At 42.4% G+C, this 121,181-nt stretch overlaps 6 protein-coding genes across 8 annotated transcripts; 2 read left to right on the forward strand and 4 right to left on the reverse strand.

Annotated features, from left to right (window-relative positions):
- Positions 1 to 15,378: 15,378 nt before the first annotated feature.
- nocta (nocturnin a) lies at positions 15,379 to 31,989 on the forward strand. The gene is made up of 3 exons (XM_069669871.1): positions 15,379 to 15,746; positions 28,609 to 28,890; positions 29,976 to 31,989. Exons 1-3 carry the CDS (start codon positions 15,524 to 15,526, stop codon positions 30,830 to 30,832), a joined length of 1,362 nt encoding a protein of 453 aa, XP_069525972.1. The 5' UTR covers positions 15,379 to 15,523; the 3' UTR covers positions 30,833 to 31,989.
- Positions 31,990 to 35,234: 3,245 nt separating this feature from the next.
- On the reverse strand, positions 35,235 to 44,835 carry elf2a (E74-like factor 2a (ets domain transcription factor)). 2 transcript variants are annotated; one of them, XM_069670566.1, is made up of 9 exons: positions 44,564 to 44,835; positions 42,816 to 42,899; positions 41,841 to 42,132; positions 40,173 to 40,280; positions 39,306 to 39,419; positions 38,984 to 39,067; positions 37,537 to 37,729; positions 37,205 to 37,459; positions 35,235 to 36,375 (listed from the first exon to the last, which is right to left on the reverse strand). In XM_069670566.1, exons 2-9 carry the CDS (start codon positions 42,888 to 42,890, stop codon positions 35,811 to 35,813), a joined length of 1,686 nt encoding a protein of 561 aa, XP_069526667.1. In that variant the 5' UTR covers positions 42,891 to 42,899; positions 44,564 to 44,835; the 3' UTR covers positions 35,235 to 35,810. The 2 variants fall into 2 exon arrangements, with proteins under 2 accessions (XP_069526667.1, XP_069526666.1); XM_069670565.1 differs by having other exon boundaries at positions 39,306 to 39,422.
- A 3,738-nt stretch (positions 44,836 to 48,573) lies between these two features.
- Positions 48,574 to 52,581, reverse strand: LOC138597846 (fibrous sheath CABYR-binding protein-like). The gene is made up of 3 exons (XM_069669367.1): positions 51,550 to 52,581; positions 50,698 to 50,744; positions 48,574 to 50,502 (listed from the first exon to the last, which is right to left on the reverse strand). The coding sequence occupies exons 1-2, from the start codon at positions 52,579 to 52,581 to the stop codon at positions 50,709 to 50,711; spliced, it is 1,068 nt and encodes a 355-aa protein (XP_069525468.1). The 3' UTR covers positions 48,574 to 50,502; positions 50,698 to 50,708.
- Positions 52,582 to 53,672: 1,091 nt separating this feature from the next.
- Positions 53,673 to 75,951, reverse strand: LOC138598037 (protein MGARP-like). Of its 2 annotated transcripts, XR_011308636.1 has the most exons (6): positions 75,823 to 75,951; positions 70,380 to 70,480; positions 68,800 to 68,905; positions 63,686 to 63,703; positions 59,486 to 62,103; positions 54,963 to 55,015 (listed from the first exon to the last, which is right to left on the reverse strand). XR_011308636.1 is itself a non-coding variant. In XM_069669696.1 (5 exons), exons 1-5 carry the CDS (start codon positions 75,896 to 75,898, stop codon positions 54,651 to 54,653), a joined length of 666 nt encoding a protein of 221 aa, XP_069525797.1. In that variant the 5' UTR covers positions 75,899 to 75,951; the 3' UTR covers positions 53,673 to 54,650. The 2 variants fall into 2 exon arrangements, 1 of the variants encoding a protein (XP_069525797.1); XM_069669696.1 differs by lacking the exon at positions 59,486 to 62,103 and having other exon boundaries at positions 53,673 to 55,015.
- A 3,270-nt stretch (positions 75,952 to 79,221) lies between these two features.
- Positions 79,222 to 81,217, reverse strand: ndufc1 (NADH:ubiquinone oxidoreductase subunit C1). The gene is made up of 4 exons (XM_069670490.1): positions 81,116 to 81,217; positions 80,269 to 80,372; positions 79,492 to 79,563; positions 79,222 to 79,346 (listed from the first exon to the last, which is right to left on the reverse strand). Exons 1-3 carry the CDS (start codon positions 81,159 to 81,161, stop codon positions 79,504 to 79,506), a joined length of 210 nt encoding a protein of 69 aa, XP_069526591.1. The 5' UTR covers positions 81,162 to 81,217; the 3' UTR covers positions 79,222 to 79,346; positions 79,492 to 79,503.
- Positions 81,218 to 82,013: 796 nt separating this feature from the next.
- Positions 82,014 to 103,263, forward strand: naa15a (N-alpha-acetyltransferase 15, NatA auxiliary subunit a). Its single transcript, XM_069669600.1, has 20 exons — positions 82,014 to 82,197; positions 83,887 to 83,971; positions 86,948 to 87,052; positions 87,711 to 87,868; positions 87,964 to 88,098; positions 88,385 to 88,538; positions 91,214 to 91,333; positions 92,475 to 92,570; positions 95,586 to 95,692; positions 95,907 to 95,979; positions 96,100 to 96,269; positions 96,380 to 96,532; positions 97,751 to 97,879; positions 98,342 to 98,555; positions 100,013 to 100,206; positions 100,307 to 100,415; positions 100,505 to 100,603; positions 100,732 to 100,875; positions 102,351 to 102,448; positions 102,554 to 103,263. The coding sequence occupies exons 1-20, from the start codon at positions 82,144 to 82,146 to the stop codon at positions 102,761 to 102,763; spliced, it is 2,607 nt and encodes an 868-aa protein (XP_069525701.1). The 5' UTR covers positions 82,014 to 82,143; the 3' UTR covers positions 102,764 to 103,263.
- Positions 103,264 to 121,181: the final 17,918 nt, after the last annotated feature.

Here is a 121,181-nt window from a genome sequence, read left to right on the forward strand (position 1 = left end):
TACATTGGACCACGCAATGCCGGCATAAATCCGCCCCAGTATCTGCTGTTTACACAGGCGCCGTTTCACCTCTGTTACCCCCTCTGATGCTCTGAGGCGGAACGACTTCGCCCCACCATTACGCCTCCGTGCGTTCCACATAGAAGACTGAACGTAACAGAGGTGTAATAATCCTGCCTTGAACTGGCAGTGTAAAAAGCCCTTCTGATTGATTTGATTCATGTTGCACCCAAAACACGACTATAAATAATCAAGGGACTTAAGCCGACCTCTTTGTGCCCTGCCCCTCACTTTGCGCCCAGATTGTGCGCTGCTAAACAAGCTTTGGATCGTTTAAATAGGGCCCTAAAAATGTGTTATCTGAAACTGGCTATCAGGAGATGCTGCCACATCCAAAGTAACAAGAGTTCTGTGATGAGGCGGGAGAGACAGATGAGAAAGAGGAAGAGACGAGGTAAAAAGGAGACTGTTTTGAGTAGAAACATGCTTGTTATTTCTTTATCTGACTTTACCTTGACCTGCAGGACTCTGGAACCAGCGCTGAGTGTGCTTTATTGGAGTGTTTTTTTCCTCTACATGTGTGTGTCCATAGTGAGCATGTTTTGGTCTGCACTTGTAAAATAATCAGCAACTACTTACGAAGGCCAAACACCCGGGAATGTTTTTCTCGGGGGGAATCTAAGTGTTAAATAGCAACACAAGCCTGGATGATTGCATTCACCTTCCTCAGCATAACCCTGCTCACACACAGGCTATTACCACTCTCCCCTGACACTCCCTGACAGCGCGTCGCCCCCACTTCTTCTCCGGCACAAAGGAATGTACAGAGCACCTTAAAATGCATCTTCAAAGCTAATCCACTCCACACATCGATTTGAGCTGGTTTTGTTCCTTCTGCAGGCGAGGAGGCCGCGGGTGGAGGGAGAGGGAGGAAACAGAAGGAGAGAGCCGCCGATAAATCAGAAGATAAATCCAGAGATGTGAAGGGTGGGGAGGTGATGGGTTTAGTCCTGCCAACACGGGAGTGAAGAGCCAATCGAGCATGGAGGAAAAACATATGAATCGTATCAGAGGGGAAGAAAGGAGACAAACAAAGAAAAAAAATCAGAGCTGGAGAGCGGCGACACGCAGGTTCATCCCCCTCGTGGCTTCAGTCCGACACTTTTAGAGAGCTCAACCTTCGCCTGGAGATGTCAAGCGGAAAGAACCCAGCGATTATAAAACCCTGTTAGGGGCTCAGAGAGTGGATCCAACACTAGCTTTGTCATGGAGTCACACCAGGTCCTCAGAAACACACACACACACACACACACACACACAGAAGGTCTCAGTACTTCTCCAGACTGCTGTGGTCAACAGTCAGAGAGAAATGCCACGACTTCTGCACAGTTTGTTTCAAATTAAGACATTTATGTACAACATTACTTCAACATAAAACAACACAACAACTGTATTTTAAACCTGGGCTTTCTATAGATATATTCAATGACTGATAGGTACAGAATGTTGTGGAACTGCTAGATTCATTCAGTTATGGCTGGAAAGTTTCTGGATCATTGTTTGTAATGGCGTCCACTAAAAGTGTTGTTTCCACTGACAGGCTCAGATTGTTATTCTTAGTGTGTGATAACATGACAGACAGGGTCCCTACAGAGAGAGACCTTTTTGTTACAGAGGAAGATGATTTTTTTTAACCAGAAACAGACCCCCCGTTTTAAGACTAATTTTTATTTTCGTATCTTTCAGATTAAATTTTCACATTTAAATTAAATAAAATGCCTTTTAAAATCATTCAATCAATCATTAACCATCAAAGTGAGGTCTGTTTATAGAGCAGTCCTGAAATAGCTGGATGACAGCTCTGGTAACGGGCAGACCTTAGATCTGTTTGTCAGTAACACACTCACACACTGTCCTGTCAGTCTCTTGGAAGCGGTCGCTTTGAGGACCAGGGTACGATTTTCTGTTAGCATCTGTTAGCTAAGACTGTTAGCATTTCTAAGACGGTCTTTTTAGGCTTGCCGTCTTCGGACATTACCGTCTGTGACACCGTGTTTCTTGGCTGCTTGATAGTTGTTTAATGACTCTGCTGCATTGATAACCATTATCTTAAATTAGCATCATAGCTCCACCTCAGTTGTTGGTTAACTTGGACGACTTTTGAGCCATTTGTTCTGGACGATCACCATGTCTCTCCATCTTTTATCCCCCTGGCTCTGTAGCTGTGAGTGACGGCTGGCCTCAGTCATGTATTAAAACTAAGGTAACGGGCCTGTTTTAAATGTGAGAAGTAGAAAGATATGTGTGTTAAAATGCTGGGAGTAGGTACAGTTACGTATTCTGTGGACACTACCTGCTTCAGTGTTTACAGTAAATTCCCCACATACAGATTCATAGCAGGCTAAAAGCAGAAATCTGACTAAAACAAACAGCTTACACATCCCTGGTCTGACCTCATGCTGCAGAAGAAACAGCTCCATCCATCACAACCATCCGTCTCTGCAGCTTTTTCACCTCAGCTCTTTTTCCTCCTGACCAGTGAAAGGTTGGAAACAGACCCCAGGCCCCGGAACAGAGGGATAGTGGGTCTGTTTGAATCCTCTTGCAGGTCAGGGCCACCTCTTAGCTCCAGGCAGTCAGGAGAGCGGGCAGCTTCCTCCAACACTACTTTCTACTTCCCTCTCTATCTCTCATCCTCCTTTTGGCCTCTCCTTCTCCCCTTTTTCTTCCTTTTCACTTTCCTTCCACTCCCTCAGGCAGCACCTTCAGTCCATCAACACCTCCTCTTCACGGAGAGGAGGAATCGATAGCGGTGGAGGAGGCATCGATCGCTCTGCCTCGCCGACTGCCCTTTCTCTGTCTGTACGGTAAGCTGGAGGGCAGGAAGAGTTTTAGGGCTGTTTTCATGTCAGGGGGACGTTTATCTAATTTTGAACCTCCAGAGATGCAGCGAGGCAACGTTGCGCACACTTTTCTCAATGATAAATGTATCCACAGGAGCACGAGCTAAAGAGCATTTAAATTAGAAAACCCTGGAAATAACAGTTCCACAGGATCTCATGATGCCAGCAATCACTGGATTCTGTCTGTAGTTAGTGAATGTAAAAGATGGAGGACATGACAGCTCCCTAAAAGTGAAGCCAAACCCTCTCTAGCGCCCCCTGCTGACTGGCTGCAGTATAGGTCATACAGCCCGCCTCCTCCATGTTAACAGATGGGACATGAGTCAAACTATAAAATCAAAATACACGTCAAATACATTTTTCTCACACATGGTTTCTGTCATTATAGTTAGTTCTTATCATGCTGATTTATGTCCAAGTGTTCATTTTTCTGACAAGTTTATTTTTAATTAGTTATTTGATGTTATAAAAAGGGGGTGTGACCTCCTGGCTCCTGCAGCGTTCTGTTCCCATGTAGCAGAGTAGAGGAGGAACGGTGAGAGGAGACGTAACTAACACTAACACTACAGTCATTTAACTTTACCTCACCGTGAATATCTGCTGCAGACCGACACAAGAAGCTGTTCTGCTGCAGACTGAGCCCACCTGAGGGTTCCAACACGGCAAGGCGACAAGGTAAAGGTGGTTTTGGGTAGAGGAAGTCAAGTCAATACTATTAGTGAGGTAAAATTCTCCTAAATGTATGTAAAAGTCATTATGGTGTCTGCATTAACGTTAGGGCCACCTAATGTGCAAAGGTAACACTCCAAATACTTTAAATAAACTTTTAAATGAACGTTGACGTTAAATATTTTGCATTTAAGTCAACAAATGAAAAAATGAAAAATCTAAAGTTAGTTGGGCCAAAATTAAATAATAAACAAATAGGCTGGCAGTTCGTTTTTGCAGCAAGCTTACATTATCATAAGCTAATAGCTTGATGCTAAACAAACCGTTAGCATCATATGTAAGCTGCTAATAAATTATTGTTTAATGTGCCTTCATGACAATAATAGTTGGCTACTCACACTTCAGCTAGCTAACGTAACGTTTTCTTTGTTGTCGAATTCAAGACACGGGAATTGTTTGTAAACAAATAATGTCACATTCACATTCAGTAACGTTATTCACCCTCTTTTTCTTTGCAATCAATGTCCAAAATATGCTGTGACGGTCCTTGGTTATCCACTTCAATAGGTGGCAGCGTCGGGAAAAACTAGGGTCCTAGAAATGCAGTCCTTAAACTGCAGCCTCCGGTATTGCAGGAACACCCTTCTCGACGTTTTGGGGCAGTGTGTGTGTGATCACATGACAGCCTGGTAGTTGTAATTGCACCTTTTGGCCACTATGTCAGATAGACTTCAAAGCCCAGAGCACTTCTTGAGGCCATGCAGTGCTGCGCTTTGTTCCTAAAAAGGTAAAACTAACAAACTTAACACTTGAGTAGAGGCCCTTTACATTTTTTACATCTAGGAGAGGGAGCATTATTTTTATTCCTCACAGAGTTCTGCCAAATCCCACCCCACTGCGCAGTGATTGGCTAAAAATATGTGCTGTGGCTTGGTATTGGCTTGGTACTCACTAAGTAAAAATATTTGCCTTCCGAGTTTTCTGCCAGGAGGCTCTTTGATCCAGGGTGAGTAGAGTTGTTCGAATTCTGACACCAGAGTATAAAGCCAAAAAAGCTGCATCAGATATCTCTGGTTAATGCTAGTGCTAGAATGTAATGTTAGCCAGAACTACAATGAATAAAGCAGTTTCATGTTTCTACGTTGGTTTAGCAGATGCCGCATGTCCAGAGGGGCTGCCAGCCTAGCCGCTAACATTAGCTCAGCTGGTTTGTATAGACACTCCTTGGATTTAGGTAAGGATTCTTTTACTGTTTAGGGTTTCTCAGGTTTTCAACTGTCGTCCACATATAGTCACGTCTGGCTCCAAAACAAACAAAGATGGTGACAGCCTTGAAAGTCTCAAACTCGAGGCTTCAAAAGGAGGTTCAGAAAACCACTGTTTGATGTCACTGTGGCTACATCCATGTGTTACATACAGTCTGTGCATTAAAACTCACTATAGACTGTACACATCGCATAGATTACAAAAAGGTCAAAGATTACAAAAGTGTTGATTAGTTTTCTAAATCTTGAAGGTTTCAAAAAGAAAGGTCTGCTGTGTGTGTTGATAAGGACTTTAAACACCAGGAACACGCTTTATTTCTTCTGTGACACTGATGAAAGAGTTGCTGATTAAAAGGTTGCACCGAGTTACTGAAGCTCTCTGGTGTTTGTCCTCTGAGGAGAAAGAAACAGTCATACACATAACTCGTGCAACAAGTGCTGAATGCTGCTCTCATCAATAAACTGTACGCGAGTGTTAAGAATTAATCTGTTTGTGTGAGTTGATCTCATATGAGGCCTTTACTCCTCAGCTGTCAATCAAACCAACATGTCCCGACTCTCTTCTTTCAGTGATTGTAAACATCTTTCCTGAACATCCTCTGTGTATAATTAGTACGGTCTACACCTGCTCTGTAAATGTCCTGAGATAACATTTGTTCTGGTTTGTTGCTATATAATTATTTATATGCATGTCACAAAGATAAAGAAGCCCTGACTGGACATGCATCCATACATTTTGCAGCTCTGGAAATACGAGTTATGATCATCTGGTGCTACAGCTTTGTTATCTAATGAGATAATTAAGTCGAGATCTTGTTATCACGGAAAAAAACGAGTACATAAAATGTATGGATGCATGTCCGCTTAGGGCTTCCGTACAAGGATACAGATATACAAGTTGATTTCTTAAATGGCATGTAAGAAGGAAACTCAACACCAACATTTCTGCCATTATTCAGAGTAACCGGATATTTGATCATCTTTTTATACGTTAACAAAAAATGAGTTATTTCCTAAACTACAAAATAAGTTTTAAAAGCTTCTGGAGTTTTATAGTTAGTTCTTATCATGCTAATTGATGTCCATGTGTTCATTTTTCTGACAGGTTTACTTTTAATTAGTTATTTGATGCTGTAAAAACGATGATTGACAGCTCTGTTGACAAATTCGGCTCCTGCAGCCGATCTGTTCCTGATTAGCAGAGTGGAGGACGATCGGTGAGAGGAGACGTAACTAAAACAATCACTACAGTCATTGAAGTTTACATATCTGTGAACATCTGCTTCAGACCAACACAAGTAGCTGTTAACCCGCCGGCGTGCGGGATCCTTGCTGTCTTTTCAGTAAGTTAAGTGTGTGTTTGGGTTAGCGGAAGAGGCTACAGCAGCTCCACACGCCGATCTCTACTGCACAGACTCTGGCTCCAAATGACGTCACCATCACAAGATGGCAGCGCCTATCACGGGGGCTATATATACATCAACACAGGGTTAATGAGAAGCTAAATCGTCGTCAGATGACTGTCGATGGGAGCCGGGATGTCATTACAGTGGATTGCGTTCCGCCTGCTTTTGCTCTCCATACTGACTGTTTTACCTGCGTACACCGCAGCCTGCTGATACGTGATTGGTCAATACTGCTCGTACAAACAGAAACCAGAAAACTTTCTATCCTTAAAATCCACATCCCTGCCTATATAAATACAGATTATAGCACGATTAACTATCTCACTGCTGGGAGAACTGGGAGTGTGTGGACAGAGTCAGTGAAAGGCAGTAAAGGAGATGTCAGACGAAGCAGTTAGAACAAGTCAGTGCATTTGGATGAGGAAAAATAATGCCAGTTGGGGGCCAAAACAAAACAGTAACAGTGATCCTTTCTTCTATGCCTTAACTTTTTCAAATATAATGTTGGCACCAGGAATAGTTGCCGTTTTTACATAAGGATTTGATAGCACATGGTTTTGGTGGGCGGTGAGAGCTAGCATGGAGGGGGGTGTCGTGGGCCTAACTTGGCGAAACACCGGTGAAGGGAGGTGCTTGGGTTGGGTTGCGGAGACCGCTATGGGTCATGGTACGTGTATTACAAGTATTGGGATGAGACACAAGGGGAGGGGTTTCTTCACTGAGCAATTATCCTTATCATTAGGGCTCAAGTATCTTGTGTTTAATTCAATTTCGATTACAAATGGATTATAAAACATCCATGAAGATTTCTCAGACCTCCTGCACATCATTTACTTCCCTGTTGTCCTTCCTCACAGTCACTCAAAGTAAGATCTCTGGATCAGAGCAGAGCTGCCTCACACAGACATGAAGCCTCCTGAAGTTCACCTTCTTTGCATTAAGCCGGGTGACGTGACCGCGGATAACCACAGTCCACAGGAGATTATTAAACCGTCTGCATGCCTGCTGAATGTCTGAAATCTCTGATTTGCATAGGCAGATAAAATCACCATTCAATATTAATGTCAGCTGGAGAGGAGATGTGAACATGTGATGTTCTCCTCATGCTCTTCCATCATCTTTCATCTTTAAATCTGGAGATGAATTAAAGATAAAGTAAATAATGTGAAGATATAATGGAGGAAGGATTGCATGTATTAAAGGATAGATACAAAGCATACAGTAACACAGGCTGGTGGTTGGCTCGCAGCTCACGGTAGATCCAGCATGGAGCTTTGCTGCCACCTAGTGTTCAAACAGAGGTACGACAGCTCATGCTCAGCCTGAGTATGCTCCCACCTCCCTAATCTTCACATAATAACCAGCTCTGTGCAACATCATTAATTTATCAAAGTGATTTGCGCTGCAGTCGCCTTTCAAAATAAAATAGAGTTTTCATTAATTTGGGATTTTGTTTTCCTCGCATTGAAATGAGGTGCTAAGTTTTCCTGTCTAATCCGTCTTAGCTAATATTAGCTCGGAAAGTGTTCGCATGAAGAGACACAGCTTAGATCCCTACTTATACTACATTTAGGAGGATAAACAGCCCTGCTCAGGGTAATAACCCAGAAATATCACTGAGACTGGACCAACCACTAAAAATACACTAACACACACACGCACAAACAGTTAACACACTTTCTTTTGCTTTCTCAGCAAGACTTTGTCAAATGAGGTACAAAAAGTGCTGAGGAAACGTGTGCTGTGTTCGGGCTCTTATCATGGCTCATACATTATGTGTCATAACCTTTCCTTCTCACATCTCCGTGCAGTGTGATATCAGCACCCAGCAGCAACTTCTATTTCTGTTCTGCATCACTGAAGCACTTTTGTGCAGCTCTCAGTAAAACCTGCAGTTACACGTTATCGACCGGCCATGAAGATTAATTACGCACACATTAAAGCAGCTCTCCTTCCTCTTCTCAGTGGATAAATACAAGTTCTGTCTGGAGACTGTTGAGGGTTTTCTCGGTTAGCACGGGGAGTTATGTTTTTCTCAATACACACACTCAAATGAAGTGCTCCAGTTTTATCGCCGCGGGACTGGACAAGAGTGTTAGTCCTGTCCAATCTGGAAATAAAACATTAAATGACCAAATAAACAGAATGCAAAGTCTATTCTAACAGCAGAAGTAAAGCAGGCAATACTTGTTGGATCTTTAAACGTACCGTGAGGATTTTTTATCTGATCATGAAACAAACAGATTAAAAATGATGCCTCTATATGATCTACAAAAGCAAGCAGACCGTCAGTGAGAAGACTGATTATTTCGATGAAGTTATGTGTAATGTGTGTAAGCGCTGTCAGACGAGCAGATTAACAGCGCGCTGCAGGAACATAAAGATTCACAGTGAGGGATACGTTTGACTGTTCAAAGAAAGCAGGAGGACATTTTTAATCAGAATACACGACTGACACATGTACAGGACGAGATCAGCAAAGAAAGAAGACCTACCTACTTTTTGCTATAAGAATTTAAGGATCTTTGTTTTACTTTAACCTTTTAGAAAGACAATGTATGTGTATAACAATGTGTATCAACCCTCCCTTCCAAATTTGGTCACTTCTGACCAGAGATGTAGACTCGAGTCATGGTGACTTGGACTGGAGTCACTGTTTTGATGACTTGTGACTTGACTTGACAAAAATAAATGACTCGATTTGGACTTGCAAGTTAATGACTTGAGACTTGACTTGAGGCTTGATGACTTGGATGACTTGCGTGTGTTCATAAGTTTGAATGTTAGCTGTTAAATATAAAATGATAAAATTCAATGTTATCAAGTTTCTAACTATCAGGTATGTACGCAGCTAAAAACCAGGATGGTGACGGTCTAAAAGCTAAACTCAAGGTTTGGATCCACAAACCGACATGTTAGCTATGTCCATTTCTTATAAACAGTCTTTGCTTCAGACACCATGTATGTTATTCATTGAAGTTTCACTTTAGTTCAGGACATGTATGTCATATGCCCCAGCTGTAATCAGCTGACAGCCTGCTGATTGAATCATCATTTCAGATAAGTTCTCACGACAAGGCGGTCCATTTAAATGCAACTCCCTTCTCACTCATCCCTGCTACACCAATGCTGCACACACACCACACACACCGCCCCAGCCTATGTATAAAATAAAATGCATCATTATAAGTTAAAGTATCCAGGAATAAATAAAACAGTTAAAATGGCATTTTACCCGTTTGAATCCCAGACCGTTACAATGGACGTAACTTTTGTAGGACGTATAGCTCTATAACTACACTGATCTAAATGCACAAACGTATTTAATCGTACGTCTATAAGCCAATCACAGTGTTCCACATCATCTTAAATGGACTTCAGTAGAGCCACGCCCACCTAGCAGCAAGTATGGCCGACTGTGATGCAGGCCGGAAGTGTAAGGTGCATTTTAATCTATTATCACATCATTTAAGTACCTAATGTGTGTTTAAACTGGGTTTAAAGTGAACATTTATTAGCTGTTACTCTTTCTTTCAAAAACATCCGTCCACTGGAATGGACGTTTGACCCGGATGTTGTTGAAGGAAAATAGAGAAATAAGAAGACATTGTTTATATTGATGTTGTCTGAACTAAGCAATCAGGTTATAATGCATCATCATGATTATGTATAATACATATCTTTACTGGATAAACTTCAGCTTGATTAATTATTATAGTCATTATTGAAGCACATTTGTTGATGATACTTTATGTGAAATTGTGAATGCAGAACTTCATTTAATGACCTGAGGACTAACTAGTGTCCCTCAGATTATTAAATATTCCCCCCCGAAATCACATGTAAATCTTACTTTTGCACACAAGCAGCAGGAAGTAAAACAACAACAGATTTCAACAGGATTCTGAAGCTCGAAACCGTTTCAGTCAGGAGAGACTTCATTAAGATTGAACATTATTTATTTATTTACAGGTTTTGAAAGAATGAAATGTGCCAGGTCTTTGGCGATTAGACTCCATCGTGATGTCTTCATGTGCTTGAAGGGGGAGGCCGAGAGCAGGATAATATACGCCCCCGATGGAGTCTAGACACTGGTGGTGGTGATGATGGTGAAGACAGGATGAGCTGAGGAGCTGGACTTGGACACTGATGAGATGAATTGGAGGTGAACGGGGTGGAGGAGGGTCGCAATGATCGAACTGAAATGTCAAACTCCTCTCAAACTGGAAGAGAGGAGGACAGCTATAAAATTTGACAGCAGCGGGATGATTGGTTGACAGACGTCGAAGTTAACTCTGGTTGGTTTAGTACTTAAATAGTAATGCCCATAATCAGCTGATCACCGGGCAGGAAGGACAGAGAGGGAGAGAGAGAACATGAAATGATGAATGATGGCTAATGAATGAATGAGTAAACAGTCTTCCTTCTTGATTTTACGCTCAGCTACATTTCATTGATTTAGAACCTGTTTCAGCAGAGCATTGAAAACATGCAGTGTCACTAGACGGCCACTAGATGGTAGTACAGACAGGAGGGAAAGACAGGAACCTACCACACATCTTTGGGAAAGTAGTATCTAACCCTGCATCTAAAACTTGAAGTTGTACTTGAGTCATTTCCTGACGGTAACCTAACAGAGCAACATGCAAATCATATTTTAAAATATGTTGATGTGGAAACCTGTGCAAACATGGCGAAAGAACAACTTAATTTATAATTTTGAATGTAAAGGACCACAAAGTCATGCTACAGCTATGTCCATACATATATTTAAATATGCCTATCTTCAAGATATTCACATTTTGCATGTCACCATGATTTCTTGTAGTAAGTCAAGACAGAGAAAGAGAATTTCAAAATAAAAGCCAATAATTATCCGCGGGTTGAACATTTAAATACGCCGTGTTCACAGAGTCTTTAAAGTGTGTGGAAGATTTCAGATGGACATACATTTGAAAGCTTCTGAGAGGCCAATTGTCACAATTTAAGTTAATGGGGACTGCACCTGTGTTTAACTCCACAGGTCTGGTTCATGCTCAGGAGCTATTTCCATACGACTGAAGTTCCAGGGTCAGTGTGGGACATTGTAGGAGGGTACAAAAATCTTGGCATCAGACACAGAATTGTTCATTGAAACAGACATCCCAACCCTGGAGGTTAAACTATAGGTGATCGTGCATGGAATAAGCCCCAACTCTAAGAATGGTATAAAAAAGAGAGAAGGAAGTTTGCTGATGATCTCCAGGACAAAGACGGGGCCTTTAGACGAGGGCTCTTCAGTCACATGAGACAAAAAATAAACTATAATGACCGATGAAGTGTTTTTTGATTAAAACAACACCATCCATACTGTGAGGCACAAGGTGACAGCATTATGTAGGGGGGTTATTTGCAGGAGAAGGGACTAATGCACTCCAAAAACTGACAGCAGCATGAGGCTGGACGATTATCTGCAACAACTGAAGCAAGATCTTGGGCCATCAACGAGCCTGGTCCTAACAGAGGCGACCATCAGGACAACCCTCAGGATAACTCAAAGCTGTTAGAGTTATGTCAGAGTAAGGAGGCCAATACAACCTGACCGAGTGACACCATTTTTGTCAGGAGAAATGGGCCAAATTTTTGGTACTCATCGAAGGCTACCCTAAACGTTGGGCAATAAAAAGTTCAACAAATACCACCAGTGTGTATTTCAACTTTTGACCCACAGAAAATAAGACTTTTTATAAAGTTTATACATCTTATCTTTTATTTTGAAATTCTCTGTCACGAAAATAAAGTAGACGCCCTATTGAGACCTTTATGACAACATGAAATACGGGGGAGTTGTGAAAAATGTAGTTTCTCTCAATGCCTTGAGGCGAGTTGTATTTAAATATGTGGCCTCAGCTGAATGAATGAATGAAACCATTATTGCCCTCAGGGGGATTTGTTTTACACCAAGAACATTAAAACATAACTACAAATATTTGGGTGTTTATGTGGATGCTACTCTATCCTGGAGTGCACAAAAAGATCACATTTGCAGCAAGGTACAGCAAGAGAAGATTAAGGTCATTTGGAGCAGTTATTATTTTTCCAGTCTATAATACAGAGAGTTATGCAGTATGGAGTCAGTGCTTGGTATAGTTGTCTTTCTGCTCAACTTAAAGCCCAACTTGCTCGACTGATACATATCTGCTCAAAGACTGTGGGTCAAACGCTTGAGTCAGATTTTCAAGCAGCAAAAGAGTGCTGTCTCCGGCAAGTAAAATTACATCCGACCCCTCTCATATTTTATCTGAAGAATATCAGCTTCTGCCATCAAGCAGGAGATTTAGAGTCCCACAGGCTCGACTGAACAGGCAGAGGAACTCTTTTGTCCCTCAGTCTGTCAAGGTATTAAATCAGCTGTATGTATGTATGTATGGACTGAGCACGGGGTGTTGAACGTGATGCACTACTGCCACTTTGTAATCTGATGTAATAAATGTTGCTGTATCTGCTTTGTTTAAATGTTATGTTTTGTTATTTATGTTTGTTATCTATGTGTAACTCTGGACGTCATGAGATGCAAGATACATTTCAGAAAACTCTGACAATAAAGTGAAATCTTGAATCTTGAACATACAAAACAAAGACATCAACAAATATAGAGGACAGCACCAAATATACATGAAATAAAATATGATAAATACATCATAAAAGCATCATATGGTAACCTGTGACGGATAAATAAAGTGCAGACTGTTTAGATTAATTCCAGGGTTTGTTCAGCAGCTGGATGTTGCGTGGGACAAAGGAAGTAATGTCTCTTTTAGTCCGCATCCTGGGCATTCTGTACCACCGACCTGAAGACAGAAGTTCATATGTATGTATGTATATGTTCATAACACTCACAATATGTATGCCTAATTCTGAACTCCAGAATAAAAGCTTCTGGGGGTCCGATAGTTTTAAGTATGTTTATACTTTTCAATACCCACTCAAAGAAAGGTAATGTAGTGCTCATACCGGATTGCTTTTCTGGGAGAGAGCACTCACAGATGTTTTTTAAACTTTATATAAAGAATTTCATTTTTAAATTCATATATATGATAATCAAATCCTTACATGACAAAAAGGAAATGCATATTAATGTTCTTGGTAATATAAACGGGCTGTAGCTAACAAATAACACATTTAGTGACATAATATAATCATAATAAAAAACAACATATGGGCTAATCTATTGCTAAACTAAAGGAGGACATTTTCAAGTCTCATATTGTGTGACACATATGCATTGTAGATTGCATCAGGTACATAAGCAGTAGGGTGAAAGTTTAAAATGCATTAAAAAAAAGTATGTCCCAACTGCATGCATGCAAAATATGTACTGTGAGCAGTTGCAGTACGTACAGTTATGATTGCAGGGAGCAACAAAAAGCCACTGAGGGGATGAATAACCTGATTCATAATTAATTTATAAAGTTAACGTAAAGGCTGGGAAATGAATTGCGAGAGATAACATGCCTGAACATTTATATGGCTCTTCACTTTTATTTTTAAACCGGCTTTTTAAATCTGAATTCATTGAGTTTCCTCTTTACCACGTAACTAAAAGTAATATTTATGTTTTAACTTCTTCTGACTTGTCCCAGGGTTTGCTGCCTTGAGCTAAAACCAATTGAGCTAAAAGACCTTTTCAATCATTTACAAAAGAAGTTTTTGTCTTTCATATATGCTTCTGTTATAAATCCTGATCACGTGTTGTTGCCTTGTTTTTTTGACTTTTTGTAAACTGTTCAGTCAAAATGAACAACTTGTGCAATGTCGAAGGCACTGTTTTGTTCCTCATGTTGTTGAATAATTAACAGAGAAGCAGGCTCATGGATCCTACTGACCCTTCATCTGGTTATGTAATGACTGTAGAATACTCTTCAACTGACTCCAGATCAGATTAAAGAGAGCAAAAAAGAGGAGGCGACACTGGACAAATCAGAGAACAGACTATTGACTGCACAAGTGTTTGTGAGGTAATACAAGTTGTGATCAATTACATGGTAAATAAAAGTGCAATGTGGAGTGTGCATACGTGTAAAATGCAACAAATAGTACTTTTAATTATGTTGTATGCCTATGTGTGAATATATAACTTAAAAGACGTACAATTTTCAAACAGCAATTTTCTAAAAACTATAAATATTTTTTTCCAATTTGAAAATGTGGCTTTAGTTTTCAAACACTGCCACCGCACACTTTGAAATGTAATTGTCTGTTTATCAGATGTCAGCAGCTGATTTTGGAAAATATTTTTGTATGAGTGAGAGGAATTGTCATTGCTATTTGTATTATTATTATTATTATTATTATTATTATTATTATTATTTAAATGAAACCTCCAATAGCATTCACTAAAAATATATAAGCATCTACCTGTTCTTATGGATTTACACGACTCATTTTCAGGGGGAAGGTTCCTTTAAACAACAAAATAAATAACACTCATAACGTCAGGAACAAAAGAGCACACAATGTATTACAGATGTGATGGTAAATACAATAAATGGAATAATATAAATATGAAAAGTTATGAAAACAAGGTAAACAAATGAAATGAAAGGCAAATAAATATAACTAATATGAACAATTAAGTATTCATAATAAATATACAGCATGAATAAAATATTTAAATGGACAAATTCAGGGGAGGTGATGTAATTTGAGAACACTTACGTAGACGGCACATGTTGGGACGTGCTATTAACGTCAGAATCGTCATTCCTGTCAAATAGGCGCACTGAACGCTGATTGGCTTATTTATGGAAAGTTAACGCCTATTTCTCGCCTGTCCTTGCCCCTTTGGTAGAAGTGTCACTGCGGGTCGAAACATTTTTGACATGAGGGGGGTCACGAAATGTACCTTTTTAAAAAGAAGACTTTTATCAGTTTGTACGAAAGAATTTAACCGACGGATACTTAAAGAACGGCATTTTATTTTATCATTTAAGAATACAATCATTGTTAACGTAAGTAATTGCCCTCGGTAAAGAAATGTGGATTAGCCCATCCTTGGTCCACCCCTCCGTAGCCGGTCTTCTGTGACACGCTAGAAAAATGATGTAACTTTTGCCGGCTTTCAATTACCTTCAAAAGTACAAAGAGAAACGGAAGTATATCCGGTCGAACCGCGTGAAGGGGGAACATTCTCAAGCTTTTGTTCGGTGAATGGTTCGGTGTCGGTGGTGTAGGTGAAAAGAAAGCGGAACACTGCCGGCAACTTATAGTCGTTTCTCCGTTAGACTCCCTACAGTAAATAATGAACCCGGCTCGGCGCTGCTCGGCGTTTTTGGGCCAGCTGTGTGTGTCCTCGCTTGGAGGACCGGCAGGCAGAAAACCGTTTTCACCGGTCGCAGTGTCAGCCCCGGCGGGAACACGGTGCTGTCACCCCGGTGGAGCAGGGGGAGTCAGCGGAGGGGGAGTCAATCGGACAGGTGCCCAGCTGAAACCGAGCGGGGCGTCCAGCACCGGGACAGCACAAGGTAGGCATACTGTACAGCATTTTACACAGTGTCCACACTTTAACTAATTCTCTCAACCAAACTACGTTCAAAAAATGACTGTTTAAAGCGGAACTACTCCAGTCATCAGTATCTGACGTGTCATCCTCCATGGCTCAAAATATGTTGTCTATGCGGTTATGCTATTATTCGTCACATAGTATCATCTATGAATCAGTCAAATGCTATTTTTATTACATTTAACACGCTTTTAGTTTAAATTTGGGGGATTTAACTGTGAAATACTATAAAAAAAGCTTACGCCTCCTTATGAGGTTTTGGCACTAATGACTGAAAATTCAGTTTTGGTGATGTGCCTTTTTTATACTGACATTATAAACTTTTCACTTCACTTCAAATATCATATTCGTTGATATTATTCATTCTTGAAAAATGAATTCACTTTTTAAATACAAAAAAACAGATGACTATAAAAAGAATACAAGACTATGGAATAGACAAAGACAAATGTATTATCTAAATAAGTTGAATTATAATAGTAATGGTAATATCTATATATCTATGTTTTTTTTTTATTGGCAGAAGTTAAACTAAACAATGCAGGGGTTATTGTTCAATATAAAGGTGTATATATAACTTTTGGATTTATATAAATTTTGTCATGCAATCACAACAGTGCGGTCCACATTTGCTTGACATTTTGTGCAGTCAAAGTAGAGGAATAAAAAATCAGCCTATAAGTAGAAAAATCAAATCTTTGCATGTAAACTATTGATTAGTAATCCAACATTGTAGTTGAGATTCGACACAGTATCCCAAAAGGTGATACTTTGATGATACTCTGGTGTGTTTATATTTTCTCGCCTGATTAAAGTTTATGGACTTATCTTAAACTACTACAAGTAAAAACAAATAAAAAAAGCTAAAATTACTTTTAAAAGGGTTTACAAAAAATACCTCTAAAGCAAAATGTTGCTAAATGCTGAAGTTAGAGCAGGTAAATAGACAGAATGTCCCAGCACAGGACATAATGTTAAGATCATTTTTTGCGTGATTAACTGTTCATCTTTCGAACTGTATGAGCTGAAATCTAAATGTACTGCAGATAATTTTATTAAACCAAAAACTTCCAGCGTAAGTTTTTGGATTTTTGTTTTAAATGCCAACGTAGAAGCATTTTCTTAAAGTGAAGCTTCCTTATCTACCACCAAGTGGTATTTCAGGGGGAAAATACACTGCAACAAGATTACACTAAGATTTTTGTATAAACACAGAATAAACTGTCAAATGATTTTATTTTCCATGACAGGTTTACTTTGTTGAAGTAAGAAAGTCAAACTTTGTGTAACGTCGCATCTGAAAAAGTCTTAACTTGTCTGTCCAAGAGCTCACAATGTCACTGCCATCTTCACTCAAGGGCCTCTTACTTTCTGTTGACCATGACGGGTTTTCATGGGACGATGACGCTCTGCTCAGTTTTTGCAAAGGTCTTTTGTGTGTTTTTAAAGCACTTTAATGACCTTTTCTCTTCCATGTCGGCTAATAATGTTCGGACAGACACTTCATGGATGTTTAAAATTGTAGATGCTCACATACTAAATAAATCAGAGCGTCATTAATTAATTAAACTTGTAACTTTAGCCCTCTTTGCCACTTTTGCCCTCCGATCAGTCTGTCCTGTTCCTGCGGGTGAAACTTTCCCTCTCATCTCTTCATTCATGTTGGCTTCAGTTCTATTTATTCTCTTTAAAGCTGTGATACAGGATGTTCTGCTGTATCTCTGTGTAGTAATCTGTTGCAGCAGTTTCTTTCCTGCCCCTGTAACCCATGACACTGCACTTCTTATCTCATGCGCTCAGTGCTCTAATTAACTAGCTGACAAATAGGCCGATCAGACTGAGGGGACAAGAGCTCAACGTGGTGCAGCGATGTTAAAGCCCAGGATCTGCTTGCTTTAAATAGAAGGAAGGTCTTCTGCAGATCAGTACAGCTTTATTTTGAACAAGCTTTCATTACAAAGGTATTATTTCCATCAAGGGATCAAATCTGTGTAGCAAATACAAATCCTTTCTTTATCCTGTCTTTTCATTCTTAATTAATCGAGTCTTTGTAAAACAATAACTATAATCTGAGAAAACACAAATCCTTTCAAATCCCATTTCAATTAATTTAACCTTTTGGGCTTCTTCAACTAACAGATTTTAGATCTGTGACGACCCTTTATCAGCTAACTCTGCAAAAACACTGTCTACCATTATTGAAATTTAGTTGAATCCGCTTTCCATAAGCACAGACATTTTCAGGGAACTACTTTTATTGTTTAAGTCATGCCCCAATCATTTTTAACTTTATGATTTTACTAGTTTAAAAAAAATGTGGTCAGCTGGAGATATAAAGTTAGCAGCAGCTCAGCTTGCAGCCCCCAAAGCCATGTGGAAGGGCGTTCCAGAAACACTGATATGTAACATAACTGTTTTATTTAGTCCCTTTTACCGCCTCTGTTGTTTTTCGAGAGGAGGAGGCCTCTGCGGATAATTCGGCTCCAGGTTAAAATGTCATGAAAGTTGACACATGGGGAATTCTTACCTAAAAGCGAGCTAATCACCAACATTTAAGCTAGCTGCAGCTCTGCTCCTAGGCCCCCTTGCACTTCCCAATTTAATCAGATGTCTACGGTTGGATCCTTTTGTCACGGTTGTAACTCTTGATTTTCCTCACTGAAGGTCGCTTAACTTTTTAGACTGTTTGCCTTCATCTGAGTGTCGAGTTTGTTTGTTTTTCTTTGGATTGTCACTTATTTTTGAAGTTTCATCTGTAGTCATCCATCTTTTCTTTGTTTGTTCAGCCATAGTCCGGAAAAGCAGCCGCTTAGCTCTGCCCACCCTCTCTGGCAGACCAACCACTGCTGGCTGATGGAAAACGCGTCACTAACTGGGCGCCGCTTGTGATTTTTCCGTGCATGTCGCCACAGACACCCAGTCTGTAATAATACTATACACTGCAAATGCAAAGGCTTTCATCAGTGGGCCATAGGCTCGATCACCATTGTGTTACCTCATTCAGCGATCAATAGTGACTTAACAGACATTTATTTACATGAAAATCATCCAGATTATTACTTTAAATACTAAGTGGTGTTGGTGCCTAAACCAAACCAAACCAAACTGTGGCTGTTTCACAACAGTAACCACTCTTTGATTAAGGCACCTAAAGTATTTGGTTCAAGTTTAGAAAAGATTATGTTTTGTGTTAAAATATTAAGTCAGTTGGATACTCACACAACCAATTGTCTCCTGAGTGAAAAGTGTTTGACATATTGGCTTTCCCAGCCAATCACAGGACAGAATAGTCCGACTAGGCTGTACTCAATGGCCGTATATAAAGAACAGCTTCTTGTGTTGGTCTGAAGCAGATATTCACGGTGATGGAAAGTTCAATGACTGTAGTGTTAGTTATGTCTCCTCTCGCCGTTCCTCCTCTACTCTGCTACTCGAGAACAGAACGCTGCAGGAGCCCCATTTTTCAACAGAGCTGTCAATCATGAGGTCACACCCCCTTTTTATAGCATCAAATAACTACTTAAAAGTAAACTTTGGACGTAAATCAGCATGATAAGAACTAACTATAATGACAGAAACCATGTTCGAGAAAAATGTATTTGACGTGTATTTTGATTTTATAGTTTGACTCATGTCCCATCTGTTAGCATGGAGGAGGCGGGCTTTATGACCTATACTGCAGTCAGTCAGCAGGGGGCGATAGAGAGGGTTTGGCTTCACTTTCAGGGAGCTGTCATGTCGTCCAGCTTTTTATACAGTCTGTGGTTTTAATCAACAGATCTCACTATTGAGCTTTCCAACCATGAGATCCATGTTTACACTGGAGCCCCTCCGCAGGATAAAAAACTGCTCTTTTTTTATGGTTATTTTCTTGTTAATTAATTAATTATTCTACTTTTGACAATATTTCCACATCCTGTTATCGACTGTCTTAAAGCCTGAGCTGATTGAAACAGGCAGTCGGTAACCAGGGCTGATCTATTTTCAGTATTGTCACAAGGAAGCAGGTCAGGCCTCTATTTTCATGCTCGTGGTCAGGCCACGCCTGCACACACTCACGCACAGACATACTAATACACTTTCACAGTTCGTGTCAGCAGCAGAATGCCTCAAATCAGAGGCTTAAAAAGTTTCAGTGTTTGAGGGATTAAACTCTTAATCTGGAGCCACACAGATCTTTATTGGCCTCGTCTGTAATGGGATTGTTGAGTTACGTAACCTGTGAGCACAGAAGAGACGGGTCAAAGGAGCATGTACACTGTGAGCCAGGCCTTTATTAGCTTCCAGTCAAACATTTAATCATACAATCAGGGCTCAGGGCCTTTATTAATGAGATTCCCAGCTGTGGATAAGTGTTTAAAGATAAAATGGAAATGTAATGCCCATTTTATTAAATATCAAATTCATCCAAGCAGTGAGTTTTTTTAGGGTGTTTTAAACAGGCAGACAACTAATTATTGGTCTTTATTTATAAAACACATAAAAAAAAAAAAAAATTGAGTTAAACTATAACAGCCAGGTAATATGGCACAATAGGATCACAATAATGTATAATATGTAAATATATATAATTTATAATGAGGCCAGTGACGAGTATCCTAATGATGACAGAAGCCTAAAAAGCAGGCAGTTAGATAATTAACAAGCACTAAAGATGTCTTTCACATGTTTTACTTTTTTTTAAAGTAAGGATAATTAACAGGAAAAAACTGAATAAAGCCGTTTCAAGTTAAAAATCTGTGTTTCACAGTCGCTCTTTGGCAGTGCTTCTGGGACTGTGAGCAAGGCTGCAGCAAAACTTCTTCTTACTTGGTTTCCTTCTTCCAGACGTCTGATGACTTAAACCCTCAATAGGTCATTTTTATTGTCAAAAATGACAGAGAAAACAAGCATTTGCTTTTCTTGAGGTTGTGCCTTTACATGTACGATAGAAGCATGAACAATGACAAAAGAACACGAGGAGTCACACATCGACTTAAAGATACTCTGCGGCACTGTGAATTAAAGATACTCTGCGGCACTGTGAACTAAATAGACAATTGTCCTACACAATATAAATAAATGTTTACGTAAATAGCCAGTGGTTGTCAGACTTTCTAATGACCAAAGACAGAGGCCCTTAGCACACCTGGTATTAACATGTGGTTTTCGTGATTGGATCACAAGTAGTCAGCTCTAAGCACTAGCGTTCACTCTTTGCATTTCAATGCGTCTCCAAATGCGTCTTCAGTGACCACTTGTGATCGGATCTCACTTTCCCGCTCTGATGCAAATGAACACGGAGCCTCGCTCACCTTAATAAGACTTTAAAAACATCAAACAAACAGCTGTGATGAGAGCTGAGACTCGCAGCGCAGAGAGGGGAGAGCTGCTGCGCGCGAGCACAGAGCTCTGTGTTTATCAGTGAAATATATGAAGTACACAGCACATGGACATATGACAGCATGTGGAGAGGAGTTTATACTTTATAGTATCTGTACGCCGAAATACAGACAGATCGCGACGTTATTGAGTCAGGTACAGAGCATGAGAAACACACAGATCTATGCCCTCACTGCGCTGCATTGTTAAACTCTGATAACTACTAGAAAACATCAAACTAGCTGTGTGTACAGCCTTAAAATCAAAATCTGTCACATGTAGATATAAATAGGACACTTCTGGGATACAACAGATAATCTGTAAGTGGTCAACTTTAAGGTTTTAGTAATGAGTATCAGAGATGGTTGTCAGTATCATCCTCTAAACCTCCTGTAAGTGAGTCTAAGATCAGCAGATCCACACAGCTCACATACAGGACAACCCTTCATTCGTTTTTCGCCCTGGATCACTTAATCTAATATGTTGCTCTGGTAATTCAGTCATGTGGTGACCTGGAATTTGATCTCAGTCAGTGTAAGCAGCACCACTCAGTGTGTCATTACAGTGAGAGAGGGTGGAGGAGGGTATCGTCGAAAGAATTGTTCAATAGTTAACAAGAAGACCCCTCCAGTTGGAATGATATCTTGTTGGTTCAGACTTTCCTAGTCGACAGGAAGTCGCGCAGAAACTTTACATTAATTATCTTCTTGCATGTTGTTTTTTTGCTCGCTGGAATTTGTAATATTGAACTAGGTTGAAACAGGGTGGGAATCACTGGGTAACTCGAGATAGGGTAGGTGCTACGTTGTTCACGATAACGATAATATCACAATACGGCGATTGATGGTTAAGAGCCCCCTCACCTTTCTTGGTGCTCCAGCCTCTGGCGTTAACCCTGAGAGAAAGTAATGTTTTAGTGGTTTTAGTGAACGTTCTGGTGCAGCAACAAATCCTTAATAAGAGCTTTCAGTCATCGTTTGGAAACAACATGAAGTAGGAAATAGACTGAGGAGCATGTGAATGCATCAGTTTACACACCGAGGCTGTGTCCCAACAGGCCTTTACCCGTGCAGACGTGTTGACTTGTTACGGCAGGAGGAGCACAGGTGGAAGAAATTAATTGTGGTAATTGAGGTGTTCCAGAAAGTTATTTCAGAGAACCAGCATTAATTATATGACTTTGTGTACTTCACTTGTTATGTAAAATGTCTGCGGGGAAAAATACTCTCACCGCAGTATTTCTAAGTAGCCAGGGGCCTCACACATTATTCCCAGTAATTGGCAGCAGTGACTAAGTGTTTAAGAGCACACAGGGACACACCTGCTTAATGAGGGTAACCTCATTAACTGCAACACCCAGAGATGGCTCCTGGCCCCACACTGCAAGCTTTTCTTTTGCTTTTATTTCACAGGACGAAATGGAAACAATAGATTAAATAACACTAAAGAAAAAGCATGATCATAAAGACAAGAAGGAGCTGAAGGACTAACACTCAGTCATTACATTCAGACGAAGTATGAAAGTATGTAATAATTTTGACCCAACTAATGTTACAAAATTCACCAATGATCCCAATTCTACTGAAAGTATTCATTCAGCCTTTGGAGGCCATGGCAAAGTTCAATATATTATTTTAAACTGTTTTCTTATTACTGATACTTTCAGCTCTGAGATCATTGGTTCCTACCAGAGACTGTATAAAAAGATGGCCGACATGACCGCTCCCTCAAAGTGAAGCCAAACCCTCTCTGTCGCCCCCTGCTGACTGGCTGCAGTATAGCTCATAAAGCCCGCCTCCTCCATGTTAACAGATGGGACATGAGTCAAACTATAAAATCAAAATACATTTTTCTCAAACATGGTTTCTGTCAGTATAGTTTCTTCTTATCATGCTGATTTACGTCCAAATGTTCATTTTTCTGACATGGTACTTTTAATGAGAAAATAGCGCATTTATTGGGGACTACTTTCAGCGTTGTATTAATCCTCATGAGGGGCTGTAGTGAGTGTTTGAGGCAGAAAGACTTTCTTTGGAGTCAAGTTAAACTATAAATGGTCTTTATGCTCTCAGGCACAGAGGAAGAACATACTGTATATCAGGGGTTCTCAAACTTTTTGGGGCCAGGGACCCCTTACAGGGGAGAACATTTCCCAAGGACCCCCTTCATAATAGTAACACCCATTAAGCATATGCTTACTACCATTTGCACTCTTAGATGCCATTAGAACTATTTGTATTGTGAAACTTATCAATCTAAATTCTTCAGACCTGTGTCATAGTGATAAACAGAAAAACATTTCAATCTGAATCATGTTAGTATCACGTGTATATTTTAAAACTGAGGCTCGTTTTAGTCAAACTGCTTGTGGACTCAACTCGACAGCATTTATACTTTTCAAGTGATCTTAAAGCTTTCAGAAGATTAACAGCAGCAAGACAGCAGCAGGAGCGGTTCACTGCGACCTGAGTGAGTTGAGTGATTCATGACGTGATGTGTCACAATCATCAGTTTCTATTGGTCCAAACGTGGGCGGGAGTAATGGACACAATATGCTAGTTTCATTGGCACAAATGGTCCTCATCTGTAGACATGCAGTTTTAATGATATAGCACAATTATATAATTTTTTATAAATGTATTATAATTATTTCGCGGACACCCAGGCTATGGTTCGTGGACCCCCAGGGGTCCTAGAACCCCACTTTGAGAACCGCTGCTGTATATATCAGGCTGTGACACTCAACCTAAACCACTTAAATTAATTAATGTATCCACTATAGTGTAAGTGTATATATATTCAACCAGAACTGTCCCGTGTATGAACGGCATCTTAGAACATGTGGTGACTATAGAATGAACACACAGTTCATTGTTGACTGTCATTCCAGTTTCCTCTCTGGACTGCCTACGTTTGCAGAGCTCCCCTTCCCTTTGTGTGTGTGTGTGTGTCAGCGCGCGTGTGTGTGTGTGTGTGAGGAGAGGGACAGCATTCTTGAATGGCCCAGTCAGTAGTGATGAGTCCCCTCCTTCATGTTGCTGCCATGCGAGTCTCCACGTCCTCCCAAACCTCCGTCCAGCAGACAGAGTGCTCCGCCTGATTCCAGCTCTGCAGAGACACTGAAGGCAGACGAGAGACGGAATACTGAGAGGACGACGGGAAGGCGTTGTGTGGAAGAACTGTGTGTCCGTGTGTTTGTATGAGGATTTCCTTTATCCATTTTGTTCCATGTAAGTATCTGTTGGTGCTGTATGTTTGTACAACAGTTAAATCAAATCTGTTACGAAGGAGTGTGGGAGTTTGTTTTGGCATTTTTAAATAAGATAAAATTGTTTGCCAATTTGTTAGACAATAAAAAAAGGATCATTTAAATTGACATTGTGTAAATTGAGCTGGTAGTGTCAGTGATGTCATATGGAAGTGCTAAAAGCTGCAGTTCCTCGACTGTCCACTAGAGGTTGGCTCCAGAATCCAAGAAAAAACGATTTGGACCCATTTGAGAACCTCAACTTTACAGCAGATTTAAAGATGTTTACGACCTCTCGCTCTCATTGGGCGAGCGAGCGGCGAGTCTGCTTCTTCTTTAGTCAGGAAAATAAACAGCTGCAGTCCGTCTGCACCACAAACGATTCTCCTCTGTGGGAAACATGAAGTTAAACTAGCTCATTCACCAGCTCATGAATCAGACACAGACTGTTTAGCTTTGATAACATGGTGTTTGCCAACCCCTCGCTCCTCTCCAGCTCCACCCTCTCATCCAAGTATGGTCACTTTTGTCTCTGGAAAACCAACATTCCAACCAAATTCCAAACTCGAGGCTTCACTTACCCAGTCGAGAAGCCAATGGGTGACGTCACGGTGGCTAGGTCCATTATTTATACAGTCTGTTTTTTTAAGAGGTTTTAGCCAAGCTCGTGTGTTGACTGTAGTTTTGTTGGTTGACAGTTTGACGGAAATATCTTAGAACAGATGAAACGTATGTCATAAATACAGTCACATGTATCACTCACTTTACATTTTTGCCCTATATAAACAAAGGCAGCGTGCAGTTAATCACTTCGTCTGACACCTACCCCCCCACCAGCAGTTTCAGGCATTAAAATAACTATATAGAAATAATCAGTCTTGTCGCTGATGGTCTGGTTTGCTTTTGTAAGTCATGTAGAGTCATCAGAATTAATTTCAGTCTGTTTCATAACCAGCAAACTCCTCACAGGAAATTTAACTAACTAACGTACCACTTCCTGCCAAACTTTTCTGGGTAAATTGTAAACATAGGTTCTGCGTACTTCGTCAGGAGGAGCTGATGACAGCGGTGAAAGGCATGAAGGAAAAATACAGAGTAAAGAAGGATGGATTGCAGCCTTCTGAGTATCTTTATTGGAGTCAAACTGGAGAAAATTTCAGCTCAAAGATTCTGTCTGCTGTCCGAACACAGAGGCAGAGCAGCCGTGGCTCAGGAGGCGGAGCTTGTAGTAATAGAAAGGTATGTTCATGAGGAATAGTTGGGCATCGCTGTCAGTCCTCTTGGATTTTATGGAGTATTTTGTGTCCCACAGATTAAATTCTGTTTCCGAGGTATTTTTTCTTCAGCCAAAAGCAGAACAGGCAGCAGGGAATAGTGCACGCTGACTCAAAATCAGATTAATGTTAATGTGCCACCGACAAAGGCGCTCTGTGTTTCACTCTTCCTGTGTGTGTGTGTAAACCCACACCAGATAGCCCTGCCATCCACACCTGTTGGACAATATGCAAATGTTTGTCAAAATCTCACCCACTTACTCAATTAGTGAGGCAACATCCTTATCCACCTCACACACACACACACACACACACACACACACACACACACACACACACACACACACACACACACACACACTACCTATCTACCTGACCTTGTAGCTCACAACGTCTCCCACTCTCTCTCCCGTCTCTCTCTCCCGTCTCTCTTTCTCTCTATCCATGTCTGAGACAGGCTTACCGTGTCTTCCAGCTCTCTAGAGGTCACTCTGTCATCCAGCGAGGGGGGAGGGAGAGTTAGGAACTGATGATTCAGAGGGAGACAAACGTGCTGGAGGACGAGACGGACAAAGGATGAGTCACAGAGAGAGACAGGGATCCAGCTTTGTGCAGGCAGGGCAGGAGTGAGTGAGAGAGACAGAGAGGTGGATTGTTCGGCTCTTCAGAGGAAACAGGAGAAAGACAGGAGGAGAGCATTGAGCAGACATGGACGGCATGGGTAAGACATGTAATACTACACACGGAACAGTGACTCGAGGTTAAAGGTGAAGGTCTTCCTGTCCAGGAAGGTTCTGCTGTTGAAGCCGTGCAATCAGAGTGACTCAGTTAAAGCAAAGGACGATTGCAAGTATCTAGCAGTAGCAGGGATGGGGGATTATTTGTCAATCATTACCTGAGCTTTGCAGCATTGAAGGACTTCACTTTCACTCCTTGGTTCCACTCCTTTTTCTCATTTGCAGAAGACCTCAGACACGATGCTTTGCAGTGGAAAGTGGGCAGCTATTCAACTAAAACAAACAACAACAAAATGCTAGTCAGGTCAGGATCTTCTCAATTAGTTCGTCCAGGATGTCTCAGGGTGTTTCTGTGATTGTTGCAGCCTTAAAGGCTGATTTCCATCAGCTTTTTTAAAAACGATGTTTGAAGCTTTTGTTCTGTGTAACACATTACACATCCACCGTGACTGTCTGAGCCTCTAGTAGACATTTGAGGAACTGCTATTTCTTGCACTTCCACATTGGCTTCATTTTTCACCAGCGGAGGTGGCTGCTTGGATCATTTTAATCTCTACAGCTGTCTCTTCTCAGGATACAGCAGTCTCTGTACACTCACAGTGAAGAGTGAGCTTCCAATCAGCATTGATTAAAGGGAAATGTGACTTTATATGAGACAAACCTCTGCATGTACTGGACCGTGGACTGTTTGTTCTCTCATGGTCAGCACTCTGGTGCGTGAGTCTCAGCACATTCTGACTAAACATTTGTTCAGACCAAACGACCAAGGCAAGCAGAACAGCTACGCAACCTTTGTCCAGTCGACAGTACTGACTGTTGGCCTGTCTTTTTTTATTTTGGCAGTGAAGTTGTCCAGACTGTCAGTTCAAGGGTTTTCATGTTTCTTATCTTCATACCTGGTAGGGAAAGTGGGTGAGGTCACGCCCCTGGCGAAGGTCGTTCTTCACAGGTGTCACCTGACTTAAAGCCATTGCAAAGAAGCCAGTAGATGCACATTTGCATCCATTACATCCAACGAAGCGAGACATTCGCATGCTTTGTCTCAAAAACCTGTCAGCATCGAGATGCTGCCGACATCCTGACGTTGCTTCAGAAATTGAAAAGAGACTCTATTAAAAAAAATGAGTATTTTAAAAGTTGTTTTCTTTTCTCATTCTGTTCACAGAGTACGAATTATTCTTTTCTTTTTTCTTATTTTTTTTTTTTTTTTACAAATCAGGGTTTTTGGATTCATAGCAGTAAGTAGAAGACAGATTTCAGACATCTGAGACAGAACGATGGCATTTGGTGTCCAACCGAGATATCCTGGTGCTGAGCCGTGCCTGGTTGGGCTAACGGCAAGGGGTTAGCAAACAATCAGTCATCAACTAAGGCTATAGCTGGCTTGGTTAGCAAGTTGCATCCATAGTTCATGCTTACTGCGACAACAGGGATACGAACAACAGGCTCAAACCAAAAAGCAAACAGCAGACTCCTCAGCGTCTTTTTGCACTGTTTGCTGAAAAAGTTTTTTCAGGTCACCTTTGTAGGAAATTGTCAATCAACAGGTAGCTACACAGATTAATCCTTACTGATATAGCTTTATAACTAAGGAGGAAATACTTGATTTCAATATCAGGGGGAACTTTAACTTTTACATTCCTTCCATTGTGAGACATATTGAAGGGTTTGTTGTGATTTGTACAGGCAAAGCTGTTTTCTGTTTGATGTGAGGTCCAGGACATCTGAGCGTTCATTTGACTGGTGCTTTTGACACATTTCATCCCAACAAGTATTGTAATGAGTCCATGTTGCATGTTTGATAGAGTTATCATTACGTGTTTATCCCAAACCCATTCAATAATTTAAAATATTTCACAACCCCATGTGATAAAAGATGTAGATATTCTTTCCTATTAGTTGAACAGTATTCGTCACTGTCTTGGTGATATTGTCTGAAGCGAACACAGCCGTTGGATACCCTGCTTAACCCCATTTACCCCTACTCCTTTTTGCCACCAGTAGAGATGCCCCCTGCTGGCCCTTAGAAAAAATGCTATATTAACACCCCTCTACCATTGTTTCCCTGTGTAAACCGAGAGTCTACATCCACTTCTAATATACAGTCTATGGCCTGGCATGCAGCAGCTTACAGAGGCTGATGCAACCAAACACAAAGCACCTTTAATGACCACACACATCTCTCCTTTGTTTCCTCTCTGTTAGTTTGTCCAATGGGCGGCAGCAGCAGCAGCAGGTTGTTTGGCACGTTGGCCCAGTCACTGAACAGCGCCCCCTTGGCCCAACCAGACCTGTACCCAGAGGAGAACCCAGACCAGGACCTGGCTGAGATCGACCCGGACCAGCTGCTCAGAGAGTGTGAGGAGGCCCTGCAGAGTCGCCCGGCCCGTCCACACCGGGATCTGGTCTTTCCCAGCGGCTCAGCGCTCCGCCGCTACAAGCACAACCCCTCCATACGGGTCATGCAGTGGAATATACTTGCGCAAGGTAGAGACTTTTCTTTCTTCACACGTCGTCCATGTTCCTCTCATCACACTCAGGTTGGAAAGCTTAGACTGCTGGTTAAACCCTGGTTAAACGCAGGAATCTGACAAATCATTATCATTCCACTGCTTCCCAAATGACAAGCAACAACCTAGAGTGAAAACAGGCCATATTCCAAGATATAACAACATACTTGATAACCCTTATGTACCATTAGACAAAAGCTAACCGCAGCATTCGAGAGATGGAATTTTGTACAAACATGCACGGTCTCCAGACGAGGGCACCTGCTGATATTCGTGATCCTCTGACTGGTTTTAAGTGGAGTATCTTGACAGCCCTGGAATAGATAGCCATCAGCTGTGGCTCAGACAGGAATGTTCTGCTTTAAGATAAACTGGAGTAACTTTGGTAACTTTATTAAACTCTTCCTTCCAGGCCATCATCAGGTTTGATTTGTCCAATATTTGGTTTATGAATAAATATTCCCCTCACCTTCAGCTCGAGTTCCTGTTTAGTTCTACTCAGCTGATGTTTGTATGCTAATCGGTTAATTAAGACGTTTTTAGTAAATTAAGTTCAAAGCATCACTGTGTCGAAAAAGAGCTTTACAGAGCTGCTACCATGACTGCAATCTCCAAGTTCACAGAGCCAATGACGGCAACCGGCCAGTATTTGTGGTTTTCCAGTGTAATTAATATAATAAATTAAAATAAAGGACAAGGATGGATTTGGCTTTGATATTCCTGATCCCTGCTCTTGTTTTTGTTAACAGTCCAGCCGGCAGCTGTACATTCAGTACTGGAGTTTCTAAACAGACTCGTATGCAGATATCTTTATAGATAAAAGCCTAATTCACACTAGCAGAAGAGCCAATACGTTCTGCCTTCTTTGGCTCTCTACATGGGCTGTTTTCTGACATCCAACCAAACCTCACTACACTCAGTGATCCTCAGACCTCAAACACAAACCCAAACACTTCTGACAACAAAGATCTTCTCCTGAGCCTACAGATATCTGTTTTCATACAAAGATATCTGTTAATAATGATGACCATGGCTGTATTCTCCCTCTCTCTTTGGTTCCAGCTCTCGGCGAGGGAAAGGACGGGTTCATCCGCTGTCCACTGGACGCTCTCAACTGGCAGGAAAGGAAGTACCTGATCCTGGAGGAGATCCTCACCTACCGCCCCGACATCCTGTGTCTACAGGAAGTGGACCACTACTACGACACTTTCCAGCCAATCATGGCCAGCCTGGGTTACCACGGCACCTTCCTGGCCAAACCCTGGTCTCCCTGTCTCGACGTAGAGCAGAATAACGGTCCTGACGGCTGCGCTCTGTTTTATCGACGCTCACGCTTCTCTCTGCAGTCCACAGCTCACCTGCGGCTGTCCGCCATGATGCTGCCCACCAACCAGGTAGCCATCGTTCAGACGCTGAGCTGCCGGGTAACGGGCCGGCGGCTGTGCGTGGCCGTCACTCACCTGAAAGCTCGTAGCGGCTGGGAGAGGCTGCGGAGCGCGCAGGGTGCCGACCTCCTGCAGAGTCTACGCAGCATCACTTCCCGAGGCGACAGTGAGGCGGAGCCAGGCTCCGTCCCTCTGGTGGTGTGCGGGGACTTTAACGCTGAGCCCTCAGAGGACGTTTACCGACGCTTCAGCTCCTCCCCCCTCGGCCTGAACTCTGCATACAAGCTGCTGAGCTCCGACGGACAGACAGAACCCGCCTACACCACGTGGAAGATCCGCCCCTCTGGAGAGAGCTGCAGCACTCTGGACTACATCTGGTATTCCCATGATGCTTTGAGTGTGGAGTGCCTGTTGGACATTCCCACGGAGGAGCAGATCGGCCCAGACCGCCTCCCCTCCTACCACTACCCCTCTGACCATTTATCTCTTCTGTGTGACGTTAGCTTCAGGGAGGAGCCTCATATGTTGATGTAGGCGGCCAATCACAGTGGCCCGGGACCAATTAGAACCTTTACTGTAAACCAGAGGAGGAACCTGAACGTGACATCATTTCCTGCTTTGTGTTGGCCCGCAGAAAGAGGGCGGAGTCAGGGCGGAGCAAGTGAACTATGAGAAATCTTCGACGGACACAAACACTTTCACCTGGTGAAATTACCTACAATGTCACTGCAAAGATACAAAAAAGCACCTGGCGATGCAAATTCAGTTTAAATTATTCCAAGAAAATTGATCAAAGCCTACAAAGAATACCTGGAGGGAAAAGCCTAACATTTGACAGAAATCACTCAAGGTCAAAGGTCAATTTTTTGTCATTACCTCAAGAACTCAAAGACATGTCTAAACAGATACAATGATGAAGTGGTTACATTTTTATACACAAAAGGTCAAAGGTGACATCATAAAACAATCATAAAAAAATCAGCATTGAGGTTCTTGATGTCCTTTGACAGCATAAGAAATGGTCAAACCAAACTCCATTCAAAAAACAAGCATTTTAAATTAGTTTGCTTCTTGTCTTGCAGACAGACCTGACGAAACATGACTTCAGACTTTTTACAAATCAGCATCATGATGTAGTTCTTTCAGCATCCTTTCAGCCTGTTTATTGTCATCAAATCTCAGTAACATCTGTTTATTTTGGCTTCATAGCGCTGTAGTGAGACAGATTTCAGCCCACGTGTGACTTGTTAGATACAGTGAAACTGTCACTCATCGGAGACAGATTGGACAGGCGCTCCACAGCTGAAACAGAGCACCGGTAGTCGGTGACCATCAGAGAAATCCTGGTACTGATCCAAGCTAACAGCTCATCACACTGGGCGCTGGTCAGCCTCAAGGAGCTGGAAGCAGCAGGAGAGTTCATCCAGACACAGTTCATGGAGGAGGAGGGGAGATCAACCGAGATGTGTACTCCTTCAGATGATGTCATGACCCAGAAACAACAACATTTGGTTTCCTGTCATTTCTGGGAGAGTGAATATTTGCAGGTTGTTATAAACCATTGAAAATGATCACAAATTATCCTGTCGTTAAACTCACAAAATTACCACAAGACGATTTTAAAGACAATCCTTACGGGAAAGGGGAACATTATCCAAAGTGAAATGAGACATTTCGCCTTCACTTCTGCTGCTTGTAGTTTTAGCTACATGTTGGGAGGTGGGAGGTGGGAGGTGGGTGGTGGGCGGGGTTTGACGCCTCCTTTTTGCTTCTTTATCTGGACTTCAGCTGAAAAGGCAGCGCAGGGGTTCATCTGAAAACCAACTGCAGTTATTTATTGTTTCCAAAACGCACAGAGGACTTTTATCACTTGATTTTATTAAATTATTCTTTTTATTTCTTTCAGTTAGTTATTATATTATCAACATCTTTTCTTATAGTGTTTTAAAGTATTTTTCTTTCATTGATGGTTCTTCAGTTTGACATTAGTGATCATGACAATGTTGCTGCTGTGACTTCATTTAACACAAGGAGAAATGTTAATAATATATGAAATAAAGTAGTTATTTTTACTCTTGTTGTCCTGTTTGATTTCCTGGTTGGTGCAAAAGACTGTTTTTATCAGCAGCCACTTATACTCTTCAACCTGGCAGCACTTTAAACCATACATTCTGATATATTTTAATATTGATCAATATAGAAAATATACTGATTGTGTTTTTTGCCATTTCATCCAGTGCTTAATTAAGCAGGATTCTTGATTAAACTATTTTCGGTATTTTTCTGTGTATTTTATTACAGATATGTTCTGTAAAATTAGTGTTTTGTTTTTTCTTACAGCGCTCACATCAGAATAAGTAAGCAGAATTATAATATAGCCTATCTAAAGGTAAAATAAGCTTTTACCCAGTTAGGTTGCTCTGTGTATGGGTTGTTCGTGTGAAGTTGGTAGTTTTATGTTCACTATATGAACAATATTATGATTTCTGTTTAAAAGTAGATTCAAAATCCATATTGCTAAAATGAATTTAAAAAGCAGCCTTACAGTCTTAAACACATGGTGGCTGTCAATTTCATCAAAACACACCAACAAGCTCCTTTTTTAAACACTATTTTAATGGATAAAAATAACCTGTTTAAACTTTGCTTTTTCACACGTCAGCAGACTGATTTGCTTTTCTTAACAGGTGTTTCGACCTCAGTGGAAAAAAACACAGACAACAATGAGCTGGAGGAACCTTTTAGTACCTGGGACTAAAGTTCTGCGTACTTTTGGTTGAAACATGGTTTTAGGTTAAAATGTCATATGTAACAATCTGATCTAGAGCTTAAATAGGTGTATCTTATCACCTGTGCACTACATGTCATGGTTAAATGGGATCTACAATATCAAGTATTTTCCTTAAAAAATCTATGAATAAATTCATTATCAATATTCTTTTGTATGTGAATGATTGGAGGACTCTGCTGAAGATCACAAGCTCTGCAGGGAAGAAGAAAGAGACGTCCTCATTATGTTTGTCCTGTAAATAATTGTGGTGCCACCTCATCTGTTTAATATGGACCTAGTTATGCAGCTGTTTTGTTTGTATTGTTATAGAGTGAGGGTGGAGCTGGGGAGGAGCGAGGTGTAGGCAAAATGCATGTTGTGAAAGCTCTACAGTCTGTGCCCGTGGCTGATTCATTAGCTGGCAAATGTGCTACTTCCCACAGAATGAGATTTTATTTGACTCTCATGCCGTGAGCCTAAACAGATACATCAATGTATGACAAACCCTAAACGAGCCAGGTACGGTGAGCACAGACACAGATATACATGTAAACATGTAAAAACTGTGTGTCAGACTTGTTGCACGGTCTGTTAGTCCAATAAAGCGCACAGACAGATTATTTGTCTGATATTTACATGAACAAATCTCCAAAAGGCTCCAACAGCATAAACACGGCCCAGAGGTTACGTTCAGTGGCTGAATTAGCTGAGGGGACACCTAGCAGATAGCTAGTAGCTCCCACCTGTCACTCAAAGAGGCCACGCCCCTAATGATGCATCACTTTAAGTCAGGGGTCTCAAACTCAAGGCCCGCGGGCCACATCCGGCCCCCGATACAACCAATCTGGCCCACGAGACAATATCATATGTGTATCATAACTGGCCCGCCGGTATACAGCACGCACACCGCTGATACAACAAATCCCAGAATGCACTGCAACAGCGGGCTCGCCAATCAAGACTTGCGAGCACCTGCTGTGTGAACCCCGAGCTTCAGGGTAGGGACCGTGTGCAGAGCTTTCCAAGACAAGCTGAGACTCAGTCGCAGCAAGGAAACATGGGTCTGCTCAGTAATCCTTCTGTTGTTGACGTGTAAAGCGCACCTGTAAACATCCAAATGGAGCAGACAGAATTCCGAAACGATGCCCCAAGCTCCGTCTACAAGCTGCTTGAATGCTCTGCATGTTTGATAGCACACTTGTGTAAGCACACCTTCACTCCACCATGAGTAACCACAGCTCAAAACCAGACCCCAAACATGAATGAACCTGCAGCCAAGAAAAGATGCCAAGCATCTGGCTCTGGCAAACGGTCTTAAGAGCAAAGTGCACTATTTACTTTTTGCACCTTTTCCTGCAATCACAGGTAGGCTGCTTATGGTTGAAATATTTGCACATTTTAACCAGATTGATCACATTTGAAATATTCTTATTTTCTTGATGATGTTGTGAATGAAATGGAAATGACAAAAACAAATTTAAGATGCTGATTTATTTTATCTTTAGTTTGGTGTCATTTTTTTTGAGACCCTCGGTTTGTTCTGAATTCTGTAAGATGTCTTTGGAGCAGTAAAGTTCATATTTCTGTGTGACTCATTTGTCATAATGCCTCTGATAAACGTGGTTTATTAATGTCTGTTGTCCAAATAATGTTGACCCCGTTCGGCCCGCGTCTTAGACTCAGTTTTTGATTTCGGCCCCCTCTCTGACTGAGTTTGAGAGCCCTGCTTTAAGCCTTAATATAAACAGGTGAGTTATATAAAGATTCTCCCCGTACAGTTGTCATGAAGAGAGAAATGAGCTATAGAGACCCAAACATGTTACATTTTACAGCTGAGGCAACCTCTAGTGGCCACTCGAGGAATTGCAGCTTTTGACACTTGGTTAGCTTCCTCTTTTCAGTAGTTTCCCCTTCTGCTTTTTTAGTGTTAAAGAAGACTTCCATCTCTTGCTGTTAAGCTGCCAGCCACACTTCACACTGGAGCTCTGACAGTAAACTGAACAGAGGAAGTGACATGAGGCGTGAACATGAACAGCAGCACAGCGCCCTCCTGTGGCCCGACCTTTGTATTCATGCAACACTTCCTCTCACTTCGAATCAAGGCTTACAAACGGCTGAATGAAAACAACCTCAGACAGTTTTGTCACATTTGTTGTTTTTTTATAATACATATTTCAGTAAAATCTACTTCATTACACTGATAGTACAAGAAAAAATAGTATATTATACTTCAAATGTGGAGCACGCAGTTTAGTTCTCTTCTGTCGACAGACGTCCTTCCACTCCCTTTATGTGAACGGTAAAAAAAGACAGACAGGTGTTGGAGAGTGAGACAGTGCTGTGGAGGAACAGAGTCTGCAGACAAATGTTCGACTGAGACAAAACAAAGAGATGAGTTGAAGCCACGTCAGGACTGATACACACCGCAGAGTATCAAAAAAATGCTTTTTACAGTTCTGTTACGTCTGTCAGGCGTCTTATATTACATTTGATTACAAAAAGCAGTTTTTCATTTACAATCTAAGGCTGCTCACGTCCTCTGAGCTCCGACCCGTCTGTATCTGTCTGTGTGTTTTTGCAACAGTCCCTTTATTCCTTTGCGGGAGCACGCGTCTCCCTGGAGACAGTCTGAGCCAATCATAGAGCTCTGCTGTGGGGAGGGGGGGATGTGTCCTGCACTTCCTCAGCAGTGTCCACAGTCACTTCCTGTACCCCCTCCTCCTCCTCCTTAGGACGGAGCTCTCAGGATGATGTAGTTTCTTCTGACGCTGCTGGTGGGCTGGAGGGGGGCGGAGCCTCAGACGCCGTCTCTGATTGTGCTACCGCTGGATTGGGGGTCTGGGTGGGGGTTTTGGGCGGGGCAGGGGGAGGCTGGCTGACCTGGACAGAGAGCTGCGGCAGTGTCTGGGCCACAGCCGCTGGTTTAGCCAGGATGAGCTGTGGCGTGGGCCGGCCCGCCGTCAGCTGGACCGTGGTGGGGACTACGGCCTGTTTTGCTGCAGCCTGTGCTAACGTTGTAGCTATAGGTTTAGCCTGGATGAGCTGCGTGATATGGCCCGATGGGTTAGCCTGCATGAGCGTTGCCAGCTGGTTGGCCGGGATGGTGATGATGGTGATCTTCTCTCCCGCTTTGGAGCCAGCGGGCAGCATGGTGGGCAGAGCCTGGATCACCAATTTGGGCGGAACGCCTGCAGAGGCGTTGGCTACCGTAACTGGGACTCCTGCGGCGGTGGTGAGTATGGAGGAGGAGTTTAACGTCACCTGACCCAGGGAGTTGGTCATGACCAAGGGCATGGCTCGGATGGGCCTGAAGGAGGAAGAACACAGAGACACACTGAGCACATCGCTGCTGTCGAATAACTATGAGCTCTCTTTCACACAACACAAGCGATCAATCAACTTTATCAATCCCACAAGGGGCAACTGGGTTAGAGCAGCTTGTTCATAAATACACAGCAACAAAAACGATACATTCAAGATGCAAAAGAGCTTCAATATGGAATATTTAAATGAATACTGATAAATAGAGTTACGAAAAAACTTGATAGCAATATAAATCAGTTAATGGAGTGTGTAGCACTTGGATTGCAGAGGGGATAACCAATTTAACAAACAGGTAAAACATCTGTACAACCCCCTGAAAATTCACTTTTAAGAACAGAAGAAGCCACAATACTTGCTTCTTCCTGGAGGAATTGCCAGTTCAGGCTGTTTTCTTTTTAAACTGTGTGACCAGCAGGTCAAAGAAAAAATAAAAGATTGCTAAAAAAGGCACTGATGGTTATGAGAGTAATAGAAGCATGGGTGTAAATAATGAAATCATTGTTGGCTTCCATCTGTCTCCGCTGAGTGGCACTGTCACTGTATCTAGCCGGTCACACGTGGGCTGAAATCTGTCTCACTACAGCGCTATGAAGCCCAAATAAACAGGTGTTACTGAGATTTAACGACAATAAACAGGCTGAAAGGATGCTGAAATAACTACATCAGGATGCAGGTTAGTAAAACGTCTGAATTCATGCTTTGTCAGGTCGTTCTGCAAGACGAGAAGCAAACAACTCTTAAAATGCTTTTAGGTAGGTAAGAGTAATGCTAATGAAGACGTGTCGGAGACTGAGAGATAGCATGATGCAGACCTGGTGGTGGCGTTGCTGGGGATGACAGTGACGTAGGTCTGCTGGGGCTGCGTGGCGGCGGGGGAGTTTATGCCCAGGCTGGCGGGGCCTTGCTGGTGAACCAGGTGCTGAACCGCCCCAATGCCCTCGCTGTCCTCCACCTCCTCTCCAACCTCCTCGTCCTCTATCACCCGGATGTTCTTGGGCATGTCTTTGAACTGGTAGGCCAGCCGCTGCCCCTCCACTTTGGCCAGGATGCCACGCTGGTAGTAGTACCTACACACACATCACAGGTGAGTCATTATGTTTGACACACTGAGGGACTATGAAGTGTTTGTGGGGGACAGGCTGACCTCAGCGCTCGGCCCATGGTCTCGTAGTTCATGTCGGGCTTGTTCTTGTGTTCCCCCCACAGTTTGGACACGGCCTTGGAGTCGACCAGCTTGAAGATGCCCTTCTCTCTCTGCATCCACTTGATGTACCTGGGGCAGGTGTTTTTGTCCTGCAGCAGCTCCAGCAGGAACTCCCACAGGTACGTGGTGTTACCTGGGGGACAAACCAAACAACATCATGAAGCTCTGCATCACAAGGCCTGGGGGGTAGTCATTTGTTCTATACTGATCAATATTTATATTCATCACAATATTCAATAAGATAATGTTGCCTCTATTAGTGGACGGAGGGCCAAGGCTCAATTCTATGTGGTTACTAAGAAACTGTAAATGAAAGGTTATTTGAGACCATATAATTAAACCCATAAAAATCAGTGAATAAAACAGTTCTATGTTCATTTAATTGTCGATAATAAGTTGGTTACGCCATCTCGTGTATTTTTCATGCTGTGCATAGACATATCATCGTTTTCTGGAGCTGAGTTGCTGAGGGGTGAGCCATCTCGCATCCTTAGAACTCTCTTCTGAGAGATTTGCACATGCATCATGCAAAACAGTGACCGAGAAGCGAAAGGGAAACAAAACATAGCAAAATGGCGGCGGCTGATGCAGCACCATCGTGTCCTGAAACTACCAAAGTCTGGGAGCATTTCAGCCTCAGCGCTGCAAAGAAAAGGATCGCCTGCAGGGTTTGTAAAGCGGACCTTGTTTATCACGAGAGCACGTCGGTGATGTGCGAGCATCTGAAGAGAAGGCACGTTGGAGTTGTGGATGACTCAGACTCACAGATAGATAATTAGCTTCTCAGCTAGCTAACGTTTGCAATAGAAGGAGGTTATATGGATATGGTATTGTTCATAGTCCAACCACGCTGTGTGATTCTTCTCTTTTACATTCTCAGTCTCTCACCTTAAACTCTTTTTCTCTCCTTCTCATCTCTTGTTCTTTCTCCTTTTATCTCTTTTGTATCATTCAGCCAAATCAGGAGCAAAGTTTAATAAAGTCATATTTTTGAATGAAGAATTTACAGATGTATTGTCTTTACTGTTAGTTAGCACATGCTTAAAAGAACCTCCAACTACATTTAAAGCTGAGAGCTAAATAAGAGACATTAAGTCATTGTGCAGCTCATCTGATTAGTCAGATGAGCAGAGGTCTCCCCTGTCGTAGTGAATAAACAAGTTTAAAACTGAAAAAGCAGCTACAGGTTAACAAAACCTGTGTTTATTACACTCTTCCAAATGTTAGCTCAGCTCGTTTCTCTTGAAACTACGAGACCTCCGAGAATTTTTCCCACAATGTAATTTAACTTATATCAATATTTAGATGCTCTCACACATTACTTCACTTCTGTTCTGCAGACTTTAAATGACACGTCCATAGAGCATGTGTTTATTCTGAGACACACCTTTGCCCTCCCGCTGTCTCTTCTTGATCCCCAGGTCAAAGGAGCCGTTGGAAGCAGGCTGGTGTGTCTTGGGCTTACGTCCACCTGCACTCAGCGCACACACACAAACACACACAAAAGACAGTTTGAGATCATTCCAAATTCTGCCAGAGTCTGCTACAGCCCTACAAACCTCTATCCAAAGAGTAATCTGTGAGCCGATCGATGGGAGCGTGTTACAAAATATAATAACTACTGGCAAAGGGTCTTCAGACAAACGTGGTCTGGAGGACATTACATGACAGAGTCCTGTGTAACATCAGATGTTCTGTACTAAACTGACCTCCTTTCTTCTTCTTGGCAGCAGGTTCACACTCAGGAGGGATGGGGAAGGACTCCTCCTCTATGGGCCCACACTCTGTCGACACTTCCACCACTGTCTCCATCATCACATCCTCTGCTGGAGTCAAACATAAACAACAATTACTCTGCACTCTTTTTGATTTAAAGCTTTATTAAGACCTAATAAACCGGATTCAAAGAGATAGACCTTTTTGTTACAGAGGAAGATGATTTTTTTAACCTAAAACAGACGTTACATCGCTGTCTTTAAAGCCACCAGACTCTATTGACAAAAACAGTGATTTTACCTCACTGAACACAGGAGTTGCTGATCAACTGCTGCCTCTATTGGTTAGTTTGTTTGTGTTACTGTGCGTAACGTAAATGTTGTATTGGATCCAGACCTACCATTTGAAACACCAAAGTCACACAATAACACACAAACTAACCAATCGAGGCAGCAGAGGAGCAGCAACTCCTGTAATCTGTGAGGTAAAATGACTGTTTTTGTCAATGGTGGTGGCTTTGAAGAGTGATGTCAGAAAGATCTTAATCTAAAATTAAAAGTTCAATCTGAGGAGGGAGACGGCAAAAACAAGAACTTTTAGTGGATGTAAATCCGACGCACTTCACCCAGTAGATCTTAAACTTTTGTACCTATGACACACTTTGACCCCAAAACATGTCTTGTTGTTAGAGGAGTTTAAGAGTTACTCCAGGTTTTAAAACCAAAGTGAATCACAGCAAAGAGGGAGGGCAGATCCTCATTCTCCCTGAAACACTTCCTTCTGATGCAGCTCACTGTGCACGCGACTCACAGACTGATGCGTCTCTCAAACAGAGCAGGCTGTATTGACAGTTTGTTTACCTGTGTTGCGTTCATTGTGAAGACCTCCAGGAGACTCCATGTGCAGGAGAGCTTCAGCTGCTTCGAACGTTTTGTCAAAGCACACCATGTCATGAGTCGTCATCTCCACTGAGGAGAGGAGCAGAGAGGAGGCGGTCAGTGCACGGACCTCTGCAGACAACACATGCTCACTGAGGAGTCAACACGACTACATAAACAACAAAAACAGTACAGCGCTGCAACCTCAACTATTTTAAAATGAGGACTTCCTTGTTTGGGGTGTGTGAAGTCTCTCTGTTCCTCCCTTCCTGTTTCCTGTGAGCTCGTCTAAAATGTTAGACATCGTTCCAGCCAGCAGAGGGCAGCATACTGCTGTCACACACCAACAGCAGGTTACACACAGAGATAACTTCTCTCTAATAAAGATAATGTAGACCAAAAAACATCAACTTGCGCTCCTTTTCATAATTTTTTTCTGTTCCTTGTTTATTTCTCATTTTCCCCCCTTTTCCTCGTCTGTTTGATGTGTAGGTTAAAGTTGTGATGTTTTCTGGTTGAGATTGTGAGTGTTTTTACTTGTTGTCAATGTGGGAAGTGTATTTGTTTTTCGATCAAGAATCAATATAGATTTCAAATGTATTTTGAAATCTGGTTTTTCCTGGCTCAGAATGGGCCTTTGGGGTACGTACGTAGTGGTTGTAACTCAGCGCTTTTAAGATGTCCATCAGAAATAAAACAGCTTTTATTTTATGAGAAACAGGAAGTCCCCTCTCCCATTAGCGGAAACACACGCAGAGATGATTTCATTTGATTTTTTAATGTTTTACTCTTCTAATATTTTTCCTGCTTCACCTTGACCTCAGACAGCCCTTTCCTTTGGCCCTAAGTTTTTCTCAACCGACAAGTTCTTCCTTCCTACACATTCACACTTATTCATTATTACAGAGAAATAAAAAGTCGTAATTAATTCAAAAGTGCAGGTTTAAAGCAAATGCTGAAATGTTTCCTAATGTGTATTATGAACATTTTGTTGACTTACTTCACCTCAGTACGGATTGTTAGCTGCACCCATGTGCAGATATCTGTTAGTAATGAATAATATAAAGCTAAATCATCAACAGACGATAGCCAACGAGTTGCAGAATTACATTACAGCCATTGCAGTCTTTTGCTCTCCACATGGACTGTTCTTCCTGCATGAAAGCCCGCTAAAACCTGACTAAACAACACTGACTGAAATACAAACAGAAAAAAGGGACACTTCCAACACAAGAAATCTTGTCCCTTGCTTTCAGATTCAGAAATCTTTACATAGAGATGAAACACAAGGCTACCCTCCTTAAAAGGGGAAGGCTCGGCAGGTAACACCCCAGATAAATCAAACAACAGACAAGAAAAAGCTCCTGGATGGAGTTTGAGGATTTTTTCACTGCTTCTAATCGACCATCAAAACCTTGGACGACTAAGATGCTTTCCATCCGGCTTTACTGTAAACAAAATGGTTTCTTATTTTACTTTAATTATATCACAGTGAATTATTTTAACCCACAACGTCGTTGGCTAAATTATTTAAGTTCCAACACTGGGAAAAATATGAATAAGCAGCGTTTGTTAAAGTCACTGTGTTTGTTTGTAGAAAACCAGGATTAACACTTTTTAGACATTAAATTGAACACTGGGAGAACTCACCAGTCTCAGCCACCTCCGTGACCACCTCCTGCTCCTCAGCCACATCCTGCATCAGGTACGTGTCATCATCGTAGACCAGGACTTGCGCAGAGTAGCACTCCTCCACCTGGGCGCTGGGCACCTCTTCCACAATCACCGCCGGACAGCCCTCCTCCTGCAGCACCACGCCCTCCTCCTCCTCCACATCTTCCTCCACCTCCTCTCCTCCTTCCACGATCACAGCCTCTATTTCCTGCTGAACCACCTCTTCCTCTTCCTCCTCCTCCTCCTCCTCAGCCACCTGCTGCTCACACTGGACACAGTTTGAAAAGATGTGACAGGGTGAGATCTTAGGTGAGAATATTTGTATTATTTTTTATAAGGAACATGAGAGAGCCCTTGTATGAAACCAGTTTAAGCCCTTGGTGTTATTTTTAACCTCCATCTATCCATCCATTATCTATTCCGCTTATCCAAGCTGTCATTGGGCAAGAGGCGGGGTTACACCTGGACTGATCGCCAGTCAATCACAGGGCTGACACACAGAGACAGACAACCTTTCACGCCCATATTCACACCTACGGGCAATTTAGAGTCACCAATGAACCCAACGAGCATGTCTTTGGACTGTGAGAGGAAGCCAGAGTACCCGGATGGAACCCAAGCATGCACGGGGAGAACATGCAAACTCCACACAGAAAAGCCCACTACGTCTGAACCGGAATTAAACTAGGAACCTTCTAGCTGTGAGGCGACCGATATTACCTCTGCACCACTGTGCAGCCCTTTATTTCTAACCTGTGCAATGAAATGTATTTCACTAGTTTGTTTAATTTAAGGTAAGATCTGATTGAAGTAGATCAAACAGAAAAAAATAAAAGGACCTTTAATTCTCTGGTTGAATACTCTGTTACGTTATTAACAACGCAGCCTCTACAATCTTGTAAGTAACTTTGTCAACTTCCTCACAGCAGGTGTTGGGATACTCAGGCTTACCTGCTGGGGCTCCTCCACCACGGTGACATACTCCACTATGTTCCCTCCTCCATCTGACACCACCACAGAGGTCATCACTCATTCCTATCAAAATAAAAGCACAGAGGGGGTCACAGTGGAAAAGATATCAGAGCCGGAGGATTTCAGGATTTCTCAATTATATGCAAGTTTGGTGTTTGGTTGTGTTTGGTTGTGTTTGGTTGTGTGTGTGTGTGTGTGTGTGTGTGTGTGTGTGTGTGTGTGTCTGTGCGTATATGTGCACGAAGGGGTCATGTGAAAGCCCCACAGGCGCCCACTCTCCTCATGACTTAGTTCAAGTGAAATTGTGGTATTTGTTGTGAAGGAAGAACACCACTTAACTGTCTAAAAGTCTTAAATCTTTTAGCTCCAGTCTTAAGCTAAATTCAGCAACAACTAAAAAAGAGGCACAATTGGCTCTTGTATCACAATCTCTTAATGTTTCCTTATTGACGGTTTGATGCCTGATAGGTGTGTAAGAAAAACACTGCATGTCAAAATAAATTCTGTTAGCCGTATAATTGCAAATTCTCCTACACACCTGTAGGGCTCTAGATCTCAAGTTTTATTTCGAGACCTTAAATACTGATACTTTGGACAATAAATCAATATTGGCTGAAATGACAAAGTCTGCCAGCATGTGATTATAATTAAATTTAAGGGCCTACAAATGATATGCAAAGGTTCCATTAGCCCTTAACACAATCAGAGCTAAACAGGGGCGTGACAAACAACTGGAATTTCAAAATAAGGACATATGTGAAAGTGTATATGCCTTAATGTTTTATTCTGCATTAATTCAGATTGGTAGATTGTTACATCCATACACAACAGACTACCTTGTGTTCATTAGATGACACTCCATTTGATATTTATATAAAATTAAACAACTTATCATGCTGCTTTACAACGTTCAAGAAAGACTAATTTGCTTAACAGAAACTCTCATACTATATACTCAGTTACATTTTGAGAATATGTATATTAGTACGAAGCAAAGCTGAGCCATGGATCAGACTAGAGTATACACTTGAAAACTAGTACAACTAAATCGATATTTTGGAGGGAGTTTAACTGGCAGATCGTCTTCAACTGTAAACAAGGCAAGCGCCCCAAATCCCTTGAAGCAATTTAGGATACAAAAAGGAAAACCGTAACCTACCAATGGCTAAGTGCCAGCATTTTCTAATTCAAAACAGGAAGCATGACCGGGAATAACGGCAGTGTGCATTATGTTAGACACAGACCAGTCTCGCCACAAGCTAATGTTTACTTTCTGAGCGGGTTTGAACGTCTCTGTGCTCACTGAGTCTGAAGCTGCAGCTCCAAACTCTCCTGCTAGCTAGCTAGTTAGCTTAAAGCTTCTGCTACTTAACAAACAAGACTTAATCAACTAAGCTACTGCAGCTGAAGAGAACATTTTGCACTGTGTTATGTAACCTCCCATATACCTTGCCGTTAAAATAAATAAACACCAAATTCTGCTTTTAACAGGGAAATCGCCGTAAACTCCACAACTTTGCATGGCTAGCATTAATGTTAAGTAGGGAGTTATTTGGCTACAAACAGTTAGCAGATAGCTAGCTAGCTAACACATATATATTTTTACGTTCAGTTGAAAGAGTACACAGTAATTGACCGGCCAATAGAGCAATTAAAGACATGTGTAATGGGATTGGTTATCTATCAGAGCCTGTTGGTATGTAAATGCAATGAGTTCCTGTCCTTACCTTGTTTTGCTTTTGCTAGCGAAAAGTTAGCTCGTCGCCTAGCGCTAGCTTGGCCTTACGTTAGCCAAGTTGACAAGGCCGGAAGGCTTACTTTGCTTGCATAAACAAATATTTGCAAGTCCTTGGTCCCTCAAAAAACGCTTTGCGGACTTCTACCGACGCCCTGGGTTGAAAACTGACGGGTGAAGGCAGATGCAGGCCCTCAAGTTGTGTTTTGATCGCTGCTCGTTTCTTGCTATCCTTTAGCTTTCCGGCGCGCCGCCTCTCCGCTACAACAGATCCAGCGGGTCAGAGCGCAGACCGCCGTGACGTCACCAGGACAAACCCCGTCAACAATGAACAAAACCTCGTATGTACTCTCTGATCAGATGTAAGCTCGTATCTCGTACCCTGGACTGAAATGAAGACAACAAAAGTTATACCAACCAACAGATGAAAGTAAAGTGATTATTTTATTTTATTTTACCTTTATTTTACCAGGGATCCTTCGTTTGAGATATAAAAGAGTCCTCACCGACACAGCAGCATTATAACGTTTCACATATTACATCAAACAACAGACTATGACAGACTATAACATCAAACAATGAATACGCAGCATTCAGCAGCACGACATGTGCATTTTCAAATAATTCATAATCCAGTTTTAATAATCTTTCATAATAAAAAAATATTCTAGCTGTAGCTCATACCAAGATGGGGGGGACACTGAAAGCACTTTTATCAAAGACAGAGCGGGTTGGAGGAATAAATAATGCATCTTATGAAGAATGGCCTTAAAAAGAAAAATGTACCACGTTTCTATTATATGCTTGTATAGGGAAGACAAACAGACATTACTAAATCAAATAAGCGTCCAGGCATTTGTCAACTAAATTTAATCTAATAAATGTGAACATTAGATTATAATTTCACATTTTTGGTTTAACAGATCTTAGTTAAATCACCAGTTAGTACCTGTCCAGCTGTCTGTCTTTGTAAACCCAAAATAAACACATTGCTGTGTGTAAACAGGCCTCCTAACATTTGGTCTGGACACACCTTGATGTGCAATGAAAGCCATTCACCAAATGACTCAGTGACTCACACAGATAGTGTTCCGATCAAATCAAAGATGTTCATCTTGGCTCAGTTCAAATACTTTAACATTTTCAACAAAGCAGCAAACTGGATAAACAGCAAACATGGAGGGGACTCTGGTGTCCTCACTGAAGGTGACGCCATAGCTGGACGCTCGCCTGCTGTTACCTTCAGTGAACCGGAGCAAATCAAAAATAGACATGCTTCTCAATCAGCCGCCTAGCACGTAACGCTAACCCAGCTAATTCAGTCACTGCAGATAACTCAAACCGCTGTACACATACAGTAAGGACAGCAGTGACCAAAAGCTATTTCTGCAACATTGTTTTTCATGAAAGTTTCCACCAACAGCATGATGGGAAATAATCTTTGGTAGTAGTTTTGTCCTGCAAGATGCGCAGTCATTATAAAATCTTCTTTCTTTGGTGTGTGGAAGGAATTAGAGATGGAGGGAAAATCTAGCTTTGTTTCAATCGTTTCAGCATTTAAAACAGCACAAACTGGATTCCATTTACCTCCACTGAATCCAGGTGGCAGCAAAACTTTTAGAGGCAGGTAACTCACGCTGCATTCACATGTTCCTCATGGGAAGTATTTCTTCTGACTTCGGTCTGGTCATGAGCTTTAAGTCTTTATGTGGAAACAACATACAAAGATGTGTTGTATTTTATGCTATTTAAACAACACGTTGACAGCAGTTTGCTTTCCTCACTTGTTTATGGAAGCCCTAAGCGGACATGCATCCATACATTTTATTAACTGTTTTCCCGCGGTAACGAGTCATTTCAGCTGCTTTCTCGAGATCTCAACTTATTTATCTCATTGCAACGCTGCACCACCATAACGTCCGATGATCTTAACTCGTAACACCAGAGCTACAAAAGCACAAAACAAACGTAAAAACAGGCTTAACTGACCTCATTAGTGTGGGCAATGGCAGCATGGCATGTCCTGCTCTGTAATATCACAGTGACCTGCCTGTTGTTCTGTTTTCTACATCGACAGAAAATTATCCCGTTATCACAAAAAACCAGCTTTGTTATCTCGAGATAAATAAGTCGAGATCTCTAGAAAACAACAGGAAAATACTTGTTATCACAGGAAAACAGGATAAATAAGATGTATAGATGCATGTCCGCTTAGGGCTTCCATACCTGCTGTTAGTTATTCTTCAACCATTTGAGGTCACTCTATGTGGACAACTTGTAATGGTTACAACCTAATACCTACCTTAATATAACAAGTTATGTGAGCAGAATAATTATATGCTGTACATGAATTAATATGTTTCTTACCATAAACTCAACATTTACTTTCTTTGCCACGTTTCTGCTAAAATGACATCAACTCAGCAAATTGTCCCCCAAAATTTTCTCTGACTGTCTGACTTGTTTGGACTTTTGGGAGCATTCATGGGATTTTCTTACCTTGCATGAATGCAGGGTAATAAAGGCCCTGAAAACTTGGCTTCAGGTCGGTTTCATTTAGTAAGTAAAACATTTGGTATTTATTTATTAGGAGGATGACACTTAAAATCAGTTAATCTTCTTAATCAGGAGCTCCGTGGGTTTGATTCAAGCCAGATTTTTGCACAGTGGTATGTAACATGACTTTTTTATTCAGAGTCACACCCTTTCAAAATCCACAAATATTTCATGGGGATTTGTTCATGTCAGATGTCTTAACTCAGTCAGTGGCTGCTTGAAAAAAATCCATGTAGTTTTTTCAGTTGGTAAACAGAATCATCGACCCCAGCTGCACGTCTTATTTAAGTTTGCTTACATTTCAGTTGACTTCAGAAATCAAGGCACATTGAACACTGCCCTCTGGATACGTGGGGAGGAGCCAGAGAGAGTTGAAAGCTTCAGGTTCTTCTAAGTTTTACATCTCAGCCGACCTCACCTGGTCCACAAACATCTTCCATCAGGTGGGGAAGGCCCAGCAGAGATGCTACTTCCTCAGGAAGCTGAAACAGGCTCACCAGAAGCTAAACCTATTATTTAAAAAAAACACCCTATACACTGCCTGTCAGCACCAGTGTCCGGTCGCACTTGAAGCTGTTTGTTGGCTCTTACTGACTTCGTCCCCTCCTGTCTTGATCGTTACTCGTGTTGTATTAACTCTCAGATGTACGTCGCTTTGGACAAATGCGTCTGCTCAATGAAACTGTAACACTGTAAGATTGTAACCTCCCACAGCACCTAACTGATTAAAGCCTGCTGGCCTACTGCTGCATGGTGTGGTTTCACAGCTGCACAGCAGAGAACAAGACGGACCTACAGCGGGTGGTGACACTGGCCCCAGCCACCCTGGACTCTGTCTGTTCTGATACCAGACAATTAAAACAGAAACAGCTTCTTTCCACAGGCGGTTAAATGTGTCACCCCGCCTTTATTTATAATGTTATATACAACCATTTTTTAAATTATTACTGTGCCATCTTTGGGTGGTTTTTTTTGGTCTTGTTTGTACTACCAAAGAGCTGCTAAACTGCCTTCATTGCTTTTATAACAATGACAAATAAAGATTTATCTACATGTGTGTTGGCCACCAGAGCTATAAGCTACAGGTACACCGTCATGAACTGAGCAAGGCTTTGTGTTTAATTAAAAGATTATAAAGTCTCGTTTTAATGCCCGACAAAAACAGAAATAACTCTCAAATAAACTAAAAAAAACAAGTGGGAACAAAGTTAATTAGTTTTAACCTGTAACTAACTGGGCTCACACTACCTATAAAACTAAAGGTGTTAATCAGTTTTATCCAAAGCACTCTTTTCGCACACAAAAATGTGTACTTGAAAACAAAATTTCTTCCTCTTTTGTGACTTTACACACTACTGTCCTCTCAGGTTACGTCAGGTAGGCAAAGGTTTTCTGAAAAAAATAAAAAAATAAAATCACCACATGATGGTCATGTTTAATTCCTCTTTATTTTGCAAAACACAGGAAACAGTAAAGCGTGAAACAGTCCGTTTCTGTCCTTCATTCACTCACGTCTCAGAAGCCTGGCTGAGTGTAATTTTCTGAATCCAATTCCCATTTTTAAAATACATTCTTCAACACCACTTCTTCCCTCTGATCTCAGGTCTGTTTCAATAAAGCGTACGCCGAGCTAACAGAGACAGGAATTAGAGTTGAGGAAATCAGGAGGGAGGGGACTACAACAGAGCTGTCAAAGTGTTTCACACTGGAGACTTTTCTTCAGACATACAGCAACACTTCCAAACACACATTTCACGTCACAGCCGCACGTCAGCATCACCACGGTTCGTACTTGCTGCAAGCCTTTAAATTACACATCCACACAGGCGCGGCGACGAGAACAAAGCAAGAAAAGCCATTTGAAAGGACAGAAAAGAAAGTGAAAGAACATGATGCTGCGTATCTAAACATCCTCTCTGCACCGAGACACTGAAATGTACATATTTAAAAAAGGAAGGAAACTCATGATCTGTTCTTTAACCTAAATCTATGGCAGAGGAGGAAACAGAACTCAACAAGGACTTTAAAACTTGAACCATTTTTGACTATGTATTGTGCAAAAGAGATTGCACCTAATTATCAGGAGGATGTCCCTTGTTTTTTCTACATTCACTGTTTGTTTTTTCGATGGTCTAGAAAAAGAAAGGAACGAACTGACTAAAAACTAAATGAATGAATAATGAAACACCTGCTGCACGGCTCAGTTTGGGTCAGACTTTGAAGCTCGTTTCTTATCTGGCCACATCACATTATTAACGTCACATGCTTTGAGTTTGAAACAAATGTACGGAAACTTTGTTTGGAATTTTGAGAATAAAAGTTAAAACTGAAGTGCTAAATAAATCAGAGAGGGCGCTTTTTTCAGTTTGCATTTTTAAGAATAAAGTCAAAATCTTCCCCTTATTTATTTCTTGTATTAAAAGTTGGCCTTAATTCACAACATTTTGACTTCGTTCTAAAAATGCAAAAACTAAAATCTTCCTCTTCCGATTTGCTTTTTCTTATTCTGGCACTTAATCATCTTCACATTTAAACTTCATTTTCAAATTACAAAAAAATATCCCTGATTCTCATTTTCATGTTCTTTCCTGTGATACTCTTCTGTACCAGTGAGAAAAGTGAAGAGGCTCATTTTTCCTGTGTTTCCCTGTTATGTCAGCATTCAAAAGGGTTACTTCAGGCAGACAACTGTCATTTTCTCTTTACTTTTGCAAGTGGCTTTGGAACTGTAACACTGTGATAGCATCAAGAAGAGGTCAGTCGGATCATTTCAGATGGAAAACACATGGGAAACTGAGGTAGCAAGGTAGCTACGGTATGAACCAGTGAGCTAAAAGGTGTTTCTTCATATAAAGAACATGCGAGTGTTTCCAGCTTTTTGTTTTCACATCAAGAAAAGCAGAAGAAGAAACCTGAGGAAGGATAAAGACTATAAAGATTGCTGGTGACTCAGAAACGCCCTGAAAGTGAACGTTCCTATCACAAGTGGCTGGGCAGTGACTGGGAGATGCACATTACACGTTATTATTTTTGAGGCAGGAAACTGTAAGAGAAATGATGAGTGGCTCAGTTTTGTCCTCAGCAGTAAACAGGTTGCACTACAGTGACGTTTTAATGGTTACTAAAAGAGATCTGTTCAACTATAGAGGCAGGATGTAGGAGTCAGAGTGGAGTGTCACAGTAACGGGCCGCATCACCACTGAAATGTTGATTGTTTCTTGGAGCAGGAGTCGATCTAAATAAGGTGCATCTTCACACTGGAACCACATCTTAGCCTGTTGTGTTTTTAAGGGTGAAAGGAGGAAGGGAAAGTGTTGGAGAAAGGCACATCCTCTTCTTCTGCAGGACAGGAAGTCGTCACTCAGGAGCGGTTTACTGTGATGGAGGACAGAAACACAACTCAATTATACTGTACATCGTCTTCATGAAACATCTCAGTATTTCTACTGTATTTAAACCTGCGTATAACTATGTGGATCTGCAGGGTAGTGATGTTGAATTTTCATTAAAAGTACATCTTTACCACAGCCTACTCTACTACTAGCGTAGTAATAATCAAAGGCTCAGTACCTTAGTTGGAACTACTGCATTTGCATCCTAAGAAGACGTCGCTTACCCTGAATAGCAGAGTTTAAAATCCATGTTAGACTTATGTTTCATATGTGAAAACTTCATTACCTAAATGGTTATCTTTAACTTTTAAAATACTTTTAAATTTAGAGCCTGACCGATAAATTGTTCTGCTGATACTATCGGCCGATATTTGCCTGACACAGATAAATCGATATCGGCCAACATTTTTTGCTTATACATGCTTAAAAGATGACTTGTTTTCTCTAAAAATTTGACGCAGAAAACAACGCTTGGGTTGACTTTGAAATGGTGTCATCCCATAGATTGTCTAGCCAAGTGCTCTCCAACTCAAAAGTTTACAATACCCTAGATACGGCACTAGATTTGGTTGACACTGTAAAATAATGTCAAATGTACTTTTATAAAGTTAGTACCTTTGGACAGTTACAGCAAAGCTAAATCAGAGCACAAAGCACATAGAAAAGATGAATTGTGATTTCAGCTCAAAAATGTACAATACCAGTTGGTATATTGGTGAATATTTTCCCCCTAAAATGGGTATTGGTTCAACAAAAACATAAGTGAGGCTCTCAAATCTCTATATTAAAAAAGTTACTTTTCATTCCAGCTAAAAATCCACTTTAAATCGGCCAGCATATCAGTAACCGCTGTTTTCTGCCTCAATTTTATCAGTTTTCAAACTCCCACTATCAGTCAGGCTCTAGTTGCATCTACAAACAAGACTGATAAATAGAAATAGAAACATTCTCTTGTCAGAAATAAAGAGCAACAACCACAGCTGGAGTTTCTAATTACAGTAAGAGGAGTCTAAAAACAAAGATAAGATACCTCAGAAGAAGGGGCGTCGTCCTCGTCTGGAGCTGGGATGATCCTACCATGCATGGGCCCCACTCCCAGCACCTTGGGCCGTTTTTCTGCTTTAGGTGCGCCTTCCAGAACCACAACAATGTACTCTCTCTTAGGACTTTCTGCCTGAGCCTCCACAGGAGCTTCAACTGCCTCTTCTGCCACAGCACTGGTTACTTCTGCAGCAGGGGCTGCTGCAACTTCTTCCACAACTGCGGTGGTGACGGGTTCTTCAGCTAGAGCTGAGGTGACTTCTGGTTCTACTGGAACTGGTGCCTCAATTGCAACGGCCTCCCCAACAGATGCAGGGGCCTCTTCAACCACTGGTGCAACTTCCACTGGTGCAGGAGCCTCTTCAACCACTGGTGCAACTTCCACTGGTGCAGGAGCCTCTTCAACCACTGGTGCAACTTCCGCTGGTGCAGGAGCCTCTTCAACCACTGGGGCAACTTCCGCTGGTGCAGGAGCCTCTTCAACCACTGGGGCAACTTCCACTGGTGCAGGAGCCTCCTCAACCACTGGGGCAACCTCTGCTGGTGCAGGAGCCTCTTCAACCACTGGGGCAACTTCCACTGGTGCAGGAGCCTCTTCAACCACTGGGGCAACCTCTACTGGTGCAGGAGCCTCTTCAGCCACTGGGGCAACCTCTGCTGGTGCAGGAGCCTCTTCAACCACTGGTGCAACCTCTGCTGGTGCAGGAGCCTCTTCAGCCACTGGGGCAACCTCTGCTGGTGCAGGAGCCTCTTCAGCCACTGGGGCAACCTCTGCTGGTGCAGGAGCCTCTTCAACCACTGGGGCAACCTCTGCTGGTGCAGGAGCCTCTTCAACCACTGGGGCAACCTCTGCTGGTGCAGGAGCCTCTTCAGCCACTGGTGCAACCTCTATGGGGGCAGATGACTGTTCCTCTTTTGCGTCTTCAACAGTGGGTGCCAACTCTTCCTCTACGTCGGCTATCTTCTGAACCTCTAGAGTAGAGGCCGCTGCCAGCAGCACTGCAACACAAAATCCAGCCATCCAAACATCACTGATGCTCAAGTTATTTTTTTCCACATTCAGCTTAAACAACTTGAGGTGGTTAGCCAAGACAACTTGTTGGACATTTGTGAGACCCTTCTAGAGAAATTAGTGCCAGGAAGATCATCAAGTGGATTGTGACTTCATGCAGGGGTAAAGTCAACACCCAATAGTGAAAGAAGATGAAGAGAAACAAGGTTGTTACAGGAAGGTTGTGTTAGTAACTATGGACATTAGCGCAGTACTTTAAACAATACTGCTGCCATGTAAGAAAATTAAAAATACGACTACTTCCCACACAGTTGAAAAAGATGCCCTCTCTCGTGGATAACCTTAGCGTTTCAGCTTTACAATTCGGATCAAAATATACACAACAAGCACACAGCTGGGTTAATCTCCCCTCCTCCTCCATGAACTGTGTCTGGATGAACTCTCCTGCTGCTTCCAGCTACTTGAGGCTGACCCGTGTTGAGTGATGAGCCGTTAGCTCGGATCAGTACCAGGATTTCTCTGACAGACACCAACTACCGGCGTTCTGTTTGAGCTGTGGGGCGCCTGTCCAACTGCAGATCGCATGTGACTGAGCGAGTCATGCACTACTGTGAGAATCAGGAGGATCTCAACGCTGATAAGCTTTCACTACAGTTTCCCGCCAATCTCAAACATCACTTACCACTGCGGTTTTTAAGAAGGCATGTTTGGTAAGTAAAGAGAACCGGTAACTTCAACTGGAGGTATATCACGCAAATGTACCCCATTAGGCTAACCATCACTGTGAAAAAAAAGGGGTTGTACATCCAAGAGTACACATGTTCCAGTGCGTGGTTTACACACAGAAGAGTTGGTTGCACAAAGTGGTGAGAAAGAGTTGCAATGGAGAGTCGGCCTAAAATGCAAAGTTTACTATAATAACTGAAAAGGGCAGACTTTTTTTTTTTTTAAAACAGATAATTTGTACATTTGTAAGGATAAAAAATTAACTGTTAAAATTGAATTTGTAGCTACAGAAGGTCCTCAGTTAAACTTCCAATAGAAACTATGGTAAAAAGACCAATTCAGACAAATTAAAGACTGCAGTAAACCTCTTCGGTTTGATAAATCTTTATTGTATGGCTCGATGAATTACCGTATTTGTTCACAGTGCTCATTATTCAGTTATAAGCAAAATAAAAATATGATCACAAATGGTTTGAATCACTCGGTTACCCAATTATGTCTTTAACAGTTTCTCTGACTTTATGATTTCTCGGACAGTTTCACATTACACGTAATAACACACTGCAGCAGTTACAGAGCTTGTACACAATCTCAAATCCATCTCATGTTGCTGGAGGATAAACACAACTGTACGACAGCGAACCGCTCAGCCTGCTCCGTGATTACTGGCAAAGTAGCACAACATTACAGAGGTTTATATCAAAGGAATACAGTGCTTTGTCAATAGCAGTAGGGGCTTCATTAAAACAAAATCCTACGACATTAAAGCATTTAAAATGGCCTATTTAAAAATGTGTGGTTGATTGAAGTCGTTATAAAAGGCTAGTAGTATTTCTGCAGGGGAATGAGCGAACTGATCAAGGCCAATCTGCATATATAATGTTGTACAGCGTGATCACATTTATTTCACCCATAACTGCATACAAGCGTCAGATAATGGCCTCACTGCCACTATGCAAATGTCTCAGTGTGGTGTGCAGCTGCAAATCAGGAGGAACCGGCTGGGTTTTAACATCTCTGGGCCTCACAATAATCTGAACAAATATAGACATCATACACAGATTCTGCACACCAGAAAAGTCTCACATCATCTTTTCGTGAGCAAACGCTTAATCCCCACTCCAATAAATAAGAGAAAATATACAGCTCTAGGAAGACAAGAGAGAATAATCAATAAGAGGTGAACCCAGGAACCTGAGGAGAAGCAGCTAGTGGTTCTAGAGGGTGACTGTAAGTTGCTGGTTTAAACTGTTGCCAGTGTTGTGAGGAAGGAGAAAGACCTGCAGCTCTTGAGTTAAAGTGGTTTAGAGACAGTAGAGTGTGTGTGCTCCCTGCAGTGAATGTGTGGAACCTCAGGCTTCAGAGGCCTCCTCCTCAGATGAAGAAGTCGTACCGTTGCTTTCGGGCTCCTCTGCGACGGCGGCCGGCTCTGCGACAGCCTCGGCGGCCTCCTCAACGGCTTTGGCTGCCTCGGCGACTTCTTCTGCAACCGCCTCCACTTCCTGCGCAGCCTCTGCAACGTCCTCCGCCACTTCTGCCACCGCCCCGGCTACCTCTGCAACGACCTCGGCAGCCTCAGCAACGACCTCCTCCACTGCCTCCGCTACGGTCTCTGCTGCCCCCTCTTCCTCAGCAGCTACAGCCGCCTCTTCCTCTTCCCCAGCCTCGGCCTCTCCACCGGCCTCTTCAGCTGCAGCTTCTTCCTCCTCTTCGCCACCTGGAACACAAGAACCACAAGATAAGTATCCGCTGGAGTATTGGTTGAATTCACAGTAAGCAGCCAGTAGTCCTCATAGTCACTCCACAAAAGCCCCACCCCCCCACAGCTGCCAGAACAATGCTCATCACTGATGCAGCAACTGTGTGTTTCCTACGGACACATTCAGTCTGAAACACTGCATGTAAGAAGATATATCAAGCAAAATAAAACTATTAGAAAAAGCAAAGAGATTTGCCGTTTAAAAAGCAGCTTTATAACAGATGGTGGACATCGTCAGTAGCTGGGTTTCCATCCAAGATGTTTCAACTACACAACACAGAGAAAGAACTGGATCAAACGTTTTATTACACCTAAAAAAACTTTCAATTAACACAAATGTACTAAAGGTTGTCACTGTTTATTCAGTGTTTACATTACCACTACAACATGTGGAGACAAATGTAATACGTAACTGCTATTACAATAAAGTCTGGGTGAATATTTCTCAGGACTTCATGAACACCCTGCAGTCAATCAGAATCAATCTGAGTTCAGAGAACGAGAGAAACACTCATTTGTTGTTTACATCAATGAGCGCAGTCCTTCAGTACCTCTTAACACCACATGATGGCGTCTGTAACACACAAGCCTCAGGAAGTACACTGCCCCTCTGAAGTTAGACGATTCTGATGTGATCCACATTATCAGCATCATCCAACATCCCAGCTCTACTTCTGGCTGTGACCGACAGTAAACATGGCCGATCATTTGTTAGTGAATATCTTTATGCTATGGATCATTGGCTGGTGAGCTACAGTATTAACATATTTACATTATTTCAGCCGTATGCAATATTGTTGACTTTGACTGTTTTATGAGCTTTAGTGGTGCGACGAGCGACGAGAAATCTCTCCCGCTGTAGCCGAGAATTGTTGCATTTTCTGGAGCAGTAGTGCGTTATAACCTAATGGGGTGGTAAGGATTGTTTCAGGTTTTAGTCAAACCATCTAGAAAACAGAGTAACCGCTTGCTCAATGTTTACATTTTGTTTGAAAAATGCATGACAATCTTTTTCCCTTCGCTAAGTGACCATGTTGTGAGCAGGGTAACCAGGAGTTTATGGACAGCGAGTGTCTGACATTTCTGGCCTCCACTCTGTCCACAAATGACCGATAATGGACGTCTGGATGGCATTATCTATTATATAATCTTAATATATTAGATACATGTCGACAGTGGAGGTGGAGAGTGTGGACTCCTACAAATACCTCGGGCTGTGTCTGGACAACAAACTGGACTGGTCAACACACACCAGCCACCTGTACGGGAAGACACAAGGCAGGATGTACTTCCTAAGGAGACTGCGGTCTTTTAACATCTGCAGCAAACTGCTGCGGATGTTTTACCAGTCTGTGGTTGCCAGTGTCCTCTTTTACACTGTAGTGTGCTGGGGAGGCAGCACATCCAAGAAGGACACATCCAGACTGGATAAACTGATCAGGCGAGCCAGGCATGAAGCTGGACCCTCTGGTGACGGTGGCAGAGACAAGGACACTAAACAAACTGTTGGACATTATGGACAATGCCAGCCACCCTCTGCACACCGTCATCAGCAACCAGAGGAGCCTGTTCAGTGAGAGACTGCTCCTTCCAAAGTGCAGGACTAACCGACTGAAGAACTCCTTTGTCCCTCATGCCATCAGGCTGTACAACTCCTCACTTAGGGGGAGGAGGTAACAGGGACAGACTCTCTCACAAGCGGTAGCCACTAATTCAGCTCACAAAGTTAATAGTAGTTAACTTCTTTTATTCAATCGTAATATTTATTTATTTCTCAAAGGGTCATATGTGCAATAAAAATCTGTCAATGTGCAATAATCTCTCACCACAGTGCAATAACCTAATACCACAGTGCAATAACCTAATTTAGTTTAACTGAACTATTACCCACTGTTTACTTGTACATTTTCTAAGAGTGTATATTTTATATATTTTGTTATCTAATTTTGTACTTTTTTATATATATATATATATATATATATATATATCGATAGATATATATATTTTGACCTTTATTTTTTACCCTCTGTGTGCTGATTCTTTCCTATTGTATTGTACTGTATAAGCTGCTGGAGACTGAATTTCCCAGAGGGAGTCATCCCAAAGGGATCAATAAAGTTGAGTCTAAGTCTAAGTCTAAGTCAGGAGTTTTGGATCTCTCTGATGTAGTGATTGTCCTGTAATCTCCTGTATCTTTCAGCTGTACCAAAAATTATTGGAAAATCTTGGATAAAGATGTACGGGCATTTGATGGATTGTAAAAATGCCGAAGCCTTAAAGTATTTAAGTTAAAACGAATTAGAAGTGACTTTGTGCAAAGTCTAGTGCTGCGCTTAAAAGTTGACGATTTGAGTCATCAGTCTAGAAATGTCGACTCGCATTTTGTCATTTGAATCTCGCCAATTGTGTCTTTCAAGCTGCATCAGTGTACACAGAGCAACAGAGAGCCGATGATCAGCACACTTCCTCTACAAAAAGGACAGATTAAAACACTCAAAGCAGTACGTTAAGTCTGTTTCTCGGACGCTCTTCGACGTACAGAGGACGTCAGGAGGGGCTGCGAATGGAGCTGCAGCTAGCTTATTTTTTAGGTGCTCATTCTTTTTTGTAAAGATTTCTCCAGTGTTCATAGTTGGAGGTTTTTACCAGCAGCAGATTTGTCCACAGCCGTCACCTCCATTAGAAAACAGACCTAGTAATTAAATCACTGAATAAATCTTTTCAGTGTTCGATGGCTCTGCAGTGGACACTGAGCAGAGTGCACCAGCTGGGCGTATGCCTGGGTGTAACGTTACGTCTGACCTACAGCTGAAAGTTACGACAAGCTTTAAATTACGCCCTTTGCACCAGTTAGACTTTTATGCCGAGGATGGAGCAGGTGAAGTTTAGAAAGTCAGACTTAAATCCACGGTAAAACAAACAGTAAAAGTAACGGTCACAAAACGTAAAAGAAAAACAGAATGTCTGCGCGTCTTGTTTACAGGATGACTGATGAAAGGGCATTAAAAGTAGAGATAGTCATCTGTGATCGGACAGTGAGCTGATCGATAGGTTTCATTTCGACAGACCTGTTTGAATTATTTGAAGAGCTCTCCCCTCAGCTACAGCATGTGTCGGACACAAATGCAGCGGTGTCCCCGCCCTGCAGGTGCTGATTGGCATAAATTAGATTTTTTGCCAAACGAGGTCTTTCTAAACATAGCATACTTATTATTATATTACCGATTATTGATTGCAGCAGTGATCAATTTCTGTCGACAGCTTTTGTTTGTTTGTGTGTTGTTCTTGAACATTCTCATGTTCTGCATACAACTCTGAGTTTCCTCATTTCACTATCCGTAAAATTAATTTTTCTTTACGTTTGTTTTGTGTCATCTTCTGTTGATAGTTTAATGGGAGACGTTAGCGAGTGGAGACGTGTGTTGCCTGGCAACAGTCACTGCTCGGTCGTAGCCTAGTCGGGCTTAAGAGATAAGACCTATTTTTTTACACCCAGCTGGTGCACTCAGCTCCAGATGTCTGAAGGGACTGCGAGGCGAGTTGCTGCTAGCTTATTCGTTTACTTCAGTGTTCAACTTTCACAAGGTTTTTAACCGAGAGCCAACACATCTGTAGAGGTCTGCCGTTTACATCTGTAAAAACAGATTAAAGTGATTTCACCTTAAAAATCTTCTTTTTCTCAGAAGTTCTTTGACAGGGCTTCAAATGCTGCGACATGCGCTAATGCTAACTTAAGCTAACTAGCTAACTAGCTAACCAAAGTCGCAGTATAGCTTAGATGGTGGTGAGTCTTCAAACACTACAAGTAGTCAGCTTAAAATGTTTTAATGTTGGACAAACAGCCGGTGTTTGCGGAAAACTTTGGTTTAAGTAAAATTTTTGGTGCTGAACTGAAAATAAGGAGAGTAGTCGAAGCCTCGTATCGAAGACAAATCTGATTCAGCTCGCACAGACATATGATCCATATGTACGTGAATTCATTGAAAAGTTAAGTTAATTTTATAAATTTTTTCAGTGATGTGCAAGTTTAAAATGTCAGAAATACGTTGCTGAATATCTTCTTCGCCATGTCTCAGCATCATTGATAGATTAAAATATCTGACGCACAAGTCTCTGCTATCCTTCAGTTGGCAGCTCAGACTCAAGTGTGTGTCATTAAACAGGTGGACAGTTGGATGGAAACACAGCTACTAACAGCTCATCATATTTCCAGCAGGTTGATCGAGAAGTGCTACTACCTGACATGCCACTTCAAGCCTCAGTGAATAAATCTTCCAATAAACCCAGAGGCGACATGTTTACTACACAAAGTGCATGCAAACTCAAAGACAGGAAGGAGAACGACAAAGACAGGAGGGAGGGGACGGGTGAGGAGAGGGGAGGGGAGGGGGCGGAGTGCAGGATAAAGAAGTGAATCTTTGTTCTTACCATCCAATTAACAAGCTATCAGTTATCTGGAACTCTGAAAGGGAGTCTGACAGTGAGACAGACACTGAGACAGCCCGGGTAGGTTGTGCGTCTTTAATCTTTAACTGACAGAACTTCCACCATTTGTTCCACATTAACACAAACACACAGAGCTGTGGGAGACTGGCCGGGGGATCAACTTTGACTCAGAGCTTTGGCTACTGGGAGTGATAATGCGTGTGATAATTAGCTAAATGCTAACGCTTGAACGCTTACACTATGGGTGCTATGAGGAGTGTTTTTAACAGCTGTTAATATCAGGTTTAGGGTTTATTTTCTGATTCAAGCTGCTGAATTAATAATCAGGTTCCTCGAAGCATAAACTTTAGCTTCTGCAGATAGCAGTGCATATAACATCATTTCAAACCCAATAACTGTATTTATAAACGTTCAAAGCACTTTAAGCATAATGTTTCCCCCTAAAGAAAAGATATACAAGGTAAGGGTAGATAGGATAATTAAGGTGTAAACAGGCCCATGTCCACACGGCTACAACAGCAGACTTCCTGTCCTCCAGAGATATTAACGTTTTATCTGAAATCATTCTCTACTACACAGTGGTGTCTGAATGTTAGGACAGAAATATTACACCCTGCAAAGTGGACTTAAAGCATCCCTCGGTGCATGGTGAGGATAGTGTAGACATGACGGCCACTATCCGAGTGCTATATACCGTCATGTTAAAGCTGAAAGGATAAACACAGCAATGACCAGAGTAATGTCCAGATGTGTTTTTGCCATTTAGCTCACTATTGCGTTAAACTTTTATAGCGAGCAGGGTGAAGTGAATGAGTGAATAATGTTGGACACAACCCGAGTGTTTGGAACATCGTCAAATGACACTAAATGGACGATCGTTGAGGTTAGATGCTAACCATGTCCTAAAGATCATTATAATTAGCTTTGAATTTGGGTGATATCACTTCAATGTAATAATAGAAGATAATTAGAAGTATTTTCCTTCTTTAGACTCTGGACAGATGGACCTGTAGCTAATAGAGCTCAGGACTGAGAATAGGATTAAAGCAGGTGGCTGGCAGCCATGTTATCTGCTAATCTACACGTAATCTCGTTGTTCAACTTAATGCTAATTATGATGTTTACTAACTCAAAGGCAACTAGCCAAATGTTGCTTAGAGGGAAAGTTTTACTCTTGAAAAATGTATAAGTGCCCTTAGAGACAGTAAGTAAGTTAGTTTCATGTCACTGACCACCAGATAAATATAAACCACCACCACGTGTAATACTGCTAAATAATACCGCTAATAAAAGAAGTGGGCGTAGCCTCAAAAGTGAACCCAATGCAGATATGTTTCAAACCTACATTCTTCCTATTAACCAGCAGGGGATGACTACACTGGTTGCAAAAGAAGTCAGATCCTATAGAAGTCTATGAGAAAATGGTCTGACTTATCTTTTGATTTATTCCCTCAGTAAACATTTTAATTTATGGTCTCAAGTCTTCTTCAGTACAGCATGATGTTCATTTAAGCAACTATGGACCCATTTAAGAGTAAAATAGGAAATAAAGCAGGTAATGCCTTGGGGCGCAGCTCCCTGTGATTGACAAGTGGCTGTCAGGGTGACCCATTAGCCTGGAACGTGGTGAGCAATTTACCCTTGTCACACAACAGCCATTTTCCTGTGAAGTGCTGCTCTAAGGTTGTACTACTGTTTTCCAGGTTTGGATGGTAAAAATCCAGAAATACATCTGGCAATATTTCAATGCAAAACACCACATTTGATCATTTACGGACTGATTCAGCAACCAATGCCTTCCAAACACAGCTGCTAAGACGCCAAGGAGACGGTTGAATGGTCCACTGGAAGCTTATGGGTCTTGGGAACATGAAATATTAAAGTTAATTTTCTCTTCAGTTGCTGATGAATCAGGAAGCGATTACACCAGCATTTGAGCTCCCCAACCTGAGCGCAAGATCAATGGAAAACGGCCGCCGTGTGAATTAGTAACCCCTCTCACTTCTGGCTCCAACTAAAACAACATTGCAACGGTAAAGGTGTTTAAGGCTTAAAAATGTTGGTCCGAAAACTAATGCATAATGCTAAGTCCACTTCTTGTATACAGACGTGGAATTAGCCTATTCAGTTTAAGTGAAAACCTGGCTACATCGGCTAACAGAGCTCTTTGAATAATGCTGAAGTGAACACTATCACTCACAGTAGCGCATGCTAATGTGTTAGCATGGATGCTTGACAGGAAGTTGACCCCCTGGCTGATGTCCCACAAAATACAAAGCTATTGTTTAACATTCGGATCCAGAGAGGGGTCGAACAATGACAGTCCATTAGCACGAAGAACAATCTGTATTTGTTGATATTTCCTTTAAGTCCATTTAGCCTTGCCACAGAGTTACACTTTAACATTTAGCACCAGGAGCAAAAGAAAGAAGACAGCAGCATAGACTCAGTGTCCTTCACAGAACTGTCCAGAGGTTTTAGCAGTACAGGAGAGGAGGAAAGGAGGAGAGAGGGGGTTTGATTTCCCGTTCAGATCCAAAGAGCCCAGTTCTAGGACGAATATCCAAGCGGCCACAGAGGACCTTAGCTTTAGCATTACACTGAAAAGAGTAAAGACACAAAGAGTTAGAAGAAACTCTGCTTTTGAGACAAGCAAAGTTAAATTTATACATCGATGTCACTTTAAATTTAACCACAAGAATGGTTGAGTGATGGATATGGGCTGCCTCTATGAGAAGAAGCCTGAGTCAGGAGGACATTATATACGAAGTCAGCAGTTTGTCTAAAGTAGAGCAGAGATGACTCCTCTAAAGGCTAGCCTACTTTTGCTAACATCAGCGGTATGAGGAACACAATGAAGAGTGAGGGAGAGAAGAGGGGTGGAGTGGTGTCAGAGGAGGGGACTCTTCGCTTGTCAGGTAAAATCAGAGGTGAGAGTGAGTTCACATAGGAGGACAGATTTGATTGGCCAAGTATAGCGATGCTCTATGAGGAATATGATGTTGCATACACGTGTCCAAACTAGCAATCCTGCATCTTAAATATCCATCTACAGATTAATAAGATGCATAGCAGTCATGGAAATTTAACTCAGGCTGAAGCTGAACTACTCAAACGACTATGAAGCATCAAAATTGCTTGTTCAGAGGCAAACAGCTGCACTATTTACAGGTGTGTGAATGTTTCTTATCAAAGTTGCTCCCATCTTAGACATTTAATTTCAAGACTACTTTTCAACTAACTAGAGGCTGAAAGATATGGGACTTTTGCAACCTAAAGAGAGTTAAGAAAGGGAAAACAGATTATTGTTATGGAGGCCAACAAAGTGAATTTGAGTTGGATTAAATATGTACCTGTTACGTACGTAAACGTGCAAAGGTTTCGCATCTATGACTCTGCAAAGGTATAAGGAGGCTTTTTTAATCAAATAACTTTATTTATACAATTTGGGATGATTTAGAGTCGCTTGACGATGTATTGTTTCAGTTTCAGTTTTGTAAAAACAAAGTTTTCCCATCGCCACGTCTGAAAACATAAGCCGATACCGATAGATCTGTGATGGGCCCGTATCGGCAGATAACGGCTCAAAGGCTAGATCAGGCCCTAGTAAACAACTTCCTCTGTAATTCGGCCGTGGATTAAGATGATAAATATGTCTCTAAAAAGCCATTTTTAATGAGGAAAAAAATCCAGATGGAGCAACAGAGGAGCAGCTGCTTCGTCCTATTTTACTTCATGTATTTTTACATGTGAGGCTGCGCCTTCCTGAGCATGGAGGAGTTTGAGCTTCATTTAGTGACGCTCTTTGCTTCCCGATTTCTCAGTTTTAGTCTCTTTGATTCAGAATTATTTAGGGTGCTTAGATTTCAGTAATGTTATAAATCTTTCTTAAATATCCTGCTGTGCTTTGACATCTGACTAAACTGTACTGACAGTATGTTTGGATCCTGTAATTTCCATGTTTTTGGTTCATTCCTTCCCACTGTTGCCGTCTGTTTTCACTACAGTTAAAAATACAGTGATTGGTGTGATCTCGAGATTTCGTATCCAAGTTGTTAGAAGCACAATCAAACCCATGCCAACGTTTCCTTGAACCCAGGTCAACATTTCAGTGAGCATTCAGAAAGCAGTCAGGCAGTGATGATGAATGTGAGCATGAATATCTGTGATGACTTGACTTACCCTCTTCTTCGCCCTGGCCTGCAAACAAACAGAAACATCAGTGTGAGTTTCACGTAGTAAACAAGACAAAGCAACTGCAGCGAACTCCTCTGACGAGCAGAGAAGAAGTGCAGCGATCAGTAAAAGGAAGCGGCATCAGGATGTTAAAATACGTCACTGTTACAGTCGACACAACAGGAAAAGTTGCCGTATTTAACAGTTAACCCTTTAAAACCTCTGCAAAAGAAGTGGCGCGTCAAGGCCTACATTACCACATTATTGTGATGTCATTTCTTGGAGTATCTTAAAGTATTTCATATCCCTAGAATAAACACAACCTAAGCTAACTCAGCTAAAAGGTCATGAGAGTCAATAAACCAAAATAATTGATCAGGCAATTTGTGTCGCAAAAAATACCTAATTTGGGACATTTTTCCTTCAGATTTAGTTCAACACAAAACATTTAAATCAACCGACAGTAAAAACCATGAACAAAATATTTCTCAAAAACACCATTTGAAATCTGATTTTTCCCCATTTCTTTATGAGCAGAGCATCTTCAAACGCTTCACATCCCTGTAATCTGTACAACCTAAAGGTTATGCAAGATTTGCAAGTCAGGCTCTTGCTACTAAACTTTTTATTTAATTAAAGCGTTGCCCGAGTGTTGTCACCCCCGCCCTTAACAGTAGTCTTTGACATCATCAACAAACATGACGACACAGAAGACGGATGTCTTAGACGTCTGCTGCAAAAAGAATGATACTCTAGCTATTGTAGTTTTTAGGTCAATTTAAACTGCATAAGGCAAACATTTCCTATGGCAGGTCTGTTTTCATAGATTTCACATGCTGCTCAAGCCGTAAAATGGTTTAAATGTTTTCCAGACATACTGGACTACTACATACTAGACTGTAACGACCAACATAAATAGTTTCTGATCAATGAGGCAATTTATACCAACTTATTCATGTCATGTATGATTGTTCATTTTGTTTGACATTTAGGGCTCAAAGCTTTACCCCAAAGAGTTCAAAGGTGAGAAAAGTTATGAACTCTTATGCAACGAATCAGTTTCATGCTCTGTTTTAGACTAATGTTTAACTGCATCGCCCTTAAATTCATATAAGGAGGTTGTTTAAAAATGTAAAATCTGATTAGATGGCAGACAGAAACACTGGGATTCATCTTCTGTGGTGAAGCCCTCAGAATGAACAGAAATGTATTAACCCATTCATGTCCACAGTGGAATTTTATGATTTCCTTCACAGCACTCAAAGTACCAGCTGAGCTAAGAACAAACTCATTTAAATTTTTCAAATCGGTCAAAGTATGAGGCCACAGCACCCGTTTTTCTTAAACAACGTTAGTCACAAGGGGTGGCAGGTTTTTGGATTTTTCACAAAAAACAACAGGTCAGGAATATCACATCTTCATAATTCTTCATACACGCATAGTTTAGACTCTTACAATTTATATTCAAAAATAATTTTGATAGTCCACTGCTTTTTCTTTGTCCAGTATTCATATTTTGCAGAAAACTGACATTTTCTCTGGTATTATATGGTGTTTGTATGTTGTCCTATGGGGTTCACTCTATGAACAAAATGACAGTTATAATCTCAAATTGAGCCAAACTAAATATCAAACACACACACACACACACACAGGACTTTTCCTTAACATACTAACTTTAGTTGATAGTCATTAATGGGTTAATAAAGTCTAAGATACATCTTGACACCAGCAGTGAGAAACCAAGTTTACACAGTGGATTTATCTCCCTCTCTCGTCAGTGACTGTACACAGTGAGCTGCTGCATGCTGCTGGTTGTTATCAGCACACTGGAAAACGCATGTTTACTCTATTCATAAAAGTCGACTGGATCAAATAAACTCATCTGATTTATCTACAACAGAACACAGCTTATTTGTTCTGCTAACAGACTCTTACTGCCTACCACTGACCACAAACAGTGATGATAAACATCAACACGAGGATGTTTGAGCTCAGACAAACAGTTTGTGTAAGCGAGAAAAAGAAGATAAACACAGTAGAGTCCAGAGGAAAGGTTGTCTGATGGGAGCATTTTGACAGAACTGTTTGTATACTGGTTTGTATCCAAGAGGAGTCTGTATCTAAGCCTACTATTCTCCAATGCCTCTTGTTTCTGAGTGGGCACTCGGTTTACATTTTTGAGAGGGTGAAAAATCTTCTCAAACAGCACAAGACAGCGGAACAAATTAAAATACTTATTGAATATTAAATAGACACACTGCTGCTCTTCTCTCGGGTCTCGTCTCAAGTCGTTTTCAGTCATAAACTCCAGGTAATGTCCGGAGATTCAGGCGTGTACATTGTCCATAAATGTAAATAATGAAGTAGTATAGAGTCCAGGTTTAACATCCACTACTCGCCAAATACAGGTAAAAATCTTTTTGTTTTTTTATTAGCCAACAGACACCTACACTAATTCACTCTCCATTTACTCCACTCTTCTACTCGTATCACTAACACACATAATGCAAGCTACTCTGCACACTGGTGGCAAATATGCAACGCCAGACCGTCATTAACTGTATCATAACTTTTAGATTAACTCTCCACTGTGCACCGTGTCTGTGGTGACTCCTACGGTGTTTAACTAGTGGTAATCCAGCCGGCAGCAACCAACCCCACTAACCGGGGAAGTGAGGCCAACTTTTAAGAATAGGGCGACATATAGGTGGTGTCAAACAACCCACGAGGATGACTGAAGATCAGGGAGGAAGTACGGCTAAACGACAGGTTGCAGAGTTTGCAGAGTTACGCACTAGACAAACAGAGCGGCTTCACACATCTGAAGAACGTGAGCCAGCGCCGGAGTGATCTGATAAGATTTTCAGAGAGACTAGGTCTTAGGTCTAACAGAAGATGGAATAGTTGTCATGAGCTCTGGAAAGTCTGGGTGTGACAGCCCTTATAAAACTGCGCTGCATTTACCACCAACTCTGAAAGTTCATTCTTTTTTTCAGTGAGGCACATCTGCAAATTTTACACCAAAGATCTGCATTTCCTTTTTTTTCTTTTTATAAACATGCATAAAATACACCTGAGCACCCATACTCTATTTGCTCTGCAGCACAGTTACAGGTGCACTTCACCTTTTGCTGGTGCTTTGAATATTTGTCTCTTTTTGTCGGCCACTTAAACATTTAAATTGGTTTGATTGTTGACCGACCTGAGCACTTTAGCAGCACTAAGACTGTGGTAAAAATACACAGGAAGGACAGCAGGAAGTAAGTGTGCGTGTGTGTGTGTGTGTGTGTGTGTGTGTGTGTGTGTGTGTGTGTGTGTGTGTGTGTGTGTGTGTGGCCACTCTACCAGCAGACAGTGGTCAGAGTGTGCTGGTGAGCCACGCTGAGTCTCCTCATGTGTGTGGGTGTGTTGGGTCAGTGACGTTCACCTGCTGCTCAAATAAGAAGGATAATCTGGGACGTTCCCACAATCCTTTGCTCGGGGTGAACTTGATGGTGATGGTGAGGTTTTTGCTCACGGTGAGGCAGAGACATAGTCGAGGGGGTTCGTGTGATTTAAAGAAGCAGGATATATTTTATGGTCTAATAAATATATTTACAGTTACTCCTTCAGATCCTTTGACCCCTAGAACTGACCTCCAGCTGTCTACATGGTACAAACCTGCAGCTGCCCTCTGGCCCCTGGAGATCGTTGTTTGTATAATCCTGTTTGCTATGGTTTTTATTTGATAAAAGTTAACAGGATCTGAACCATTTGAAGATACTCCAGAGATGACATCACGACAAGCAAAAACCATATCAGCTCTGTATTTATATTGCAGATGAATCAAAAGGCCTTTTCACCAAGAGGAAGAACGAGCTGCTACCCGTCCTCGTGCAGCCTCAAGTCGGACATCCAGAACAGAGACACCCTATCCACCCAACTCCCAAAGACACACTGAAATTACCCATGATGCACCAAATTCAGGTGAAGAACCTAATTTTAACTTTTAGTTTGATGCTAAATTTGTACATGAGCTTGAAAGCATTTCTCTGTTTATTTAACCGTAAAAGTACAATTAAAAACAACGTGTCCCTAAAATTGATAAATAATCACGATTATCATTTTGGCCATAATCGTGCAGCCAGTGCACCAGATTCTAAAGTAAAGCATTTGAAGATATTCCAAGAAATTACACCTAATAATATAATATAATATCCTGTTCTTTTATTTATAGCATTATGTCTCATTTATTTATTATGTCTGCCAAAGTCAAGAAATTAGCGAAGAAAACAGCTGAAGAAGCTCTTTTATCAATAACACCATAAATATACTGTTAATGTTTGTGTTTGTAACATCTATAATTAGACAGTTTTTTTTTTTATTTGTTACGTATTGTTTAACTTCAGTCTTTTTTAATTCAATGTTATCTTTGTATTTTGCATCTGCTGGATTTGTTAGCCTCCGTTTCAGCACCAGGAGCTGTCCACACTGACCTCACAGCACCGTGCTCGTTCTCCTCAGGGTGGTTTTGAGTATAGTCGTTGTCAATGGGGTTTAAATTGGCAGTAGATTTATTTTGTTGTATCTGGAGCTTCATTAGCCACGTAAGTTTTCTGTTAACCAAAATAAAATAAATTCTTTGGGGTCAAAATGACGGCAAATTCGACCAACAGAATTGTGAATTTGTTATTCACAAAAACGGTTAACTGTTTTATTGACAGCAGTTGGATACATTTAGAGTTACCACCTCGTGATTGTATTCCACCACCAGTCTGAAAAACATTTTGGATGCATCCATTTTCTCCACAGAATAACAATTAAAACAGTGGCCTGGACGGGGGACATATTTAATACAATGAAAGTACTGGAAAGAAACCATCACCCTTAAACAGAACATCTCCAGTACACCTACACTGAACAGCAGAGGCTGCGGCCTAATTATTTACAGGAGGGACATAAAACCAGAGAACATCCCTCTCTGTGTTTCTCTGTTAAACCTCAACTAGAACCAAACCTGACCTGGATAATTGAGCAGTCTGAGAGAATGAGAAGGGGGTTGTTCTTTGTGATCATCACTAATCGTGATCGTCGTAGATAAGCAGGTGAAAATGCATGAGGCGGTGGGGAGTACTTACCCTTAGGTGGCCATGGTTTTGGCACCCACTCTGTCTTGGGTCTGGCGTTGATTTGTGAGATGCGACCATTGAATCGGTCGTTGTCTGAGGACACGGTGTTGTACGCCTGCGGAGGGAAGAAACATCTCATTTCTCTTTTCTCAAACTAAAAGATTTAAATTGCGTGGATCTTGTAAACCAACACATTCATTCATTTAAAACACCATCATGATAATTCTATTGAAGGAAATACCATCTGGTTTACTGATGTTGCTGGATGCTTACGTTTAAACTGATGGCAGGATTTGAGAGGGGCCACAGCTGGGGGAGCTACGTAGATTTAAATTTAAACACTTAGCAGTCTGTGTGTGCTTCAAAGGAAGTATAGAAACCATCCAGTCATACAGGAAGTGTCAAAGCTACTTTCTGTCTTTCCGACACTTTGCATTTCCTACTGAGGCAAGAAAAAACATTTTCACGAATGAAATTAGTTGGGTTATCACAATACATTCAAACTTCGATTTGATACCAATAAACAAAAACGATACCCATTTTGGTACGACGGCAACAAAAACACAAGTGCTATGAATGGAGGCGCATTTTTTAGCCGCGTCATTTCGCTTTCAGTGGGTACGCACCGAGCTCCAGGTGTGACGGAGGGCGGAGCAGACAGACACTCGACTTCAGCCTATAAAAACTAAACCCTGTACTGGGTTGTACAGAGGCGTAGGCGTGTTAGTTTGTTGTTTATCCGTTGTGAAACAATCAGAAAATAATGCCTAATTTCTCTGTTTCACTGCCTCATTTACATTAATGGCGCTCGCTCTCTTCACTTCCTGTCCATGTCGCCTGACCACAGCTGCTCTCTTTTTGCAGGCAGCAGCTTTGGGCTGAAAATCTGACTGCAGATCTGTTTGTTTTAAAGCTTCAGAACCTTTCGGTGCTATCAAAAGTAAAAACAACAGATTGATATATAAGAAAATAATATTTTACAAAATAATGCACCCTTGCTTCTGCTGCACTCGTATTTTCTCGTAATTTGTATTTCTCGTTCCAATGGAGGAGAAGCTCGTCGTTTCAGATCCGAGAACTGAAACTGGGAACTGTTGTAAGTTTGGTCTGTGAAGCAGGTTCATCTTTAGCCGAGAGGCCTGGGTCAACAGGAAATGGAAACACAAGAAAGCAAAGTAACGGTTTTCTTTTCCTTTTTGTCAGAAAGCGACGTTTTTAAGTCCTTATTAGGGCTGGGTTAAAAAAAAGTTTTTTCCGACTTGAATCGTTCTCATTTGAATGATCCAATATCGATTAATAAATCCCGAGATCGAACTTTAAAAATATGTGTAAAAACGTGTCTGATCACCCACGTTTCTGAGCGCTCCTGAATGCAGCACGACTCAGCGCATCCCCTCGAAACACGGCAGTGAGGGAGACATGCCCTGACTTTTACTGCACCTACTACAGAGACATCAGTGATCGCTGACAGACTCTTTTTATTGTGTGCGCGTCCATGAATATGTCAGTTAGTTTTGCACTGATGTTTGTTACTCTCTGTTAGCGTCTGCTTAACATACATACATAAACAAACAACAAACATAACTTACATATGAGACGGCGCCGACAAAGGCTCCACCACACAGCAAGGCGTAGACTATGTTCTCCCCAGAGCCACCGGGGACTGAAGACATCTGCCGCCGTGGCACAGCTGGAAGGAGTTAAAGGTCACACGTTAGATCCTTCATCAATTTTCTGATTCCTTTTTTCTGAATTTGCATTGAAATTTTTATATAAGTGAATGCAACACTGACTGAATGACTGTTATTGTGTGCCTAAGTGATTAAAAAAAAAAAAAGGAACAAACGGTTAAAAGCAATAAATGATTAAAGTGATGTATAAGGCTCAATTAAAGGACCATCGAGTGTTCCTTTTAATCTAAACACTCTGCGCACCTCAGCAGAAAAGGTTGATGCGTTCCCACAGACTGTTCCCCTCTGTGACCCTGAGCAGACTTTGAAAAGATCCTACAGGACAGGAATAAAGTGCTGCACCAGCCCAAACGCTTCCTTCTCTCAGTGAGAGAGGGGTTGGTGAGAAAGCACCCTTGGGCGCTGTGCTGGCTCATGACGTCTCCCACTACACCACAGATTTAGATTGCCAATAAAATGCCTGTCAGCGCTTGTTTGACACCTGCGAGGTGATGCACCAAACACCTCGCCCATGAAATCAAAGACATAGTTTGGATTTTGCGTTTTATGTGAACAGTTTTAAACATGCATTGCAAGGCCAGGAGCTTCAACTGCAGCAGTAAGGTTTGGCTAAAAAAGCGTCAGTTTCAAGAGATAAAGTGAGGGAAGTAAAAAGTGTGAGTGACAAACAGCTCGATATCTGCTCCTGTGTTTCAGTTTGGCACAGTGTCTCCTTCCTGGCAGAAACACTAAAGAAGAATGCACACGCATGTATGGTGATGCTTTTTTATTGTGATTAATATTTATGTATTTATTCGGATGCTGGTGTAGTTCAGCCCACTTGACGTTATATAAGTGAACCTCACCTAACATCCTGTTTCATGACTCTTCCTAGCCACGCCCTGAGGAAGACCCGATGAGGGTAATAGTGATGTTTTTTACGAGAGATGCCCTGATTCAATAAAGGCATTTTAAACTAAATCCTTGTCTCGGTGCGAGTGTGCCTGAAGAAAGCCCATGGCTTCCCTCCCTCGACACATCTATGTTTTATTGGAGAATATTTTTATGTTGTGAAGTCTATTAATATTGGAATTATTGTATTTTAAGAGAACGCCATGTTTTTTTATTATTATTGTTAATGGTTTATTTTAATCAATTAAAGAAAGTAATGTATTTCTCCAATATTGTCTGTATGTGCATTTACTGTGTATTTATTGTTCCTTTGAAAGCCTGGATCTAACCTGCTGCTGTATTACATTACCCAGTTTGGGATCAATTAAGTGCATCCATAGGATACAAACTGGATGCGTCACTGAACAACCTCAATTCACCAGTCAATTTTAGTGATTTGATCAATTTTATCTCAAAGTGTCTGCAACAGAATCCTTGATGGATCAAAGCGCGTCCACTAAAAGTTCTTGTTGTTTCCACTGACAGGCTCAGATTGTTATTCTAAGCGTCTAACAACATTACAGAAAGGATCCCTACAGAGAGAGACCTTTTTGTTACAGAGGAAGATGATTGTTTTAACCACAAACAGACGTTACATCGCTCTCTTCAAAGACACCAGACTCTCTTCAAATATCATCAAGGATTATGTTACCGCAGTGCCGCAGCTGCAGGCTGAAGAAATCTTATGGATCAATAACAAAACCGTAAGAATCTACTCGTGTAATTTGGCCCAGGTTCAACAATATTTGGCCTTCCCTTTATAGGCCACTGGAGCTTTTGACGTGCAGTGTTGAGGGTATTAAAGTCTTCATATTCTCAGGAACTAATCTAGACTCCAGGGCTTACACGACTCCCTGCCACCCTGTTATTTATACTGGCTAATCGGATCAAGTCTTGTTGAGTTGGGAGGATAAGGTGGAGAAATTTCATGACTAGCGGACAGGACGGAGGTCAGGAAGTCACAGGATTAGAGACCGATACCCTCCTCTTGTTAAGTGGGACCACTGGAGAAAGGAAGGGCTGCGATATTGTGGTCTGATGTCCAGCAAACGTCTCATCACAGAGTGGACCTCTCTCTGATGTAATCTCTTTAGAGGCTCCCAGTAGTGCCTGGCATGTCCACCTACCATCTTATTTTAGGTGGGACTTTGTGTCAGGATACAGATGCCAAAAAGGTGTTTCCTGAAGCAGTGTGGACCAGGGGGCGGCCCGGAAAGCAGTAAAAAGGAAGCCGGGCGCTTTAACTACATGGAGATTTTTAGACATAAAAAAGCTACACCTTATGGGTCGTGTAATTCCTCAACATAGACATTTCAACAAAAATACATTTCTCCCTTGATTAATTTGCCATACCTCAAGTACCACATGAATAGAATTCAGGATTTACAGCTGGAGGCCTAAAAAAACTCTGACTTACATGTAGTTCATAGTTCTTACCAGCTACTGAAGATCAAAATAAAACACAGCTATGGCCATTCAGAGGCTAAATCTAAGCTAGCTAACTGACCTTTAGCCAAACATGACCCTTTGAGTGTGAAACCACAGGTCCACTTTAGGGGCGCAACGATTAGGCCAGTCGACATTGTTGGCAAAAAAAATTAGATGCCAACTAATTAGATTGTCGATAATTAGTCGGTTACGTCATCGCGCGTTTTTCATGCTGCGTGTGGACATAACATTTTTTTCTGGAGCTGAGTCTCTGAAGGGTGAGCCATCTTGCATCCTTACTATCTCTGCTGAGAGTTGTTCATGCAAAACGGCGACCGGGAAGCGTCAGGTAAACAAAACAGCAAAATGGTGGTGGCTGATGCAACACCATCACGTCCTGAAACTACGAAAGTCTGCGAGCATTTCACCCTCAATGCTGCAAAGAAAAGGAACGCCTGCAGGACCTGTAAGGTGGACCTTGTTTGTTAATCACGGGAGCACGTCGGTAATGAGCGTGCATTTAAAGAGAAGGCACGTTGGACTGTTTACTTGGTGTCAGCACTTTGTCGTTGGTTTTAAACATGATGTTGGATTTGTTATTTCTCTTCTGTATCAGTCGGAGCCAAATCAGCAGCAAACTTTATTAAAGACAAATTTTGAAATCAAGTCAAATTTAATTGTCTTTGTTATTTTTGAAAAATTGTTACACTTCAGGCCCGGCAAGGTGAATCCATTTACAGAGTTGCAATGATTAATCAATCAAAAGAAAATTAATAGACAACCTTACTTGCTAAACTATTAATCGTTTGTCATTTTTCAAGCAGAAATGTGAAAAATTTGCTGGTTACATTTTCTTAATCGTGAGGATTTGCCGCATTATTTAATAATTTGTGACCGTAAATTAAGAGTCATTGGGTTTTGCACAGTTATTTGGCTGATTAATCGTTTATGAAAATAACTACGAGATGCAGCCCTGATTATGTATACAGCACATTTCAGACCGAAAGGCAACCCAAGTGCTCTACGGAAAACCTAGGAAAAAGCACAAAATCTGTAAAAGCAGAAAGCTGGCAAAATAAAAAAATTCAAGAAAATGCCTTGAATTAAAATATTTAAAAAAGGTTGGATCGGTCCATTCCTGGCAAGTGTGGCATAAAAACTGCGTCACCATTTTTAGGTTGAACCCTTTAAGCTGTAATTAGATGCGACCCGATGACCTGAGAGTCCTTGGTGGCTCAAATGGTCAAAACAAAGTCAGATACTTATGTTCGGTACAAACAAAATGCCAAAGAGTTAACATTATTAAACACGCTACACGTTTACTATTCAAAAAAAAAAATCGAAAGAAACTCATTTTTACAAGGCACGCCTGGCTAGTTTAAAAGTTAGATGTTGGATTGTGTTGGCTGGATGCATCCCATCTTTCATTGAACAAATACAGCCATGCACTATGTTGCGTTGGCCCTACAAACATTTGAATTATGCGTCTCTTTATTTTTTAATAAAGTGTTTTCATCATCCATAAATCATTTTGCTAACATTTGCTGCTTCTAGCTTCGTATTATAAAGCTTTTTGACACTTAAAAAAATTAAGTCTTTGAACTGCAGGTCTGACAATAGAAGCTATTTGCAGACGCAACTTTGGGCTCTGAAATTTTTATAAGCATTTTATTAAACATCTTATAGACTACGCGATTAATCCTGAAAAAGATGGGCAGATTAATCAAATTAATTATAATCATTAGTTGCAGCCTTAAAAAATGTTATCACATTTTTACAATGGCACATTAATCTATAATAAAAGTCAGATTTCATTCATCTAGATGTTTTCTGTAGGAATTGCGATTTTTGGATGTCTTCAATGTCACTGGAAATAATATTTTGACCATGAACACATTTTATATTACCTTTTCTGGGAACTGTAGTTTCCTTGCTTAAAATGCTCACCTTAAATTGCAATTTTCTTTGAGTCAAAAACGTGAGTAACCTTAGAAAAATGATGAGATGGAGAGACCCAGCATGTTCACCACAAGCCACACAGCGGCACATGTGATGATGGGACGTGACGACAGGAGATTTTGCTCTTTAAGCTCGTCATCTTTTTACTCTGACACGGACGGTTTCCAATCTGTCCTTTCGTCGTTCGTAGTTACGTAACTTTACGTCAACAGAGGAGAGAGAAGGTGCGACCACCGACCGGCTCGTGGCGCAAGTTTTCAACAACTGTAGGGGTGACATAGGTCGTGCCTCTCCTATGCACTCTCTATACATTAGGCCATCGTCACACGCATACACACCACGTGACAGACAGCGGCAACCATGTTTCCATGCTACCAACAGTCTAGTGAAGGTCACATACAAATGTATATGTGCTGTGCATTAATGTTCACGTCAGCAAAGAATCTTTACATGACTGATATAACTTAAATAAATTTAAGCTCGTTCTTTGCATCAGTATTGATGGTTCGGCACATGTTACACCGCTTTAAACTGTGATGAATGTCATTTATTAAGTATGGATACAAGCTGGTAAAGAGCGGCTCCTGCTTTGATCAGGCATCCAGCTTTAATACACCGACAGAGGAAACAACTGTTTGATAAGCGTCATTATGAAATACTCCATCCAGCGCTCAAAGTGTACACGTATATCTCCACGAGCAGCAACCTTTAGGTACCGTCTAACAAGTCTGTCTATTTAAGTTAGAGGGACAAACGTGCACCATCAAAGCCTCACAAAAAGCCCAATTGACCTTCACATCCCACCGGCAGCCATGTCCAGCCTCCAGTGTGGGGATGCAGCAATGCAGAGACATTCGCACGAGGACAGAGTGTACTATTTCACCGCTTACACCAGGCAGTCAATAGGCGACAGATGTAACACACAAAACCTCACCATCAGGCACACATCGTGGGGGAAAAGGAGTAAATTCAGTTATTTTGTTCTGTTTTAGTGGGGTTTTTTTGGCTGGCTGATGAAACTCACCATCCCGGGGCAACCTGTAGGCTGCTCTCCGTGCCAAAGGCCCACACTTCTGCCAGGCCGCTCTGCAGGAAAACATCGCTGCACTCCGAGGGCTACGACGGGAATGCTGCAGTTTCAGCGAATGCTGGATGAATGGCTGGCCCGGTCTGCTCAGAGAAACGTGCAAGGAGGCGTAGAACAGACCCGCCCTCTGTTGTGCAATATATGCGGTGACGTTTGTATGGGGAGTGGTTAGTGCCATGGAGTAACAGGAAGATGTCATGTATGAGGAGGTGTTAACAGCCCGGGAGAGGAGGCCGAGTATGCATACAGTATACAGTAGAGATGTCAACTCTCGTTCACTTGAGTGACCCGGATCTTCGGATCTCGTTCAGCTGAACGATTCGTTCATTACATTCGTTCACCAGGTCGTTCAGTGACATTTCCGGTTTACCAGTAACTCACTCACTCTCACTCGTTCACGAAAAATAAGTTTAGTTTGTGTTCATCTGTCAGTGGTTTACACATCTGTGAATTGACCTGTATACACAGATGCACCTAATCGGGTCGCTCGCTTCGTTCAGTGAACGAGAGCGAGGGAGAGACAGAGAGAGAGAGAGAGACGATCGGTCAAGCGATACGTTCAGTCGTTCTCCTAACCAATGATGGTGATTTGATACATTAGATGTGATACAAACAGCCCTCCTCTGAAACGCAATTGGCTCGTGCTAACATCAATCAGTCTGGTTTCCTAAAACAAGAAGTGGGGAGCCGCGAGCGGAGCCAAGTGAACGAAAGGAACGACTTTGATGCATGAAAGTGAACGGATCATTCCGTTCACTGAAAAGATTCGTTCTTTTTGAACGAATCGTTCAGGACCGAAACATCTCTAGTATACAGCCCCTTTCACACATGCTCTGCACTCCTGAAAGTTTCCATACATTTTTTAACTCTGTTTTTCTGTGATAAAGAGTTATTTCAGGTGTTTTCTCGAGATCACTTCTTATTTTCCCGTTGTCTTGGGATAAATACGCAGCACCACTGTAACGTCAGATGATCTTAACTCATATCCCAAGAGTTGTAAAAGCACAAAACAAACATAGAAACAGGCTTAACTTACCTCATTAGTGTGGGCAATGGCAGCATGGCATGTCCAGGTCTGTAATATCACAGTGACCAGCCTGTTGTTCTGTTTTCTAGATCGCCAGAAAATTATCCAGTTATCACGAGAAAATGAGATTGGTTATCTCGAGATAACGGGCCGAATTAATCCGTTAAAATGGGAAAACCAGCTTTGTTTTCCCGAGATAACGAGAAAACTAAGTCAAGATCTCCAGAAAACGAGCAGAAATCACTCGGGGAAAATGGTAAAAGAAATGTATGGATGCATGTCCACTAAGGGCTTCTGTAGCTGCATGTGTGAACGCAAACTTCCACATTTTTCAACCCGTCTTTATGCAGACTTTTTCTTGCCAGCCTCCGAGTAAAATATCCGCAAGAAGTCAGGGTGAACCGACGTGTGAATGCAGCAGGTAATACTCAGGAACATTTACAAGTAAGTGGCAGCAACAAAGTTATATTGTAATACCATTTTAGCTCTGCTTCATTCTTATATCTGCTCATCTTGCTTTTCTTTACTTCTTTTACCCCTCACACCTCTGCACACAGCAGCATGCTGCCTCTTTGTGCTTCTCTCTCCCTGTATGTGTCTGCCGCTTACATTCATCATGAAATGTACGATTGACAGACGGCCAAATTACACAAACTGCAGCAGGTGAACTGCATGTGAAGGAGGCTCATCATTAAAGACGTTGTGTGTCTACACAATCAAACCAATGTGATACTGAAAGACATTGACACCACACAGCTGCTCTGAAGATCTTTAAAACAGATTAAGAAGGTCACTATTAACAGGAGACGTCACACCTCAGCGTGCTCATCTGGAGGTGGAAAAAACACTCCTGATTTCTCAAAAAGAGAGGATAAGACGCTAGCATCTGAAATAAACTCTCACTAGTTCATGTTTTATAATACAGTTGTCTTTACACACAGCACATGATGAAGAAAAATAGAGAGCGAAGGGGCGTGTCAAGGCGTGTGTTGCTGTGCCCCTTTTCCCACAAAATCTTATTATCCATCCCAGATGTCACCCCATAAAAAAGGCAGCCCAGCCCTGCATGTGGACTTACCATGTCCAAATAACTTTCCAATAATATGTATACTACTTGAAACTTCTAGAAAATCTTACACTTATTTTCTTTTACATCTTCAATCCATATCTGTTGTATTAATTCTACTCTCAATACCGCTAACACTGCCTCTGCTGTCTGCTTGTCTCGTCTCTTATTGGCACTGATCACCCTCCATACGTCATGGAGGGTGATCAGTGCCTTTACACTGGAAGTGTCACGCAAAGCACAGAAGGTCATAGACAACACATTAACAAAATTATACTTTATGATTTATTAGTAATTTATTTACAGTTTTAAATGCTTAATCATTTATATCTGCTTGTGTCTGCACCACCTAGTGTTGCTGATTTGGCCTTTACATAGTTGTTCTGAGTGTTTGCTACAGCCCTGAACATTCATTGTCTATTTTTGGAAGGTTTGAATCTTAGAAAATCATTTTCATATCCGACATTTCTACGGTAAAATTGCAAAAAGGTTTTCTGAGAAATGTCAGAATGCATCAAACCTGCATTCTTTTAAATGGCCAGCAAGGGGCGACTACACTTACTGCAAAGATGTCTGACTGCATTGAAGACTACCAGAAGTGAGCCTACTTATCGCTTGATTTATTATCACTAAACATCCTAATGAGTTTATGGTTCAATCATTAATTCCAAGTCTTCTTCAATGCAGCATGATGTTCATTTAGTAAATTGTGTATCCATTTGGAGGAAAAAAACAAGAAAGTAGGGTATTCTTTCAGGGGGTGTCCCCCTTGTGATGGACAAGTTGCACCCATGGCGACCTTAAAAATGTATTTTTCAGTGTACATCTGTGTTAAAAGACACTCTGAGGAAACAGGTGTTCTTTTTCATGTAAATGCTTTTTTTAAATTTGTTATTTGCGAGCCAAAACCACCGTACAAATTTGGCTAGCATAAACTTAGCAATTGCTAACCCCTAATATCATCCAGCTCCGCTTATGCAGCTCAAGACATAAGATGGTGATGGACAAAGAAGTTGCGGCTTCAAAATGATATACCACAAACTAATTAATGTGTGCCCTCTTATAACAGTTTATAAACTCATTTTCATATTCAGCAAACATACACATTGAATCTTAGATGTTTGTTTTATTTAAAACTTGGTAAAAGACAAACGTTCATAACTTACTGATCTACGTGTGGTGGTGTCCATCTGAATAGCACAGCAGATGTGAAGTTACGTGCACAAAATGAACATGACTCGTGTCTATTTCATTTGACAATCGTTTAATTTACACAGAACACAGAGATGGGAATCAGAGGATTAGAGGGACTGGAAAGAGAAAGAAGAGCTTGCACAGGTGCATCCACTGACAGGATCCTGCGACTTCCTGCACAGGATAAGAAATGAGAGTATTATGTTTTATTAGTTCATTCATATATTTGATACTCAAAATGGACCATAGAATACCAGTATTACTTTCTGGCAATAAAGGTGTCAGATCATGAACTAATGATCTACAGATTCTCACATACCGATGTGGTGGGTTATTCCAGGCCATTCCTCACTTTGTACTCCTGTACATCTGTGCTGTGCTGCTTGAAGAGCTGCAGGGGAAACATGGATACCACAAGTAATTTAAATGGTTATATTACAACATTCTGCATACTTAACTACAGCCCATCATATTTTAAAAACTCTTCTAATCTTTACAAATGTAAAAACTAAATTAATCAAATTTGAAAACAGGTAAAACCAAAATGCTTCTTATTTTCACTTGAGGACATCACACCAAATCCCATTCAAAAAACTTCCCTTTTAACACGACTTTGCAAATCAAAGATGCATCTACTGTTTAAGATGATTTAAAGAACTTTATCTGTTTTGATTGAAATTCTGCATCCTTCGTCCTGATCTACCGACCTTCTGAAATTAAACATCAAAATGTGAAATAAGTTTATAAGATAAAATGTGCTGCTCAATGCTGTCCTCTGCTGGGTGACATAATGCAAGACACTTTACTGGGCAGTGGACACAGTGATAAAATTTGCTCAACTGCTGCTATATTATTCAAAACAAGGTGTTGCTGTTACACATGTATGCATTTCTTGAAAGGTTAAGCATGATATATGGGCATGCTTGGAGTATGAACAGCATTTGGGATACGTATATCAGCGATGCACTTAAAGTGGTTAAAAGATAGCCTTGGTTAATTAGCCATGCCACTCTAATAACAAGTGATCATTTGAAATAATTGTTATACAATGAGTATGTCATTTATATTTCCTGTGTGCAATGATGTTGTCATTTACCAGGCCCCAAAGGAAAGCAGATGATCCAAATGCAAGACCCACTCTCAACCAGTTAGGGTTAGCAAGGTCAGGCTTGGAGCTTGTGAATGCAGACCTGGATCCAACTGAAAAATACCAAAAACAATGTCAAAGATGCATAAGGAACCACACAGTTTTTTAAAGATAAATGAGCATTGTATTAGCATTGGTGGTTCTAAAAAGGGTACGTTTTGGTAACATGTATGAAGAGCGACACACTGCAAACTGTGGGGACGACTTGAGACAAGAATACAAACCCAACTTGATTCGACTGGACGTATTCCATTTAAATAATTATTTATTTTATGATATTAGACCTGGTTTAGAGAGGACTCCACGCTCCACTGTATCTTGTTTGGAGAGGCTTTGGAAATAACTGTAGACTTTGTGGTTCTTTGAAGCAGGCCGAATTAAGGAATGGACTCTATTTATATTAAAATGATCAAATCAAGTCATCCTTCAAATACGGGTTTTCCAATAATGAGAGCAGCATTCAACTAGACTGTTCTTTAACGAGTTTTAGCGTGAAGAAACCCCATCCATACCTTAGAGAATGATAACTAATAAAACAAATGACGAGACAAACAGTACAAGGATATGTTATCAATGGGTAAATAATTTGCAAAGAAGAACTTTGTTCAGCAACACTTCCAATAAACCCAGAAATTTAGAGGGAGGAAATCGTCTTTTTGAGTACAAGGCTACAAGAATGCTAAGCTAAGGTCAGGCAACAAAATAAACACGCTGTCTAGAATGCAAACAGCAGGACAAAACACAAGCCTTTCAAAATCACAACCACGAATAAATTACCAATGTGTCGTTATCTTACCTTTGCTGACAAAAACAGCCCTAGATAATAACCGGTTGAAAGTCATTTTAGCTCAAGAAAGCTCCCTTCACTCGATTTGCGCTCCTGCCACTCCGAGCTCGATTAAACTTCCTTGAGAGGGGGCACGGTGGATGATCCCAGCATCATCGCTAAGTCGCTCAGACTCCTGAGGAACTCACACTTGCTGTTATTTAATTACATAAGTAAATACTACTTCTACTACTACTACTACTACTAATAATAATAATAATAATAAAATGTAGATTATAGTTTTAAGCGACTATCTCAATTATCTTTTAAAGCATGATTAAATTCACAGAATCAACTTCTTCTTTGAATATGTTTGGTTTACATTACACCAGAATTAATCATATAATTAATATCATAGCGCACAGCTTGTCAGCAAACATGAACAGATATTAGGGCATTTATGGAGAACATTTTCCCAAAGGTAAATTCTCATTCGAGTTCTCAAATGCTACATTCAAGTGCTCCTCGGATTGTTCCAATTCCCGAGTTGAAAAGTCGCTCTTCTACGCGGTCACGAGGTTTAAAGCGTAATCTGAAACAACACGGACGCTACGAAAAGCGATGTTGTTTTTAATTGCTAAGCCTAATACTATATGACAAATTACAAACAAAAAAATGTGATATGCAATACCCTAACTGATACAAATATTACGACCATAAAGGCAAAATTTACTGTAATTTATCTGCGTGAACTAACGTAATTTCTGTCAACTCTGCAAGGTGGGTACGAACATTTTATCCGATTTTGCCAGTTGTTTCTCGCGTGACTTTATCTACTGAGAAACTCATTGTTCCGATTATTTCGAGACCACGTGAATGCAGGGTCAGTGAGCAGCCTGACCCGGAGGAGAAGCGCAGCGGCCATTTTCCTCGGAAGGGGGCCTCGGCTTCAACACGTGAGAGAGAGGAGCCTAAAGAGACTGAAACAGTCCAGGATCTGTGACTCCGAGAGGATATCATTCATGTGTGAACCGGCAGAGGCATAGGAAGCCAACACAATGCCCACAATCACTCTACCGCCGAAGGAGAATGCTCTCTTCAAGAGAATATTGGTAGGCTAAATGCCTGAGATAACGTTAGCGTGCTCGCTAATGCTAGTTTGTCTAGTAGCCGTCAGTTCTTACAGTCAGAGCAAGTAGCTAGGGAGTTGCTAGGGCTTTAACTAAAAGATTCAGTACACCAAACGCACTGTTATAGGCATGTCTCTGTTATTAAATAGTACATGTAAATAAGGAAACAACATAGTTGGCTGGCAACCAATAATGTGGTGTTTTATTGTAGCCATGGCCTTGCAACACATCTAAAGTATATCAATGACAAAGCTGCTTGACACATGACAGCCATACACAACTTACTGTAGGCGGATAGTTGACTTGGCTGTGTAGTTAATAGTTTCACTTTATAAAGTTATTCGGCTGCATTGTCAATAAAGTTTATAAACATTTGTATTGTATTTGCGCCCTAAATAGTTGTTTTAAGTTTGAGTAATCCAGTTCAGCACGCGCAGCTACATGCCGGGCAGTTGTCAGGCCAGGTCTCATTCAGGAATTTGGCATTTTAACTGATAACATATCCGTGCTTCTTTATTACATGGAATGTACGGAGAAGCGTGCGCCACTTTAATTATTTGAAGCCTCTTTCAAATTCGATCACTACAATCGCTTACTATTTTTTCAAAATAATACTACTGTTAACATGTAATGTGTGCAATAGGAATACTATACATTTATACTACATTTTAGAGGTGGAAATAATCAGAGGCTTATTGTGTTTCTTCTATTCTTATTTTGTTTCTTTAGTTGTTGTTAATAATGTAAAGTGACTTTGAGTACCATGAAAAGCGCTATATAAATAAAATGCATTATTATTATTAATATTAGACGATTCGATATTTTGGCGATACTTATTTTACAATTCGAATTTAGTTCGGTTTGAAACATTTTGCAAGATGCTGAATGTTGCAATAACGAATATTAAGATGTATAAGATATATCCTTTTTAAAGGGTATTCTTATTGCGGCACAACAAGATTTTTAACCACACAAACTGACCAAATCAGTCATTATAACCTTCCCTTTTTGTTGCACACATCTGACATACTGAACCGGTAAAACATTTTTCAACTCAACTGAATGCAAACGTGTGTATAATATCATATCATAAAATGTATTTTCCAAAGTAAATTGTAAGAAAAAAATGCACCCCATCTGTCAAAGAAAATAACTTTTGTATTTTAGAAAGCTAAGGTTATATTTGTAATATTACCATAATAACTATTATAAAAGATTGAGATAAAGTATCAGTGTATCAGTATGATATTGCAGTATTATGCTGCAGTAACCTCCCACCCCTATTCCATATGATAGAAATACTACAGGGTATTAGCTGTCTCTCTCCTCTGTCAATATATTGTAGTTTAAGTTGCCTGGATGTCCACTAGAGGGGGCTCTGAGCTCCTGGTATGTGCTCTGAGTTAGGCACACTCCTCTGCCCGCTTGACTGATTTTATCTCATTTACAGCCCTCCTTCATCAAATTGTATTCATTACATTTATGTAGCTGTTAACGTCTCACGTTACCAAGGAAGAGATGTTGGGTGAATATTATTCTTTGCATGCTCTTTGCTTTTGCAATTATGTCCTTTTTCGTGCAGGTAAACAAGGCTCTCCTAGTTCAGCAGTGAGCGACAGGCTGTTAGCCCCCAGACGCCTGATGTACTTTCTGCTCTGTCTTTTGTTGCAGAGATGTTACGAGCACAAGCAGTACAGAAATGGTTTGAAGTTCTGCAAACAGATCCTGGGCAACCCAAAGTTTGCTGAGCATGGAGGTAAGACTCACAATTCCTTACGCTAAACATGTGGAAAGCAGAGACACACTTTGCGGCACTGATTGGCACAATGTTCCTCCTTTGTTTGTTCAAATTTCACCATCATTTTTTTATCAATATTTATCCAGATATAAGATTTTAAAAGGCTGTCTGTTTGAAGAATATAACATGATAGTGATGGAAGCCTGATGAAACTAGAGGTCAAAAATACGACGAGAGTATAGCTCATTAATATTTACTGAAACGTACTTTGAGGAGTTTAATACTAAAGTTATTTACTTTCAGGAGTCTGTCACACATTTTAAAAGCAGTATTCTTTTATTTTAAAAGAAAAATGATTATCAAAATTAATTAAATCTCCTCTTCTCCAAATCAAACAGACCTGGTGATTTAAACAGGCAAAGACACTGAATAAAGCAGATTCAGGGTATAAATCAGTGTTTGGGCAGGGCGTCAGGGGATGTTAGCTAAACGGCGCTACAATATCTTGAGTTTCATTTACAGTGAGTGTAGTATATTTGTTATTCTACCATAATACCATGAAGTCTCTAGAAAAATGTCACTTCCTTCCAGATACCGATTCAGATACCTAAACATGCAATTCCGCTGTGCACAACTGTGTCCCACTTACCCTGTATGGATGTAATATTTTAGCTAGCATTGTTGCACTGCTCAGCTCAGCTCAGATCCTTTCTATAATGTGAACACACAGATAATGAGTGCTAGAGACATTTCTATTTATTATCTAGTTTGCCAGTCAGTCAGAAATGAAAAAGAACAAAGTAATTAATGTCTATAATCTTCTGTTTTAAGATTTTCTTGACGAATCTCGTGTTTGAAGTGAACATTACAGAAACACAGACTTTTAACTGTAAACTGCTTTATTCAGTGTTTTAACGAGATTTCATCGCTGGCTCAGTTTGTTTGGAGAGGAGGAGACCTCTGTGGATAATTCTGCTCCGGGTAAAAAAACGTGTAAAATGATAAACACTTGAAGAATTCTGACCCAAAAATTGCAGCTCAGCTTCCAGCCCCTACTGATATCCTGTGTTTCCAATAGAGAACTTCACTTAAGCAGCAGTACAGCTCTGCTTAATTACAGATAATATAAAACAGTTCAATCTTAAAGATTAAGTTAAATTATATATCTTTTCTAGAGATGTCCCAATGCCACTTTTTCTCCCTGATTCTGGTTATGATGCCTGCAATTGTGTAACAGCCAATAATGAGCACCAATATGAGACCACCTTTAGCTATGATTACGGCACGCATTAACCGTGGCATCGTTTTGATAAGCTTATGCAATGTGACAACATTTATTTCTGTCCAGAGTTGCATACATTTTTCGCCAAGATCTTGTACTGATGATGGGAGAGCCTGGCCGCTGCGTAAAGTCTTCTCCAGCACATCCCAAAGATGCTAAATGAGGTTAAGGTCTGGACTCTGGTCCAGGTGGCCAATCCATTTGTGAAAATGATGCCTCATGCTTCCTGAACCACTCACACAATTACGTGCCCATTTTTTGGACACATGGCGTTGCTGGACGTCGACCTGACCAACTGAAGCAACCCCAGATCATAACCCTGCCCCAAAGGCTTGTCCGGTAGGCACTAGGCATGATGGGTGCTTCACTTCATCCACCTCCCCCTTACCCTCATGCGCCCATCACTCTGGAACAGGGTAAATCTGGACTCATCAGACCACATGACCTTTTTCCATGGCTCCCGAGTCCAATCTTTATGCTCCCTAGCAAATTGAAGCCTTTTCTTCTGATTAGCCTCACTGATGATGAGTGGTTTTCTTCAGGCTACACACCCTTTGGACAGTTCTTAACTCTGTTTTAGTAGTTACAGCATCTCCTTTGTTGTTTCCTTTGCTTGATGCAGGCCAACAATTTCACCCTTCTGAAACAGAGTCACATCTTTTCCACGACCACAGGATATGTCTTTCAACATGGTTGTTTAAGAAATGAGAAGCTACTCACTGCATCAGTCAGGGTTAAATAACCAGCTGAAACATCGGCAGTAATTTTCCAATGGAAGGTGCTTACCTATTTGCTTAGTTAAATCCAGGTGGTGACTTTTCTTTTGGCCAGGACATATTATCTTTTACACCTGTAGACCTGTAAGTGCTTCCCCTTGAAACTGAGGGCTTGCATGCTGTATACTTTATTTTACTGGTGGGACTTACTAGTGTCAAATATTGCAAACATTTAGCTAACTCTGACTAAATTCACTTTCTCTGCTAGCGCTGCACTGTTGTTGTTCGCTCGTGTAAACAGATACATTGCATGAAATCAGTTTTCATAATGACAGCCATGATGAATCCATCACAGTGTTTTTGGGGAAGGATTACTATTCTTCTCTTTCAAGGCTGTTAAATCACTAAACTAAATTATTAAACCATAGCATCGAACGGTTCACAGACTGGTGCACTCCCTGATACCAGTCCTGCATTTTGGGCGGTATAAAGGGCATTTCATATGCTGGAATCAGTATAGGAACTAGGGTTGTTGCAATACCAGAATTTTAAACTAAAAACAACCGACATCAATACCTGGGCATTAAATAAGAGGCAGCCTTGTTTGCCTATGTTTTAAATCACCAACATGCACACAATGCTGGAGACAAGGTCAACACACACAACACATGATGTGAAGATTTCTCTGTTTCCCTTCCTTGTTTTTGACGATGCTCTCTCTCTTCACTTCCTGTCCATGTCACTCACCCATTGCTCTATATATTTTTTAGCTCGTAGCAGCTTTGGGTTGAAAATCTGACCGTAGATCTGTTTTTATTTAAACCTTCTGTCCCAGGTGACACTATCAAACGTAACATTAGTCGAGATTGTGTGGTTTTACAAAATGTGGAACAACTCAAAATTTGAATATTTCTATTAATAATATAACAATGCCATCTCTAGTTTGTTGCTCGTCTCGTGTCCCTGAATGTCTCATGCCTCTCCTCCCACCTCCAGAGACGCTCGCCATGAAGGGTTTAACCCTCAACTGTCTGGGCAAGAAGGAGGACGCCTACGAGCTGGTGAGACGAGGCCTACGCAATGACCTCAAGAGCCACGTCTGTATCCTTCCAGCGGCCCCTCAGGGCATCCCGAGTTAATCCCACACACGACTTTGACGTTCAAGCTCAGATTAACACCACAGCTGCTGAGATCAGATCCCTAGTGTAACTCTTTAAACACTGTTAGAAAAAAGCTAGTTCACTGAAGAGGTCTTCTTGCTGTTTAGACAATTTCTCAGGACTTTGATTGACATCTGCCTGGCTCCGCCCACAACAGTGCATGTGACAATCGGTGTGCTGCAGCTTTATGTGTTTGAGTCGCCTGAGTCGGAATCAGAGGAGGAAGCAGACACTTCCGAAAATGCTTATTTAAACTGGTCACTAAATGGTGAATACAAAATGATTGCATATCGTGTTAGCATTTAGCAGTTAGCATACACATGCAACGTCAGCTGTGACGCCCCCATCGATTAGTTGCTCCTTAAATTTGTTCATAGAATTAAGTACGTTAATTACGAGCTGCACCAACTTCAGGAAAGTTCACAGACACTTGTGACGACATATGCATACCATTATTTACATGTACACATGTATTACATAGTTATTAGTCTAATGTGTAGTCGGGTTTCCAGTGGCTGTAAATTCATCCTGTGTTTTAAGTTGATAAGCACACGTGCACGCCTGGTTCAGTTGTGTTTGCTTCCTGAACTGGCTCTCAGGCTGGCATGTGTACGGCCTGCTGCAGCGCTCGGACAAAAAGTACGACGAGGCCATCAAGTGTTACCGCAACGCTCTGAAGTGGGATAAGGACAACCTGCAGATCCTCAGAGACCTGTCCCTGCTGCAGATCCAGATGAGAGACCTGGAGGGATACAGGGTGAGGGTCCTCGTCATTAATAAGTTAATTTATCTCCCAGCTAAGATGGTATTCACAACATCCATGTGTGCTGTGATGCTCTTCTCCTCCTCCAGGAGACCCGGTACCAGCTGCTGCAGCTGCGTCCGGCCCAGCGAGCCTCTTGGATCGGGTACGCCGTAGCCTATCACCTGCTGGAGGACTTTGAGATGGCTGCCAAGATTGTCGAGGAGTTCCGCAAAACGCAACAAGTAGGTAAAAATAAATGAGGTAAAAGTGGACCACTGTGTGAGGATTACTTTAAGAGCAAATTTAAGATCCACAAATATAAAACTAGAGAGTGATACACTTGGTTTTAACACTAATATTGAAGAGTTTAAATGATTAATAGGTTGGACGTCTCTCCCTCTCTGTGTTTCTCTGCGTGTGAGATTATTAGAGGAGCTTTTTAAACAGTAGACTGAACAGGTACATCAGAAGCAGAGCGAGGGGAGATTCTCATCCAGTTAACTTTCTCTTCTGTGTGTGTTTGTGCAGACATCTCCAGACAAAGTGGACTACGAGTACAGCGAGCTGCTGCTGTATCAGAACCAGGTTCTGAGGGAGGCCGGCCTGCACAAGGAGGCCCTCGATCACCTCAACGACTACGAGAAGCAGATCTGCGACAAACTGGCTGTGGAGGAAACGAGAGGTGGGTGGAAGATGTCGTGTGAGACAGGAGCATGAAAAAAACAAAAGATATCAACAACTAGTGCTGTCAAAATTGTCCAAAAATGACGTTCGACTATTCCTTCCTAAAAAACACAAAGGTTCAAACTGCCATCTATTTATGCGCAGTATGTCCACAAGAGGGCATACCGATACAACGAGAGACAAACTTACATGCAAAGACATATGCATTTAAACATAAACAAAAGACCAACACAGGCTTCCTACACCTTCCAAATACACAAATAAAATAATGAGGTTACAGTAGAACGGACATTCAGCGCTCCGAGCGAGCTGTGCTGTGATAGGTATATTAAATATGTCTGTTAAAAAAAATCAACATGTCTGTCTCAGTGTTTCCCACAGGATTTTGTGATACTATCAGAGGTGGACTCTGAACCCTCCAGGGGGATCGGGGGGGCATGCTCCCCAGGAAGAAAAATGTGTACATTTTAAAGTGAAATCCGGTGCACTTTGAGACCAAAATGAAGAGGCTAGAAATGTGAACAAATTGGTTGTATAGATGTGAATGGTGATGACATAGCAAACGAGACTTACTTACTTACTACTAATTATAATAAGAATGATCAATGATCACTTCTGCAGTAACGTTATCTGTCGTACATTGATACTGATTTAATCGTGTTTGGACTCGGGCTGCACGACATTGGAAAAAAGTGACTTTCTTTATAAAAGTAGACTTGTGGGCTGCAGATGCGCTACGTATACGTTTAGTCATCTACCGTTTCCAAGAATGCTCAAACGTATGTTTAATCGGCGTGATCAGCCCGGTTACTTTTGGAGACGAAATCTCCCTGTATTCAGCTTCCTGACGGCACACACAACCTGACACTGTGTGTGTGCTGCTGGTGTAGCCGTTAAAGTAAACACTCCGCGGCACATCTGCTCTGTCACCAGCCTGTTTCTGTAGCCACAGTGTTCACGAGCACCGAGACGAGGTGCCGCTGACAGTACGCACTCCAAAGCCGCCACGCGTAACTAAATGCCTGCCTATTAACGTATGAAGTGACGTGTGCGTTCGAAGAGAAGTTCACGAGAACATGCGAGCGCTCAATATTAATTTTGATTATCTAATATCTGTTTTTTATGACAATTCGGTTATATATTCGAATTTAGAATACTCATTGACAGCCCTATCAACAACCATACATGACGGCACATAATATTCAGGAAACATGAAACTAAATCATCAGCAGTGCATCATAAGAGCATCAGGTGATAACCTGAAAAGAATATTCAGTGCTGGACTCTGCAGCACAGCGGTCAGTTCACTCAATCAATCAATCAAACTTTATTTATATAGCACTTTTCATACATTAAAAATGCAACACAAAGTGCTTCACAAAGAATAAAAAAAAAAACATGCAACAGAAATGCAACACGTTATAAAAACCCGTCCCCTCCCCCCAAACACACACGCAGACCCACGCACACACGCAGACCCACGCACACGCACACGCACACGCACACACACACACGCACACACACACACACACACACGCACACACACACACACACACACAGTAAATGTCCACGTAATAACATGGCAGGGCACCGAGGAACCATGAGAGGAAAAAGAACCACCTATGGGGAGCTCATCCACACTGAGAGGGATCACAGCCTACGGCCACAGGGAGCGACGCCACCACAGAGACCCCCTGACCTGGACAGACCTGGGTGGACTCCACGCATGGTGCAGAGCCTCCCAGTCCTCCAGGCCCGAGGGGTCTCCAGGATGACGCCCCGGCGGGCAGACCAGACACACCTCCCAGTGTGGAGGCCCCCCATGAGGAAGCACTGGAGCTAAAAACTAAAAAACTCAGCTAAAAGACAATAGAATAAAAGGACCTAAAAGCTAACAGACAATAGGATAGGATAAAAACAGGCCTGACTTAAAAGGGTAAAAGAAGTCAGTTAAAGGCCAAACTAAAAAGGTGTGTCTTGAGCCTCCTTTTAAAAACATCAACAGTCTCTGCAGTCCTGATGCCCTCTGTCAGGCTATTCCAAAGCTGCGGCCCATAATGGCTGAATGCAGCCTCCCCGTGGGTTTTAGTTCTAACTTTTGGAATGATTAAAAGGCCGGTGCCAGAGGACCTCAGGATCCGCGAGGGTTGATATGATAAAAGCGGGTCAGATAAATAAGATGGTCCAAGACCGTTAAGACACTTAAAAACTAATAAAACTGTGTACTCTGGTGAAGAGCTGCACCAATGTGATGTCAGACGGACACGTCTTGTAGATTAATGATGGAGGAAGAGAAACTGGTTTTCGATTTGCATCAAGCAACAAAAAACAGCAGGATGGCGTGTTTCAGGTCATTTGATTGACAGCCACACGTCCTACGATGTGACTGCTGCTCATGCGCACATTGCAGTAGAAAGATCGTATTGCCACTGTTACAAAAACAACAAACAGCAGTTTAGCAGCTCAGTGGCACAGACAAAACAAGCTGATAATTAAGAACAGTTGTGAATAACATTAAATATGTAATTAAGTGCTTGTGCTATGATTGCAGCTGGTTGGAAGGGGTTTGCAGTAGCGATATATCCTGCAGCCTAAATACAAACATCATGCTCGGTTTGTCTTGCCCATAGAAAAGCATGTTAATGTGCTAACTGCTAATGTGTTTGTGTGCAGGAGAGCTGCTGCTGAACCTGGAGAGGCCTGAGGAGGCGTGTGAGGTCTACAGGAGACTCCAGGAGAGGAACCCTGAGAACTGGGCCTACTACCAAGGCCTGGAAAAGGCCTTAACTCCAGGTGAACACCATCCTCAGACCCACTGAAAGATGAAGACTGTACTCATGAATCTTGTCACGTGCTTGTGGTTCCTGCTTTTTCTTATCTATTGGAACTTATTTGGAAATACTCCTACTGTTTTACACCTCAGCTAAAATTGTGGCCTGTTAAAGTCTGTGGTTTCTTAGTGTCTGATTGTCCTATAAATCATACAGGTCCTTTTGATCAAACACTGAGAATCATGCAGTGTATCTTTAATGAGGGAGAGGTCTATTCACTCATAAACCAAAGACCATTCTGTTGTGCATGAAGACATGAAGCAAGGATATAATTTCAGCGTTAAATCAGACTTCCGTCTCTTTCAGTATTTCAGCCTTTCTTGGCACATCTCAAAAAAAGTTGTTCCAATCTGTGAACTTCAGTCACTTTTTGTTCGCTTCTTTCTTCAGTCTTGATTTCATGTACTTTGAAAGACCCCTTTCCTGTCGTAAAGACCAATCTATCCCTGAAATCAATTCTCTCTTAGTATTACCTTTTATAAGATCGTTCCATCCATCCATTTTCTACCACTTATCCGGGGGCCGGGTCGTGCTGGCAGCAGGCTAAGCAAGTGACCCGGGCGTCCCTCTCCCCAGGAATGTTTTCCAGCTCCTCCTGGGGGATCCCAAGGTGTTCCCAGGCCAGGTGGGATATATAATCCCTCCAGTGAGCTCTGGGTCTGCCCCGGGGTCTCCTCCCTGTTGGACGTGCCCGGAAAACCTCCAAAGGGAGGCTCCTAGCAGGCGTATAAGAATTATTAAATATCCTAATCTGACTCTTTTCTCTTCTGTACTTCTGACATTTCTGTCAAATTAATGTCTCAGTTGAAGATATCTAAGGCATCTTGCTTCTCTAAGTTGTGTTCCTTTGACTTGCTGGAGGGTATTTAAAACTTTTAACCGAAGATATAATACAATATGAGGTGATTCCTATCTGTCACATGTGTCTACATTCAGTCTACATTCTTATTCAGCTGGTATGAATTCTGTGCCGATGCACCCAGCTTAATATTCTTGCGTTTATTTCAAATTTCGTGTCTTTAAATTCTTCATGTGTACAGGAAGTTAATCATAATATTTTGATTGGAGAGTATTCTGAACACCATGTGTCTGTGTTTATCCAGGAAGTATGGAGGAGCGTCAGAAGATTTACGAGGACTCCTGGGTGAAGTTCCCTAAAGGCCTGGTTCCCCGAAGACTGCCTCTTAATTTCCTCACAGGTAAACACAGTACAGCCTGCAGCACCGCCACACACTCAGGGTATACTGCATCTCCTGGTCTTCATCGATGATGCCTGGGAGATTTAAAAATGCTGGTTGTGATAGTTAGTGCTTCCTTTTGCCTCTTTCCACCAATACAAAGTGGGGCGATAATCGTATAAACCCTCCTCTCTTCCCAGTGATTGAGCTTGACAGGCCGCTGAGTTCAGAGAGCATATTTTTTCAGGCATTAGCCGTTATGAAAACTTTTTGTACTGGACATGTAACACAGAAGACAATACTTGGGGTTATATAAAAAACTGCAGCACATGTAGCCTGTGAGTTGCATTACAACTGATTGACTATAAACATGTTGAATAATTTGTTTAATAGTTATTTCTTTAAGAAAAAGACTTTCATATTGGTAAATTCACATTAAAAAAGTCTATTTTCATGCCAGCTCAAAACATCTTTATTGGTATTATGGGTACATAGAGAGATAGAGACATTATCGGTAATTTTAATTAGTCTCAAAAATCCTTTATTTATAGCTCTGTGATTAAATACTCTACTCCTGGTCAAACGCCAAGAAAAAGGGCAACAGTTGAAAAAAACAAAGCAGAGTGCACTGGACTATGAAAAGACGGGTGGGTGGTATACCGGTTTCAATACCGTCACCGGTGTCACGTTCTGCCACATTACCGGGATAAACGCACGTTTTAATTTTCATACACGCACGACGATGATGACCCATGTAACACTCTTAGTACCCCTGCAGCATGTAAAAGCTTTCATGATCAAGTGATTGAGAACTTTTAGATTTAACCCGATGAAAACTGACGTCCTGGGAGGCCCTGAAAAACATCACATAAAGCAAAAATACCAGTGTGGGCAAAATCTGATAAAAAGCTTTTTAAGCTTTTGAAAATACGCTGCTGAGCTAACTTTTTGTTAGCTTACGTCATGAGGTAGAGTCAGCTCTGAGGTCCAATAAAATGTTAAAGAATTCTGAAAAAGTATTGCTGATGTGCTTCAAAACATACAGCTCTGTGAGAAATTAGAGACCACTGCAAGAAATGTGTTTTTCTCTGGTTCTTCTATTTATAAGTTTGTGTTTGTGTAAGATGAAATTTGTTTTATTGTAAACATTTTCTCCTTACTTCCAAATCAAATATTCTCACTGAGGTCTTTGATTTGCAGAAATGACGACTGGTTAAGAAAACCAAAAGATGTTTTTCAGAGCTCAAATAATGCAAAGAAAACAATTTCACATTCATGTCTAACTCAGGAAGAGTTCACAGATCATTGTTTGGTGGAATAACCTGGTTTATAATCACAGCGTTCATGCATCTCTGCCTGCTCTCCACTGGTCTGTCACTGTGCCGCTGGGTGACGTTAGGCCGCTCTTGGAGCAGCTCGGCTTTGTTCGATGGCTTGTGACCGTCCATCTTCCTCTTGATCACATTCAGGAGGTTTTAATGGGCTGGCCATGAAATGAAGAGAGAGATGCTGATTTAAGGAACATTTGGAATGTTTTTTCCGGAGCTGTATGTTCAGTCTATTGTTCACTCTTCACTAGTTTTAGCAGTCAGTACTTGTCTGCTGCCAAGTTGGACCGCCTTGTGCTTTAAATACGACACGCAATTGCAGTGGTTTCGTTCTGATAAGCTCATACAATGTCGCAACATTAATTTATGTCCAGAGTTGCATTAATTTTTCAAGAGGCCGCTGCCTAAAGTCTTTTTCAGCACATCCCAAAGACGCTCACTGGGGTTAAGGTCTGGACTCTGTGGTGGCCAATCCATGTGTGAAAATGATGTCTCATGATCCCTGAACCAGTCTTTCACAATCTGAGCCCCATGAATCGTGGCATTGTCATCTTGGAAGATGCCCGTGCCATCATAATAATAATAATAATAATTGCTGAACCTCGACCGGACCAACTGAAGAAACCCCAGATCATAACCCTGCCCCCAAAAGCGTGTACGGCAGGCACTAGGCATGATGGGTGCGTCACTTTATCCGCCTCACTTCAAAGATGATCCCAAAGATGCTAAATGAGGTTAAGGTCTGGACTCTGGTCCAGGTGGCCAATCCATTTGTGAAAATGATGCCTCATGCTTCCTGAACCACTCACACAATTACGTGCCCATTTTTTGGACACATGGTGTTGCTGGACGTCGACCTGACCAACTGAAGCAACCCCAGATCATAACCCTGCCCCAAAGGCTTGTCCGGTAGGCACTAGGCATGATGGGTGCGTCACTTCATCCACCTCCCCCTTACACTCATGCGCCCATCACTCTGGAACAGGGTAAATCTGGACTCATCAGACCACATGACCTTTTTCCATGGCTCCAGAGTCCAATCTTTATGCTCCCTAGCAAATTGAAGCCTTTTCTTCTGATTAGCCTCACTGATGATGAGTGGTTTTCTTCAGGCTACACACCCTTTGGACAGTTCTTAACTCTGTTTTAGTAGTTACAGCATCTCCTTTGTTGTTTCCTTTGCTTGATGCAGGCCAACAATTTCACCCTTCTGAAACAGAGTCACATCTTTTCCCTGACCACAGGATATGTCTTTCAACATGGTTGTTTAAGAAATGAGAAGCTACTCACTGCATCAGTCAGGGTTAAATAATTTGTTGCCAGCTGAAACATATTAATCACTGCAGTAATTTTCCCATGGAAGACTCTTACCTATTTGCTTAGTTAAATCCAGGCAGTGTATGTACACACTTAGCTTACACGCTCTTAGTGCGGAGAGGTTTCTTTCAGCTTAGGTTACAGATATCAGCTTGTGATGCACGTAACAAAGTTACAGCTCACAGTTTGTTTTAGATTTAAACATACAACTGAAGAAAACTGAAAATGAGCAGATGAGCAGGATTTTATGAGAACTTCTGGAAGCAGGGAGCTCACAGTGATGGGACGTTTTAGAGCGAAGCATTCTGGATCTTATGTTGTTGTCACTTTGCGCTACGTGGCAGTACAAACCTCACTTTGCTGTACCTTTACTGTGTGTTGTGCTGGCCAGGGGAGAAGTTTCGTGAATGTCTGGACAGCTACCTGAGGATGAACTTCAGTAAAGGCTGCCCGCCTGTCTTCACCACCCTCAAATCCCTCTACACCGACAAAGAGAAGGTAAAGGGGGGGGCACATTTAAAGTCTAACTGTCATGTCTGAATGTTTTTTTTCTGGGCTACACAATGTTGGGTCAGTGCATGGACTGGCGTACGTGCTGTATTTTAGGCTGTGTTGGAGGCTTTCAGAATCAGGTGTTTGTGTTGGAACATTTCTAGCTTCCACATTGAAAGTATTAAAGTACAGCCATTTAACTTGTTCTCTCCTTACGCAGGTTACGATCATCGAAGAACTAGTAGTCGGCTTCGAAAGGTGTCTAAAAAGCTGTCGAATGTTTAGTGAAAATGGTGAGTGTTGCTTTGTCTTAAACTCGCTTCTTGGTCAGTTTATTTTTTGTATTTATTTCTGGCTGCACACCGTCTAAATCACATCTAAAGGCAGAGGTTTCATTTAAAATGTGTGTACAGATGATGGGAAGGAGGAGCCCCCCACCACCCTGTTGTGGGTGCAGTATTTCCTGGCGCAGCACTTTGACTTCATAGACCAGCCCAGCCTCGCTCTGGAGTACATCAACACGGCCATCGACAGCACGCCCACGCTCATCGAGCTCTTCCTCATCAAGGCCAAGATCTACAAGGTTTAGTCTAAACCCCACAGAGCGTTCCCCTTTACATGATGTCAGTACAGTTGATGAGGCGTCTGCTGAGTGTTCACCCTCCTCTTCTTCTTCTTCTCTGCTTCCTGCAGCACGCGGGAAACATAAAGGAAGCAGCGCGGTGGATGGACGAGGCTCAGGCCCTGGACACAGCCGACCGCTTCATCAACTCTAAGTGTGCCAAGTACATGCTGAAGGCTGGCCTCATCAAAGAAGCAGAGGAGATGTGCTCCAAATTCACACGGGTAAGAGACACAAGCTGTCCAATAGGCCCCTTTGCTTAGGAAGGTTCCTAACTGACTGCTGAATGGTCAGCCATAAGAGCGGTTGAATTCAGTAAATGATGAAGGAGCTTCATTGCTTCCTTTATTATCTCCTTGAGCAGAGGAAACACTGGACCATCCTTTACAAACAGAGTGGAGAAAGTAATGTCCCACAGCTAAGTGACAGCAGTACATTTATATGCCATCATTACAGGATGAAACGGTTCAGTCATCCACTTAAACTTAGGATTTATGTGAATATGCTGTATGTGAAATGAGAGGTGGGTGAGCAAACGCATATTCTCCATGCCACAACTCCTTCCCTTTCACTTCCTGTTTCTCAGACTCGTGTAAGACTTTTGTGTCTTCATCAGATTAAGGCCATGTCCACACGTACACGGGTATTTTTCAAAACGTAGCTTTTTCTCTGTGTTTTGGCCTTTCGTCCACACAAACGCCGTTTCAGGTCAGTGAAAACTGATCTTTTGTAAAACTCCGGCCAGGGTGAAGACTTTTAGAAACTCTGTTTCCGCCAAGACGTGTAGATGGGGTAATGGCGTTTTTGGCTCGCGACGTCAGGCTGTGCGCCGTTATCTCCTTTGTGAGGCGTCACTAATGAGACATTCCTTGCAAAATGAAGGACGTGACAAAAACAGTGATGCTTAACAGGACTTTTTACATGTTTACACATATATGTACGGTTACTTGTCTACTACGTTGAGGAAAAAAGGCGTCGGGATAGATTTTTTCAGATATTTGATTGGCAGCGATTCTTCTTCTTCTTCTTCTTTGCATGACCGGATTGTATCGCCACCTCTTGGTGTGGCGATCTCCTGACAGCGTTTCTGTCGTGTTTTTGCGTTTTCGTTTGGACAGGGATTTTTTATAACCGTGCTTGTGTGGACGGGGTTTTTTTTTTTTGGAAACGAAGGCGGCAAAAACTCAGTTTTCAATAACACCCGTGTACATGTAGGCATGGCCTAAGACGAGCATCATGTTTCTAGAAGTAAAGACAGAAGTTCTTGAAGTTTTTTGACTTCTTTTTCTTTTTCTGTGAGATTTGGAATAAAAAAAGTTCTCTAAGCATGAGGACAGACAACCTTGTGTTTTTAAAACATGACTCCAGCGCAGCTCGCTGGATACAGCTTGTGTTTAACTACACAATCTGATTGTGTGTGTGCGTGTGTTGTTTGTTTTCAGGAGGGGACGTCTGCAGTAGAGAACCTGAACGAGATGCAGTGCATGTGGTTCCAGACGGAGTGTGCCTTGGCCTACAGAGACATGAACAAGCTTGGAGAAGCCCTAAAAAAGTGCCACGAGATCGAGAGGGTGAGCTTCTACAACTGTCCAGCCCCTCCCTCATCCCCACCTACCCAGCACTCCCCCCCTTTAGACTGGCGATCATGACTGCATGTCCGTGACGAAGCTTAAACTAAATACCTCTCTCTGCATTTTACTGGTATATTGGTTGCACAGGTATATAGGACGCAGCCCACTTTTTAGGTGAAAAAAAAGTATTGAAGTGCGTCTTATACACCAAGTTTACAGTAATTATCATTCATTGACTTGCACAACATTTAAACTTATGTTGTACAGATTTAAGAAATATGAAGCATTTGAAGATATTCAAAGTTAGGGGTTTAATTTTTCAGACAGTCGCACACTGATGTTTAAAGAAGTCCTTGTTGTTACATGTTGTTTGTTTATCTACGTTAAAAAGAGTCAGTTAACTATGATACACTTTTAGCACCAGCGGCTTAACGCCGATTCCTCTCTCCTCCTCTCCGTCAGCATTTTGTGGAGATCACTGACGACCAGTTCGACTTCCACACATACTGCATGCGGAAGATGACGTTGCGCTCCTACGTGGACCTGCTGAAGCTGGAGGACGTCCTGCGGCAGCATCCGTTCTACTACAAAGCTGCTCGAACGGCCATCCAGATCTACCTGACGCTGCACGACAAACCTCTTACTGACGACAGCAAGGAGAGCCAGGCAGACACCGGTCAGTCTGCGTGTGTGTGTGTGTGTGTGTGTGTGTGTGTGTGTGTGTTTTGGCTCTCAAATGATTTTATAAACTAAAAAAAATGTTTTATGAAAGTCTTAGTTTTTTTTAGAGTGGTTACTGGTCAAGGTGATTAAATGTTGTGATGTTTATAACACTTTCCCAGTTAGACTCCCTTCTCTCTCACTTACAGACCTAAAAACAACCTGATGCTCTGTTATTTCTCATCATTTTAATTGTTTGATAATGAGACATTTATCAAAAAAAAATTAGCCTTTATTAGATAGATCAGATGAAGTGAGACAGACGAGTAGGAGGGGAGTACAGAGTAGGGGAATACATCCCTGTTTCTGACTCATTGTAGATACAGGCTGATGCGTATCCAGAGCAATGACTATATATAGATGGACAAAGCGTCTCCATCTGCTCCCATTGTACGAAATTGATGCCAAAATAGCCCCTGTGATAGGCGCTGCCATCTTGCGATGGTGACGTCATACAGAGCAAGGACAGCACACCGGCGTGTTTAACAGCAGAACAGCTTCTCTGTGTTGGTCTGAGGTTAACGTTCACAGGTATGGAAACTTCAATGACTGTAGTGATTGTTTTAGTTACATTTCTACTCGCGGATCGTCCTCCGCTCTGCTCACCCGGAACTGATTGGCTGCAGGAGCCGAATTTGTCAACAGAGCTGTCAATCATCATTTTGACAGCATCAAATAACTAATTAAAAATAAACTTGTCAGAAAAATGAACACTTGGACGTAAATCAGCATGATAATAACTAACTATAATGACAGAAACCATGTTTGAGAAAAAATGTGTTTGACGTGTATTTTGATTTTATAGTTTGACTCATGTCCCATCTGTTAACATGGAGGAGGCGGGCTTTATGAGCTATACTGCAGCCAGTCAGCAGGGGGCACCGAAATGTTTTGGCTTCACTTTAAGGGAGCTGTCATGTCGTCCATCTTTTTATACAGTCTATGATCCAGAGCATTTAGTATGGTGAACAGATGTCTTCTTTTGTGCGATATACTGTATATTGTGGCCTAAAAATATGAAGGTAGTTATACCAGATATATGCATATATGTTATTCATGTACATATCATTTTGGTTCTTGAAGTCCATATGTGTATACAGTGTTAACCAGCAGTGAGAAGAAGTGACTACACTCACTCAAAGCCTTCTCGCATGACTGAAAGCAAACCTCAATCATCGCCTTGTTATATATCGTTGCAGCGCTTTGTTTAAATATCTTACATAATATATTTAATAAAACTATTTGTTTAAGAAAGCAGCCTTCTGCAGCCTCAGTAGTGCACATCCACAAGCAAAAGATCAATGTTCATTCCAGCTCAAACATTCACTATTTTGGCCGCCATATCTGTAATCAGTGAATCAATCCCCTCTAATCATTCAGGCTGTTATACTGCTCCCCTTTTGCTCTCTGTAGAGAACCTGACAGACAAGGAGCTGAAGAAACTGCGCAACAAGCAGAGACGAGCCCAGAAGAAGGCGCAGCTGGAGGAGGAGAAGAAGAACGCAGAGAAGGAGAAACAGCTGAAGAACCAGAAGAAGAAGAAGGAGGATGATGACGAGGAGATAGGAGGGCCAAAGGAGGAGCTAATACCAGACAAACTGGCCAAGGTGGGCTCAAAATTTACTGTTTCTGTCAGCACAACAGGAGCTTTCTGAATCTGATTGGCAGAACTGTTACAGTGTCATAACTGTTAACCTCTTATACCAGCCGGAGAATCCTCTGGAGGAAGCGGTGAAGTTCCTGATCCCTCTGAAGAACCTGGTGCGCAACCAGATCGAGACTCACCTCCTGGCCTTTGAGATCTACTTCAGGAAAGGTCAGAGTGACACCGCCGGGCTGAATTACACCACGTTTCACACACACTTCACATTCAGTGGTCCTGACTGTTGATCTTCATTCCTCCAGAGAAATACCTGCTGATGCTGCAGTCGATAAAGAGGGCTGTCGCCATAGAGCCGTCCCACCCCTGGCTGCACCAGTGTCTTGTGCGCTTCTTCAAAGGAGGTGATTGAACCCACACTGAACTGGTGTTTCAAAGTGACATGAAGGGCAGCTGTTGTACATTTAACTCGAGCTCAGTTTTTTAAAGCTTTATACGTGTCTTTTTGGTGTGTGTGTATGTGTGTTTACAGTGAGTGAAAGCACGGACTTGGCGGAGGCGGTGAGGACCGTGTTGAAGCAGGAGATCTCCAGACTGTTCGGGGAGAGTAACCCTCAGAGCTTCAACAAGAACTACCTGAGCCAACACTCCAACTCCATCCCACACCGGCTGGCTGGTACGTTGCACACACAAACACACACGCACACACACACACACACACATGCGCACACACACACACACACACACACACACACACACACACACACACACACACACACACACACACACAAAAGAGATATCTATCTTGATTTTAAAAAGCCCAGCTTCACTCAGAACTGTGTTTTGCGCATTGTTGCTGCAGGGGCTCCCCCCTAAAAGTCAACATTTGGAATCAGTAGTCAAGAAGATTCAGAGTTGACTCCAATTATGTAGTTAAAATTGTGCTCTCTTACAGCTGTGTCAGAGCCACCCTAGACTGTATTTGTCAGGTCATATATGAGGTGTACAATAATTCTACAACATTGATTCCAACTGTAGTAAAATTAGCTCTAGCCTGCAGACAAAGCACAAAAGGAGGAACCACTACATCCTCCCCTATCCCAAAGTCCCACTTGACGCAGTCCACAGTGCCAACACCTGGTGGAGCAAGAGGCATTCATGTGCACCTGTTCATCAGAGAACCATCCTCAACCAGGAAGTGACCTCATAAAAAACAATGATTAGTAATCAAAGCAAACAATACTTGAATAAAAATTAGCTAAATGAAGCACATGTATAATTTGCCTAAAATGGATCCTAGTTTTTGCTGATAAGTACATACATAACACAGAGAGAGGCTGCATGGTGGGGTAGTGGTTAGCGCTGTCGCCTCACAGCTAGAAGGTTCCTGGCTAAAATCCCGGTTAAGACGTAGTGGGCCTTTCTGTGTGGAGTGTGCATGTTCTCCCCGTGCATGCGTGGGTTCCCTCCAGGTACTCTGGCTTCCTCCCACAGTCCAAACACATGCTCGTTAGGTTCATTGGTGACTCTAAATTGCCCGTAGGTGTGAATGTGAGCGTGAGAGCCTGTCTGTCTCTATGTGTCAGAACTGTGATTGACAGGCGACCTGTCCAGGTGTAACCCCCCACCCCCACCCCCAAGCGACACGTACAGATGGATAACACATACAGATCATCTATTAATTTATTGATAGCAGATGGCGATTTTATGCCGATAAACACTGGCGGTGCATCCTCAACTGCAAAATCTTCCCCTGCTGCCGCCATATCTGTACGCTTCGATTCAGCTTGAGGCCTAAGAGACGTAATGACGCCAAACTAGAGAAGTCAAAGACAGATGGGCTTTCTGCTGTTTAAAAAGGGTATTTTAACCATTCCTTCTGTGTACCAGTATTCTGTCTCTCAAGGTACCTTTACATTAGTTTACTAGTTGTGTTGTTGCTGTTTGTTTTTATGTTGCATCAAGTTGAAGTGAGTTGATTCTTTCGCACTAATGCACGAGGCAAACTTCCCTTCAGGGCCAATAGATATATATATAGTATATATCATATCTTATCTTTTCACCTGACTGGTGAGGGAGCGAGTGATGCTCCCTCACGAGCTGCATGTCTGAAAGGAGCCGTTGTTCTGAGTGTCTCTCTGGTGTCTGCAGCTGCTAAGATGATGTTCTACCTGGAGCCTTCCTCTGATAAGATGGCCTGTGAGATCGCTACAGCGCTGGACGAGTCACTGTCCGGAAAAAGCATCCAGGTGTGTGATGCTTTACAGACAACTTTTGCGCCAGCTGTCACACTCTCTGCTTTACAACTGACGTGTGTGTGTGTGTGTGTGTGTGCGTACGTGTGTCCCCTGCAGATCTGTACTGATGTGCTGGAGGCGCTGCGTGACGGGCAGCTGGGCGAGGGCCAGCAGAAGGCGGCCGAGGTTTACCGAGCCGCCTGCCAAAAGGTCTTCCCCTACAGCCTGGCCTTCATGCCCCCCGGTTACCATGACAACAGCACCACAATCAGTGCCAACGGCGACCTGTCGGCAGGAGAGCACGACGACATGGCAAACGAAATATGAGCCCTGACGAGAGGAGGAGGAAGAGGAGGAGGGGGTGCGAACACGCAGACAGACGCCTTAGTCCGCCAACACACCCAAACCCCCCAATTGTCCTTCTCTTCTTCCTCCTCCTCCCCTCTCCAGTCTCCGGGCTACGGCTGTTGTGAGTCGCCCTCCCCCCCACATTGCACTGATCTGGCTGGACTGAGCGCCACAGGAGGGACAGGAAAGGGAGCTGGCACAGGCAGGAAGACGAACTTTTTTAAACCATAAAAAAGGCCCTGTCCACAGATGTTCTGTACCTGAAAACAAAACCAGATAAATACAGTATGAGGAGACAAAGAGGATTCTGGGAAAAGTGGACATTTGCTGGCTAAGATGGCTTCTGTAAACACAGCCTAGGTTTTCTATAACTCCTGTGTTTTCACGCCATGTCCTTCTTGAAGGTGCATCTGCTTCTCACGTTTTTAAAAGTAATTTATATATTACAAACTGACAAATGGATTAATAAAAACAATGTTTGCTAAACCAAACTGTAACATTGTGATGGTGGTGATGTGGGGGGGAGGGGTTGTTGAAATGGTTCACACTTATCCTTTTGGCCCCTGCCTGCACCTGGGGGCCATGAAAACCACTCGCTTCAGTCGCTTGCGCGTTCCCGTCAACTTGCTCCTCTCTATCAGCCGCAGAGGAGCTCTGAATAAAACCAGGTGAGTTAAACAGGTTTCCTGAAGGGTTTGTTGCACGTGATTTCATGTAGAGCGAGTTAGATTAAATCAAATGTTACAGTGCTCAGCGTGCAAAAAAAGACACATCTTCAGATTCTGTCTACATGTTGGAACAACTCATAGGGTCGGGGCCAGCTGGGTCCACAGCCTCCACCTGTCCAAGGTGTGGTCCTGATCCAGTAAGGGCTGATGAAATCTTAAAGCCCCCCTCCAGTGAAAATCCAGTGTTTAACCTTGTGAACATCTCCATGTGGTGTTCTTCATGTGCTGCAAGACATGTCAGGGACAACATCAGCAGTCATCTCCATGGCTGGGCCTGTCTGCTGTTCAACTGCAGTGTACCAAGGACAGGCTGAACAACACGTTTACAGATTTGCAGGTTTGAGACGTCACAAACCTAAGGAGCCAATCCCGTTAATGGACGGGGTGAGGCTATGCATATTATTATGTGCAACCATGGCAACCACTTAGGCATGTGTGAGCCAGCTGTAACATCATCCTAATTTTCATCAAACTCACTACTGACTACTACGTTGCTTTACTACTACTAATGACTACATTTAAAGCTAGCTTAGTTTCAACAAGTTGCCACGAAACGATGGCAGAGACGTGTTTGATTTCGTGACGGAGGAGGTGGTTAGAAATTTGCATAATGGGCGGGGACTATGCAGATTGGGGAATTTTTAATGAGGGAGGACGAGATTTATTTTTATTTATACCGCTTATCCTGTTCAGGGTTGCGGGGGAGCTGGAGCCTATCCTGGCTGTCATTGGGAGAGAGATGGGGTACACCCTGGACTGGTCGCTAGCCAATCACAGGGCTGACACACAGACAGCATAAAAAACATATCAGACACAATTTATTGTTTCAAGCAGAGCATTTTAAATGTCTTAAAACATGACTGAGCTGGTCTTTAAAGAACATCTCCAGGAGCATGGCTGCCCCAAAGAAGACGGAAGCCTCTTTTGTCTCAGTTTGTACATCTTTGATTCCTATCCTCGCCTCCTCTCCTTGTGTCTTAGTGCCTCCCACCAGAGATAAGAGCAGAGAAGGTGAGGGGAAACACACGAGGAGAGAGGAGTCAGGCAGTTGTAATAGAAAGAGATCAGGAGTCTATTTTCTGAGCCGTCTTTTTAAACTGACTTCAATTAAAGGGATAGTCTGTGTGTTTTGAATACCTGTTGTATAGGCCACTCATCAATAGTGAGTTTATCTTTAGCCACCCAAAAAAAAGCCTCCCCTAAAAAATAGTAGTGACCATTTTCCTGAAGATGTAAAGCCACCGTGGAAAGAACCAAACAAATACTTCCTGAAGAGCGCTGCTGTCCCAAACCATCAGGAGAGATCGCACGAAATGAAAAACAAAACTCAGAACAAACATATTTTCTGTCTCTCTCTTTCAGCCAGTCTCACACTGCAGCAGTTATTCCTCTGTGTCTTATGAGTCATAAAATTCTTCACAGTGAAACAGCATTTCATCACTTCATCAGGAGTTTATTTTCTTGTATTTGTCGTCTCTTCTATAAACCGCTGTCCCGAACTCTGATGTTGTAGGAATACACACCTGTTCACAAACCTGAATACAAACCCCGCCTCTGTGTCGGTACTCCAGCCAGCTTATCCAAACAGGTGCCGTTCTGACCTCTATCTTCTGGTGGTATTAAACTCAGTATTAAGAAGTAACTCCGCAGTTCAAAAATATACAAAGCATCCCTTTAAATGTGACGTGTGGCACAACTGCAACACCTGTCCATTGTTTCGTCTTAACGCACAGCTGTATTAAATGTTCTCTTGGATGAGCATCGCAGAGTTCATGGTTATATATTTTTTTATATGTATATGTTCAGTATATTCCATCCGTGTGTTACGCCTTTTTATTCATCACACGTGCAGGTAAGACTCCAGGAAATACCTGTGCATGCTCACTTTCAGCTCCTCAGGTGAGCCTCCTCTCTTAGGAGTTGAGTTCCATCGAGATGGCGCTGAGATCGATGTCGGCATCACAGGCGCAAGCACCGAGGAGACGAGGAAGTAAGGTAGAGAAATGTGAACAGGAGTCACAGTGCAGATCGGTTCACTTAAAAGCAAAAACAGTTGTCTGGTAATCCGGTCACAAGTGTTCAGCTCTGAGCATAGCTGTTCACACCTGGCATTAACAAGCCCCTGAAATGCATCTTCAGTGAAAACGGTGATAACCTGCTCTGTATGCAAATAAACACGGAGCCTCGTTCACTTTCATCAGACTTAAAAAAACACATCAAATAAGAAGAAACTATGATGCAGATTGACAGCACAGAGAAGGGGGAGCTGCTGTGCACGAGCACAGAGGAAGGGAGGGAAAGACTGGACGGACTGAAGTGATGACGTGATGTAGAACTTTGTCTGATTGTAAGGCTCCTCTACAGCTCTGTGGTTTATCTGTGAAATACGTGAACTACAGCAGAGTGCAGTCTCGGTGAACAGTGACGAACAAAAAGATCAGCTGATTAACAAACAGGACTACCATGAAACGCCTATCTCATCCCCACGCTGCATGAGGATAAACTATGATGAACTGCTATTGGATCACAGCTCTTACCCGCACCATCTCCCTCGTCTCTCCTCAAACAGTCGGACCACATTTTACACTTAAGCAACACTTTGAGAAAACAATACCTGAAAAACTACAGAACAGATTACTTTGAATCCTTGGATGTTTATAGTCCCCAGAATCTGAAACATACTGGTTGAAACATTTGTTTGTACACATGACACAACAAAACAATAAAACTACATTTCCCAAACACACTCCTGTCTTCTGTTTATTTGACTGACACCATGGCCTCTCCTGTAAAGTGTTAACTAATGACACCACACACACACCAACATGATCACTGCCTTTATTACACGTCATCACTGTGACTTGAATTATTCCAGAGTTGTTGTGATTTCTTCACACAGCAAACAATCAGTTCTATAAATTCATCACACACAAGCTGTCTACATGCTGTTTAAAAAGCCCCCAAAGCAAACTGTTCATAATGACATGTTCAAATGTCCTTTTTTACACTCGGAGCAGAAGAAATAAAAACTCCATTCACCTTCATTGATTTGAGAAGACGACAGATTTGTGAAAACCTCGGCACATGAAACAAAGTATCTGAGAACCTGATTACAAAAGAGAGAGAGAGAAAATACACGTCTGTCATCTGAACTGAGCCAAGTTTCATCTGTTTATCATGTAAGCTGTAAAAATGTGACTTTATGTAAAGATAAGAACAACATGTGAGCAGCTCATCACCTGACTCCATCATCATCATCAGGAATGAGACGTCTGCAGCTCTCAGCTCCTCCTCTGTGGCTCTGACTGTGTCTGAAAGAGCTGCTATCTCTCTGCTCACAGCCTCCATCTCCTCCTTCATCCTCTGACTCTTCTGCTCCTCTTCCTCCCTCAGTGCAGAGATTCTGGCCTCCTCTTCCTCCTCTAGAAACTGGTGAAGCTTCTTAAACTGCTCCTTTATCTGCCCCTCTGTGTTTGCAGCCTGGGCCTTGACGTGTTTTCCTGTTTCATCACGGTCTTGTTTGACTTTTTTACAGCGCTCCAGTTTCTCCTCTAAGGGCTTCAGGGATTTCTGGAGTTGTTCCCTGAGATCTTGAGCAGCTTCATCGATGGGTCTGAATGTGTGGTTGGAGTGTTTTTTAGAGTCTCTGCAGACGACACACGCTGGCTGCTGATGATCCAGACAGAAGAGTCTGAGTTTCTCAGAGTGCAGACTGCAGAGAGCCTCAGAGTCTGATGAAGCTCTCTGATCTCTCTGCAGTAAGAAGGCCTCACACAGGTTCTTTAACACCAAGTTACAAGGAGGTTCAGGCTTTGAAGATCTCCTCTTACAGATGGGACACTCCTGGGCCTGTTTATCCGTCCACCAGCTCTGCAGACAGGCTTTACAGAAGCTGTGGCTACATGACAGGAGGACAGGATGTTTGAAGATGTCATGGCAGACAGAACAGCACAGATCCTCCTCTGAACAAGAAGCCATTTTCCTCTGAGTGAAGCTAAACTCACGACAGGCAGACAGCTCACACAGGTCAGACTGCTGAGGCTCCACTTCCTCCTGCACAGAGTTTCTGTAACTTACTTCACTTTGACTCGTGTGTTTTCTAAAGCTCCGTACAGTGTGCAGTCAGTAACTGGTTGAAGTGGCAGTATTCCAGTATTCCCAGTATTCCCTCCTGAAGCTGTCCTCTCTCTGTGGAAGTCGTCTCTTTTATTTCTCACAGTGAAAGTTATCTTCTGTCTGTGTGTGTGTGTGTGTGCGCCTGTTTCCTGGTGTGTCTGTGTTGAGTCATAAACAGGGAGGAGCTTTGTCGGCCTGTTTCTGGTTTTAAAGTCACAGTGGAGCAGAGACGATAAAGTTGGAGCCTTAAAGACAGAGTGTTAGTACTGGGTGTTACAGCAGCTCTGTTTTCTACCTTTGTTTACATGGAGGAATGTTGGTTCTTCAACACAGACATGAAATCACCCAAAGCTCAGGTTTTGCAGAGTTTAACTCATTTACTGCCAGTTAGATAATTTTCTCTGGACTATTTTCTAAAGTACATCATGTGTTAGAGATTGTTTTCATCACATCCAGGCAGCAACTGATTTTATTTCATTTCATTTACAGGAAAAATTAAAATTTGAACTCCTGTTACAAGTTAGAAGCTGGTAATTACTGTTACTGTGATATGACTTGAACGCAGCATGACACCTGCATGTTGAGCCACTCCCAAGTGTTGGTGCATTCAGGGACGTTCATGATTTACTGTTGCTCCTTCTGTCCTAGAGAGATAGTTGGTGGCCTTGTCTGGGCTGAGAGCTCCAGGACAAGGGGTAAACTCTAGATAGTCAGGCGCCTCAGCTAAAGTCAGAACAATAACACCTTACTTTGTCTCTGTGAGAGGGAGTTCTTTCTGTAATGTATAACATACACTGTGAACCTTGAGTCTGTGTCAGTCAGCTAGACAGCTGCGTTCTGTGTAGTACTGGTCTGACCCAGCTCGAGCTGTTATTTGCTTTTACTCATCTTTTAATATTCTTCAATTAAAAGACATCAAAAGACAACTTTGTTTCCCAAAGAACTTCATTGGTCTCGTCATCAGAAGTTGCCACCACAAACTTGCCGACGAGGATGAGATTCGATGCATGATCGGACTGACGCCTGATCGGACTCCGCCGGACTGGCAGAAAAGCGCAGCTGCCCACCCAGCGGAGCCCGGCCAGCACTAGGATCCTAACGAAAGGGAAAAGAACCAACCCAGAACCGCGCGCTAAGAAACAATACAACGGTGAGAGAAAATTTTAGTGAATTTTGAAATTTTCCAATGATGTCTAGTTGCTGAGTATTGATTTTTGAGTAGGCTAAAGGTTTACCGGTAAAAGAAGAAAAAGCTTAAAATCTCACGGACCGTGTCGCCAAGGAGAGAGTCCGGCTGACTCGTAAATGACTGATACCAAGGTCGTTTATTAAAGTAGAGATAAGGGCTTCACGGGGTCGTTGACAGACGTGTCATAGCAACTTAACAGAGTGTGGGAGTCCGGCAGACTCATAGATAACTGACTCCAAGGTTCTTTATTCAAAGAGTGAGTAGGTTAAGGCTAGGGATGGATGGGAAGGGCTCAGAGCAAGCAGTCTCGCGAACCGGACCCAGGTCCGAAACCTAAATTCCAATCAGACATGATTAAAGTGATGGAGTCAAAGCACCCAGGAAGTTGTGATCAGTTATCAAAATGGGTAGAATTGGGTTTCCCTCAACAGGGCAGTTTCAGTCTCCGCCAACTTGACCAGCTACGTGAAATATAAGAACGGAAAGAACAGAAGGAAAGAAAGAAAGTAGAAAAAATGTCTAAATCTAAAAGAAAGAAGTTTGTGCCATTTCAGGCTGACTGGAAGGCAGTTAATGATTGGAGGACAGAAGCATGTAGAAGAGAGGAAGTGAGACTGAGGAAGGAAGCAAAGAATGTAAATAAAGCTGAAAAGAAAAAAAAAAGCTACAGCCCAGTTTGACCAACGCAGCAGCATACAGAATCCCGGAGGAGGACTGGGCGGACATCCACTCCGCCCTGATAAATCCAACCTAAAGAGACTGTTCTTAGCCCAGATGCACCCACATCTGTGTGAAGCTGTGAAACGTTCCTGCATCACATGGGACACAACCTCTCTGTCAAATATCCTGCTACATGCGGAACATGCAGAAGAGCAGGACAGACGGCAAAAAGAAGAAAGAAGAAAAGAAACATCGGGACACGAGAGCTCAAGCTATATTGACTATGGTGCAGTTTACCACAGGCAGTGGCCGAGGACAAGGTGGCCGTGTGCGAGGCAGAGACAGAGGACGTGGACGCGGCTTTGGGCGTTGAGGACATGGCTATGATCTGGATGTGTGTTTCAACTTTGGAGAAAGTGGACATTGGGCTGCAGACTGCCCGCATCCAAAGGACAAGAAGGGAGGGGCAAAACCATGGAGAGTGCCTTCTTCAGATTGACTGCCGGGTGGTGGGCGGACCCCAGAGAGTGAAGTCCAACCTCCCACGAGCCCTGACAGTAAGAACGCCACACACACACACACGCACACACACACAGACGCCACAGCCGCCACACGACGACTCACCCAAACCTGCTAAACGTAAGCCCTTACCAGTCTAAAATTTCACTTTGTATCAAACACCAGATGCTTGCAGAACAATTTAGTTTATATAGCAGGCTAACCCATACCATTTCTTTGAGATTCAGAGGCCAAAGCATCTGTCATTATAGCAGATGCTGAGTCCACCCCTCCTAAATTCAGTGGTAGGTCATGCCTAACTGTAGGAGCTAGTGATACCCCAGTACAGGAGAAGTGTACTGTCCCTGTAGCATGCGCCCTAGAACACACCAAGTTCAAACATTGTTTTGTCTGTTAGAAAAAGATCTTATGTGTCTGCTCAACATTGTACTGATTTCCACACCAGAGAAAGTTACTGACAAGAACTCACCCGTCTTACCCCACCCGCATGGTGCAGTACAGCCCACACTCACGGCTGTATGCCTATGTGTGGCAACTCATTCCGCACACACTCACCAGATGTTCAGGAGAACTGATTTACACTGCACCTCACACACTCATGAAGGTGCAGATAAAGAGTATGAGGACAGATGGTTTAGACAAGTTGTTGAACCAGAGAGAAGTTTAACTCACGTATACTGGAAAAGTTCGGAGTCTGCTGTTGCTGTTTCCCTGTCCTCTCTCCAAAAGTGTGTTTTTCAGAGAAATATAATGCATGCACCTCTGGCTAAACCACGAGACTGGGAGTGACAAGATCTGGGACACTGGGTTCGTTAGAGGGCCGCTTGTCATGACTTCATTCGCCACCGAGGATCCTAAGAGAATACAGCGCGCAAGGTGATGTATATCGTACGAGACTGACAACAGCTGTACATGTGCACAGAACTGTCCTATTAGTTGAGGACACGCCACGTGGTTTGCTTACTGATGCCTATGTAACCATGGCTTCACCTGAAATTCCACCTCATCTGTCGACAGTCCCAGAGTGTCTCTGGGCCAAACATAAATATGATGTAGGTCTCATGAAGAATTCAGAACCTTTAATCATTCATCCAAAATCAGACTACAGGCCTGTTCAAAACAATATGCTCGCAAATAAATAAATAAAGAAGTAAAATAAAGAAGCAGTTAACGGCATTATGCCAGTTTCTGAGTCCCTTTAAAAGAGGGATCATTATACTTTGTGAAACATCTCCAGTCAGGACTCCTCTCTCTCCTGTAAAGAAAACTAGAAACCAGGGTGCACCCACAGAATGGAGATACAAGATCTGCAAGCAGTAGATGCTGCAGTTCACCTAAGAGTTCCTGAGGTACCTGTCCTGACCCGGCTCAGAAGTCCCAACAAAGAAGGGAGACCACACCATGCCAAACGTTTAAACAAATCTTTATTAATTCAAATCAAACCAAATTAGACCAAATTAAATATCCAACATAAAAGATGGAGCTTTATTTAACAGATTAAATCTAATTAGGCCAAATTAGGTATTTACAATATGAGGTGTGGAAACCAGTAATCAGTACTGTATGATGTGCATGAGTGGAGAATGTGTATGTGGGCAAGTGTTGTATAACGCAAACAAGACAAAAGGTAAACTCAAACCAACATCACCAAATGCATGTGCATGTGGAGAGAGCCAGAGGAGAGAAAGAAAGGCTTCCTGCTGGAGCTTAAGTAACCTCAGCACACTGGGCCCAGGTGAGCTGAGTTACTCTAATTAGTTACCTGCATGGGCACACCTCCAAGATGACACAGAAAACACATGATGACAAGGGGCATCACAGTACCGAATCCACACACAATCTTGCTGCTAGCAGAAAATGGCCACAAAGCAAGTCTCACAAAACTGCAGTTTGCTCAAACTAAAGAAACCTATCTGGGACATGTGATCACAGCAGAGGGCAAATCCCTCTCTCCCAAACGTGTTCAGGCTGTATCGGAGCTCCCAAACCGGGAACAAACAAACAAATGATGAGTTTCCTCTGCATGACGTCATATTCCCGACAATGGATCCCTAACTACTCTGAACAACAAGCTCCTCTCTCATCTTTGATTCATGACAACAACTCTCTGCCCATGATCAGATCACGTGGACACCTGAAGCCCAACAGGTTTTCACTGACTTCAAGTCTGCACTTACAAGTGTTCCAACTCTAGGTTTACCTGACCCTGATAAACCTTTTGTACTGTTTGTAGATAACAAAGCATGCTATTCAACATCAGTGTTGTGCCAAAAACACTGTGTGAGATTACGTCCTGTTGCCTTTAGAAATACTAATAATAATAATAAAGCTGGATCCAGTGGCAATAATCTCTCTGTGTGTCAGAGCTGCAGCAGCTGCAGGAAAGCTGCACTAGCCTCTGGATGCTCAGTAGAGTACTCTGATTTGACTCTTATGTTTCCACATGCTGTCACACACATTCTGCACACTCAGAAAACATCACATCTCTGCGCAGCGCTGGTTTAAGTATCACACTACCTTATTGGACATGCCTAACATCACTGTAAAGAATCTTCTGCTCTTAACCCCGCCTCCCTCCTGCCCACTGAGGAGGATGGAGAGGCTGATGACTCACATGGTTGTGTTCAAGTTTTACAGGAAGTTTGCTCTCCCAGAGTGGATCTGAAAGATGTACCCATTCCAAATGCTGACCTCCAGTTTGTCGTTGGTGGCTCTGCCTCACGTGATGAAAAAGGGAAGAATCAAACAGGGTTTGCGGTAGTTACACAACATGAAGTTGTGATATCAGGTAAATTACCCTCACACTATTCTGCTCAAGCAGCTGAACTTGTCGCCCTCACAGAAGCCTGTAAACAAGCTGCTGGTAAATCTGTTAACATCTACACTGACTCTCGATACGCATTTAGAGTAGTGCATGACTTTGGTGCCCTCTGGAGACACGGAGGATTTTAAAATCCTCAGGTAAACCTGTTTCTAACCATTTATTGGTCTCATCACTCCTTGGTGCTGTTTTGCTCCCCTCAGCAGTTTCTGTAATCAAGTGTGAAGCACACACACGACGTGATGATGCTGCTTCTCGTGGAAATGCGTCAGCGGACGCAGCTGCAAAGGCAGCAGCCCGCGCTGGTGATGTATTTAACATGTTCTCATCCTCACATTTGTCTGACACTCCACCTGATCTAACAGCCTTCACTCACATGGCTGCACAATCTGAAAAACACTTTGCTCAAAATCTGGTGCTCAATTCACAAATGACATTTGGATCGTTCCTGATGACAAACCCTGTTTACCACGTGCTCTTCTCACTTTGTATGCGCGCCTGGCTCACAGAAAAGATCACGTGGGTGAAGGGGGGATGTGTGCTGCCATTAATTCATGCTGGTATACACGAGGGTTTCTGTTGTTGCTGAAAACTTCTGCAAAAACTGTATCTGTGCAGCTCACAATGCAGCGGGCGCTCCAAAAGTCCCACAGCACAGTCCTCCGCCCCTACAGGCCCAGGACAACATTGGATGATGGATTTCATTGAACTCTCAGTCTGTGAAGGTAAACAGTGCTGTTTGGTCATGGTGGACATGTTCAGTAAATGGGTTGAAGTTTTCCTCTCCAGCAAACAGGATTCAACAGCAGTGGCAAAAGCACTGCTCATGAGTGATTCCCCGGTGGGGGATCCCTGGTAAGATAAGCTGTGGTAATGGTCTTGCTGTCATTCATCAAGCCATCTGCGTCCATCTCCATCCACAGTGTATGTTTTTATTTATTCAGTATCTTTTAATGTGTCAGTTGTGATTTTGAGTTTTGTTTAGAAACTGATTTTGTATTTCTATGTGCCTGATTGTGTTGTAGTGTTACATGTGGTGTCTTGACGGTGATTGAAGCTGCTGTAGCAGTGAAATTTCCTCTAAAGGATTAATAAAGTATCTAACTAACTAATTTACTAACCAACTAACTAACATCAAAGAAATGTCTGAATTTTTGGGGGTTTGATTTAAAACACCACTGCTCCCATCAGCCTCGGGGTGCAGGTGCAGTAGAGCGTGAAAATGGTTCCTTTAATGCTAAAGCTAAATGCTAAAGCTGAGGATGCTGAACTTCTATGGGTAAAGATGTATCTGCTCATGCTGTCTCACATGCGGACGCGGGTGTGTGCGGAGGTGGATCGTGCTGCGGTTGTGGCTTCTTGTAACGTTGGCTGCAGAAGACCTGAGCAGCTCTCAGTCTGCAGCTGCTGCAGGACAAACACAGGCTGAAGGGCATGATGAGGAAGAAGCTTCCACAAGGTGTGCAGGAAGAGATGTGCTCACTGGTGAAGGACAGGCAGTGTGCAGTCAGGCATCATGTGGGGGAGAGGACATGGAGGAAGATTGTGAATCAGATAATGTGTCCACAGCTGAAGCATCCAACAGGAGCACAGAGCTTTACTCTCTGGGAGAAATTAACCAGTTCATGGATGAAACATTCAATAAGAAGTCTGTTAAAGCGAGTGACTATTTTAGTGACATCGAAACATTCATCACATCCGTCAGCACGCTGAAAAGACAGGTTTGTTTTGACCTCCTGGAAGAAAAGAAACGCTTCCGTCTAAAGAAACACCTCACTGCACCGAGAAGAGCCGGCAGTCAAACTGTTAAAAAGACTAAAGAATAAAATGATCATGCCTCACAGGGTGTCGTCCTCTCTTCACTGTCCTCTGCTTGGTCTGTTTCTCCTCTCTGACCTCTTCATGCAGAGCCTTAAGATCGGGTCCTCAAACATTGCTGGTGGGAGAGACAGACAGAAAAGGGCTTTAATATCTGAACCACTCAGAAGATGATTGATGTGTTGTTTCTGCAAGAGACACACACTAATCCATCCGATGAGACAGACTGGGGTTTATGCTGGGAGGGTTCATATCACCTCAGTCATGGAACCAACTTCAGTGCAGGTGTAGCGGTTCTGTTCAGAGCGTCTGCCAAAGCTTCTGTTTTATCTTGTGCTGAGGTGGTGCGGGGCCGCCTCTTAATTGTTCAGGCAGAAATAGAAAGCTCTACTTTCTGTTGCCCCAAACAATGGAGCAGAGCGAGTAGGTTTTTACACCCTGCTGAAAAACCAGTTAAATGCATACCAGCAGGACCAAATTATTATTGGTGGGGATTTTAACTGTACTTTGGACTTCACTGTTGACAGGATCGGTGAAGAACCCCACCCCCAGTCCTCCAGGACTCTGAGCTCTGTCATATTCGACCTCGATCTGTTTGACACATTCAGAACAAAACATCCACAGTCCAGACAGTTCACATGGGTCAGGGTCAGCGACAACAGGGTGTGTGCAGCCAGACTGGATAGAATATACATGTCAAAAACCCTCAGCCCGTACAAAAGGTTAAATCCTACTGGCACTTTAATAACAGACTCTTACAGGATAGTGTTTTCTGCCAAAGTTTTGAACGCTTTTGGCACCAGTGGAAAACAGAAAAAGCTGAATTTGGTTGCCTGAAGTTGTGGTGGGAGGTAGGCAAAGCTCAGGTTGGGGTCTTCTGCCAGCAGTACACCTCTCACTCTTCTGCCTGGATTAAGGCAGCTGTCAAAGATCTGGAGGTCCAAATTAAAAACATTGAGGAGGGTTTAAATAGGAGCTCTGAACCCACCACTGGTCCTCTGCTGCGGGAGAAGAGGTTGGAGTTGAGCTCCTTCCTGCAGGAGAAAGTAAAGGGAGCGCTGGTCCGGTCATGTTTCCTCCAGCTTAAGGACATGGACGCCCCAAGCACTTTCTTCTTCAACCTGGAGAGATCGGTGGCACAGAGGAAGCTGATGTCTTGTCTGAAGCTACCAGGGGGCAGAGTGACCACAGATCCGGCTGAGATGAGGAGCCATGCTGTGGAGTTCTACTCACACCTTTTTGGGGCAGAAACCTGCAGCTTGGAGTGCCGTGGGGAGCTCCTGGAGGGTCTTCCTCAGCTCAGTCAGGAGGAAACAGCTGCTCTGGACTGTGAGCTGACTCTGGAGGAGTTAACGTTTGCCATCAATCAGATGACATCTGGGCGGGCACCGGGGATTGATGGCCTTTCCACTGACTTTTATAAAAGGTTCTGGAACGTTCTTGGTCACGATCTACACAGTGTTTTGGTGGAGAGCTTTAAAACAGGATCTCTTCCTGTTTCCTGTCAGCGAGCGGTGCTTTCTTTGTTGCCAAAGAAAGGAGACCTGGCCTTACTGAAGAACTGGAGGCCGGTGGCTCTTCTCTGTTCGGATTACAAAATACTTTCCAGAGCTTTATCCAATAGACTTAGGGACATCCTGGGAAACATCACACACACCGATCAGAGCTACTGTGTACCAGACCGGACAATCATGGACAATATTTTCCTCATCACAGATGTAATTGATGTTTGTGGATTTTATGATGGAAATGTTGGTCTTGTGTCTTTGGATCAGCAGAAGGTGTTTGACAGGGTGGATCACTCGTACTTGTTTTCTGCACTGAAGGCTTTTGGTTTTGGTGACGGGTTTTTGTCTTGGGTTGGTACGTTGTTTCAGAACGCACAGTGTTTGGTGAGTCGGCCCATCCCTGTACAGCGGGGGATCAGACAGGGTTGTCCCATCTCAGGCCAGCTCAGAGCCCTTGCTGTGCAGGTTGAGGGACCGGCTCAGCGGGCTCTCTTTGCCCGGGTCCTGTGGCACTGAGCGTCCCCCAACACTCTCTGCTTATGCGGATGATGTAAACATTTTTGTTTCCAGTCAGGGGGATGTTCGCTGATGTAAAGCTAATGGTGTTAAAACTAAAAAAGTGTCAAAGAAAGAGCAACAGGCATCTTCTTCTCAGCCAGAGGGGAACTCACAGAGCACACAGGGTGACATACAGAGCACACAGGGTGACATACAGAGCACACAGGGTGACATACAGAGCACACAGGGTGACATACAGAGTACACAGGGTGACATACAGAGCACACAGGGTGACATACAGAGCACACAGGGTGACATACAGAGTACACAGGGTGACATGCAGAGCACACAGGGTGTCACAAGTCGAGTACGACTCAGAGACCAAAGTTCACAAAAAAAATAGTTTCTTTACTGAAACAGTAAACAGATTACAAGGAAAAAAATATCCAGGCAGGCAAACCAAGTAAGAGGGATCAGGCTGAGGCAGAGTCGGGAAACAGGCAGGGTCGATAACAGGATCAAAAACAGATAATCAGGCAGGATACAAAACGCTGGAAGGTATAGGTACGAGACACTATGACAATCTGGCAGAGGGTGAGTGGGGAAGCACATGTTAAATAGTGTGGGGAGTGATTAGGGAATGAGGAGCAGGTGAGGTGAGACTACAGGTGCAGGGACTTGTCTAGATGAGGTAGGAGTGGTTAGGAGCTGGAACTGGAGAGGAGGCGGGGTGAGTGAACTATGGGTGAGGGGAGCCGAGAGATGAGGATGACCGGGTCTGAAATGACAGGAGAATTAGTAAACAGAATATTGCAGGCAAACAGAATGAATATTGCAGGTGTATAACTAAAACCATGACACAGGGTGACATACAGAACACGCAGGGTGACATACAGAGCACACAGAGCACACAGGAGAGCGATGGTGAGAGTGAGAACATGCAGGTTGAGATGCAGACTGGGTACTCGGTTCAGAGAGTCAGAACGTTTCTTAAAGAAACAAAGGGTCTGCGAGCTGTAAAGGTGGAGGAGTACTTCCCTGACTTGCAGCTGTTTCATGTCAGGTTTTTCATGAAGAATGCTGGTAACTCGGGGCAGCCTTCTTTCACTGATCCTGAGGTTTTCAGGTTAAAGAAACTGTTGCTGAAAGTTCGAGCTCAAATAGCTAATGATGATTAAGGGCCCGATCAGACAGAACGTTCTTTGCAGGCTGTAAAACACGAGGCGCACCGCACTGCCTTTTTTGTGGAAGTAAACACCCGATCAGACAGAGCGCGTTTTAGCAGCTGGGGCGGCTTTTTTCCCCTACTGTTGTTAAGACAACCACCGAATCATTAGCTGTCATTAACCTAACCGTTACATCGTAAACTGACAGAAGGCCCGCCTCTCCTTTCATCTGATTGGACAATGAGAAAAAACGCCCATGACGTCAGGCGCTTTTCTGCTTTGAGTTGAAGTTTTTTCAACTCCTGGCGCTCGGAGCGTTTCCTCAAAAACGCGAGGCGCACAGAGCGGAAAAAAAGCGAGGCGCTCTGCAAAGCAAAAGCAGCGCGCAAAAAGCCTCTCATTGAAAACAATGACGCAAAAGCCGCCCCCAGCCCCCCCTGTCTGGTCGGGCCCTAAGTGTACTTTGTTTTTCTTTTCTTTGCTTGTGTCTTTGTTGGGATGCAGCTCTATCACTAAAGTGTGTGACATTAAGCTGGGATCTTTGAATGTTAATGGTGCTCGAGAAGAGGTTAAAAGAGCCTCTCTGTTTGCTCTGTTTCAGAGTAAAAAGTTAAATGTCATTTTCCTCCAGGAAACTCACAGCAGTGCTGATAATGAATGTGGCTGGAAGAAGGGATGGAGCGGGGAGGCTTATAAAAGCAGTAACAGTGGAGGGGTTGGTATTCTCTTCTCCAGAGATTTCTTACCTTTGTCTTGTGCTGTTGAGGAAATCATTCCAGGTCGCTTATTAAAACTAGACGCTGAATTTGAAGAAGTCAAAATGGTGTTTCTAAATGTGTACGCTCCAACGCTGGGCTCAGAAAGAAAAATGTGCTCAGCAACTGTAACAGTGACGAGTTTCTGTTTCTGGGAGGTGATTTGAACTGCACAGAAAATCCTGTGTTAGACAGGAATCTTGACCGAGTGTATTGTTTTAAACATCATATGAATGTATTTAAAGGTTGCTCTATAAGTCTGGTGGGTTGATCAGATCATTCCCTGGAGCACTGCCTGATCTTTATCAAAGATGTGAAGTGTCAAAGTGCTTACTGGCACTTTAACATCACTCTGCTGTCTGATAACGTGTTCAAAGATATATTCAGGTCTTTCTGGTATAACTACAGACACACTCAATGTGAGTACAGCTCCCTGCAGCAGTGGTGGCATGTAGGTAAAGTCCAAATGAAACAGCTTTGCCTACAGTACACTCTCAATGTCACAAAGGACATGGCCAGATCTATGAGAGCTCTGGAGAATGAAGTGGTGGAGCTGCAGGACGTAGCAGACTCCACAGGAGAACGAGAACATATTAAAGGTCTCAGGGTGCTCTGGTTTGATCCAGGTTTCACAACGTTGCTAAAATGGATGCTCCCTCTCACTTCTTCTTCGGTCTCGAGCCTAAGAACGGCCAGAGGAGGCCGATACACTCTCTGCGCTCTGACACCGGGCAACTGCTGCAGGAACCTGCTGATATTCGTCAATGTGCTGTTGGTTTTTATCAAGAACTTTATAAAACAGAGTTCCAGGAGGAGCCAGAGGTGGCGCTGTCCTTCTATGATGGCCTTCCTCAGGGCTCTGAGGAGGACAATGCAGAGCTGGAGGCTCAGCTCTCTGCTCAGGAGCTACAGGAGGCCCTGCAGAGCCTGCAGAGCGGCAAGGCTCCGGGGATAGACGGCCTCCCTGCTGACTTTTATAAGACTTTCTGGCCTGTGATAGGTGAAGATGTGTTGTCTGTTCTCAGGGACAGTCTGAGAAAGGGGCGGCTGCCTCTGAGCTGCAGGAGAGCTGTCTCACTCTCCTTCAGGAGATGAAGAACTGGCGTCCTGTGTCTTTGCTCTGTACGGACTACAAACTGCTGTCTAAAGTGTTGGCAACGAGACTGAGAAAGGTGATGGAGCATGTCATCCATGTGGACCAGACATGCTGTGTACCCAGCAGGTTGATATCTGACAACATTACTCTGATTCGGGACATTTTGGACCTCTCCGGTTCATTGGGCTGTGAGCTCGGTCTGATTTCTATGGACCAAGAAAAGGCTTTTGACCGAGTTGAACACCAGTACTTGTGGCAGATGCTGCAGGCTTTTGGGTTCAGCTCTGGTCTCATAGCCAAGATCCCGGTCTTGTTCAGTGACATTGAGAGTGTACTCAAGATTAACGGTGGTTTAAGTGCTCCTTTTAAGGTTCAGAGGGGAGTCAGGCAGGGAAGAGGAGGGATTCAATATCTTTACCTCGGAGATGAAATCTTTTCCAGTAAGAACTGGGACAATGTTCTTGAGAAGGTTGATTAAAAAATGGAAATGGATTTTACCGTCTTTTAAAGGTTGGATCCTGATCTTTAATCATTTGGTGTCTTCCATGTTGTGGCACCAACTGACGTGTTTGGACCCTCCTTCAAACCTGCTGTCTCGGGTGCAGTCTGTTCTGGTGGACTTCTTCTGGGACCATCTGCACTGGGTCCAACAGAGCGTCCTGTTCCTGCCGAAGGAGGAAGGGGGACACGGACTTGTCCACCTGGCGAGCAGGGGGGATGCTCTCAGGCTCCCGTTTATCCAGAGACTTCTTACTGGACCTGCTGGGTGTTACAACCCCGTCTAGGGGGTGAGGGTGCAACATATAGGCAACAGGAGAAAAAGTGTAACTGCAAACAATGAGCAGTTTATTTGCAATAACAAATAATTTTATGTACAACAAATCGTTTGTACAATGTACACAAGACAAAGTAAATGAATGAACGAAGCTCAGGCTTCAGGGTGAATCCAGGCCAAAGTAATAAACAAAACGAAGCTACCGAAAACCCAGAGAAAAACTACACTGGTCTGGCACTGAACAAAAATATGAACGCAACACTTTTGTTTTTGCTGACTGGTTTTCTGACCCCCCCGGACCCCCCCAATACAGTAAAACTGCACATTTTAGAGTGGCCTTTTATTGTGGCCAGCCTAAGGCACACCTGTGCAATAATCATGCTGTCTAATCAGCATCTTGATATGCCACACCTGTGAGGTGGATGGATTATTTTGTGGACATAGAAAAAGTCTTTCATGAATTCTGGCCACTTAAAAACCCCACCAAACGAGAGTATACATATTACTCACCCCATCACAACTCTTCCTCCAGAATAGATTATTTCCTCACTAGCAGCTCCATCATATCAAAGACACAAGTAAAAATCCATCCCATCATCATTTGTGACCACGCTCCAGTAAGCTTTATCTTTATTAATGAAACCATCCTTAAACGTTGCACAAGATGGCGTTTTAACACATCATTACTTGCAGATCATAACTTCAATGCATACCTACATAGAGAGTGGACATCCTTTCTTGAATTAAA

This window comes from Semicossyphus pulcher, unplaced genomic scaffold (genome assembly GCF_022749685.1).
Source record: "Semicossyphus pulcher isolate SPU_LCO1_2020_fin unplaced genomic scaffold, fSemPul1.0.p SCAF_2, whole genome shotgun sequence".
Lineage (NCBI taxonomy): Eukaryota > Metazoa > Chordata > Actinopteri > Labriformes > Labridae > Semicossyphus > Semicossyphus pulcher.

What these genes read in the sequence shown, in the direction of transcription:
- nocta (XM_069669871.1), top strand. Translation starts at nt 15,524, where the DNA reads ATGAACCCGGCTCGGCGCTGCTCGGCGTTTTTGGGCCAGCTGTGTGTG. An exon ending in CAGCACCGGGACAGCACAAG is followed by an intron (nt 15,747 to 28,608) that starts GTAGGCATACTG and finishes CCTCTCTGTTAG; the next exon opens with TTTGTCCAATGGGCGGCAGC. An exon ending in GTGGAATATACTTGCGCAAG is followed by an intron (nt 28,891 to 29,975) that starts GTAGAGACTTTT and finishes CTTTGGTTCCAG; the next exon opens with CTCTCGGCGAGGGAAAGGAC.
- elf2a (XM_069670565.1), bottom strand. Translation starts at nt 42,890, where the DNA reads ATGACCTCTGTGGTGGTGTCAGATGGAGGAGGGAACATAGTGGAGTAT. An exon ending in TCACAATGAACGCAACACAG is followed by an intron (nt 39,423 to 40,172) that starts GTAAACAAACTG and finishes GTTTGACTCCAG; the next exon opens with CAGAGGATGTGATGATGGAG. An exon ending in TGCCAAGAAGAAGAAAGGAG is followed by an intron (nt 39,068 to 39,305) that starts GTCAGTTTAGTA and finishes CGCTGAGTGCAG; the next exon opens with GTGGACGTAAGCCCAAGACA.
- LOC138597846 (XM_069669367.1), bottom strand. Translation starts at nt 52,581, where the DNA reads ATGGCTGGATTTTGTGTTGCAGTGCTGCTGGCAGCGGCCTCTACTCTA. An exon ending in ACGACGCCCCTTCTTCTGAG is followed by an intron (nt 50,745 to 51,549) that starts GTATCTTATCTT and finishes TCTGCTATTCAG; the next exon opens with GGTAAGCGACGTCTTCTTAG.
- LOC138598037 (XM_069669696.1), bottom strand. Translation starts at nt 75,898, where the DNA reads ATGTTTTCCTGCAGAGCGGCCTGGCAGAAGTGTGGGCCTTTGGCACGG. An exon ending in CTACAGGTTGCCCCGGGATG is followed by an intron (nt 70,481 to 75,822) that starts GTGAGTTTCATC and finishes AACTCCTTCCAG; the next exon opens with CTGTGCCACGGCGGCAGATG. An exon ending in TTGTCGGCGCCGTCTCATAT is followed by an intron (nt 68,906 to 70,379) that starts GTAAGTTATGTT and finishes TTCCCTCCGCAG; the next exon opens with GCGTACAACACCGTGTCCTC.
- ndufc1 (XM_069670490.1), bottom strand. Translation starts at nt 81,161, where the DNA reads ATGACTTTCAACCGGTTATTATCTAGGGCTGTTTTTGTCAGCAAAG. An exon ending in GGCTGTTTTTGTCAGCAAAG is followed by an intron (nt 80,373 to 81,115) that starts GTAAGATAACGA and finishes GGTATTTTTCAG; the next exon opens with TTGGATCCAGGTCTGCATTC. An exon ending in CTGCTTTCCTTTGGGGCCTG is followed by an intron (nt 79,564 to 80,268) that starts GTAAATGACAAC and finishes TTTCCCCTGCAG; the next exon opens with CTCTTCAAGCAGCACAGCAC.
- naa15a (XM_069669600.1), top strand. Translation starts at nt 82,144, where the DNA reads ATGCCCACAATCACTCTACCGCCGAAGGAGAATGCTCTCTTCAAGAGA. An exon ending in CTCTCTTCAAGAGAATATTG is followed by an intron (nt 82,198 to 83,886) that starts GTAGGCTAAATG and finishes CTTTTGTTGCAG; the next exon opens with AGATGTTACGAGCACAAGCA. An exon ending in TGTGCTCCAAATTCACACGG is followed by an intron (nt 96,533 to 97,750) that starts GTAAGAGACACA and finishes GTTTGTTTTCAG; the next exon opens with GAGGGGACGTCTGCAGTAGA.